Source organism: Cololabis saira, chromosome 18 (genome assembly GCF_033807715.1).
Source record: "Cololabis saira isolate AMF1-May2022 chromosome 18, fColSai1.1, whole genome shotgun sequence".
Classification (NCBI taxonomy): domain Eukaryota; kingdom Metazoa; phylum Chordata; class Actinopteri; order Beloniformes; family Belonidae; genus Cololabis; species Cololabis saira.
Window position 1 is genome coordinate 16192251 of NC_084604.1, and position 144179 is coordinate 16336429.

General features: G+C 43.4%; 1 protein-coding gene across 5 annotated transcripts; it reads left to right on the forward strand.

The window, feature by feature from the left end:
- The first annotated feature begins 46604 nt into the window (after nt 1-46604).
- Nucleotides 46605-110476, forward strand: flrt2 (fibronectin leucine rich transmembrane protein 2). 5 transcript variants are annotated; one of them, XM_061746287.1, is made up of 3 exons: nt 46605-47040; nt 54657-54714; nt 102992-110476. In XM_061746287.1, exon 3 carries the CDS (start codon nt 103370-103372, stop codon nt 105347-105349), a length of 1980 nt encoding a protein of 659 aa, XP_061602271.1. In that variant the 5' UTR covers nt 46605-47040; nt 54657-54714; nt 102992-103369; the 3' UTR covers nt 105350-110476. The 5 variants fall into 5 exon arrangements, with proteins under 5 accessions (XP_061602271.1, XP_061602272.1, XP_061602273.1 ...); XM_061746288.1 differs by having other exon boundaries at nt 54657-54709; XM_061746289.1 differs by lacking the exon at nt 46605-47040 and adding an exon at nt 54011-54131 and having other exon boundaries at nt 54657-54709.
- The last annotated feature ends 33703 nt before the right edge of the window (nt 110477-144179 follow it).

A 144179-nucleotide genomic window follows, 5' to 3' on the forward strand; every position in this document is an offset into this window, starting at 1 on the left:
GTAGTGACCTCACACACGGACAAACCGATCGCTCAGCTAAAGGCCCAGAAACCAGGTGCTTATCAGTGACCCCCCCTCCGGCTACAGGGCGGGGCGCCGATATCCCTTGATCAGGTTAGGGGCGGCATATTCTAGCTAGGGAATACCTCCTGGAGCTCTAAGAGGTGGGGAGAGGTAAATCTGGGCCTCCCTACGACCTGGATCCAGAAATGTGGCAGGATGGATGGATGGATGGATGGATGGATGGATGGATGGATATACATGATGGATAGATGGATGGATGGATGGATGGATGGATGGGTGGATGGATGGATGGATTCATATAGAGGATGGATGGATGGATTGAGATGGATGGATGGATGGATGGATGGATGGATGGATGGATGGATGGATGGATGGATGGATGGATGGATATAGATGATGGATAGATGGATGGATGGATGGATGGATGGGTGGATGGATGGATGGATGGATTCATATAGAGGATGGATGGATGGATTGAGATGGATGGATGGATGGATGGATGGATGGATGGATGGATGGATGGATGGATATAGATGATGGATGGATGGATGGATGGATGGATGGATGGATGGATATAGATGATGGATGGATGGATGGATGGATGGATTGAGATGGATGGTTGGATGGATGGATGGATGGATGGATGGATGGATGGATGGATGGATGGATGGATGGATATAGATGATGGATGGATGGATGGATGGATGGATGGATGGATGGATGGATGGATGGATGGATGGATGGATGGATGGATATAGATGATGGATGGATGGATGGATGGATGGATGGATGGATGGATGGATGGATGAATGCCTGGATGGATGGATATAGATGATGGATGGATGGATGGATGGATGGATGGATGGATGGATGGATGCATATAGAGGATGGATGGATGGATGGATTGAGATGGATGATATAGATGATGGATGGATGGATGGATGATATAGATGATGGATGGATGGATGGATTGAGATGATGGATGGATGGATGGATTGATATAGACGATGGATGGATGGATGGTTTATGGTATACTACTGCAGGTTTATGGTATATATAGTATACTGCTGCAGGTTTATGGTATACTACAGCAGGTGTATGGTATATATACTGCTGAAGGTTTATGGTATATATACTGCTGCAGGTGTATGGTATACTACTGCAGGTTTATGGTATATATAGTATACTGCTGCAGGTTTATGGTATATTTAGTAGACTGCTGCAGGTTTATGGTATACTGCTGCAGGTTTATGGTATATATACTGCTGCAGGTTTATGGTATATATACTGCTGCAGGTGTATGGTATATTTAGTATACTGCTGCAGGTGTATGGTATATATACTGCTGCAGGTTTATGGTATATATACTGCTGCAGGTTTATGGTATATATACTGCTGCAGGTTTATGGTATATATACTGCTGCAGGTGTATGGTATACTGCTGCAGGTTTATGGTATATATACTGCTGCAGGTGTATGGTATATAAAGTATACTGCTGCAGGTGTATGGTATACTACTGCAGGTTTATGGTATATATACTGCTGCAGGTTTATGGTATATATACTTCTGCAGGTGTATGGTATACTGCTGCAGGTTTATGGTATATATACTGCTGCAGGTGTATGGTATATAAAGTATACTGCTGCAGGTGTATGGTATACTACTGCAGGTTTATGGTATATATACTGCTGTAGGTGTATGGTATATATAGTATACTGCTGCAGGTGTATGGTATACTGCTGCAGGTTTATGGTATATATAGTATACTGCTGCAGGTTTATGGTATATTTAGTATACTGCTGCAGGTGTATGGTATACTGATGCAGGTGTATGGTATATATAGTATACTGCTGCAGGTTTATGGTATATATACTGCTGCAGGTTTATGGTATATATACTGCTGCAGGTGTATGGTATATATACTGCTGCAGGTTTATGGTATATATACTGCTGCAGGTGTATGGTATATATACTGCTGCAGGTGTATGGTATATATAGTATACTGCTGCAGGTGTATGGTATACTGCTGCAGGTTTATGGTATATATACTGCTGCAGGTTTATGGTATATATACTGCTGCAGGTGTATGGTATATTTAGTATACTGCTGCAGGTGTATGGTATATATACTGCTGCAGGTGTATGGTATATATACTGCTGCAGGTTTATGGTATATATACTGCTGCAGGTTTATGGTATATATACTGCTGCAGGTTTATGGTATATATACTGCTGCAGGTGTATGGTATATAAAGTATACTGCTGCAGGTGTATGGTATACTACTGCAGGTTTATGGTATATATACTGCTGTAGGTGTATGGTATATATAGTATACTGCTGCAGGTGTATGGTATATAAAGTATACTGCTGTAGGTGTATGGTATATATACTGCTGTAGGTGTATGGTATACTACTGCATGTGTATGGTATATATTTTTGCTCTGTATATCAATGTTAAAGTGTCTTCTGCTTCCTCCTCTCAGTCTTCTTTTTCTTCGACCAACAGCCATTTACTGACATCCTGTTGGTTTCAGTGTTGCGTTCCACGTATTTGATTTGGCGTAGGTTCCACATCAGACGACCTTCGTCACAAAACCCTCTTCATTAATCTGAGCCTGGTACTGATGGTGGCTGGTGGATGGTGACACCCCTTACACGCCGGGTTACGAAGTCAGTAAACATTTATCAATATATCATTTTTACAAAGCTTTGCTGAATGTAGCTACAGAGGCCCCATGATAATGAGTTTTCATACTAATAAGTAACTAAATCAACATAGTTTATTGAAATACGAGCCATGCTACTGTTTATCTACTCATTAACAGGCTAGACGCTATGAGAAACAGAAAAAAGGGAGGTGGAACATAAACTTTATCAAAATATGGATTTATTTGACTAAAGAAATCCGGGCATATTTGATTCAAATAGTAACGAGGGACCTGACAGCAGCAGCAGCAGTGAAAGATCCTTAAAGGCAAGACCACACATGCCTCTTAATCACACCTTCAGAGTGGTGGACGATTACGATAATTAATCTCACAGACCACCGAGGCTGGTTGTTATGCAAATAGGCTCTATGGACGCATATTTTTGTCTTAAGAGAAATAAATGTACCCACCTGCTGAAGGGAGCCAGCAGGGGCAGCTTTCAGTGATGTTCTGTCCCTCCTGCCAAGAGATTCATTACGGGAGAAACTTCATCCAAGTCCTTTAAAAAAAAAACAGAAAAACTCAAGTATGCATCACTTAAATTCACTTGACAACTTGACAGCCCTTTAATTGCAAAGGTCTTGAGAAGTTTGGGACCTGAAAGAAAAAAAGGTCAACAGCCGAAAAACGCCTCAGAAGAAAATCCTGCAACACAGTCGTGTTGGGTTCAAGCCGGGGTTAAGACTTAAAGTGAGTTGTGGCTGGCAGGGCCGGGGCAAGCACCAACAGACCTCCGGGCGATGTGCGAAGTGAAACTGTATCGTCTCTTGTCACCGCAGCAAACAGTTTGTCTTCAGTTTGGACGGAAACTTTATCCTGTTGACACTTCAGGATTTCAAAACACTGGGTTCGGTGTGAAAATGAAACTGGAGAACGAGTCCCTGCTTGCTCCGTGATGACTTAGCGCAGTCGCTTATCAGCCTTGACAGTTAACGCCAATCCACTTAAAAGCTCGTCCTTAGGGGGTGCTTTTGACTAATGTCATAAAAATATTCAAAAACTTTGTCTTTGGGTTTTTTTCCCTCTTAAAACACGGCTTTCTGTGCTTCTTTTCTTTTCCGCTGATAGCACGGTGACAGCTCTAATACAGCGGGCGAGACGCTGAGGCCGGGACTTCAAAGCGCAGGTGGAGCGTCAGTAACATGGGGGCAGAGAGGATTAAGGCATCGCATCAACAGAGATAAGAGGACAGCCGTCTCACACACACCAAAACAATACGACTGGGGCCTCGACTTCCCTCACCTGCTGCACGTCGACCTTCAAAAGGTCTCGTTTCATCTTTTGTCTACAAAGTGTCGGCTAGTTTGAGCGAGGAGAGGTGCGTTAGCGTCTGTGAGAGGCTGCTGCATGAAAGTGTGCGTTTTTAATGTAGAAGATAAAACAAGAGAATGCTCCCTTGAAATAATCTCTACTCTATATGTTGATACCCTTTTTCGCTCTCTGAAGCTTCCTCCTCGGTGACTCCGGAGCGCAGCCTCCTTTGAGGCCACACAAAAGCAAGCGTCACGCAGACAGGATGAGCTTAGAGCCGTGTGAAACCGGATTTGATCCTTCTGCATCGTCGGGGATGCTCCACTTCATACATCAGGATGAGAGATTCTGCCGTCTTGCCTGATGCCAGTTTATGAATCTGTGGACGCTTTGATGTTCGGGAGCGCGCCGGGGTCGAGGCGCGAGATGATTTGGAATTCCGGCCCCGACCTTCCTCGGGTTCGTACTTTTTGTAGCGGGGCGAGCCGAAGTGCTCACCTCTCCTCAATCATTAATCACTCAGGGTCTTGCCAGCGAAGATAGCTCAATCTCAAAATGTATTAAGGCTAAAACCCAGCCTGGCAGGTTGATGAATTAATAATAATGTTCACATGAAGGGTCTATTCAAAGCGAGGAGAATCAAGGTCTCTTTGCCACTATCACCTTGGACTTGTGGGAACCATGTGAAGTGCCTGGGTAAAATATTACCCTGGAATATTTAGCTGGTATTATCTCTCTAATGTAAAACTGGCCAGTCACATCAAAGCCGCGGTTTTGAAGCTCTTCAGAGGACATTTTCATGTGAATAAAAGAACATTGCTTTGATGCCCCTCTGAGATTTTTGGTGTTGCAACAGATTGAATAAACTTGTTTTAAATAAGACCTGCTCAGTCTCTCTGGTTTCCTTGTTGCATTACGAACATCATCTAAAATCCACTCTAGCTCTTCTGTTCTCGTGATAAATTCGACCTTTTTTAAGTTAAAACACTGCATACGTTACATCAAACCGATGGCAGCCCAACCAGACATCCTGATTATTTCCCTTTTTCATTTAGTTAAATCAAAAAGACAGTCTGGTTCCTCTGGATTTAATTCCCAGGAGGCCGCGCCAACAGATGCAGAGGAAACCGTCTCCAATGAGAAGAATACAGCCAATCAGAGACACGACTCGTGTTTCACGGGTGGAGCCACAGTCCGATTGGTGCAAACCAAAAATGTCCAAAACGGTGTCTAGTAGAGTAGAAACGCTGGTAAATGACTGTTGGTGATTTTGCTGTAAAACCCGTTTCATCCAAATTGTTCTGCGGCCATTTGTTGCTTTGAGTAGCGGCTCTTGTAAAATACAGCCCACCTCTGCCTTGTTGTGATTGGTTCGATACGTTCTGTACCATTAGAAATGGGTGTGAACAGCCGAGGTACCAGACCAGTGACACCTTTTGTGAGGTGCATCATTATTGTTGGTCTGGCTGAACCAAGACAGGGCTTGGTAACATGTCTTTCAGGGTTCCTGAGCCATGGCAGCAGAAAGTGTGCATTGATAGTCATTTCCACCAGTACTGCAGGTACCCAACCAATCACAACAGGCCGGGGCCGAGTTTATCCAACCATTTTTTTTCAGGAAAGTTCAAGAGCCTTGAATCAAAATAACCAAAATAGCTGCAGAAATACAAATATCACTTGGATAAACAAACTTTTACTGGAAAACAGTCATTTACTGGTGTTTTAACGCACTGCACGGCAACTGGGTCGTCCTTTCTTGACACTAGTCTGACTCCCATTCTGCCGAAGCCACATGCTGTTTCTCTGATTGGTTGAAATCGTATCCAGTGGTGTCTCGAGACCGTTTCTTGTGCATCTGTTGGTGCTGTTCCCCGGAAATCAAAGGGGGACTTCACAGGAACTTGACTAAATCTTTGTATCAAAGTGGAAAATAATTAGGATGGCTGGCCAGGCTTATGTGTGGAAGGTTTTTTTCCTGGAGAAATGTTTTTTTCTTTCTCTTCAAACAGAATCTGGCAGCAAAGCTGAAGCTTGGAGGACTGCATCCGCACAAATAAGCCCTCAGGATCAATGCCTTTGGATTGATGAACACACCCTCCATGTAAAGACAACAGAGGATGTACTGTTATACTGAAACAATATTTGTTATTTTAACTAAAAATCAAACTATTAAAGATGTATTTAAATTATTTAAATACAGACTCCAGGATTTAATTGGAAGATGTCCAGATTTAAATAGAGGCTCATTTTCTTTTAGGGGGTCAAATGCAACATATCAGAAACATCCTGTCATTATGTCTTTACCAGCAAATGTGGACACGGAATGCTTTTCCATGGTTTTGGAATAATCTAAAGAGTTGGGATGGATCCTTTTCCAGCCTTTTACAACCAACCCAAACACAGACGTCTGTGTTTTTCTTGTTCCTCCAGGTGATGACTTTTATACTCCAGATCGAATCCGGGGCCGAATATGTACTGATGGATTTCTGGACCTGTCATGGTTCAAAATATGAGTAAATTCCCCAAAGCTTTTTATTTATCATAGCTTGGTTTGGAGCTCTGCGTTAGTTTCCTGAGAGGCCAGAGGAGGTTTTTGAGCATTCATGAGGGGCAGCCTGAAGAATCTCAGCCAATCAAAAAAACACTTAAGATAACATAGTCTCACTGAAGTAAATAGGGTTGTATTGATTTCAGTAAATAATAAACCTTTTGGAGATGTGACAGCTACAAAAGCTAATTTGGAAGTGCCCTAGATAAGACAGAAGTGGCTAAAAATGGCATCCCATGTCCTTTTTTTAAGTTTAAAGGATTGGGGTTGATTGAGAGTGTCGCATTTCTTTGTGAAAATTGTTGCTGGGCAACAGCATCCAATCAAAGACTCTCAATGCAAGAACAGTGACACTGCAGGAACATTAAAAACTATGATTTGGTACGTTCAGGAGAAAGAATGCACTGCTGCACTCACAGCAACATTAAAAGTCCACAGATCACAAGAATAGCTGCTTATCCGAGGATCCTTTCCAAGGTAAAGAAATCCTGCTTCATAATATGCAGCCAAGTGAAGAACACTATCAAGGAAGAATGCCTTTCATTGTTAAACGCTACTATGAAATGGAGACTTCATAGGAGCCAAATATTCCTCAGCCAAATGAATAAAAGGTCAGATTCAATTCTTCATATCGGTTCTATAACCTCATCATTTGGATGGATGAAAGTAAAAATCAACCTGCACAAAAAAGGACTGGATGAAAGCAGCATTGAGAAAGCTTGGATAAGCTTTCAACCTGCAGAATACATCTGCATACAGTACAGCACATCTGTAAAACATGTGGAGGCAGCGCGATGGCTTGGCCACGAACTGCTTCCATTTGGTCGGAAGTGTTTTTTTACAGACGTGACAGCAGACAGAAGCAGCTACATGAACCCTGAAGAGTTTAGTTCTCCTTTTTCGGCCAAAAACTGCAGAGCATTTTGGACGGACACTTGACAGCACAGATGGACTTTGACTCAAAACATGCTGCAAAAATAAACCGGGGATTTGTAAAGATGCACATTTGGAATATTGGGCAATTGTCAGCTTATTCCCCCGATCGCAGTTAGACAGTCTGCTTCTTACTTGCAAAGACCAAACTGAAGACAGAGAAAAGCAGAGCACACAAGAACTGAAGGCATTTGAAGAGGAGGATGACGAAGCTTCACAGAAATGTAAAAACCCTTTCTTGGTGATGCCATATGGCATTCAGGCTTATTATCCACGAATTATTCTCAACAAACAATCAAAACCAAACTTTTGCTGTACAACAAATTCCCTTAAATCAAAAAAGTCCATATTTGGCAAATTGCTGGAACTTGAAAATGCAGTCAAATCAGTGGATTATAGAGGGAACACAGAAGTCCAGATATCAAAGAATGCTTTGGCCCAAATTTGTCCAAACCACTTTTTTTTTTGGTTTTCACTACATTTGGCTTCAATGTTGTCTCAAGGTTCGAGTCAGCCAAATATCCACTAGACATGGTCCAAACCAGGCTCTCCTAACACATGTCAAAGAAGGTTTAGGATACTTGAAACACATTTGCTCCAAGCAACAGATGGAATTACTCAAGTTAGGCCAAGCTTAATGTCTCTAAGCCACATCTGGCCCACATAACATTTCACCACTGCCAAAGTTGACCAAACGTGGAGCCAACCTGTTCATCTGGGTCAGTCCTATACATCCCAGTCCTAGACATTCAGATTCTTTTGGTTTTTCCCCTGTAGGACGATCATTATTATCACATGTTAATTTAGCACCGGTTTTATGTCGTACCCATATATCTGGCACTTTGACAACACTGGAGCATAACCCTTCAATGGGTTTTTCGTTGGTGTTCCAGTTCTTTTCAGCATCCCTGGTAGGAGACACATTTGGCCCGTCTGACCCAGATAATGTTCCTTGGTGCCATTACTGAGCCATAAGTGCCAGAAATAGCCCAGATTACGCACATAGTTGGATTTTGACACGGGGCACATATTTCATGCACTAGTTTTGACATCGGATATAACAAGCGCTGCAAGGGCCAGGTGTGGCCCGAAGGCCCAAACAGAGTTGAGGATTCGGCCGTGTCTGGTGGGTATGTGGTCGAGTTTATCCAGCCACACTCACCTTGAGTTTATGTCATGTGTCAAATCTAAATGTGGACGGAAGAAAACTCCAGATTTAGGCCAAACATTCTTTACTATTTGAGACGTGATAGGGTGACCAATCACATTGATGTCCAAAGTCCATAGAAAATGTTTTTATACCTGCTTCCTTTAACCTTTTTTCACTCCAGTTTTTAGAAAAACGCGAAAGAACAAAGTGCTTGAAACCTGTCAAAGCAAAACTTCCCCCAACTACAGGGCAACAAGCTTCACTGTGCAGGGACGCCCTGCACAGTGAAGCTTGTTGCCCTTCAGCTGTGTCTCTCACATGTTTTACAAACACGCAACCATGTCAGTTGCTGCGGCGACGGCGCTCCCGCTCCCCCACCCGGCTCCGTGGCCCAGAACGGGATGATTCAGCTTCTCGGCTTTGTGCATCAGCAGGTTCAGGAGACGTGGGGTGTGTCAGACAAACAGTGGGTGACCCGGTGTAATGATGCTGCCTCATGTATCGGTCTGTGTGCAGCTCGCGGCGCCCAGCTGCTACAGCCTGTCTCAGCATTTCTCCTCCATCTGTGGGAGGTGGTGCAGCCTGTCGGGGAAGAGCAAATTGGCTGGGAGGAGGTATGGCACGAGGTCAGGGGAGAGGCAGACTGAAGACGAAATGTTTGTGCCCGAAGTTGGAAGACTGATGGAAAAATGGTATAAAATTTCTTTTCCACAGGAAATATCCTGAGAGTCAGGCTGTAACAAGACATTGGGCGGATTTTCTTCCATATCTAGTTTTGGCTGAACACAGAGAACAAGAATGGGATCCGTTCGTCCGTCCGTCCGTCCGTCCGTCCATCCATCTATCCATCCATCCATGGTACTAGCTTAATCCTGTACAGGGTCTCGGGGGTATGCTGGGGCCTATATGGGATCTTGACCCATAAACTGCATTCTATTGGCAAATGGTCCCGACCCGCTTGGGTACAGAATGGACTTGTGCTTGAAACCCACATTTCAGTATCATGGCCCCCCAAGTGGGAAGCCTATACGGGCCAAACGTTTACTCTGGGACCTCTGTCAGGTTGTGCAGAGATCCCAGTGGGCTAAACTTTGTGTGTCCTATGGTTTTAGTAACATTGGCCCCACAAAAGCAAATTTACTGTTCGGGCCTAGACCTACTAAAACAGGGGTGGCCAATCCTTGTCCTTGAGAGCCCCTATCCAGCATGTTTTAGATGTTTCCCTGCTTTCTCACACCTGATTCAAATGAATCGCATCATCAGCTTGTCATACAGGTCTGGACAACTATGTTGGTGACACTGATACTTTTATCACAGTGTGCTGAATAGGGGATGGCTATTGAGCTGATCTAAAGCCTTATAGATCCCACTGAGACACCGATTTTCAGCCCATAAGGCAATGGGCGGGGCCAGACAATCTGATTGGACCGCAGGGTATGAGTCTGGCTGTTTCACAAACGGCATGGGACCCAGATTTCTTTATTATGGGCCCCAAGTGGGAGGCCTACGTGAGGCCATGAGGTGTCCAAGGGTTTTAAATGGGCATGGGGTAAAAGACTCCCATATAGGTTCAGTAACACATTACCCACATTAGAAAATTAACCATTTGGACCCCACCTTCAATCCAGGTAGATGCCTCCCATGGGCAAAGACCACCATGGAGGACAAAGGCAAGCCCACGTTGGGCCCATTTTGGGGCTCCCTCACGTAGAAATGTTGTTTGGGGTGATTTACTGATCTGTCAAAGACCAAACAACAAGACTCATCAGGAGTTTAGTCTCTTACTATGACCTGGTCTTATTAAAAGGTTTGACTTACTGCATCTGTGGTATTTTGACCAAAACATACGTGCTGTTTTCAGCCATGTTTATTTTTATTTTATTTTTTTTTTAAATATTTTTATCCCGGTTTTTTCCCATTTTTACCACCCCGTGCTCCTACCTAAGTGACAGTCCTGGGCATTGCCATCCTCTACCAACCCCGGGAGGGCCCTGCACTGAGCTCAGGTCTCCTCCTTAACCTGAGGAGTGAGCAGGCCGCTTCTTTCCACCAGACAGGGTGGGGCTTCTCCGGCCGGACGTAGCGCGTGGAAGGATCACGTTATTCCGGCCGGATCCTCCCCACCCCAATATGGCGCCCCGGTTGGCCAGAGGGGGCATGTATAGCCCAGGACTGTGTGCATGTTTTTGTGAGGGTAGCTCACATTAGCTACCCAAGGGAACACGGGGAGAACATGCAAACTCCACACAGAAAGGCCCTTTCGCCAACCCCACCCAGGGTGTGGGCACTGAAGTCATGGGGGAACTAACATGCACTTCAGCGCCCACAGCGTCCCCCGGCGGGAATCGAACCCAGGACCTTCTTGCTGGGTTCAGCTGCACTACCAGCTGCGCCACTGTGCCCCTGTTTTCAGCAATGTTTAAACGTTGCTATTCACAGCCGCTGGTTTTAGGAGCAGGACTCAGCCAGTTTGGTCTCAAAGCAATTTATAGTGTGTTTTTTTTTCTTAGTTTTTTTGTCTTTGCTTCTTGTCTAGATACCTCTGTTACATGTCCAATATATCCATTCTTTTTCAATGTTTGAACCAAAATTATTAGTTTTGTTTTGTATAAAACCTCCTGAGTCGAGGTTTATAAAAGGGTAGGCATAATAAGCCTTGGCTTCAGCCTATACCTTTTTGATGCCACTTAAAATATTGGACCTTTTTTATGTTGTATCCAAATGGACCTCTGATCTGGGTCTGTGATGTCACATTACCCTGCAAGTCTGAACCACCTTCCCAAACAAAATTACACCCTTTTTAATTTTTATTTAATGAAATATCGTATAGGTTTTGATTTTAAAAATCCAAACACATCCACTCAGGGGCAAAAAGTTCAGGTCAATTAGATTTTATTATATAGCGTCGATTACAATACAAGCTGTCTCTAGGTGCTTCCCACAGACCCAGAACATGACCCCCAAGCAATTAGTACATAAACATATTAAGGGAGAGGAAACCTTGAGCAGGACCTGGATCATTGGGGGCCGGGTCGAGCAGAAAGTGATTTATCCTTTATAATATGAACCATTTAACCTTTGTGTGTTCTGATCAGTTCTTAGTTTCTGTACCAAGTCAACCAGCTCGCCAAAACAACTGCCTTTTATCAGGTTTACTTCAGGGAGGGAAACTAAATGTAGGTTTTTCACCTTTTTAAAAAAATTCAAAACACGGTGCCATCCTTTAAAAAAACAAATAAATAAAAAAAAACAATAAGACTAAAAAAAAACGTAACATGAAGTCAAAAAATAAAAAATAAATAAAATCTATGAACACATTTACAAGCTGAGGCACAAATAGAAAAAGGATAAAAATGATCAAATCAGACTAAGAATGACAGGTTCTTGAAAGTTGAATATATAGATCTTGAAGATAATGTGGAGACTCGGAGGTCGTTCAAGACATTTTAAGTTATATGGAGTTCATAATTTACAGTAAAAAGAAAAGTTAGTCAGTGTAGACGGTATGAACAGAGTGGTGTGATCTGCTCTTCAACAACCAGTCAGTCACAACTCAGACATTTTACATCAGCGTAAGCATTTTTAGAGTTATTCACACATCTGCTAACATGGTGCTGCAGCGGTCCAGCCGTGATGTCATGAATCCTGATGAAGTTATTAGTTTTTCTCTCCATCAGATGGAAGAAGGCCCCTCTGGAGACTTATCCGACATGGACGAGAGAGTTGTTCAACAAAGTGTTCAACAATGAAGCGCTGGAGGCAACGCGAAAGCCATCGAGGGAAATAAAATCATTAGACTGAATATCTGAGGATCTTTTTTTGGAATAAAAACAATTTAAAAAGTTTAAATATGCGGTTGATTCACACTTTTACAGCGTTGAGTCCGGCTCGGAGCTCATGCAACGGATTAGCTTCATTGTAGTTTATACATAAACAGAGGTGAGTGGCGTCAGCGTGAAAGACATGAAAGATTTCTAATATTACCTAAAGTAATGTATAGCTTTGCATCTTTTTTCAACTGTTTTAAGCTGCTATATGCTTTAGCTCAAGGGAATACTGAACCCATCAAAGATTCAGCAGAACTTGCTTAAACGAAACATTGCTTTGAAGAGTCGCTTCATTTCCATTATATTCAGTTTTTGGGCCGTTAAATTAAGTTAGTTTACCTCTATAGGTAGTGATTAAGTCACATTTGGTCACGAGAAAACTGCACAGTCTTTAAAGCTGCAGTTGGTAAGTCTATTTTTGTCATATTTGCTGAAATTACCACACAAGGTTTTATGTTTCAGGGCATAAAAAACATTAAATAAAATCACAATGAGGTGAATACAAGCTTACCAAGTAAAATAAATGACATATTAGACCACGTCATGACCGAAAGATGCAGAAACAGGCGTCTGGCCTCGCGGCTGCTGCTGGATTTCAGCAGGTAAGAAGCAGCCAGGTGCTGCTCATCAAACCTACTTTATTAACTGATCAGCAGTAATCAACAACTGCTGCTGCTCAAATTAGCTTCTGGAGAAATTTCCAAACAATTTGGGCTCCAAACTGCAGAGAAAAATTATTCAAACAAAAGACGGTTACAATGAACAGCTGAAGCTGCAAAGTTAGAGAAAGAAAGCGGTTCATCTACACCCCAGACCTCATTTTAAATATTAAATAATAAAAACATGAAAGGAAAACGCTTTCTTTGTAAAAATGTCCATGGCTGCAGAGCTCAGCGCTGCGTCCCACTGGGTCGCTGCTGTGACTCGCCGTCATCAGGGTGTAAAGAGGGTGTTCCTCCCGGAGACGCCGCGGCGTCGGCTCAGCCATCAGGTCTGTGTTTGTGCTCAACTGTGGCAAAAACCACAAACATTTACACATGACGGATCAAGCTGGCACGATGCCAGATACAACAATGGCAGAGAATCCGGTTCATATTCAGAAAATAAGACCACAAGTCGACATGGACTTGTACGTCATCACGGAGGACTCATGTAGTATGTACACGACTCAGCTTCTCGGTAGAAATTTTGAACACATACAAGAACAGACTCGTTTCATAGTCATAGCGTAGTGCCTTCTAACTTTTTTAAATATTATGGTTATTATGTCTTATTTCAATTAATCTTAATATTGTATCTGCTTAGCACTTTACCTGCCCAGGGACTACAGGCGGAAATTAGCAATTGTTGCTATAACCTGGCTCAAAGCATCTCTTCTTGTTTTACAAGATTAATGTTTTTTTTGTGCATTATCCCTGTTTTAAATAAATAAATAAAAAAAATAAATGTTACAGATTGTAATGAGCAGGGACCAAAACCGCGGCGCAGCCGGACTGCAGTGGGGCCTCACCGGGACCCCACCTGGACCACACCGGGACCCCACCTGGACCGCAGCTGAACTGCACTTGGACCGTAGTGGGACCGCAGCTGAAGCGCATTGGAACCCCAGTGGGACCGCACCTGGACCGCAGTGGAACCGCACCTGGACCGCAGCTGAACCGCAGTGGAACCGCAGTAGGACCGGAGCTGAACCGCAGTGGGGCCACACCTGGACCACACTTGGGCCGCAGTGGGACTGCACCTGGACCAGAGCTGAACTGCACCTGGACCGCAGCTGAACCGCAGTGGGACACCAGTGGGACACCAGTGGGACACCAGTGGGACACCAGTGGGACCCGGGGGTTAGGTCTGCGAAATGTGCATCTGAACAACAGCAGGACGTCTGGACAGAAAAGTCCAAAGTGGAGATGTTTGAGTGCTGATTTACAGTTTGGTGAGAAAACAGAATCCAGATGGGGGGGCTGATCATTAGAGCTCGTTTGTTTTTCACTCCTCTGCATACCGGAGTATTTTAATTACACAAGATCTCAACACAACGTGACCAGTGAGCCAACATTCAGACTCATTTGTGCTAAACAGGGTTTTTGAGGACATCTGGCCTCTTTTTCATGCTGCAGCTGAAGACTTCAGTCCTCACTCTGTCGGAGCTGAATGACAGCGAGGCGTTTGGATCAGGAGCTGGTCAAGAAGTCCTGACTGATGAAGAACTGCACAGACTCTCTGGCCCGCTGCCGTCCCACCTCTCCATCAAGAGAGACAGAATCTCTTTCCTCCGATGATGAAAGCAGCAAACTGCCTGCGAGTGACCACTCGCAGAGGTCGGCAGCTTTTCCTGCAGCAGAACCTTCCAAAGTGTAGATATGAAGCTCTCTTTTCCACCAGTACGCTGCGAAAAACAGCCCCTCAAGAAATAGGGCTTAAATTACATAAATCTAGCCCAAATGGTCTAATTTTAAGCAAAAATATCTTTGCCAACAGGGTAAAAAACATTTTCTAGACTAGAAATTCTTAAAACTAACAAAATAGACATCTTATTTTCTTAAGACAATGATTGTTTTAGAAATGAGTTTTAGTCTTAAATGGTGCAGATCACTGATGTTGTAAGTGATTTCAGCTTATTAATCAGCTGCAATCTGCTTTTCTATATGGCACAGTTATCTCACCATGTGGTCCCAACAAGTCAAATCCCTCAAAAGATTTAAAGGATTAAGCTAAATTATAGCAGGGGTCTCTTTAGAATCTTGGACACGTTCAGATGGGCCTTCTTAACATCCAATGTGTGGGTTCGAGGTTCCGTCTGAAAAAGCTAAATGTAAGGTCATCTGTCCAGCAGTCAGAGCCTGGTAGCAAATGGGTCATGAACATGCAATATGACAGTGATCCCAAACATCAGCAAGCTAAAAAACAAAACAAGACAAAACAAGGACCTTTTACTTGTCTAGTAAAAGTCCAGACTTCAAGATGACTGAAACATTGTGGTTGGACCTGAACAGAACCGCCCTTACGAACAGTTGTACACTTTATTGTCCAATAAAAACAGGTGTTTGTGAGTTTTGTCAAATAGAGTAATTACTTCCCAAACCCCCAAAATAGCAACTACTTCTACAAAAGTTAAACAACAGCATAATTGGTCACACTTTCACACACACACACACACACACACACACACACACGCACACGCACACGCACACGCACACGCACACGCACACGCACACGCACACACGCACACGCACACGCACACGCACACACACACACACACACACACACACACACGCACACACACACACACACACACACACACACACACACACACACACACACACACCACAACGAGTTACAAGATCCATGATGAAGCAATGTAAGATACATGGACCAACCACAGTGTCTCACTACCACACAAGGCTACTGTCTTCACTGAAGTAGTAACATCCACAAGTGATCCAACCAAAACTGAGGAGACTTTGACAAAAACACAGTAGACTCACCTCATTATCATACAGCCATCCATGAACAACATTTTTGTAAATAAATCATTTGAGCAAAGTACTAATTCACTAATTCCCTACAAAGCTCACCCGAAGGCCGTAGCATAGCTCCGAAGAACAGAACATTCAGCTTCAGAACCCCCAGATACACCACTAGGACAAAGACCGTCAAAAGATGGAACCAAGAAACCTTCAAGCTCATTCAGTGGCATTGAATGAACCTTTTAAAATATATTGAAATAGTTATGCACTTTGCACTTTGAATTACCTTGTGTTGAATTGTGCTATATAAATAAATTTGCCTTGCCTTGCCATGCAATAGTTTATAGAAATTCTGCACTCAACATATGCTATAAATGTTGGCGACTGGTTCAATGAGTCTATATAACCTTAACAAGCCAATACAAAAACAACAATAACAACTCAAGTTCAGTCTCCACAAGAACTTTCCCGGACGAGCCACCAGTTTACGTTACAACCCAGCTCGTTGGGCTGCGACATAAAAGGAGTCAGAACAAACAAATCACAAAAGGTCAAGGTTTTTTTTCTTAAAATGTAACATTTAGCCTTTTGAAGCCTGAACCCCCCCCCCCCCCAGGGTCAATGCCATGGCAAACAGCAGCCAGATTGGTGCACCTCAGGTGACCCATGCCAGACAGGTGCAGCCAATCGAGCAGTTACTCCCGCGCATCAGTCCTGCAGTGATGCAGCAAAACAGTTTACATAATTAAAAAGGATAACTGAACATTTTTGCTTTAAACAATCAAAGCTATGTAAAAAAAAGTATATAAGAAACACAGGATGTTCTTTTTTTAAACTAACAACTGTGTGCATGTTTCCAAATCATGTAATCTACACGGGCCAGCAGCTTTTAAGAGTGAGCACACAATAATAACTAATTTGTTATTCCTTTCTTATAATTAACTTCCTGATGAGTTAAATATAATTTCCAATATCAAAGCAAACTAATCTCTACTCGTCCATTTTAATTTCAGGGCTGCGGCTGAGACGGGGGTGTAGAGGGAGGTGGATTGAGAGGCAGGAGGTTCACTCTGGACAGTTTGTCAATCCAGGAGCTCTATAAAGTAACTGAAATAAATTATTACGGTTATCATCGCTGGAAAAAATCACTCAGAATTCCCAGCAGTGAGTTTCAATAAAGAGATCTTATCTTAATATTTGCATAATTGTGTTTTGTCATGTAGAAATTGTACCACATTGTGCTTTTGTAGACGCACGCACACCTGAACCATGTGATTCCTCCAAAATGTATGTGTGTGTATCATCAAAGTGTTTGTAAAATGTTTATCTTCATTTTATGAAAGTGCACAAAAACCTCAATGCATCTTGGGACTGCGCGGTGGGCCAATGGAGCGCGATAATAACGCAGGAAAAGTCAGCAGGAATGAGTGAGTGGAAAGATAAAAGCGAGGGGCTTGAAAAGCAAAGCAGAAGGCCCCGGGAAACCAAAATAAGCAGCTTGCGGAGCGCCTAATACGTCCCTGCAATAAACAAAATTACAGATCAGCTTGGCTTCGTTTCACGTTTCTGGAACCGCAAGAAACAGATTTCCTGTTTATCTAGATGGGAAGATAAAAGGGCTGAGGTGTAATTTGAATCTATATTTCATCCAGCTTTAACAAGAGGCTTTTTCCTGACTCGACATCTGCGTGGTGACATGAACATGGCGGCCCGTATGAGTCATCAGTGAGTATGTGTGTGTGTGTGTGTGTGTGTGTGTGGTGTGTGTGTGTGTGTGTGTGTGTGTGTGTGTGTGTGTGTGTGTGTGTGCGTGTGTGTGTGTGTGTGTGTGTGTGTGTGTGTGTGTGTGTGTGTGTGTGTGTGTGTGTGTGTGTGCGTGTGTACCGTACCGGCCCGAGTCTCCAGACGTGTCATGATCTGGTGGACGTGAACGTTTTGTCCACATTTCCAATGCTGATGCTCAAGGTTTATTGTATGAATATGTGGACAGGAAAACCTCGGGGGCACTTTCTCACAGTTTCCCTGATGAGACTCTCCGGCTGAGGCGGAGGCGAGTCAGGAGGGGTCGCTTGAGAGGAAGCTAACTGGAACCCAGATAGAAAAGCAAGAACCGCACTGTAGGACGTCGTGAAGAAATAATAACTCGAAGCAGACGTGAACTTGTTGGGTGAAGGTCGAGGCAGCGGTAAGAAAACTTTATTCAGCGCAGATCGGGGGGGGTTTCAGTGACCTGTGTATTAGCATAGGAAGAACATTATTACATTATTTTTTTTTTGTTTTGTTTTTTTATGAAACTACACATACTGATACTAGTTCACACAACATCACATAAACTTACTGAGGTCGCTTTCAGACCAGAGCTGTTTTCTTCACTTTAACCGGGCCAACCGGACGTGGTGGCTCAATCAGCCTCATGTGGGTATCGGTTCACTGGCAAGTGAACCCTGGTGTAGTAGGAAACGCAAACGCATGATTCAGCGAGCCAAAGGGAGGAAGATTTTCTTTTCCTGTACTGCTGCTGTCTTCTCGCGTACACAGCAACATGGTGGATAGCTCGGTTCCTCGCCTGCCATCAGCCCCCCAGTCTCGCGCTCAGAAGGTGCGCTGATTTTTTCCAGTGGCCAGCCGCGGTACTGCAACAAAAAATCCCATGCGGCCCAGAAAGCTTTTTTCCCATAGACTGCAATAGTAAAAGAGAAGCCTCTAAAACTGTTCACAGGACACCTCCAGCTGTAATCACCGGCCATTACTAATCTTTGTATTCTATATTTTTAAGTCATGGACTTTATATCCGTCAAAAATGTTTTATAACGGCCAGAAAAGTCAAAGAAAAGTCTCTTTCTGGGCCTGACGTCATGGCTGACGTCACAGCTGTGTCCGTGCACTCCATGGATGTTTATATTAATATATATTATGTAATTATATTATATTAATACATTAATGATATATGTAATACTATACATTTTAGATTTTTTCGGCACATGCGCTGGCTGAGCAGAATGCATTGAAATGAATGGGAGGCCATTTTGGGCACTGTATCCAGTTAATATTATAGATCCTCGCCTGCCACTCATGCTGGGCAGCTTCTAGTGAAAAACCAACTAGGTCCGAACATCAAAGTAAATCCAGAAATCCCAGAGAAAGCATAAGTCTTGGTGTTGCTCCATTGTTGGTGTTTGTGATGATCAAGCCAGCTGAAGGGGAGGAAGGTAACATATTATTATCGATGTGGTGAGTTTTCTTCTTCATCCTTCATTTCTTCTTGATCAGTGCTGGTTTGGGATAATACCGCCACAAATGAGCAGCTTCTGTAACTGCACCATGTTGTCCGGATAACTTGGTCCACTTTTATGAGTGCGAAAACAAAATAAACAAAGATGAGGATGAGGAAATGAGGAGATGTGAGTATTGTGTTTGTCCCCCCGCCCAATAGAACAGTGTCTCCTGGACTATTCTGGTGTGAATGCGTGTTAAAGTCACTATATGTAGTAATTCCAGTCTTGACCAAGTGGGGGCAGCATATCGTTCAAGTGTCAGTCCCCAGTGTAGGACAGAAAAAAGGATAAATAAACATCTTCCCATGCTAGTTTAACCAATCGTGTTGTGTTTACAATACAGAGAACATCAACCCGATGTTGGAGTTTATCTCATGAGAGTATTTAAATGTACCAAGGGAGACCACACGCTACAATCAGTTATATCGCCTCTGAGCGCCAAAGCATTAGTACAAGTGTAACAATGGTTGATTTGACTGTTTAATAATTCCCCCAAATTATTATTACTTAACCTAAAGTACAACGTTTCCCCAGGTGGAACTTTAGTTTTTGAGTTTGTGTTTTTGTACTATTTGGGGGCCAACACCCCTATAAAAGTCTATGTCCCACCTAAACTTTCCCTCTTTTTTTCTGTGACATGTTTGGGGAAAGGCGAGCTCTTATTTTGTACTTTTAATTTAGTATTTTATTGTTTTAATTTAATATTTTACGTCACTGGGTATTTCTCATGTATATTTTTTTCTTTATGTTCATATTACATACTCGTTTTTTCTGTTATGCATTCACGGAAGGGGAATGAAAATAAAATGTGATAATTGAACGGTCCAGTCACCTATGCCACACAACGCAGAAGCTAACCACCACCGGTTACACAAGTTTTGTTTCCGCCAGCAGCCCAGTATTTTCAGTGGCTTTGTTCTCGGCCCTGCATCAAAACAGTTGTCTTATCTCGATCTTGCAGATTTAAAACATAACTACTTGAAGAGTGAGAACACCTGAATGCGTTGCATCTTTCCAACTTTCACTTACTCTCCTCGTTAAATCTCTTCAACCGCCAAAGAAGGACATCTTGTGCAAAAAAAAGCTCTAAAGACAAAACCCCATGAACTTTTTAATTAGAACGGCGCACCACACAGGAGGTTAATATTCAACAAATTGCAGCCTTGGGTTCATGTAAAAATAATCTGCTGAGGCAAAGTCAGAGGTAATTACAGTGGAGCCCCACAGTGCTGCTTTTGTTGTGTGACAGCAGTTTACGCAACCGGTAAGAAATGCAAAAGGTGAGCTTCCCTCAGGCCGAGTCTTTGACAACTTCAACTCTCACTGCTATCAAAATACATCAGCTTTTCCCTGAGTGTGGCCCGACGGCAAAACAAGACCAAGTCGCCCAGTCTCCCGCATGAAACTTTATACAATAACCAATAAATTTTGAACCTAAGCCTTGGACTTAAAGCCTTAACGCATAAATGTAAAACGACCTCACTGCTCAGGAAACACCCTTTTAGCACCAGCAGGATGGAGTGGGTGGGTGGGAAGGGTTGTTGAAGTCAATCAAACCGCTCTGCAGACTCGACGGGCCTTTTGAGGAAGAAAGTCATCGGTTTGCTTGGAGCTCATTAATAAGTGGGTCAGTTCCTCTAACGTTTTAGTGTTGATTAGATCTTTTGGTCTAGAATACCTCCTCCACGTTGGATCAGCTCCAGTACCTACATCAACAAAACCCACCTGATGTTTCATTTTAAGTGGACGTGGCATTCATGACATATGATACTGTTGCAATGATATATTTATTTTTTTTAACCCCTATGTGCTCAGGTTAATGCTAGACTGAGAACAAAATATTAAATAATTCAGACCTCAGACTCTTTGCAGAAAGAAATCATCCGTCTTACTCTGAAAAATTGCAGTGCCTTGATTGACCACTAGGACGACTCCAAAGGCAGGTTAATTCTACGCACACACTAAGTTGCCAAACTTTGCAGCAAAAATAAAGTGAGTTTCTATTAACATTACAATTGTTCAAAACCTAAATCGCAAACAAAGACCTGTAGTTAAAACTTGAAAAAAATTGAAAAAAAAAACAAAATTGAAAAAACATCATTCAATATCGTATTATCTGAATTATCACTTTTTCCTTGCAAAAAAGTCCAGTGGAAATCCAACTTTAAACATTTTAAACATTCCCCATGTACGATTACTGTATGGAGGGAGGGGGGGGGGGGGGGGGGGGGGGTACTTTAAATGCAAATGCAGCATAGTGGCTTGAATAATACATTAAAATGAATAAAAAATAATGAAAATAACAAAAAACCTAAATGCATATATTGATGTTATTTTGACTGGCAGTATATGGTTTTAACGGCTAGCTGTCATCACTTCAGATACTGACCATTGTCAGGGTTTTTGACATCTGAGCTATGAATTAGGAGGTAAGAGCATAATCGCTCTTATTTTAAACATTTGTCTAGTTATGCTTTTTAATTGTCCTACACTGCCGTGACCAACTGTGTGTGCAGCTAAGCTAAGCTAAGCAGCCGGTAGCGGCCTGAACCCCATCGTCCAGAACAGCCAGGTCCTCTAGTCGAGGGACCTTCGCCCCAGACAGTTTCAGGACCTTTACAGAATTCTATTTATTTTTTTCCTCGTCTGCATATATAATAATGAATGGTTAATACCAAGTTTGGTAAAACCTAAAAGCCACACATATGCATTTAAATTTTCCAACAAAGGTGTGCGTGTGTGTGTGTGTGTGTGTGTGCATGGGTGTGTGTTTCCTTCACCAGCCCTCTTGACAGTCTGCCATATTTTATTAGTCCCTCATGAAAAGGAGGAAAAAGAAGTGAAAAACAATTAAAAAAGGACTTAACATGCAGTTAATTAGTACATACGTATTATGGGGAAAAAAGGAATGAGAGAGAAAAAAATATATACATATACATATACATATATATATATACATATATATATATATATATATATATATATATATATATATATATATATATATATATATATATATATATATATATATATATATATATATATATATATATATATAGACTTCTAGCCAGGCGGTAGATGATAGTATTCGGCCCCGAGCCCGGCTCAGCTGTGGACTGGTCTGCGTTGCAGCTCTGTTGACGCTTGTTTGGGATGTTTTTCAGTTTCAGTTACAAATGAATTAAAGGGTTCGAACAGAATTAATTTAAGGTCATGTATAGCACAGGTTTAAGGTTTCTTCTTTTGTCTTTTTCTTTTTAGCCATTTCCCTGTTTTTTGATTTATTCAAATTCCTTTCAATTAACTTCAGACTTACTCTTCAAAAACCTGTGGGTGATGTCACTGAGGGTTTTCTCTGCTTCTTCTTGAACACTTTGAGTTTTGTTGAAAAACCTTAAGCTGTCCAGTGAAATGTTGATGCAATATGTGCATCTTTCCAAGTTTGAAAAATAAAAGTTAATACATTTTCCCATCAGGTCATAAAGGGTTTTAAAGGTCTTCTGATTGGCGTTCCTTAAAAAACCACAGATGCCACGTAACCCACATATATGAACTCATGCAAAAGTAATCCTGGAGCGGTCTTCTGCACAAACATCTCCTTCTGCTTATATTTTGCTTGTTTTTCCTAATGATATGACTTTTTATAAGTTTTTGCCAGAAACCTTCAGGGAAAAGTGTGCACGAACAGCCAAAGACGTTGCAGGCATGTGAGGACCATAAAACCGGCAATCAGTTCAAAGTGCCTGAACTCTTTAACTGATTACACCTGCCAGGATTCTGTGTAACGATTTGCTCGACACGTACGTCTACACACAAATGTGAACACTAAATCATGGGGCTCTAACACATATTTTATTGACTCAGAACCCTCCCGTGTTGTGCAGCAAGTTAAAGGCGTCTGTTTCTGCTTTAGAGTGAAACGTCTGGAAAACAGTTGTTTCATTTCTCTGGATTTACAGTTTCGTTCCTCCGTGTCAGGTCGCAAACCCCAAGAAGAGAAGTTCATTATTAATGATTTTTTATTTTTTATTTAAAATAATTAAAAAAAATTAATAATAATAAAAACATTTATTGATCCTTTTTCTACACATTTAAGATCACTACTAGTGATGTTCGATATACTTTCCCATCCGATACTGAGTAAAATTCAGGCTAGTATCAGTGATACCTATACAATACCGATACTTTTTTTTAATTTTTTTTGCTCTAGTGGCCCTTTATTAAAGATGCAGACTGGAAAGGGGTAGAGAGAGAGAACGGGGATGACACGCAGCAAAGGTGCGCAGGCCGGGATTCGAACCTGCCACCGCTGCAGGAGGAGGACTGTAGCCTCAGTATATGAGCCGCCGCTTAACCCACTGCGCCACCGAGCGGCCCACAATATCGATACATTTTGCAAATAGACCTAATGTGCCTGATAAATCAAAAAAATTGTATAAGTATATTTTAGATAGTTTAAGGATAAAAGACATCAGAGTCACTTATTTAGCTATTTATTTTAAAGTCAGAAGTATACTGAGGTAGCGGCCTCATTCACAATTCCGCCGAGTGTTTGAAAAAGGTGTTTCCATCACTAAAAAAAGATCCTAAGTAAAATAATGAAAAAATTTAAATAAATAAGAGAATAATAAACAAAAATAAGAAATTCTATGAAAAGAAAAAGGGTAGTTCCTACCAGCAGCGTGTCATTTAGACAGAATCTGAATAGTTAAGTTACTTTCCACTGTATTCCTGTTAATGATATACATCACCACACATGACTGAAGTATCAAAAGTGTCGATATTTTCATTTGAGAATTGATTTTAGAGTATCCATATTTCCGTATTGATCTGAACATCACTATCTTCAACTACATTTCAGTTATTTTAAGCTAGGTGCATATTTTCAAACATAAGCGTATTATAACGTCAATGACAGTGGGCTTTTTTTTATAAGCGTTATGTGAGTTAGGGGGCGTGTCTGAACTTTGACCCCTGGCGTACAGGCTTTCTTACCGTCGATGAGCTTTGGATGTGGCGACGCCAGACTGGATTTCCATGCATCACGATGGTAGCGTCACTTCCAATGACATAAATACACCCAGCATGCACTGCACGCAGCTGTTTATGGAGGACTTTTTAACGGTGAAGAAAAACAACGTATCAATCTTTAAGCTTGCGGCTAGTGACGCTACATCTCCGCACCATCTCAGCTTTTTAAAATTTCTACTCTTTTGTAAGTTAAAGCAGCACATGGTCTTTGTTGCTTCCAGACAACTCGTCGTCACGTTTTCACGCATTTATTCGCATCGGCTTTAGTTTGCAACAACCTTTCAGACCAAAGTTCTCTGTCAGGATGAAAAGAAAATGAAAGGCTCCAGATGTGAGAAGAAGAATTTTAAAATTCGATCCTGGATTTAACCGAGATTGGAGAAATACGAGCTTTCCCGCTAATCCCCTCTAGCATTTCTCGACAGGCGACCAACAAGGAGCTGCGGTCTTCCGACCTTGAAGTAGCGAACGCCTGGACCGGTTCTGCTGCAGCACTCAGACAGGATGTTCCTCATTTTGACAATATTACAAGAGGAAAAGAAAAGACAGTCTGAGAAAGTTGTTTCATGTGAATTAAAGGACAAATTGTGGTCAGAAATAAATCTGAGGTTCCTCACAATAGTCATTTCTTGCAATTATTCGACTTTTTATGTGGCCGTCTGAGTATTCAGAATCCAAACCCTCAGGTTTCACACCGATTACTCCAGGATTATTCAAAGTCTGACCTTGAACACAGCCTCATAGCCTCAAAATGATTTATAAATATAATTTCACCCAGAGAATAGACGTAATTATCACCCCAGCACTGATCCACTTCACTTTTCACGTAGCCCACGAAGTTAGACGGCGTACAAGTGACAATTTATTTAAGATACAAAATGAAGATTGATATCTTAACCACTCGTAGAGGATGTTTATTTTTACAGTCACAAGTATGGGTGTTTTCTGTTAAACATGTACCCCATGGAGCCCGGGGGGGCTGCAACAGTGCTCCCTGTGGTCCGTGTACTCTGGTTGAGTCATTAATCTATCCACCAACTGAACAAACTCAACCTGACTCGTAACGTCACCCTCTGGGAATACTGGCAAAGAGAAAATGACATCGAATCGCTTCATGCCACATGTTCCACGAACTCGACACCGCCGACTACTTTATTGGACACAGCCGTCGTGGAGGACTCTCGAATGGGAGCGGCGCTGTAACGCTGCCACGGGGCAGCGACCGCCGTGTGCCGACGGCGGCGTTAAATCAGCTGCCCACTCTTTATCTCTGCAGCGCCTCAGCTGCTAAATGGATTAGAGTGAATAATTTCATGTAGCACAATTTTATCAGCTTGATTGCAAATTATGGTAATGCTCTTACAAAGTGGTAACTGATACTTATTACTGAATATGATTTGATGCCGACCAATTAATAGTCTGTATTGTGGTTGGAAACATTGATAAAAACTATGACAATATACGTTGTTGAACTGGAACAACTCAAGACCCGCAGTAATGAAATGATGTTAAGAGGCAGCTGAACCATTACAGCGTCTAAGAAGAACTGGACAAGCCCTCTGTGATGAACGTGTCACCCATATGTTAAGAGTGCTTCTAACTTCCTGTGGACGCCATCTTGACAGAAATGACTTGGTTCAAACTGAAACCCGGCAGTCGGTCGGCAGACACCCATTTTGCCGTAGCTAGTTATTTTAGCTTAGTTTAGCTTGCGCTACGTATCGTTACCTCACATCCAGCCTCGTGTATAGTGTAGCTACAGAAACGAAGTGTGAAATAAAGGCCGCCAGAGCCGAAACAAGGACGCGTGGAGCCACGGCTAACGCAGTCGTTCCTCGCTACGAGGCTAGTCGACTCACCGGGAGCTGCGGTTAGCATCTGCAGTCAGACAGCAGCTAGCCACTGCGGGTTTGACCCCTGGCTGCCTTCCCCCCGTACCCTACGAAGCCTATACAGTCAGTTGCAGCAATTCTTTAGTAAAATTAACACCACAACAAGCCATGTTATCTTAAAAAGAACAAAAATCTGAATTGTACCATCATAGCTCTTGATGTACAGTTCACATCAAGTTCATTGATAACGCTAGCACCACGTAAAAGAAAAATAAACGATAATAACATGCCATTTTACTATAGATGCTATAGATTAATGCACAGTTTTCTTTGGTACCAGGTTAATGCCTTTTTTTCTTCTATAAAGTTGAACAGTTTTACGTGAGTTCTTTTTTTCAGACAAAAAAATGTAGGTTTTTTTAAATACAATCCTTTCGCCTTCAAGATGGTGTGTGTGTCCCAGACAGGTTTTTGGAAGCAGCTCTGCCGTGGCTCATCAAAAAGAAGAGCTCCTCTCATGATTGTTGTGTTGCGGCTCAGACCTCTCTTCACTCTCGCGGAGCGAAGCAAAGGAATTGCTTTTAACCAGTCGCTGTTTAAACACTTTGAAGCAAACCAGAAATGAAAGAAACTCACTTCTTTCTCCATCAGCTGACGGGTTGAGCTGATGAAAGCTAAATTTCTTCAAACTAGCTAATTCATTTTGTAATCCAGAGACAAAATGAACTTTTTATTAAATCATTTCAACATGAGGGTGAATGGCGATGGAGTGACTCGCTTCTGGAGCCCCTAGTGGCCATTGGAGGCGCGTGCCGTCCCTTCGTCATCGGTGACGGTGAACCGGGCCGGAGCCCCTCGGCTACACCTCCTCGGAGTGACCTTGTCCTGCTCGGCCCTGCAGCTGCTCAGCTGTCAGGTCTTCGCTCTGCATGTGCCACAGCGGCAGCTGAGGAGCCATTTCTGGGCCCTGATGCATTCAACAGCTGGTGGTGCCAAGCCCGGGGTGGTGGTGGTGTTGGGGTGGGGGGGTCGCCTGCCTACTGAGGCATAGAAACATGGGATGCTGAGCATTTCAGACGACAGGCACGCCGCCAAATAGCAAAGCAACATTTGAGAGAAGAAGAGGAGCTGCGCTTTGCTCACATCGCTCTTTCCAGATCCAGGATCCAGCGCCGCACGACCTGGAATCCCCTTTAAGCTACGTTTTTAAACATCCCATCACTCAGACGTCTGTGGACTGCATTCCTCGGCAAAACGCTACATAACTTGCCCATATGATCATGATAATTGTTAAGTTAGGTGCGTTTTCTTTTTTTCCTCTCTCTTTTTAGCACCATTGTCTTTGAATCAAAGAAGAATACGACTATCTGTGTTTGACGACAGCTATTTTGTGTTATTTTACAACTTTCTTGTAGTTGTGGTTTTGTTTTTTTGTTGTTTTTTTTTTTTAATTACGTTTATTGGAAAGTGTTTTTTTTTTAAATTGCATAATTTGTCATTTGTTTTTGTTTTTTTTATTATTACATTAATTGAAATTTGATTTCTTAAGAAAAACGGACAAATAAAATAAGCTAAGTCTTCTTTCTGTTCCCTTTCATTCAAGGAAAGAGATTTGTTGTAATTATATTGAACCGTTTTGTTTTTCTTTTAATGAATGAAATAAAGAATAAAATATGTTTTTTTTTTATTGACATCTGTGGACTGCATTCCTCGGGCAACACTCCATAACTTGCCCATATGGTGCGTTTTTTTTTATTTTCCTGAAGGATTGAAACCCCAGAGCTGGTTTTGGGGCACGGCCCGGTTCTGGTCCAGGTAGATGTGAGAGCGAGAGACACCGAGAGACACCGAGAGACAATGCAGCACTTGTGAGAAAAGCACAAAGTGGACGGTTTCCCAATATACTTTAGAGTCCCGGGAAGTGTTTACATAAAATCAGCTTTCGTGGTGTCAGGTACTGGAAAACTCTGTGGGTCTGAATGTTTACAGACACTGCAGGACAGAGGGGGGGTCTGTTTACCGGATGACCTTTGTCTTGAAATACCTCAAACCTCTAAATGCACGTGGCTGCAGCCCCCCCTCCGTGTAACGGTGATACTTGTGCACGGCCAGATGTTAAAACCACCTTTCGCTCCGTCCTCCGCCGCTCTGATGCCGTCTGGAGCGTCGCGGCGTGAACGGAACGTTGCCTCGGCTCCACATGAAGGTGGAGTTTGCTGTTGAGTTGTTGTTTTCTGAGGTAAATCAGTCCGCACTCCCGAACAAAAACACAAACCCCGTCTTTAATGTATGTTGTGCTCTGCGGAAGAGTATTAGGGCCAGGCAGGAGAAAAATAAAAATAATATTTTAGAGGGAGATTTTTTTTTCATTATGCACTTCGAGAAAAAAGTCGAAATGACGAGAAAAAAGTCGAATTGTCGAGAAAAAAGTCGAAATGTTGAGATTAATGTTGAAATACAATTTTGAGAAAAAAGTTGAAATGTTGAGAAAAAAGGCGAAATTTTGACTTTAGTCTTGAAATTGTATTTCAACATTAATCTCGACATTTCGACTTTTTCTCAAAGTGCACAATAAAAAAAATCTTCCCCTCTCAAATATTTTTTCTCCTGCATGGCCCTAATACTCTTCCGTATGTGCTCAGTCACACATACTGGTGTGTGTGATAAGAGTGTGTGTGTGTTTGTTTGTGTGTTTTAAGAAGCCTCTGCAGCAACGACGCGACAGCTGAACAAATGAAGAAGGAGATAAACACTGCTGAAGTTCGGCGCAGCAGACGGATGCCGAGTCGCACCCAGACGTCACACCGAGGACTCAGACGTTGATGCACTTTTATATTTTTCTGCATTTCTCTGTAAACGAGAGAAGAGAGAAGTTCTCGTGTAACAAGATGTTCAATTCTGGCTAAACAGTCTGATGCCGTAGACAACCATATTACGTCTATAAGTCATACGTCTAGAAGCATAATAAAACTGATCATAGCGGGGCTCACGATGCTAGACGGAGAGCAAATTTTAATATTTAAAAACAAAAAAAAAAGGCGGCGGGGTGTCAATCCTAAGTACCCCCACGATTCAAAGCTTGTAGATTCACTTTGAGCAAACACCACATTTTGATGATCCTTCTGCAGCTCCACCTACGGAAACCGTAGTTACCGGCTAGATCGTCAGGTTTGATGGTCTTCTCGACTCGGCCTGTGGCGACGCGTCTGACGTCGATGCGTCATATTTTATCGTCAACATATCGCCATGCACACGTGGGTCACCTAAAACCAACTGAACTGAAAACAGAGACTGGAAACTGAAACTGTGACCTCACAGCAGCCCAACAAAGTCCTGCACCTGTCACATTGTCAAATTATGGTATACATGTTTTCTGGTCATAACTCCGTTTACTAGCATCAAAAAGGTTATTGTTTATTGGTTAACAGAAGCTAAAGTGCCGGCCGAAAATGATTCCTACAAAAAAAAAAACACGTTTTTTTTTTTTTAGTTCCATTCGCCATAGAAAGGTTCCTTTCGTGATTAAACTTTTTATATAATAAAAATATGTAATTTAGTGTGAAACCATGCCGTTTTATCCAAATATGTTATTTTTAACATATTAATACATTTGGATAACATGCATTACACTGCATTTTTTTTAAATCTTTTGTAATTTTGTATAATTTTATTCTATACTTTTATTCTGCTGTGCAAAACTTTGTTGTTAAATAAACTATATTGAGAATTTTTTATATTTATTCGATACATTATGGTTTTTATTAGTGTTGTCCCGATCGATCGGGTGGCCGATCGATCGGGCCCGATCACGTCATTTTCAAAAGATCGGGATCGGCCAAAAAAGTATCGGGACATACTGTTATGGCTCGGCCGGCTGGTTTCCGACTCCGCGACCCGGTAGCGCTGGGAGCGCGGAGTCGGCGCAGCGGCCAGAAGAGCCGGGCGGCTCTGCTCTGAGCCCCAGCTGCAGCTCAGAGCGGCTCCAGCAGCTCCAGGCCAGTTCGTCTTATTTGTTTGCTTATTGCTCTGTGCCTATGTTTTAACATATATTAATTATTTAATCATTTTATAATTGCATTTAACAATACAGACAGTTGATGTGTGTTTATTGTAAGATTTTGGGCAGCGCCGGCGGCTGAAGAATCGTTTGTGTTGGTGGGGAAGGAAGCGTGGCTAACAGAGAGCTAACAGCAGCTAGGCTACGCTCAGATAAACGGTCTGAAAGTTTTAAAAACAAAGAAAAGCTGTCGGAGAAAAGTGACTGTAGTGTTATGTAAATGATTATCCGTCACTCGTAAATCATCTTTTGGTCCACTTTATTGACTCGGTAACAACACAGGGATGACGGACTGCTATTTTGCAGGCTGGTGTTACGGTCTAAAGGGTCCGTGTCTGAACAACCACAATTGGTTCCTACGCTCTGCGTGACATCAGCACAACACAGTGACAGAAAACTATAACAGCCACAATGAATATCTGCTGCTATTCATTTCATGCTGTTGAGAATTCTGCACTACGGTTAAGCCAAAATGTATTTTCATTTTCTTATTGATTGTGAGTTTGACTGGATGTCATTCAACTTTTAAACCTCGTAAGTAAACTACCTCCTTTTGAAGTGAAATTGATTTATTTTTGTTATTTTACTATTCTGAACTTTTTGTTTTAGTTTACAATTTCATGTTTCTACATTTTGTGGCACCAGAGCTGATAAGCTTTGTTTTGATCCAATGATGCAGTCAGTGAAAAAACAAAAATATGTCCATGTTGGAGAGAATGGACAATACAGTTTTTTACTTAATTTACTTTACTTTTTTTTACTTTACTTTTTTACTTAATTCTTTGCCAAAATGTATCTGATTGGGAAAAAGTATCGGAAATGTATCGGGAGCCAAAAAAAGTGATCGGATCGGGAAAAATCGGGATCGGCAGATACTCAAACTCAAGTGATCGGGATCGGATCGGGAGCTAAAAAATCCTGATCGGGACAACCCTAGTTTTTATTTATTGAACACAAAAACAAAAATAATCGTTAGAATAATCGTCCGACTAATCAATGAAATAATTGCCCAATTAATCGTTTTAAGAATAATCGTTGACCCCCAGCCCTGTTCTCGACGCTCTGCCTTCTTGTTCTCAGCTCATTTATATTGATCGAGGTCGGGTCTTTGACCTGGTTGTTCCAAGAAGTTTGTTATTTTACTTTTCAGCCATTCTGACCGGTTTCAACTGAGCTTCAGCTGTTAGCCAGACGGCCTCACATCCTTCTTATGTGTACTCTGAGGTTCAAGGTTCGCTCGGTGTCTGCAAGTAGCTCAAATCCCATTGCTAGAAAATAAACCGCACATTATCACCCCTCCGCCCCCGTGCCTGACAGTGGGTGGGGGCCTGTTGGTGCCTCTATAGGACGTTGCTCCAGGAGTCTTGTGGTTTCTTTGTGAACCCCAGTCGTGCCTTCCTGCTCTTTCCCTGACAGAGGAGCTTTTCTCCTGGCAGCCTCCGAACAGACTCGTTGTTGTAATTATCCCGTCACAGACTTAAACGTTTACGGTCACAGTGTGAAGATCAGAAAGAGGACGACGAGGCATGACATAAACTGGGCGGAAAATATAAAAGATGCTCTGGTGCTGCTGGTGTCTTCACCTCATTAGACATGTTCCCCTCCTTCTGCCCAGTAGAAGTAGGTGAACATGCCAGAAACATTTAGCGTTGTTTTGTGCAGAACAACGTCCAGGTTGGATCACTGTAACCGCTACCCACAAATAGGAAAGTATCTGAGCCTGAACCATGTGTATTTTTCCAACCCCGATCATCCATCTTCTTTACGTGCTTCTTCCTACTCAGGGTCACCGGGGTCTGCTGGAGCCGACCCCAGTTGTTACTGAGCGAGAGGTTCTGGCACTCCAGGCGGGTCGTCGGGCAGGTTGCCGGGCCTCCACAGGTCCACAAACGTACTCAAGCGTTTAAAGTTCCTAACCCCAAACTGTTCACATGAGAGAGAAGGTCTTGAAACCTTCGGAGGTCAGTAGTTCGAGCAATTCTCTGCTCCAACACATCTGGCCCAAAGTTACTGGACCATGAACGGACTTTTGCCAACTTTGATGATCCAATCGTCTGAATACGGTGCGTCAGAGCGGAGCAACATGTAAAACATGCAGGCCATTGGCTCTCGAAGACCAGGGCCGAAGAATCCTGAGGAAACAGGTATTATTATATTTAAATTTAAGACGCGCAACCATTGAGCTATTCTAACACCAGTTATACCAGTTCACCGGGCTAAAATTCTCTCTTGTGAAATGGGCCTGGTACCAACCCCATTTACGGCCACCGTTCCAGAGCCGCCGTTCGAATCAACCAAATGGGTGCAGGATTGCTAGGAAAGCCCTTGGATCAACAAGTGTTCCCTCTGAACATACCAGTCCGGTCATTGATACCAGTCCTGTCGTTGATACCAGTCCGGTCATTGATACCAGTCCTGTCGTTGATATCAGTTCGGTCGTTGATATCAGTCCGGTTTTTTCATACCAGTCCGGTCGTTGATACAAGTCCGGTTGTTTCTTACCAGTCCGGTTGTTTATACCAGTCCGATTGTTTATACCAGTCCGGTCGTTGATACCAGTCCGGTTGTTTCATACCAGTCCGGTCGTTGATACAAGTCCGGTTGTTTCATACCAGTCCGGTCGTTGATATAAGTCCGGTTGTTTCATACCATTCCGGTGGTTGATACAAGTCCGGTCGTTGATACAAGTCCGGTTGTTTCATACCAATCCGGTGGTTGATACAAGTCCGGTCGTTGATACAAGTCCGGTTGTTTCATACCAGTCCGGTCGTTGATACAAGTCCGGTTGTTTATACCAGTCCTGTTGTTGATACCAGTTTGGTCGTTGATACCAGTCCGGTCATTGATGCAAGTCCGGTTGTTTCATACCAGTCCGGTCGTTGATACCAGTCCGGGTGTTTATACCAGTCCGGTCGTTGATACAAGTCCGGTCGTTGATACAAGTCCGGTTGTTTCATACCAGTCCAGTCGTTGATACCAGTCCGGGTGTTTATACCAGTCCGGGTGTTTATACCAGTCCGGTCGTTGCTTTGGCTGTGTCACATGCTTTGTTTTTCTGATCACTTGTATGCTGGTCCAAGGGTTTCTTCTGCGTCCGTTGGTGTTGGTCCCTGGAAATCAGTGTTGGATCCATAAGAACCGGACTAAACCTTTTCATCGGCGCAGGGAACAACCGGGACATCTGGCCAGGTTTTCAGTAAAGCCAAGTGAAGGTGTGTAATGACAAATAATGTATATAATGACCTTAGAAGCCATTGAAAACTGATCTTTCGGCAACAGTAGAATTCTATAATTTATGGCGTAAAAAACAATCGCTGAATCTTAAATTCTGCAACGGTTATCGTTCTAAATATATATCAAATGCATTCTTTTACACCCCGACAACAAATCTGAGAGCAACTTTGCAGCGATTCGCCGTGATTAACCTGCATCTCCAAGGGAATAGACGAACACTGCTGCCATATCCTCATTTGACACGCCGTGCACTTCCTCTGGTGCACCCGAGGCACGCCAATGAATATTTCAGCAAGTCAGAGAGGATACAGGATTACTCCTGAGTCAGATGTGCTGGCACAGAGCGCCGCGCCACAGGTGAGGCATTAGTGCCAAGCACGTTCAGGGTGCAGGGATAATGTATCGGGACATTATGGGCTCGGGTCATCCTGTTGTTGCGTGTCGATGATTTACCTGCAGCCCCGGGACCGCAGAGGGATGAGGACTCGCTTCCACCGGCATCCTTAAGTCTGACTGATGGCTTCGGCGGCAGACATTTTCAGAGTTTCATCACTTGAATTGGTTCACTGGTTGAGCTTAGTTGGACATATGCATATATTTATGTTTCCTCCTTTGACTCATTATTACAGCAGTTCATCAGTTCAGCCCGCCGCAGGGACCCGCGGACCGCCGGAGCCGGGTTTCGGCTGCTCGTGTGTCCTCCAGACAGTTTTTTGGAAGCAGCTCTGCCGTGGCTCATCAAAAAGAAGAGCTCCTCTCATGATTGTTGTGTTGCGGCTCAGACATCTCTTCACTCTCGCGGAGCGAAGCAAAGGAATTGCTTTTAACCAGTTGCTGTTTAAACACTTTGAAGCAAACCCGAAATGAAAGAAACTCACTTCTTCCTCCAGCAGCATTTAATGAAAGAGAATACGTGAAGAGGAAACGTGACACCCAGCTTTTATCTGAACCCCTGAAGTCCAACCGAGCTCGGAGAGTGATAACATTGGACTTGGCAAACTGTGTAGGCGGGATCTTTATAAGGATGAGCAAAAGCGCAGCGGCCATTATTTGGACATGAGAGGCACATTATCTACGGCTCCAGGCTCAGAATTTGCGAGAGGCACTTTGACTGCAGCTACATTAGAGGCTACGAGTCCCTTTTCTGGGTTTAGCTCATCCCTTTCACGCTCATTCATGACGGTGCATCTTATCGCTGAGTATCCATCTCCCTTCATGTCTCTCCTCGGGGATTAAGGCAGCATCATAAGTGATATGTCATGACTCAAGGATGCTTATTCCAATTTATTCTCCCTGAGAATAAGTCTGTCGGGCCTCTAAAGTAATAGCCGGAGCCGCCGGTGAAGACATTTGCAAAGTAAATAAGACATTTCTATCGCCGCCGTTGCCACGGTGCTGCCTGTTAGCATCCTTGTCATCGCCATGGTAATATGGTTGAGGTGGATCTTTTCTGCAGATGTGACAGTTGGTCAGGTGGTCAGAGTCCAGAAGCGGGGGTGTGGTGTGCATGTTTGTCAGCATCGGTGAAGGTGAAGGGAGGGAGGATGTTGGTTTCTAATAATCACAATATTGTAGTTATAGTGATTCGGCATGAGTCTGCTTTTAATGCCATTTTAGCCCCAGGTCCAGAATAATTTCCTTAAAATCTCCTAATTAACCCAAAACGCTGTGGCCCGAGGCAAACTGCGTCTGTGAGGTCACAGAACCAACTCTGAATACCAGAGTGGTGAGTTTAAATAACCAGATAAAGGTACCCGAGCACTTTAGAAGGGCAACCGTCCCAGATAAGAGGAGATACGGCCCAGACCAGCATTTTTGTTCAACTTTAAATGTCTTACTATCTGTTATTTAAACTTCACAGCGGCCTTTCACGGCCCCCAAAAATCCTAATGCCATTTAAAATCACTCTAAATCAAGCTATTGACAAGAATCTAGCTAAGGATTAAACTGGAGTTTCCCAGAAATCCAGGTAAACATGCGCGAGAAGACGATTATTGAGTAAGGTGCTTTCGAATCCGCACTGCTAGGTGGCGCCACACGCACTTTTGCATTGGCGTTCTTCTGATTAGTTCTTTGTTGTTCGTCGTCTTCTTCTCCTACTGTGTTGATATTCTGGCCTTCGCGATCTCCTCACCTCCAGAAAGGGGGGTCCCGAGGCAGTCGCTTGCTCGGCTAAGTGTGGGTTGCGTATACATGCCGAAATAACTCGGCATGTATACGCATTATCTGGCTCTAAAAGCTCGATCTCAAGACCTTCAGTTCGTTTCAACTACAGCCCGGCTAAGGTGTAAACACAGTTTTTAAAACTTCAATATCGGTTGGATTAAGGCAGTGCTTCTCAAATAGTGGGGCCCACCCCCCTGGGGGGACACGGCGCGCTACTAGGGGGGCGGGTGTGACCCTGGGGAACATGCTTTTTTTGCTGTACTAGAAAAAAGTGTAATTGCACATCCACTACAGTAGTTGGCAGTGGTGCTCTCATTGTCAGAGTGTGCACAGGGAGTATTAGCTCTATGGTTTGCACAGAGCAGGCGATATGAAGTGAGTAAACGAACCCTTAAGAGACAACATGAAGACATTTTTAACAGGAATGAAAAGGAAGGCGGAGAGAAAGGAAGATAATGAGACAAAAGAAAGCTAAGACGAGGAAATATGACGAAGCATATGTAGCACGTGGCTTAACTGTGATTACATTGGGAGACGAGGAGAGACCGCTGTTTTCTGTGTCTAAAAATGCTGGCACCACTTGAAGACATTACATCCCAATAACGTTGATAAGCCGCTAGAGTTTTTTCAGCGAAAACATGCCGAATATTGCCAATAATCATCTTTTTGTGAAAGCTACTTGCATCGTGTGGCGTACCAAATTGCTCAGTGCAAAAAACCCCACACCTGCACCTGCACATGGTCTCTGTCCTGCTGGATGACGCAAGTGCTGCAAAACTAAAAACAATGCCTCTGTCCAATGACACTGTTGCCAGACGCATACATGACATTGCTAACGATCTTCAAGAACAGCTGGTGGACAAACGTTTTGCCTTACAGTTTGACCAAGCAGCTGACAGCAACAAAGACTGTTTGTTTATTTATTATGTACGTAGCATCAAATGGTGCAATAAGTCAGTAAAAAATGTTTACTGTTTAAACAAGCACTTAACATCTTTTCTGTTACAGACTAAAAATAATGTTAATAAAGTTATTCTTTGTTTTAAGTTTAACTATATTTATTTTCTTTAATGATAACAAGGATACAATGTTATGCAGAGAGTACTTATAACAATTTTATAGACAAATGCTAAATGCCCATTTTTTCACAAGATTGACAGCAGGAAGCCAGAAATAGCTGCAGCTTCTGCAGGGGAGGACGAGAGCTTCCTGTACATCCGCCGGGTGGAACGAGCTCCGGCGAGGACTTACTGCCGCAGTTCTGCACAACCGACGTCTTCGGCTGCCTTGTTTGCGGTGTGAGCGCCTACACTTCGGAGCGTGGTTTAGCTTCCGTGGCTACAGTTCTGTAGTTATAAATCGTTGGAGTCTCATGTGCAGTTCACAAATGGATGGGTGCAGGAGCTTCAGATCATAAAGCCGGCAAGCAGTGGGAACACGGTTGTCCGGTCAAAGGTAAGCTGCGCTCCATTCTAGCAACTGTTAGTGCTTTGTTTGCAGCAGCATGCACACGTGTGCTTTTAACTAGGGGTTACAAAAGTGTAGTTAAGCTATATAAACTAATATTCAGATGTTATACTTTACTGTCATATACATAAATGTCATTTAGCCAAGTCATGTATATACACATTACTGAAGGGTGAAGGTTAATGTTTGGTTTCCTGCATAGAATGATACATAATGAAGTGTTGTCCTTCTCTGTCGTTTTTGATGTAAAGTTAACAATGTTTGAGATGTCTTTGTTATGACATTTTCAAGACCATATGCATAAACAGTAACAGTTAAGTGTTACTTTATTATGACTGCTGCTTTTTACAGTTTTATGACAAATTAACTAATGTGTAATGTATGTTCATTTATGTCTCCTCTCAGGTCTTGCACTCTCAACGCATCAATGAGACTCCTCTGAAGCCATGAACCTATTTATTTATAGTATTGAAAGAATTTATAAGAAACATGTATATTATTATTGCATAAGAAATTGCATTACCTCCATTTTTTAAATTGTAACCATTTCTTGAAGCATTTAAACTGCACTAAATAAACACTTCTTGTTTTTGCACATCAAACTGTTATTGCTCCTTGTTTATAAGACACATACATTTAAATATGTTTATATGTCAAGTATGTTTATAAACACAGCAACGGGTTACCATGGTTTACAGAATAATGGAAAATAACGATTACAAGTAAGACACAACGAAAAGGGAGCACGTCTTTACACAGTGCGCAGTGGTCCGAAGAACAGCTAAGGAGCTTCCAACATGGCGGCCCCGCCAAGTGATGACGTCAAGACGCCCAAGCCCTATTACAGACGTCGCTGTTAAAGTACATGATCGTCAGCCTCTTTGTGTTGTAATGTTTATGTTTTTCACTCTGTGAGTGATCCTCGCATGTATCCTTTCGTGTCCAGTCAACCGTGTGCTGGGAAAACTTGCAGAACATTGAATCGCCAGACAGTTACACACGGACACGCTCATACACACCACCACTTGTGCACAACCAGTGTTCAGTGCTTTGGATATTTCAGCTTAAATGTCAAAATGTTATATTAGTTCAATGAAGTTCATATTATCTATATTTACTACAGCTTGTTTGGTTTTTCTGACTCACGGTTTGTCATGATATACCTGAAAAATGCCTGGTGCTTCATGGCAAGCTGTGTGTCTGGTGACAGAATAAATTAGACAAGCGAAAATGATTTGTTTACTGCATGAGCTGTTGCAATTTCTTTTTTTTGTGCACTTTAAATGGATATTGAAAGGCCTATTTGAGTTATTTATTTCTTAGTTATTTCACAATAATTATTGTGAAATTATTATTTCACTAGTTATTTTACAATTCAAACAACAGCTCAAAAAACATTTTTAATAACACTAACCCAAATCAATATTGGACCGAATCGAATCGGATCGAATCAAGTGGTGATAATCGATTCGGAATCTTAAGAATCGGAATTGAATTGATTCTTGACATTTGAATCGATACCCAGCCCTATAAATGTCCTCACTACGCAGACAAGTGAAACTAAGGGACACATTAGTGTGAAGTCTGCCACACAGAGAAGAGGAAATGATCCCTGCACATTTCAAGCTCTGATTAATGACCAAAAGCATCCTCATCAGCATCATCTGTGCTCTGCATTACATCTAATTAGTTTTAGAGCGCTAACTTGCTCACAGCCCCGGCATGCTGGAACTTCAGCTCCTCGAAGGATGGCGCTGGAAAGGAAGATGGAAAATGAAAAATGACTTGCTTCGTGATGAAAGAGCCCCGGACTAATTCTGTTGGTCTGACGAGGCGGCCAGGAGCGCCGGGACAGGAGCCCCCTTGTACGCCGCTGAGTGAGGTCTGTTTGTGCACCGTGGGGACCAGAAGCCCATTTTTCATTTCTGCACCTCCATATTTGCTCTGTTTCCCTCTCCGGGGGGAATCGGACCGAAGCGTGAAGCACATATGCTGCTCCAAATGGAGTGTGCCTGTGTTTGATGGGGGGGGGGGGGTACCTGCCGAGGAAGTGCCCTCCGTGGGTTTACGTTGCAGCCGGGCCAAAGTCCCCTCCCCAGGAAATGAGTTTTATTAATAGGTGCGGGGGGGGGGCGACACGTGGCGAGCCGGGCGAGCCCATGTGAAGCTGCATTGTCGGCAGCTTCTCACAAATAAAACCGGAGGAAAGAAAGACGGAAAGGAAAACATTCTCCTGGGGTCTCGTGGGGTGGGGGGGCGCCTGGTTTCGGGCCCCGTCACAGTCGGGAGACGGCCCTTTCAGCTGAGCTCTGGGTTCCAGGTGTTGCCTTTTAATTGGCAATTCCACGAGCAATAAAGTGTTTTCACTCACGTTCGCTTGTAAAATGCTTTCATTCCATCTCCAAATGATGTAATTACCCGCTCGTCCCAGGCGGGCGGGGGAGCGGGAGTGTTGGGAGGGGGGGGTGGGGGTTTGCTCTCCGTGCTCCTGGAGTTCTCCGCCAGACGCCTGGCGAAGGATTTCTGGGAGACTGTTTTCATTCAGGAACCCAAACACGGTAAAGCGAAAGAGTCGTTTGTACAGTAAACTTCGCGTGGGACATCAACGAAGGGAAAATAAAAACATACAGGTTCGGGGGTCTGGTTGGTGCGCGGCGGCGCTCATTTTTGATCTCCGTTTGTCTGACATGAATCTTTTACTGCTTCTCGTAAAGCTGCAGGAGCGCCTTTTTGTTTTCATCGCAGTTTGAGGTTGAATTCTTGAGTCACTTCTGACGGGTTTACACCAGTGTCCAAACCACCTTCAGATGTAAATTATCTTCGAGGCTTCGCTGGTCCACACGCACTTCTGTCGGGCCTCCAATTACAGATATGCTAATGGTTCAGCTAACCTGTGCGCTGATGCTGTCATTGGAAATTTCACAGAAAGGAAACGGCTCTTCCTGTTTAGCTAGCGTGGCTTCCCTCTGATACCCCCTTTTCCACCAAACCGTTTCCAGGGCTGGCTCTGGGCCAGCGCTGAGTCTGGAACCGGGCTTTCTGTTTCCACTGACAAAGAACTCCGGGCCAGAAAACCCGGTTCCAATGTAGCACCAACTCTTTGCTGGACTAGAGTAAAGAACCACTTACGTAGGCGGAGGGGGCGGAGTTATTAAGACGGCAATAGCAAGACTGGGAGACGGAGACATTTTCAAATAATAATTAATCTGGATGAAGCAAAGCATCATGGGTCTGAGGAGGAGACAACCTGTCTTTTAGAGATGTTGGTCCACGGAGGAGCTACGTGGACCAAGTCCTATTAGAGCAAATACCTTGTTGTTGCTGCAACTTTCGCACCAATGCAAACGCAGTGACGTAACTGACGTTTGCAGTGACAGGATGACATGGCTCCCCTTAGCACCCCGAGCTATGGAAAAGTAAACCGGTTCTCAGCTGGTTCCCAAGTTGAAAGAGTTGTGAAGCAGCACCAGAACTGGCCCAGAACCAGCCCTGGAACTGGTTTGGTGGAAAAGGGGTATGAGACGTATGAGAGGTCAGAGCCGAGCTCATGTCCAGCGTGTCACGCGTGTAACACTAAGCTGAAGTCGTTCTCTTAACCCCCCCCCCTGGAGGGTTTTGAACCCTCAAGAACAAGCTCAGCCTGTCAGCCCTGGCGTGGGGCACGCTCTGAAACATTAACTCCACTTGATCAACACGGGTGAAAAACACGACTGGAGGAGAGTCATGCCGCCTTCAACGGGAGGCCTACCTGGCAGGGAGTCTGACTTCAGACCTCCCTCGTGCCTGTCGGTACTCCAACGCTGCCAAAAAGCACAAAAACAAGCTGCTGATATCACCGCCGTTCCCATGGGAACGGGCCCGCTCCCCGACACATCTGCACTAACAGTGTGTGAGCGTCCCTCCCCGGCGCTTTACACAACCCAGCGAGGGATGGGGGGAACGGGAAGCCGCACAGCCTCCAATCTCCCAGAGCCCCGCTATCAGCGGCGCCGGCGATTAGCTGGCGAGGGGGGGGGGGGGGCGGATCAAGACACCTGAGATGCCGCGCCTGCAGCGCTCACTTCCTCCCCCTTAATAAGGACCACACATCCCTGGTGGCGGGAGCAGCAGGGGTCGGGCGAGGCTGCGGGAGGCCCGGGTGAACGAGGGGTTGAGGTACGGGGGGGGCCAGGCCACTGCGGTGAGCTGCTTTCCGGCTCTCCTGAGACGACGCCAACGTCTATAGTGTCACTTTTTCTCCTTCTTCTTCTTCTTCTTCTGTTTGTTAGTGGCTCATGTTGTCGAGTTATACGTCAGAGGGAATTAGCAGCTCTCCTCACACCTCCGCCGCCTCGCCGCAGGTGGCACAAACACCGTGTAATTAGCACAGAGAGTACCTGCACGGCTTCACGGAGGCGAATGCAAATGCACAACAGAACAGGTGTCGGTAATTGTTAACAGTTTTGCACTCGCAGAAGCCCCAGTGAACGGGCCGAGGACGTGACCTCAGAGGTTCTCGCTCTCAGCCCTGTTGTGATGCTCTTGTGCTGCGAACGAAAACTCAAGCAGATGAAACCGTCAAAACCCATATTCCACAAAACATAACCTAGTTTTTTATTTATTTATTTATTTATTGTAAGCACAATATGTAAACAAGCTCAGCGGCACCCCCTAAAGGTAAAAAGTCCCCTCAGAAATGTCCTCCTAGTGCGGTCTAGTGATGAGCGGTCCTCACAAGAGACAAAGTTACCTGACAACAATCAGGTAACTTTCAAATGAAACTGATATGTTGACATTATATAAAACTAGTGTAACCCTTTTAAGAAGGAAAAAGAATAACAAAGGGAATTGATATCTAATCTCAATGACCAGGGAAACAGAAGTTCTAAGATCGACTATGGAGCCCAGGATTGATCAAACGATGACACAGGAACAAGACAAACACAGTAATCTCTTTAAGAAACAATGACGCTTCCCTGTTTTTTTTTTTTAGTTTTTTTTTCCCTGTTTATTGCAGGATGGGAAGGATGAACACAACACATTAATTGTACAAAATATCACAACTTTTACCCCGGGAAATATGAAAATAAACAAGAAACCACGCAGCTGCCAACTTTATTTTATTATCGTTCAGTTTATAGTTTAGTTTGTCCCTTTCGGTCACCTTTTCCAGTCAACACCGTAGATGTGGGGAATCAGTCCCACTGCACTGTTAAGTGAGTGGTGTGTGTATGTGTAACCGTGTAAAAGGATTCAGGTTCTGTGACGTCGTATCTCCAAGTATCCTCCGGGGTCTGGCTCACTATCAAACTTCGACTGGCTCCGATATCCAGGTAGGTCAAACTCTCAACGGTTCCATCAAAAAAACTGACCAATGCATTTCTCCTCCAGCTGTGCTCACACAGGTCCAGGCCGTCGCGGAAGATTTCGCCGATGGTTCTTTGCTAAGTTTGTTTGAGTTTTATCCACTTTTTGTTGCTTTATCGTCCCAACGTGAGTATTGTTTCCAATGCGTGCTTTCTCAGAGGAAGTGATCTCACAGGAAGTGACCTCATAGGAAGTGATCCCGCCCCCGTTTTCCGATTGGGTGGCAGAACGGAGCTCTAACCCGTCTCTTTCAAATTAAACCCTCCATGAATTATTTTACTACAATTCTATTTCTTCATTTAGGTAAACATCTGTTTTTAATCATTAACCAAAACATTATATTTAAAGAATTGATTTTTTTCACCATGAATTTCACTGTTTTTAACTCAATCATCTTAACATGTTTTTAACACACAGTGAATATACACAATGATCTTTTTTTAATACAGATTTTTAACCTGGGTTACACTAGGGTTAAATAAAATGAACGAGTCACCACGTGCCGTCCACGTTTTAAAACAGGAAAATCTCTTCCGATTATAATGATTTTTGTTCCAATAATTGTCAGTGAGAACTGGACCGTATTTAACTGATTTACATTGAAATAATTTACCCTTAGGAGGAGACTTGAGCTCAGTGTGAGCCCTCCCGGAGTTGGTAGAGGGAGAGCACTTACTTAGGAGCAATGGATGATAAAAATGGGAAAGAAATTGGGATAATAATATTAAAAAAAGGAAAAGATTGTTTACCCTCTCTTTAAAGTTTTGACAAATTTTTGTGAAGATCAGCGCTTTAGAAAAAAAATGGACCTGGACTGGACACTGATATCAGTGTGCTTGTATAAGGGGGGGAGGGGGGCTGTCCAAAAACTGGATTTATTGGTAAGTAATACACAGAAACTGCTTCATTTTGTCTTTAACGGTTCTTAAATAATAAAGTATTGTATCTATATGAATACATTGGGTCATTTTATGTATTATTTTTAATTGTATGAAACTATTTAATTATCAATTTATTGATTAGAGGAGAGGTAGAGAGGTTAACAAATTATAAGGTTAAGATTATTTTTTTTTTTCAAAAATATGTAGAACAACAGGAGCCTAATCCTTTTCCTTTTGAGCAGAACGGTTAACGTACGTACGTACGTGCTGTTTTCTGGAGCCAGTGAACGCGAGGATGCAAACATCAGAAACATTAACTCGGACCTTTTTGCAGTCTGTAGCAGTGCGAGTGCTACCAGTTCCATATTTAAAACCTGCGACCAAACATTGTTGAGTGATTCAGTAAATGAAAGAATAATAAAAACTTTCCTGAACTTGGTTCTTGCTAATAAATAACGGTGCGATGTGTCGTCTTCTGAGGCATATTTACATGAAGACACTCAGCACTACATGTATATAGGTGTATTGTCTTGTTGCCTTTAGACATCTTTACTTATTAGTTACCAATATTTGACAATTTTACATAATTTTTTTTACTGTTTTGATGCATCAAATCTGTTTCCTCGTGACTGTAACTCTGTGTGTGTTTTGAAAACTGGAGCATGAATATGAATGGGCTTTACTGTCATCCTGCTTTCACATGACGAGCAGTCACAACCCCCCCCCCCCGTTAGCTCGGCTCTGGCAGAGCAACGGGGTGGGGGGGGTATTGTGTTGCTGCGGTGGGCGACTGCTGGCAACAAAACGTGAGGATGTTGCCAAAGTGTGTGGAAATCTTCGGGTTGCCTGTTTGAAACTGCCACTTGCAGGCAAGTCGTGCACATACGAAGCGTGCGGTGCCTTTTCAGGTCTAAGGTCATGTTCTGCAGGATCTCTGTCCACAGCAGTGTGCAGACGTTCCCCTTCAGGGATTAATAAAGAAATATTGAAGTGAATGAAGTATGCAGAAGCACCTCAGTCGACCCCTCAGCCAGCAGCAGACGGTTTGACGGGATTTCCTCGAAGCACAGACGTTTTAAGGCTTCACAGAGGCAGCAAGGCAACAGTGATGATTATCGGCTCTCCATTTCCAACAGAAACCAGATACGCTTCTTATTAGGTAATCAACTTGAAGACAGGCTGGAAGAATGGGAGCAGAGTGCGGCTTCAGGTTTTAACAATTACTATTTTACACCTCCATTAAAACACTATCAGGGTGTGTTTTCACGACACGGCGCCTGCAGTTGGACCAATCATCCTGTCTGGAATATAAATGAGGTACCAGCGTCTGATTATCCATCACTCCTCGCTAATCACAACAGAAATCCCACATTTCACTTCATTTTATGTAAATTCTCATTGTTTTTATGAAAAACTTTGAAAAGTTTACATCGATAGTAGATTTAAAGCCAAACCATAGAGATCGGATTAAAAAAAACAACAAATAAGTAAAATAAGAAAGTAAATTTCAGCGGCAATTTATTGTATTTATTTAATTTTTTTTTTTTTAATTGAATGTACCTTAAATTCATGAACCTTCAGCTTCTTTTATTATGAAAAGTCTTTTTTAGTTTCCACTTATGGGAAAGTTTACTTTTTCACGAAACACTTGATATATCTATGTTATAACTCACTAGTTAGCCGTAAATTCTGACAACTGCAATGTTATAATAAATTACATTCAAAGTTGGGAAGATTATAAATTCAATTTATTGTGCGAAGAAAGTAATAAAAGAACATAAAGACAGCTGTGTTTTTATTTAAATTGCGAAACATCTTTTCCATCATAAAGTCCGGCCTGGAAAATTCTGTAGTTTCTCCGGGCTGACGTCGTAGAGAGTTTTATGTGTTACAACATTCAGCTTATTCTCTGTCTTTTTTCAGTTTCCAGGTTAACAAGTTGATTCCTTTTATTTGTTTTATCATCACTATATTATTACTATAAATAGCATTAACTGTAATGAAATACAGTAATAAGTTATCATTAAGTCATTATTCTTATCATTAAGAGATATAGAATTACAAGTAGTATAAAATAAGATGGATGGCATACATTTATTTATTATTTTAACAAATGTATAAATGGTAAACTAGAAAAATTGAGTAAGGAAAAATGATTCAGTTAATGGTTGAATGTGCTGAAGGACAGTGTTACAAAGACAGCTGGGTATTTAAGGATTAAAGCACTTAATCCAGGAAATGTATAGTTTTATCAAACAAAAAGGATGAATTCTTAAAAGCCAAATTTTGAGTTTTTTTTTTGTTTTTCTTTTTACATACGTAAAACATAAAGAACCACTGCATAAATATGTATCGTTATGCTGATGATATGCGGCTGTATTCTGTACTCTGATGCCTGGTAAAGTCGGTGATACCAGGTCCAAACCCGTCCAGAAGAATCCCCTGAGACGTCATCACTCTGTATGTATCTGACAAAACTGAAACTTAGAGACAGTTTTAAATGTGTTTGGAGACGTATTTTAGTCTCAGTATTTTCTGAATATTCCCAGTACGAAGGTTTAAAACGTTGGTCCATCAAGTGTCCTTTAGGAGCTTGCTGCGCTCCTGAGAGGTTAATGGGCACCATATCTCTAAAAGATGGGCTGAGGTGACCGAGTCTAGAATGTAAAAATATTTGATTGGCGCATTCGGGGTCAAAGGTAACTGAGAGTTCACTAAGGGTTTCCTTTTGACTTGGTTGAGGAAAACCAGAGGTTGTTGGTATTTGTTATGATGTATTTCACTGCTTTTGAACATGATGATGTACATTTTATTCACTTTCCTTAAGTTGTACGACAGAATTTAAAAAAATCTTATTAGCGCAGTCATATTTTACTTGTCTTCGCCTTAATCTTGAGGGTTGAACTCAGGCAACAGGCTCGTAGCCGTTAGATGTTATCTTTACAGTTCTGATGAGCAAAGGAACTCAAGAAGGAACTCTAATTATTTAATCTGTTTGAGGACCTCACATCAACGCAACTGTGAAAACAACATCTCATGAAGAAGATGAAAAAAAATCTGTCTCTCTGGAGGGAAATTACCCTCCTCTCTGGGAGAGCCGTAAATCTGCTGCTTATGGGTGTGTGCACTCGGGCGTGTGAATGTGTTCAGTGTCCTAAAGTCCATCGCCTCCAGAGCTGTCAAACGCCGCCTGGCCCCCGCAACATCCGCAAGCCGTGACCCCTGTAACTTCTGTTTTGTTCGCGGCACTCCAGGCCCCTCAGATATCCCGCCACTGGTACCCCCCCACACCCCCTAGATGACAGATATCCCTGTCATCCCTGTTCCCCCAAACGTCCCCGGTAGCCTTTGACCTCGCCGGCACCTCTGCCTCTGTGAGCGACTGCCCCTCGCATTCCTGCCGGGCGCTGAAACACGAGCCCGCGGTGAGCTCATGGCCCGGACCGTGGAATCCAGAGTTAAATGATACCAAAAAACAGAAAAATTTGAGAGGGAAGGGGGGGGAGTGGGACAGGTCTGGAACTGGTTCTGTGCGTCTGCTCGCCGGGGCTCCTCGCCGGCTTTTACGTTACACCAGATGAGGAAAAGAGTCGGAGGAAGAAGAAAACTGCCGCTGTCTGCTTTGGTCTGCTTTGGTCGGGTTTTCCTCCTCTGGCCGGCCGCCGCCTGCAGCTTTCTCTCCCGAGCTCGCCGCCCCTCCGTCCGCGCTTTTCAAGTTAACGAGCCCCGTCGGTCTGGTCCTCGCGTCTGGGAGTTTAACGCCGTGAGGTCGCGAGCTCGCCGCTCTCCCAGCGCCTCTGCTCCTCTCTGACCCCGCCGTGACCACCAAGCGTCTAAAGATGGTAAGTGTCTCTCTTTAAATTGCCTGCACGAGTGTGTGTGTGGTTGTGTGTGTGTGTGTGTGTGTGTGTGTGTGTGTGTGTGTGTGTGTGTGTTTTATGAAGCGTGGGCACGAAAACAAAAGGGAAAAAGTGCAAGTATATCTCGACCAGAACTTCCAGAAAGTCTTTTGAAAGCGTGTCTCCAATGTCACTTGGCAGAATCATTACGATTCACGTCCCACATCGTGACGAGTGCCATTAAGATAAGTAATCACTGCAAACATAATTACACCAATCAGCGTCTCTCCCTCACGCAGAGTTGGGGGGAGACGGCTGCGTGCAAGTCAGGGGGAAGAAAGGAAAAGCCTTTTTAGCCGAGAGCTTCTCCAGTTGAAAGATGAACATTTGAAAGTTTTAAGAGTGCCATTAGATGAACCTTTCACGCCTGCATTATTCATGACCGCCGCGTCTCTTTTCTAGTTCACTGGCTGTTGTTCCCCGTGTCTCTGCCCGACCTTCCGTGTATGTACCCCACCTTTGGGGTGACGAAACCCCTCTGAAGCAGCGTTTTAAGCAGGATCTTAATGGGTAGTCGACAATAGATGATAAATAAAAGGTTGACTGCACATTATTATCATAATTTTTAAAAAGCATGATAAAAGAGGGCCCTTCCACCTCTCACTGCGGGTGTTTTTTTTAGAAAATTCAAATTAGTTTAAGGCCGAGCTGACAGTCTGAAATCTCCCATCGGCAATCTCTTTCGGAGCAGAAACCCACTGAGGATATAGCAGCCTTACCTTTCAAACGTCTGAGGAAAAACGCTGATATATATCTCTAATCTCCGTGTTTTGCAGAGGTGTCATTATCTAAATGGGTGTGAAGTCCCGCATTTTCTCTCGTGGGTAAAGCTTCTTGGAGAATAATGACATCTCCATGATCAAAAGCTTTATTGCCAGGAAAAGTTGCCCCCCGATGAACTCAATTTACAAGGCTGTTTATTCGCAGGTTTCACTTAACACACCTCCTGCACGCCAGATCCGACGTGATTAATGAGTAAACACGGCGATGCAAAGGGAACAACAACGACAGCTCTGCAGCTTCGACATATAAACCTGCAACGTTTAATTATCGGGAACCTTCACAGTTGCTGTACGACAGCTGTGAAACTTGCTGTACTTTCCTTCCCCCTCTTGGATTTCAAGTCCAGACTGATCCATGACAGCTATCATTATAGCCGGCGGACAGAAAACAAGTCAAGCGTTGGGTCTTTTGTGAGCTGAAAGGAAATACAACGTTCTCTAACAGTTCTGTCAAACAGGCCTCTCCGTCTGAGGAGACGAGGTCACTCTCATTGACCCCCTCATCATCTCCTCCGTAGACCAGAGGCGGCGTTAAAATGCCATCGAGTCAGTTTCATCAGCCCTAAAATAAAAACCTGTTCATTCACGTATCCGTTACCATGTTCAGCTGCTTAACAGGACTTCTTGACTTTTGTTTGGCAGCCGGACAAAATCTGAACGTAACCTGGAACCGGTTGTAGATGAATACTGTGACAACTGCGAACGCTCACCTTCTCAGAGACGAGTCTTTTCACAGCGAATACAGTAGTTGAGACATTTCTGCAAGTTTGGGGAAATATTTTCAAATATTTACCCTCTTAGATCATTCCCTTAAATATCGCTCAGCTAAATATCTTAATTCGTCGCTATTTAAAGTGTTGGAGTGACCTGAGGTATAATTAATGCGTAATTATTGCGTAACGTAAAACGTCTTAGCTAATGGTTAAAACTCCGTAACTACATGCTAACCGTTTCAAATGCTGCAGCTACTTAACAAAAATACTCCTTTTTATTTTCCATGTATCCTCTGAGCTAATCATTTAAGCTTTATATATGATCTTAACTCAAGAACGTTACTTGACATAAAAGTTTTAGATCATTATTTTTTCCGTTTCTTGGTTAATGATTAATCGTAGCATCTTTTCTTCAACTCCTTAAAACAAAGAAATAAAGAGGCTTTTTGTGGCAGCAGTTATTCATAGTTATTACAGTTGTATTTTAATTATCCTTATATGATTATTCAAAATTCACCTCGTGTTTGCTAATGAGTATCCCTTACTTTAACGGGTAAATATTTCAAAAGTTTAATGAATAAACATACATTTAATGTACTTTGGACAACTATTTCAAAAGTCATTGATTAGCTTAGACGGTCTTTGATTATTTCAAGTATCCTTGCTAAAGTTTTTTTTTTTCCCCCTCTCTCCAAAGTTTGCTGGTTTGGGAAATAAATAAATAAATAAATAAAGTCCTTTTCTTTTTGCGTGCTCATAAAATGTTCATCAATAAGAATTTGGGGTAATTTAAAGTAGAAGAACGATAATGAATAATTCATAAATAGAATAATAATTGCTGTTAGATTGTTTTGTTATACTGAAATCACTAAGAACTGAATGTTTGCAATTAAAAAAAAGTTTTCAAACTATTAAAAAGGAGGAATGGAGCACATTTCCTTCTTGAATTTACTTTTGGGTGGAATCTCTGTTATTTGACGTCTTTCTTAATCCGCCAAGTCCACGCATCAACATCCAAGCGTCGACTCTGAAGGAGCGTTGCTGATGTGTTGCTGACGTGTCGGAGTGGGTGACACCTCAGCAGGCAGCTCTCTGAGGGGTTAGGGCTTTAAGTGCCAAAGTGAGCTCTCTCAGATAAAACTGCTTCAGGGGACAGCCAGGTAGTCTGAAACAGTTTTATATATTATTGCATGAATGAACTCTTAAGACAGCTGGAATGTGTTTTTGTACGACCTCGGGGTAAAAAAGAGGCAACAGATCCAACAGTCCATGTCAGAGACATTTCTCCCAGAAAGCAAAATCATTTGACGTTCCCTCTTTATTCTTTTCCCCCCGCAGAGGATCGTCGTCCCGAGTTACTTTCTCATGCAGATACATTTGCAATATACTGGAATTTGCTTCCCAAAGCCCAAACCTGTTAAACCGAAGAGTCGGGTGACGAATCGCGGCTAACGTGGGCATGAATCAGCCGTTGTCGGGCTCTGAACATCGCCCTAGGCCAGAGCTCAGATATGCAAGCGAGGGAGCCGAAGAAGAGGGCTATGAGGGGAGCCCAAGGAGAGCAATAAGTGTGTGGAAAGAGAAATAGAAAAGGACGACCGTAGCATACTACTCGGGCCCAGTTTTCCCGGGAACAAGGGGAAGCTTGTTCTCGCACCGTCTCACTGTTCTCCACCAGTAGGACACAAAAATAGCCTCCCCCTCGGATAATATGATTACAGTCAAATATCAGAATAGAGGTTAATTGGAGTTAAGTGTCTGTAAAAAAGCACTCGGTGTATACGCCTGCAAATTAAGCAGCATCCTGCCAGCGGAGCTCGGATTCCTCCTGCCTCCTGTAAAATAAACAGAAGCCAGCAGTTCACAAGGAATGCTGCCTTTGTATATTTTCCGAAGATAATACCTGGATACTCGGGGCACAGTCATCAGATTAGAGTCAGTCGCAAAGACATTACACTAACACGGAGGCCGACGCTAAAAAGATTCAGGCTGCAACGGTGATCTCACATGTCTGGAGGTCGAAACCCAGCCGGTCAACATGAGCCGTAACGGATCGTCATTTCTCATCAAAGACTCATAATCGTCAACTTGTGACCGCTGGAGAGCCATTAGTGGAGGACCTGTCACTCTGTGTGACGGATTACCATGGCAACGGTTAAAAAGAAAGAAAAAGAAAATACTTAAGAATCCAAGCGTAACCTCGAAAAGTCGGCCACGGCTGAACGAGTCGGGAAAAACCCAACAGTTTCCACAAGTCTTCAGTTTATTTATACATTTTTAATATTATTTTCTTTACTTGTAGGGTAACATGTACATTTTAAGCTGGAGGGATAACTGGTTCTGAAAAGTGATGTTACAACGTTTTTTTCGTTCAAACTGAAATGCCACTTGTCCGTTTTCTCCGTTTGACAAAAATCTTTAAACTAAAAAAGTATACGAGAGAGAAAAACTGAACGGTAACAGTCACAAACTGCAAAAATCGAACTGAACCAATAAATATGTTTTTTATCCCTTATTAGAAATTATATTATTTTTGTATAAATCGATAAGGAAAAGTGAAGAAATCAGTGATTAAACAAATGACATGAAGATATTTTGGTCTTACGTTTATAGCTATTTAGAAAAAAGCAAGAAAATCTTCCACCTTAAAGCAGAACAATGCAACCTTAGTAATTTGTAGCCCAGTGGCCCCCGGGGCCCCCTCATACTGTAGGTGTGAAGGTTAAGTTGCCTTCTAGCCATCGTCCAATATTCGGTCTCGTACTTGATCACTCCTGTTTCCTCTTCCCTCTTCATTTCACCGCTTCTTGCTCGTTGTAGCTCCATGAACCAGCTCTGTAGTTTTTAATGTTTGACATGGCGCCATAAAGCTGTCACAAGTCGTCTCAAGAGACGACCAAAGTTACTTTGGACAGTTTTGCTTATGGCAGAGATCGTAAGAGCTAGATGACATTTTCAAAAACTAATCAAATAATCCTTCAAATTAAATGTTTTTCTTTAAAAAAAAAAAATGCTGGTTTCAAACACCTGAAAGCTCTTGGGGAGAACTGTTTGACGGCATTTATCTGGTTTACGGGAAGTAATGACCCTTTTTTCTTGGCACGTCTTTGCTGGATATACAGTAAACAGACAGTTTTAATAAAGTGTTCAGGTAAAAGTTTTGCTTTTAGTCACAAGACAGTTGTTTGTTTAGGTGTGTGGAAGCTATCACAATTCTTCAAATGACATGGGAAGGTTGCACTTGTGCAAATAACTGGATCCTAAATATACATATGAAGGAGCGTGCACGTATTGTGGGATTGAGAATGGATGTGTAAGATACTGGCGGGTCATGTTGGTCCACCAGCGGCCTGTTACAGGCACCGCGGCGACATATTCTCAGACAGGAGCTGATGATTGGCGTGTACTTTTCAGCCATTGGACGACCTGGAGATCAAACCAGCAAATCTAACACCATCACTATTCGCTAAAACAGTTTAGCAAGATTTAGAGAGGTGATCATTCCCTGTGTTTGTGTTGTAATCCAAGTTTCTTTGTTCTGTGGAGTCCATCTGGACATCCGCATGATATGTCTTCTTCAGCTAAGTTGTGCCGTCAGAGTCCTGCAGACATTCCAGAGTTTCCCACAACAGTAAATCACATTGTAATGGTCCTTCTGTAGGATACTGAGCGGGATAAGATCTGGGTAAACAAAGGTGAGGCTTTCTGATGATGGAAAGCCTTACGACCTGCTCAGGGGCTGCAAGTCTGGTTCTGGTCCGGAGATGCTGTCTTTCATTTCAACATCCAGTACTTCTGTAATTCTGTTGATTTTTCCTACATAACCCCCCTGCTGCTTCACCCACCAGGTGGGCTGGATTTGGTTTCCGATTCGGTATTTGACTGATGCACAATCTGATTTTATTCGATTAGGCCTCATCAGATTAGGCCTTGCAAGTCAACGAAAAAACCAAGAACTCCTAGCATTCGTGGCTAACTTTAGCGCGCGGCGCTAACATACCTCCGTGGCACAGTGCCGGCTTGTTTTACGCGGCTAATATGCTTATGCTGTAAAACGAACAGGTGTGTTTAATCCCCAATGAAAACCAATACAGCGGACCATCGCACATGTTTACAGAATGTCTTCCAGCTCCTGTCAATCATGTCCGAGGGTGACGCCCCCCCACTCGAACTGTTAGGGGAGTATTTGAGTGAGTGACGGGCAAATAATCACATTTAAAAAATGTAATTGTGATTTCAACTTTGGCTTCATTCAGGCAATGATCGGTCGTCCATAGATGAATGTTTCCTCCCTCCTTTCTCTGCATGACGTGAATGCAGAAAAATTACTTATTACCTATTTATTTAGGTAATAAGTAATTTATTTAAGTAAAAAGCATTCAAGCGATTATTTCAGCAATTATACCAGCATTTACGTTTGCTTGAACCACAGTTTTTAGGTATTCTGCAATCTAAGATGAAAGTGGATAATCATGTTAGTGTTGAACAAAATAATTATATATTATTCTCATAATCTAGTTTAAATAATTTACCTTCAATTTCAATCGAATTGGTAGCAAGAAAATCAGTTGATCCACATTAGCTTCTCAAGTTTATTTAAAGCAATTCATTTAAGCTGATGCAACAATTTTTTTTTACAGTGTACTTTGAGCATCAGGCATCAAAAAATGTGCAATACTTTAAATATTTATGACAACATTTTGGTAAATATGGTTTGTTTTCTTTGCAGTCAAGTAAAAATGAAATAAAAATCCGGTCAAAAATGTTTAAACATTCTTAGTAAGTGGAAATAAACAGTTTTTTTTTTTTTCCTAACATGGTCTAGCGTGATAAGAGTTATTATCTTGAAGCCAGTGAAATTTACCAGAACTGTTATTGTTACTGCATTTAGTGGTGCCATGTCAGTGTTTTAGGAAACACCTCTTGGTGTCAACAGTGGACTTAAAAGATTATTACGCTCCTAAAAAACTGCTCATTTATCAACCAAAGTCTGAAGTATCGGTATGATATGGAGTGGAATAACTGCTTTCTCGCGCTTCTGTAAGCAAAGTGCCGCCTAAGAGCGAGTTAGCTGACACACATTTCACGGTGTGCCAGCAGAAACCAGTGTTTGCTTTAAAACCCATCTGAAAGTGGCCAAAGAGGCATCTGTGAGTCCCGGCCAGAAGGGCCGCCAGCAGGGTACAAGCACAACACCGAACCCCACTCCTGGATTTTCTGCTCCAGCCACATCAGGCTTTTAAGCGTCTGCTTGCTGCCGGGCCCTCCAGACTCAACGAGCCCTCTCCACCCGGATCTCTGGCTCTTATCTCCCATCTCATGTTTGCAAGTGATTTAAAAAAACACAACTTGTCTCGTCTGGAAAAGCTGATCATCAGGGGTGAAATCTGGCGAGCGGTTACATTTGGTGTTCAGGTATCAGCGGTGGCAGCTGCACACACACACGCCGACTCGTTGAGACTCCTCCAAGAAAGAAACGCAGAAAGCTGCAGATAAGATGAAGAATGTGGATGATTCCTCTCATACTTTTCACACAAAGGTAATGGTGGCGGTGCGGGCGGTCTGCCGACAGCAGGAAAATGTTTGTTCATTTGAACGCATTTTATACCTAGCAAAGTTGTCTGAGTATCTTTTTTTCCTGCAACCTGCTTCTCACGTTAGTACATTTTCAAGGAACCTTTTTATGCTTCTACATTTGTTTCCCCTCTAGCTCTTTGTTTTAGTTTTTAAGGACTTTGGGTTTGTTGCTTTCATTATCCGAGCTGACATCTGGTGCGAGGAGCCGTGCACCTCGACAGTCCGCTGCAGTTGCTCGTTTACTGAGAATGTGTTCTGTAAACACTGATTTCAAAGACAGAAGAATGTTTTGTGAAGCCGAGCCACCTTTTCCTCTGGAAACTTTGCACATTGCATTACATTTGATAGAGTGCCACCCTCAGGACTTGCGCTGGCTTCCCAAACTGAACCGACGGAAGGTGCAGTTCTTCAAACGACCAGTAGGGACTGGTTGCAGCGGTAAATGCTCTGGCAGGTCCTGTTTAAGCTTTGCTATCCTTCATTTCAGATATCCATGCAGAAACGACACCTGAAAGGGGGATGGATTCGGCCCGAAGGAATGTAAGGTAACGTTATTTACACTGCAAAATCACCGGTGTTACATTCAACGATAGAAACTGGATAATATGGGATCTGGTTCTGTGACGTCACAACACGCTGCAAATGTGACGTGTTCACTGACATCCTCCACGGTTGTTTTGTTTTTGCGCTGACATTCAACTCAACATTTGTTAGTACTTTATAATTTGCCAATTCTTTTTGTCAAAGAACAAGAAATTTTTTGTTTAATTTGCTAATTTTTTTTTTCCGGACAAGAATATTTAGGTTTTCCAAATATCTGACATATTTTGGCGATTGATGATGATTCGCCGAAACATGTCAGGTATTTAAAAAACCTAAATATTCTCGTCCGACAAAAAGAATTAGCAAATTAAATTGTAAATCCATGGACAAAATGAAGTTTATTAAATCATTTGTTAGTACTGGTTCTTATAGGATAAAAACAACTGCAAAGTTTAAGAAATAAGAAGGTAAACTGAAGCCATTTATTTCAGGGTTCACAGTTTTTGCAGAGAATAAAGTCATTTCTGCCAGAAAGCAAGCAGCTTATCTCTAGCGCGATAGCTGTTGGTAAATTATACTTGCTGATAAGAAAAACTCCTTCAAGAGGTGCATGTAAATAAAGAAGTAAATAGGTAAAAAGTCTAGCAAGTCATCTAAGTACCTGTATTCTTCCAGCATGAACAAGACCTGCTACGTAAACATTCTGACGAGACCTCGACTTGGTAGTTTTGTTTCTTCTGGAAACCTGGTCAGGTGACTTTATTAGATGCTTTCCGTTGATTACTTTAATATCTGTATTTTTACCTAAATGGAAGAAAAAAAATCCAAACATTTGCTGTGCAAAGGTCACAGCCGGCGTGATCTCATCATCGGCGATGCCGGGTTGTGTCTGAAGAGCAGCAATCTTAGTCATCAAAGCAGATTTCTCAACACCTACCAGCCAGACGTGCTACAAAGGTCTATTCACCCGAGCGGCAACGCTTGATAAAAACAACCTTGCGTTACAAAGTGTCTGTCTTCATGCCTCCTTCTGCTCCGTCTTCATGCCTCCTTCTCAGCGTGACATCATCTCCCGGTTTCATCTTGCAAACCCAAACTCCTGACTCAGCGATGCGGGTGGAAACAGCGGCCTCGTTGACACTGATCACCTGAACTAAAGAGCAACCCGGGACGTTGTGAAACCCCTGCTCGGAATGTTGTTCAACTTCCTTTCTCGGCTCGACTCAACTCGGCTAAGTTTCTTTTCCATAACAATCCAGCACCTGGAGCAGAAGTAGGAGGTTGGAGCGAAGCTGCTGTGACGTATTTGATTGTGTGATCTAAACGCAGAAGACAACAACACTAAAGATGTAGAACCTGGAGGAGATGATAGATGTGCTGCTGGGTCTGTGACTTGTGTTTGATATCAAGTTAAAAAATTAGAGTGAGAGAAGATTCAAGCGGCAACATTGTTTTTTTTTTTTTGTCTCAGCACTCCTGAAAAGTCAGGGAGCCGTGAGCAGCTATGAAGTGACAGAGCTCCTGGTAGATCTGGTCGTTCCTTATCGTCTAGATCCCTTTTAATTCTCTCCTCAGCCACCAGGTTTATGAACATCTGCACCTCAGAGTTGTATCACCAAACAGACTTTTGCGCTGCCATTGCCTGTCGAATAAAATGAACAAGAAGCTGCGAGTCGCTCTTTCGCTGATGTCACATCCTGACTCACGTCTGACTCCAACCCCCCGACCAATCGGTGGCATGTAGTGTGATGACGTCAGATTCAGCCCGTTTCAGTCGCTTAGAACCTCGGCAGAGTCGTTACAGAAAAAGTATCTACTCGGCAATTTAGACCCCTAGTGGGAAAGAACCAAACCGAGGCGAGTCGAGATAGGCTGAGTAGGTACTAGTGGAAAATCGTCAAAACCGCCCACAACTCGGTAAAAGCAGCAGAACCAATCCTGGATTTGATTCATGATTCATCCCCGGTAACCGTCCAGAGGAGGCCGATCAGGACTCAGATTCCTCCGCCTGGTTGTGTGCTGTACGTCTCGGTGTTGCACCGGCGCTCCTCGCGTTCTGGGGCTCCACACCTTTATTCTTCCGTTTAGCATGTCGCTCGCTGAGTCAGCCCGCAGCCGCCAGCTGACTGACGCATTCCTCTGGATCTCCAGAGCCTCGATGATTGCTGGGTAATTGCTGGTTCAGGTATGCAGCATGTGAGAACCAAGCGGTTCTTCTCCTGGAAGGTGATTTTATTTCAAGGAAACACATTTATGTCCCCTGGAAAGATGGTTTCGTGTGCTTCCAAGTCCCAGTTATTCAGATAACCTGCACGTTACTGAAACGTCTCCTTTTTTTATTATTGAAAGTACCTTTTCTTGAGCGAGGACCGCCTGTGGCAACAATTCCACCCAGTCACATGACCTTCTCAACAGACCTGGCCCGGAGCGAGTGCTGGCAGCGATATCATTTCTTTAAAAAACCAAATGCCAGAGCTGCTTGTGGCTTCAATGCAGCCGAGCCTCCTGGATGGTGCTCCATGTTCCTATTTGTTATCATTTATTCAGCTGTAATTAATGTCTCGTTTGTTGGGATGAATCCATGTTTGAAAGTTCTGATTAATAAAAGTTTCTCCACGACGGCTGATTTTATCCGCGGATAACAGCTACAAGATGTGGTGCGTCAACACATCAACACTCGTGTTTACTGTTCATGTAGCTTGAAGGCAAGGATTAATCAAGAGTTTACCTTTATGTGGTTTATTTCTGAATAAGCAAAAATGCGGGTCAAACTTTGGAATATAAATATATATATATATATATATATATATATATATATATATATATATATATATATATATATATATATATGTGTGTATAGAGAGAGAGAGAGAGAGAGAGAGAGAGAGAGAGAGAGAGAAAGAGAGAGATATATAGAGAGAGCTGTTTCTCATCGAACTCAAAGCAAGTTGTGATGATTTGAAACTAATATCAAGAAGCGTTTTTTCATGTTTAAAAAAACGGCATTTCTCATTTGTGAGGGATGATTAAATATTCTCTGTTTGCTGCACAAGTGAGTCATATTCCAAAGATTAATTTCGGCACTTATCTGTAATGAAATCATTACTTGCAACCCCACAAACAGAGCTGATTGCTCCAGCTGCTCTTCTTATCCTCTGAAACTGGATGATCTTTATTTTTTGGGGGGGTAATAACAGGAGAACGCAAACGACTGAACGGATGTGTGCGTTTGCATCCTCGGAGGGAGGAAGACGTTTTAATATCTCCAACGACGCCGGAGAGACATGGCGTCTGTTTGAGAATCCCACATCATCACATCGGTGGAGGGTCACGCGCTTGCGTCCCCCCCGGGTCGGCCTGATGAGTGGACGGAAACGCTGGTCTGATCAGGAAGGCGAGGACAGAAGAGAGAAAGCAGATACGCGAGCAGCTACCCTCAAACGGGGTTAAAGAAATTACAACGCAACTCGCTAATCAATTGCTTTCTCAAGGTTCTGCTCTGGTTTCGGGCCGGTTGCTGGCGGGCGGGGGGGGGCATCTGGAGGAGATTAAGGTCCAATCTGACACTGCAGCCCCGCTGAAACACGACTCGGGGATGAATGGAGCGCTTCAGACCAGCGTCTGTTCTTCTTCTGCTCTTTATTTGTCCGTCACCCAATAAAACGCTCGCCGCTATGTCTGATATCCACCGACTTGGAGGGAAAAGAGGTCCCGCGATCCGATTGTCTGGCTTCTATTTGCTTTTTAACAAGGTTTTATTGTTATTCTTAACACGAGTAACCATCCTGGGGGGTTGTGGGGGGGACGACACAACAATCTTTGTACTTCAAATCACTAGAATAAATCTATGGTGAAGAAATCGTGTTTGTTTGGTCGGAAAAATATCAGTTTTTCTCCCAGAAACACAACAAACAGGAGCGAGAGAGCGAGCAGCAGAGGGAGGGTAACAGAATACTGGGTTTGGGCCGAGCCGGGACCAGACTACCTCCACAAAGGGCTCCACGTTGTTTTGATACGGTCTACACAACTGCAGGTCGGCCTCTTCTGAGACCCGGCCTTCGTTTGCACTGGCGGCTCAGGCGAGGCCTCCGACGGCCTTTATCCAGTTACGTTGTGGGGGGGCCGGGGGGGCCCCTGGGCGATCCGGGGGGCCCCCGTGTTGTGGGGCCGGAGGGCGACCGATGCACATCACCGATGCCACCTGCGGTCCGAGCCAACGGACCTGACCGGCGCTCCGCTGGGCGCTAATGCAGCAGGAAAAGATTGGACCCGGGTCACGTAGCTGGAGGCCACGTGCACACCGCGCACGTGAGCGAATTCATACGTAATCATAACATCAGACAGACCTCCTGCGGCGGTTTGATCCAGCAGTCACACCTGCATATCGGTCTGAAAACTGTTTTCTTGCCTCCATCATTGACCCTTTGTCAGCCTAAATGGTTAAGCGGTTAAGCTCGGGGCACTTGTAAAAGTGACACCCGCTACCCAGAGAAAATCACAGGAATACATTTACGTTTCCTTTTTATTAACTCACTCCACGGTACCGGAAGTGTTCCTTTTTATTTATATCTAGTTGCTGTTGATTTCCTTTTGTACGTTAATTAGAAATAAAGTGATGTAAAACCCCGTTTTTACAATGGAAGTGGACGGGAGAGATGACAGTTTTGTCCGACCTAGCAACGTGGGCGGGGCTTGACGAAGGGTCAATTGCCTGGCGAGATCCCAACGCCACCAACGCTCCCAACGCTCCCAACCGTATTTTACAAGAACTAATCTGAGCCAAGACGTCAACATAGGTGCACGTCTACGAACATCTCCCTTTGAGGATATCAATATTGGAAAAAAGAGAGAGAGAATAGTTTCCACCTCGTGGAAAGTCGGAGCCTGGAGGACGTGGCGGCGTTCCCGCTGGGAGGGCGTCACTGTCCCCGCACGGGTTTCAGTTTCAGCCCCCTCAGCACATAAGCGACGCAATTACTTCCCGCCGCAATTTATTACGCCGGAGTTGAAGGGGTCCAAGGTGCGAGTCGGTGTGTTTTGGCCCTGAATGTGCAGGTTGGTTTCCTACATGCCTGCTCTGCATCTCCTCAAGCTGCCGGGGCCCCGCCCCTGCATGTGGGTTAGTGGGGGGGGGGTGAGGATAGCAGGGGCCCCATTAGCTGCCCCCCCCGACCCGAGCTCTCCGGGGGCACATCTAGACTTACACAAGTCAAAGCAGGCAGCTGATAGGCTGCGGCGACGCTGCACGGCGGGGGAGGGGGGGACCCCCGCCATGATCATGGTGAATCCCTCGCATCGGCTATTTATAATCAATTTTCCACCCAGAAACACGCCGCGTGTCCATCTCCCGTTTGGTTGTGAGGGGAAAGAAGGAGGGGGTGGGGGTGGAGAAATGACACAACGGGGACCGCTCACGTAAATGGACCCAGACGTGTAAAAGTAACCGCCGTTTAAAAGCGGAGCTGCAATGAGGGTTAAAGACACCCGGGCTCCGACTGGGTCGCCGCGACTCGAGCGTCCTCCGCACACAAGCCCGTAAACCGTGGAAACCGCGGGATTGTCTGCAACAAAGCAGCGGGCTGGAGACTGATCATTTCTAAAGTTTTACACTCTGAATACGCCGGGAGTTTCCTCGAACACGAGGACTTGTCTTCACGAGGACTGAAAGAGGCTCGTGGGTGGAAGTTGTTTTGGTTGGTTGAATGTCAAAAGGGCCGAACTGTTAAGGGATGAGAACGGGCCCCGGTGTGTGTGTGTGTGTGTGTGTGTGTGTGTGTGTGTGTGTGTGTGTGTGTGTGTGTGTGTGTGTGTGTGTGTGTGTGTGTGTGTGTGTGTGTGTGTGTGTGTGTGTGTGTGATGTTTCCAGAGAGGATGAGAAGGTTCATTGGTGATGGAGGTGATGAACCCACATTCGGATGACATCCTGTCCGAACGTGCGTCTCCGCCCGGCCAAACTGGTACGGGTGAAGGAGGAGCTCCTCGACGTCTCTGACGGGGAACAGTAGGGGTCAAGTTCTTTGCCCCCCCCCCCCAAACACCAAACACTTGTTCAGGGCCACCCAGATGAGTTTCGTGGCCTTGCAAACCCCCACCCCTCCACCCCCTAACATGCCTTGGTAGTGTAACCATTTTCAGAAATGATGCGGCCTAAAAGGAAACAAATGGTGGTCCTGACCTTTCCTGTAATCTCTCTCATTTTTCAGCTGCAGTAGACGCATCGACGCCATCGCATACCTTCGCCATTATCCACCCACAGCTAGAATTATTACAAAGTGCACAAAAAAGAAAACTTTCAGATAACAGATGGCAGACAACTTGTCAGCGACACAAGACGAGTAGCTAAATAACTCACGTCAGCGTTCTGATTTGCAGATAAAAGCAGGGACTTTGTTTTAAAGATGTATTCTCCCGAAAGCAGGGAGAGAATTAGTTCGGACGGCCGTCATAATTCCTTTATCCTTCAAAGGAACAGTTAGTCCGGGCTCTCTGGATTTAACTTTGATTTCCAGGGCCTTTGGTTGGCATCAGATTAAAGAAACAAAGCATAAAAAAACAACAACTCTTCACCCTTCCTGGTTCTTATGAATAGTAAAACTTGGACACTCTTCCATGAGTCATTGCAAAAAGTCCATCCCCGCCCTGCAGCGTTTGGTCCGGTACGATCTGTACCGGTGGAAATGGCTGTGGCTGGGAGGGACACCGGAGCCGTTTGGCAAGAGAGAATGAATATGACCGACCAGGCTAGCTGAGAGTCTGCGGAGACAAAACACCACCTCATGCAGCGAGAAGTTTAACACGTTTAAACTCAAAACACTCAAATCATTTTCAGCTGTGCAGCACAAGATTAGCGATTCCCATTCACAGCCCACATTTATCTTCCTGGAAGTCTCAAACTATCACTGGAAATGAATTTAAACATCTAAAAGCACACGTTTTGTGTTTAGTTAAAAAGGAAGAAAGCTCATTTCACTTTTATTAAATAGTCTGGTACGAGACAAATAATCCCAAACAGCGCAATGGCGCTCGTTTGAAGTAAAAGGCTTAAAGAAATGTCAAGAGATTGTTTTTGCGTTTTAACAAGTGTGTAATAATGATACACACGCCGCTGTTTTTGTCCCTTCTTCATTATCCAGATGACTGCGATGAGGCTGAATTGAGGTGCAACAGTTATTTATTTTATGAGAAGACCATCATAATTTCACTCAATTTCTCTTTTTTTTCTTCAGGGGGGCAGGTTTCACGAATCCGTTAAAATCTCTTTGATTCTACCGCGAGTCTCATTATTTACTGGGTTTGTTCAGGGTTACAGAGCTTTAAAGTCCGTTTGACAGCTCTGCACAAATAACTACAAAAGCTAATGAGAAATGTAATAATTAATGCGAAGCTTAATTTTGTACCACAGAACTTTTTGATTATTTTTCCTGAGCTTCCCCCCAATAAGGCTCAGGTTGTTTATTGGAGGGATTAAATTATACATTGATTTTTGAACCGGAGCACGTGTGCGTGTGCGTGTGCGTGTGCGCGTGTGCGTGTGCGTGTGCGTGTGTGTGTGTGTGGCACCCTGCTGGGATGTAGCAGGGTAGCAAAGAAATCATTATTACATATTTGTGAATGGTAGATAATTGTATCAGATGCTTGCAGATGTGCATTTGAAGCGTGTGTGTGCATATAGTGAGTACAGTGTGTAAAGTGTACAGTGTTTAAGGTGTGCACGGTCTATACGGTGTGTAGTTATTCTGAAAGTGCTGTTTCCAAGCAAATTTGCTTATTGTGATAAATTGTTATGTTTTTTTTATTAATCCATGAACAATTTATATTATGAGCCAACATGAACCTTCTGGACCCAAACTGAACTCTTTCAATGTGTGAAATCTAACAGCAGCTGTAAATGTGGCTTCAAACAAAAAACACTTAAAGATCTAAAACATGTTGAAACTAACACTTTAGAGAGAAAAAAAAGGTTTTGCAGCCAGCTGAAATAGTGAAATATGCCAATACTGGCATGCAGCATCTCGCGTAAGCCGAGGATGGAAAACAGCACCTGGCAAATGCGCAGCCACAAAATTAACCTGGGCATTTCTATGTAAGACATGGAGAGTTACTACGGCAACAAAGCCACGTAGCACCGTAATAAAAGACCAAGGAGCTGTCACTTTTTGTCTGTGAAGTGCCGCAAATGCATCATAAAAACTGACAGCTGCCGATGCTAAAAAAGATCCGGTCCACGTTTAAGCTGCAAACATTAATGAATTGATAAATAAAAAGTGCTATTTTAAACAAAGGCCTGTCGAAGGAGGGATGCAACTTGTCGGAAAGTCAAACTCTGAATTCATCAAACTCTCGGACTGTAATGAAGATGAAGATACCGAACCTGACGTGGTCGCGAGTAGCGGTGAAAACATGGAGACTGGTGAGAGAAAATCATCATGAACCGTGAAAAAAGGGCCGACAGGACTGAAAGCAGCGGAGCACCGACAGCAGATGAATGCTTCACAAAGATAAAACATACGATGATCAAAATGAAAACCATGAACAACAAATACTACACAGAAAAAGGAAAATTCGATTAATAAAACCTCTCTGATGCAAATGTTTGAACAGATCTTTATGAATCTTATACAAATGTTCATAAGAATCTTTGCACGGATACATGTTTGAAATTATATAACGATAAGTATATTTTATATGGTAGTATTATTATTATTATTAATAATAATAATAATAATGATAATAATAATAACATTAATAATAATTCAATTAAATGTAATTTTTGGACCTGGCTCAGACGGTGCCGTTGATCCAGTACCTCGGTCCGTCCTGACACAGCGTTAATCCAACTCGTTTCCCTTTCTATCCAGAACAAACCCATGAAAAGGTTTGGTAAAACCGAGGTTAGATTAATCACGACTGATCTCCTGCTCTGTTAAACTTGCTGGCGATTTGAAAAATAAATCCGTTGCTCTAAACCCAGAGAGGTAAGGAAAAAAAAAAGGACAGCACAGAAAATTCAGTATAAAGCTGAAAATGATTAGACTTCTACGTGGAAAAAGGTTCCAGTTTATAGGAATGTTTTCTTTTCTCCGTAGACTACCACACGCTCAAAACTCTTGGAAAAATGTTATCCTTTTATTTAAAAAAAGTTTCTGAGTGATTCAGCTTGTAGTTCTAAACTTACATGATTATAACAACCGCCTTTCTTTACTGATCTGAAAAACAATTACAGAGCTTTGAGGTTACTTAATACCACAGGACAGATTCACCGCTACTCAATTATAGGAGCTCATTAATATTTCTACCACAGTTCTCATTATTCGTGGATTGCATTTGCATTAACAAGGTAAAAACCTGGCAGACTGAAAGAAAGGACATTTCTCTTTGAAACCCTCCCTAAGGACACTGTAGGTGATATTTCGAAATGTGTAAAGAGAAAAATCTTAGAGCATAATTATTTTAAAAAGTGCTGTAAAGTGAGACTTTACAGAGCGTTAAAGTCTCTGATGAGCACGACTCGCCGAGGCCGAGCGTCCTGAACCCGGAGACCCCGGAGGTTCTGCCTATACACTCTCAGGTTGTGTGACTGGTTGAAGAGTAGTTATGTGAAGGCAGAGAGTCCTTGGTTAGAGGCCCCGGGGCAGCACAAGACGAGTAGAGAGAGTGCAGAGTCATTAGAAAGCTTTCAACGGCCCCGCAGCCTCCGTCCGAACAACCCCTGAGGAAGGATCACCTCCGTCGGGCTGAAATTAGACCGTACACTGAGCAGGGAGCAGTGGGAGCGTAACGTGGAGAGGAAAAATAGAAGTTATGTGCCTGTATTTATTGGTTTGGCTGCAGACATCAGTGAACTGTTTCAGCTTCACGGCGCTTTCCCTCCGAGCACTGCGGGCATTAGAGGAGTGATTGGTTGCCATCATAAAATCCTTAACCATTCAGTACTGAACCTCTCTCAGCTTGAAAACGTATATCTATTGTTGGTGTTTGTCCTACATGGTCGCATTAAAGTCAGAACAGTATCCCCCTGAAGAGGAAGAGAAGCTTGCGTTGCTCAGCTTCCCTCGGTTCATTTCTCTGATGTAGCTCAGACGTAGCGAGAAGCATATCTTATGAGTTGGAGTGTATAAATGTGGAGCAACAACTTTTACTGGCGATGCAGCAGTCTGTCCACTTTGAAAATGACAAAGAAGATCTCTTTAGACGGTCTGTGCATAGAAATAACCTCTGTCTGGATTGTATTTGTTGTGTATTTATGCAGTTACAGTTCTGGGGAGCTAGCGTACCTAAGGCTACAGCAGACAGACATTGTTAGTTTAAAAGAAGCATAAATGACCCACAAACCTGTAATCATTAAAATAAAATAAATAAAAGAAATCACGTGATTCTTGGCTTTTGGTCCTGTGTGTTTAATCACGAGGAGTGCAGCGTACTCCTGCACAAGGTGTTTCGAGGCCGTCTCTTTGTTTTTTTGGGACCGGGTCCGGTTGTTCTCAGTCACACTTGACTGCGATTACTTTGTTTGCACTGGAGGAAAATACGAGCAGGGAAACAACCTGGAGGTCATTTTTGAATGGCCCAAAGCCTGTAGGTGTGAAACAAACACACGCACAAAAAATAAAAATGAAATCTGGAAATAGAAAAAAATACAAGTCTGCCCAACAGTAAAATGATAATCTTGTTGCCATGGCAGCAATCCTGTCACATTTTAAATTCAAACAGTAAAGGTGACCATGACTTCTAGATATAGATATTTTTATTCTCTTCCATTAGGGAAGAGTACGAGGATCTACGGTATGATCTATCTATATATATATATATTTTTTTTTTTTTTTTTTTTGCAGTGACACTTTGGTTGGAAGGGTATTTTAATCAGGTATTACCATACTCACCGAGCTAAAATAGTCCAGGGGTCACCTTTGGAGAGTTTTATTAAAACCTTGGTGCATCCTGTCAGGAATTCACTGCAAGGCAAAGACTTGCTCCAGTTTGTACGTTTGACAGCATTTAATAAAGTTTTGACAGTTTGCGAATGCTTAGCTGCTTGGTTAAAAAGAAACAAATTAAATCAAATAGAAATGTCCCCTTAGAAATTAAATTGAAAGACTTTGACAGAACATTTTCTTCTTTTACTCAAAAAAAAGACGTCTCGATGCTCTCCGTGAATGACGATGCAAACATTCTGCTGTCGGGTCAATACTCGTCACAAAATGTGGTAAAAACCCAGACGTCATCAATCCCAGAATACTAAACTGTTCCAGCAGGAGTCAAACACAGTGTTGACATGGTATATTACCAAACTCTGGGCAGGACAGCACATAAGTTAATTCTCAAAATGCCGGTGTGTCCCTGTAATCGACTCTAAATGTAGATGCTGCTCTACTTGGTGTAGAGTGTGTGTTTAAGCATGGCCGGATTTAGACGGTCCAGGGCCCGTGGCTCGCATTTAGTACGTATTTAGAAATGAATTTGCACAACAAAAAGCTCAATGATACGATTTTTACCTTGATAACATTTCTGATGTTGGCTTCAGCACATTCCACCGACTGAACATTTCTCTGTGAAGTCCTGACATTTCACTTTGATTTAATCCATCATTTGCTGAGGCACGTGTGTGTTTTGCTATCACGTAGCTCTTTAATACCACAACTGCTGCATTTCACTTTCATTTCATACCTACATCCACGCTGCAGCAGCAGAACTGGAACTAAATAAGCAGAAACTGTCTGTAATTGCTTTGGTTTTACCTCTCAACGACAAGTGCTAAATTTGAATGGCGGAGGAAGTGAAAATAGTTCTCATTAACCACGACAATGAGCTACGTGATGAAGAAAAAAGAAGTGTTTTTTTTTCTCTTGCAGTGTGCAGTGAAGTCAGCCACGTGCGTTATGCTCTCCCAGCTGAATTTTAATGGGATTTGCTAAATCAACAGGTACATGTGACTTGCAGCACAGCAGACGCCGTCAGATTCTGACAAACACGCAGTATATCCTTTACAGCTTCTCAGCATTAATACCTGCACAATGTTGATGGGGGGAGAAGTATGAACATCCTGGCTCCGTGCAGACTCGAACGCTTTGTTCAATCAGGAGACGGAGTGTGAGTAATGTGGAGCTCGGCCTTGGTATCGCTCCAGTGTGGGAGCTGCATTTTAGAGTGCATATGTGTGTCTGCGCTGCATGTGGGCAGCAGTCCGAGCCATGAAAAAATGTTAAAAAAAGCTTTTTGTTGGCGTGGGTAAAAGGGGTCTGATTTCAACAGAGCAGGAAGTACAGGAGGTCTTCAGAGGAGATGGAGAAAAGCAGAAAGTCGGGCCGGGAGATCAAACGCAGCTTGTAATCGAACGCTGTGAAAAAGCACTGTCGCTGAGGTCGACCTCACTGAGACGCTACCTGAGACGCTAGCCGTGTTTGAGGAGGTGGCAGGGCTCGGTTCTCTTCCCTTTTATTCTGATTACTTCCTCCACGCTCTGATCAGTGATCTCATACCCTGTACTTGCTTTTTCTCTCGCGTTTTTCCTTCTTTCTACTCCCTTATAAGGACTTTTTGATGGACACCTGCTTCCAGCATTCACCAAAAATAGTTGGATGTGTACCTCAGTGTTCATATTTGGAACAAGGCTGCAGTCAATCGCAGTGCAACCCCTCATGTCGGTTATTTCTGTTACTTCATGTCAGCCTTTTTAAGTTTCCATGGAAATGCTCGGAAGTGGAAATGAATCCGAGCGTCCAAACGGGTCTCCATTACTGCAGTGGCACCTAACTGGGATCTGTGCTGTCTTGGGAAATATGTGATTCTTTTCTTCATGAATCGTCAGTTCTCAAACAGCAGTCTTTGCTGTTTTTACTTGTACCTTCTACATTAGCTTGGGACTCATCATACCTCCAAGTGTTTCCTGATAGGAGAAATGTCTTCTTCCTGATTGGTTGAATTCTTGCAGTCTTTCCCGGAGGGACCGGGGTTATTCGTGAACGTGCACAGCTACTGTCATTGGTCAGAAACACAGAGCTTTGTTTATCGTAGCTTGGTTTGGAGCTCTGAGGCATACTTATGGTACGTTTTCAACAATAACAGCCGTACGTGTTTGCGTCAGAATCACATCCAGATTAGTTGAAAGTTTAGATTAGTAGAAAGTTGTCAAGAGGAGGAACCATTAGCGACCATTACACGTAGGGGTGTAACAATATATCGTGCCACAAAATTTCGCGATACAAAAACATCACGAAACGTGTCGTGGAGGTGACAAAGTGTATCGCGATATTATGTTATTAATATTAATGTATTGTGTTGACTAGAAACGCGCATCCGAGCACGCGTGCCGACCGCGGCTCGACCCGCGGACCAAAATGTTCCTCCGCTCAGAAGAAACTAGTTCCGTTTTGCGGTCCCGATCACGGACTTTTAGGGTTTTGAGCTCTGAGCCTTTAAGTCTGGTGTAGAGTTAAGCCTTACCTTATTAAATTAAACCTTTTTCGGGTCGGGGAAAACTTCTTCAGAGTTCGAGAGTACTTTACTGTCCGCTCAACAGTGTAGGATTTTAGAACGTCAACACAGCAGCTAGTGCCGTACTGTGGCGTATCACTCCGCCCAATCTAAAACAGACTAATCACTACAGATAAACTGATTATAGTCCCTGATTTACATCAGAATATAAAGAATATATTTATAAAATAATGAACCCTGAATTACCAAAATAACCTTCTTAACAAAAATAAATCTCCTCTTACACTTATAAGGTGAGCATGAATCGATCTTTTTTATTATGTAAAATTGTATGTATTAATTTACTTAATTTTAGTTGTTACATTTCTGGAAAAGAAAAAAGTAAAATCATACATTAGAGAAACTATTCAGTTTGTGGCGAAAATATTTGTACTTGTATGAAACTGAAGATGCATAATGCAAACCTGACATTTACTTTTAGTTCAGTTTGTGGAAAATGGTTGGCCTGGCTTTCTCTTTAAAACTTAAACAGTTATAAAGCATTACAAACTGTAACAATAGGGCAAACACACAGCATTGTTTTGTATTTTGTGTCTTTCAAATAAAAAAATGTTTTTTCCAGTCATATGTTCCTCATTCAAGGTTGTTAAAAAAATACTGCTATAATATCGTATCGTATCGTTATCGTGACCTCAATATCGTGTATCGTACCGTATCGTGAGATTAGTGTATTGTTACACCCCTAATTACACGCCACTTGCTAAAAATGGGAAATGTTTGTTGCATCTTAGCAACCAAATGTGTTTCTTTCAAAACATGGAAAAATTAGCCGCTTGCAAAAAATCTAAAGTTGAGTTAGCTGCTGAAAACTATACCAGCTATTTTGCCGTTTCCCATTTGCTGGGCTGGTGACATCAAGACATGTAGCTGGACTGCGTTCTTCTCAAAAAGAAACCTTGCTACTTCAGTCTGTTGTAGACTAACCAATCAGGACAAATCCCAACTTGGGTATTCTGTACATTTTGCACAGAAATGCACATTTATGGAAAGAACTCACCCTTGTAGCACAGAAAATTCAGAAAAGCGTGTTATTGTACCGGTGACCGATGACAAACTATCTGGGAGGAAGATCTGAAATGATCTTGAGCACTTTAACGGTTGGTGAGGTCTAACCTAAGAAAATGAACACCATAACTGAGAAATGTTTAAGTAATTTATTTTTAACAGTAAAAATAGGAGCAACAAGACACTTAGCACTTTTTTCTTAACCCCGTCCAGGTTTTAAAAACACCTACAGCCATCTACAGTGAGCGTCATGAAGGAAAGAGATAGTGATGGGGGCATCTTGGTAAAAACAGAGGTGGATGAAGTGATGCGCCCTCCATGTGAGGGCAGTATCATGGTATGGGGCTGAGTCGGTTAGTCAGGACTAAATTCTGCGTTGCAATCCCAAACATTTAGATAACTCCCCTAATTTACTGAGTGACCAGCTTTTTCCATCATCAAAATGTTTTTACTCAGACTCAAATTGTGAAAGAGTAGTTCAGGGAGCGTGAGGCATCACTCCCACCTCTGTGTCTGGACTTAAACCTCACTGGGAATATTTGGGATGTTAGAGTGATCTGACCCCCACAAATAAATAAGTAGTTGAAAATAATGCTCCTCTGGCTGGACTGGATAGACCTCAGTTTTGGATTTTGTGCAGCTTTATTGAAAGGAAGTTACAGAAAATGTTTTCTTTAATCAAATCTAGTGATGCCCCCACAAAAAAACTGAGTGACTGGATTTAAATCCTAACCTTTAGTAGGAGTAGAGCTCAACATTTCATGACGAATCAGAAGCCCTTTGCAATAGTGTAATAATGCCATTTCAGGATCTTCCTCTCCTACATCAGTATCTGGGGGCCACTGCCTAACATGGCTAATCCAGCTACCCACACTCCTGTCTCTGCCAGAGACTGTGACTCACCTCCGCTGTAATAGGGGCGCTGATAGATGCTGGAACACATAAATTGGATTTGTCTATCTAAGCCTCCCCCTCTCAATAATCTCAGTCTGCTCTCATTGGTCACTCCCACAGGTCTGAGCGGGAACCATCATTCCCATGTATTACACTGTACACCTTTGTGTGTTGGATTAGTCAGGATGATTACAGACATTTTTTTTTTCATTTTTATATCCTCTACTACTCTAAGATGTTACCCTGCAAAACAGAAGTCACTGCCCAAAGCTGGAAATGCTCAAAGGAAACTCGAAACCTGCACATTAAAGCTAGACGATGTTTGTTTTCAAATCCAACCAAAACTAAACACTGAGATTCGCCACCTGGAAAAGCTGTTTTCCTAATTGCATCAGGAGGATCTCCATCCTTGGGGGGTTATCTGCCTGCTGACCTAATCACCCTGAGCATTTATCCCTGCATGCCCATATTCAATCAGTTAAGCTAAAACTCCCTGCAGGTTTCATGTAAAGCTATTTTACCTCACGCTATGAGGCTACTATGTTAATAAACCGGTTTGTCAACCTGGAAGAATCCAGACCAACTTGAGAGGGGGCTCGGCTGGAGAGCTCGGTGCCAATGAGCTTCAGTGAGCTAGAGGACGTCCAGTTGACTGTCCTCCAGTTAGCCGTCCTCCAGTTAGCCCTGGCTAGCAGTCTTTGGCTGGGGATAAAGCTACTCGCCGCCTGCTGGCTAGCTAACCGTCAAGGCTAACCCAGAGCTGGTCTCGGTAACCTTTTAGTGCAAATAACATTGCAAACCCCCCTCCCTTTTTTTTATACGACGACTACGTCCCAGTGTCTTTATCCGCTTAGCGCATTTAGTGTATTTGATAAAGTAGCAGGTAGCCGTTTGACATCACAAAAAAATACTTCCCTTCATCATGCATACATTTGTGGATTTGTATAATTGTGATTCATGACTTTATGAGAATTAAAGTCCTTTGCTGTTATTAGAGATGTAAACCAAGGCTGTACGTATGTTTATTCCTTTATTCCTTCGATCCCCGAACCAGAAGTGGCCCCTCATCCGATCTCTTTGTTTTCTTGAGCGTGCTTCTGGCTCCAACTCGCTTTGATCCCGTGTCCGGTCTCCCGTCAACGCTGTGACGGGCCGTTCTTCAACGCCACTCGGACATGTTTCTGCAGCAGGTGCTTACAAATCCAGACTTTTCTAACTGGTGAAGTCTGAGAACGCCACGCTCGCGCGAGTCGGTACTCAACATTGTCAACACCAACAAAGTCTTGCTTCCGTTAACGAAAAGAGCGCAGAGGAAAATGTAGCGTTGAAAACTTCACTCCAGCCGTGGTATTTCTGGATATAAGAAGATGTTGCGACATGGACGAGCATCTCTGATGGCAGCGAGCCGTGTGCACACGCATCCGTCCGTCCATCTGCGACTGTTTAACTATCTTTGAGTCCGGTTCACACACTTCACTCGTGTTTGTCTGCAAGTCTATCTGCCAACTGAGTGTTTGCTGTGCACAGATGTGTGTGTTTATTGGAATGTTTGATGTTTGCATTTCTCTGTCTGTTGATCAGTGTGTGTGTGTGTGTGTGTGTGTGTGTGTGTGTATACAGCAGGAATAAAGAAGCCCATTGATAAGAACAAGTTCTTCTTGTTAACATATCAGGGGAGCTGGAGCTGAGCCAGCGCTCACGTCCCTGGGGCTTATTTCTGCACAACCCCGAGTATGACATGGCAGTTCATACACACACACACACACACACACACACACACACACACACACACACACACACACACACACACACACACACACACACACACACACACAGTGAGGCAACCTGGGAACCAAACATGTGTTAACACTCTCTTTCCAACAGATACATTGAAGAGGAGATTGAGCAATGTTTCTCCTTACACGTCCGTAGAAGACGTCTGCGTCTAAAGCGCTTCCATGTGCCGTCGGCGCTCCGGCCGCCTCTCTGCAGCGACTCTCCTGCAAGATACCAGATACCCAGGGGAAAGCAGATAGTCATGAGAAATACCTGCTAGCTCTCAGCAGTTCTAAATAACATCGGGGGGGTGGGGTGGGGGATTTTTGCCATTCCCCTTGCTGTGTTGTGTTTTGCACATGTGCCAGCTATTGTTTTCCTGCTCGCGCGGCGCTGGAGCCAAGGCCGTTTTTACGACAGTCATAATCGCCGCCCCCCTCCGGCGGCTGCGAGGGGACATCAGCTTCAATCGGCACACCTCGTTGTCAAATAAAAGTGTCTGGATGAAGGTCGCAGCGGAATAAAGGACCTCAGTGTGCCGAACGAGCGCCTACGAACCCCACCGGCATTTAAAGACCTGTGGAGATGTTGCAGCATTCTTCGACAGCAGGGGCTATCACTGCAGATCTGTGTAGATCCCCCACCCCCCCATGATTTATCACAGCGGTGGGTCGAACAAGTGGATCACCATGACAAATGTATGCAGGAAGTGAACTCGGGGGGCCGAAACATGCCATTTAGAGAGGCAATTATGTACATGAATCTGTTATTTAATACAAAACAGACACATTTTAACAATGTGAGACCCCAGAACATTAAAATGCACCCAAGTAACTGTGTTTTTAACATCTGCTTTTGTACATAGATCAGGAACTGTGAGGGTGTCTGGGGAGGTACACAACCACAATGACAGGCAAGTGTTGAGCGCACTGCGTCTAAATTTAACATATCATCATCATCCTCCTCCAAGCGTTTGAAGCGCAGTCGCATCCAACGTTGCCCCCTCAACACAAGATGCAATGCAAGAATACAAAAAAGTATTTAAAGACCACAAAATGCTCTTTTAAAGACAAGTGGGGAACTTTTATTTTCCAGATGGCTTTGATATGGATCACAGCCGTGTCACCACCAAAGCATGCGCTCCGTTTAAAAAGCTTTACCTCCTAAAGCAAATGCAAAGTGACGAATCTGAAAGCTTTCCGACAAAGAGGCGGGTTAGGTCGTACCGACGGAGTCGTCCCCGCGGACAAACCACATCATATTCATATCAAACCTGATACATCTACCACTTGAATTTCTAACCATGCAATCAGGGTCTCCGCTGGGTTGGTGACTGCGCCCTGATGAGCCTGGTGATAAGAGGAGACCAACGGGGCTCTGTGCCTCTGAGAAAGGCATACATTAATGTCCCCTCATTAGCTATCAGACATCTTGAGTCAGGCCTAAATATTTTAGCCTCCAAACTTTTTTGTGAGGTGCAGAACTCCAAAATCAAAGTTGACTGGAGAAAGCCAATCCCACTGGTGACACAAAGGCCATTTTTCTTTTCCTGTGACATTTTCTTGAAAGGAAAAGTCTTCTTGAAAGAATAAACCGCTCCCCCACTGCACACAACGGAGCTGTAATCAGTCAAATGAATACAAAGAAGTGGACTTCTTATCTTAGAATATTGTCTTACTGTTAGAAACTTGTGGGTAATTACCAGAAAATGTCAGATGGTTATGTGAGTTGTTACAATTCAGAGCCACATGTTTAAAATGTTCACATTACTGGAGTATTTCGGCCTTGGAAGCTGCCACACAGCAAAAAGAAAGTGCTGATAGCTAATCGGGTGCAACTCATGGTGCAAAAAAGAAACAAACCATTAGGTCCAGGGTGAGTATCAGCAGATGGATGGATGGATGGATGGATGGATGGATGGATGGATGGATGGATGGATGGATGGATGGATGGATGGATGAAGCAGATAGGGTGACAGAATCAGGCTCATGTTCCACCTGTATCCATGGCAACTTACTGGTCCAGTCCACATTCATACTTTAAACATATTTTACCACTATTACGTTATACTATTATACCACTTTATCAAAGAAAAACAAAAGAAAAACAGTCCTCTTGCATTAATAATACTAATGTGATCATCAATAACTGTGATTTGAGGAAAGAGAGATGTTGATGGTGTCAGCCCGAGACTCAATTCAGGACTCAGATGCGAGATATTACATAACAACAGGCTTTTATTGAATTCACCCAGAGACCTCGGACCGAGTGACGAACAAATGGCTATGAACAAAACTGGACACTATACTCTGACTATAGAGAGAACAATAAACACTCCAAGAGGAGGGAAAAATAACTCTAATAAAAAAGAAACAAATAAACACAAATGGAGGAAAAAGCTGCCTATATAAAATTATTTGGCTACAAACACAAATCAGAAAAGAGGAAAAAAACAAGAACTATGAATCTAAGCTAGGATATAAGTTAACAAACAAAAAATCAGTCTTTAACGAGGAATAAACAAAGGGCTATGAATCTAAGCTATGGTAGAAAATCTACAAACAAAAAAATCACTCGTCACGAGGAACAAACGGCTTACTATGGCAATTACTATGACTGTGGACATGGACCAAGGCTCTGGTGCAGGACAAGGACGAACACACTCTGGCACAAGACAAGGGGAACACAGACTATTTAAACACAATGAGGGAAATAGGTGACAAGTGGAAACACTTAGGGCAATCAGACTGAGACACATGAGGAAGGGCAAGGGACCGGAAACGAGAGGAGAATTACTTTTCAAAATAAAACAGGAAATGACAGGACAAAACAAACCCAAGACAAGACAATCACACTCTCTCTCTCTCTCTCTCTTCAAGTCCGCAGGTTCTGTTCAGGTTGCGATCGCAGCTTGCCTGCGCAGAACTGGGCCACTAAACATACAACCAACGCACGGTCTCATGCCGATGGGCGATTCAGGATCACAGATATCATGTTGTTGGACAGAGGGAAGAAGTATCTGCACAGGGGTCCAATAGCAGATTACAGCGGCGATAAGGAACACTGGCAGTTCCTACTGTAGCTAGGAGGCTCCCTCTATACTCGTGGAGGTTAAGTGAATTTTACGACATTAATCAAGATTTACTCTCGCTCATTCTCTCTCTTTATCACCCTCCTGTTTTGTCCTTGATTCTCTTCATATGTCGTCACACCAGACGATGTGTGCTGTTTCTGAGCACAACTGAGCCCTGAAACTGGCTTGTTTGGTTAGTGTGAGTGATCCTGGTCGTGCTGAAGCATGTCGTAATCCCTTCGTAGTGTCCTGGGGTGTGGTACAGGTGCTTACAAATGTAGAGCAGGGAATGGACGCGACACGTGTGACGTGTAATACGAGCCACATGGGAGTTGTCTTCTTAGAAATGTGAGATCAGACACATTTGGCACTTATCTGGGCCACGTTTGGATATCGTGGCTCCGCCACTACCCTGACAAGTGTGTTGTGAGCCAGGAGGGTTGTACTGCATGGCCCACGTAATCCCTGAAGACGATGAAGAGTTTGGGCCACGTGTGGTGGATACGTGGTCAAGTTTAGGCAGCCACACTCACGTTGAGTCAAAGCTAAATGTGCAATCTGGGCTGTATCTGACCCGAACATCTCTAGATAAGCTACACAGTCCTGTGTGTATTTAATATAATGCAATGATGTGGTGACTTATCCAGGCAATAATCATAGTCAACTTGAACTTCTATTTTTGCAATAGAAGATACTGTAAGCTACAACACGACATATCAACTCTGTCACTCTGCCACATATCCTCCAGTAATGGTCCAATTCTTAATTTCATCTAGGCCTTTGGGCTTTGTCCTGCCAAAAACCTTGTCTTGTCAAAACCAGCTTTTGACATTTGGGCCACATCTGGCTCATACATCTCCTGTAGAAACCCAGGTTTAGTTCAGTTTAACACATTCGGACTAGTCGGTGACTGCCGGTCCCGTCGCCGAGCCATGAGTGCCACACGTAGCAGCGGTGGTAGTGGACTGAGGGTTGTGTTCATCACCAATAACATACGTACGTCTAAAAAATGGGTGTTGATTCAAGCCCATGCCAAAACTTTTAATGGCAAATGCTGACAAATCACAGAAAAACCAGTGGCAGGATACAAAGTTGTTGATTTCTGGTTATTGATCCTTTGTAAATGACTCAAACTAATTACATCTGAATTCTTAATGAGTCAAAGATGTTTCTGATAAACTGTAAAATTACAGTGATGACTCAAAAGAAAGCACAGTAAAAGCAGTTTTAAATTTTAAAGCGGTTTTAAATTGAACTGATCAGGATATAACACGTTTCCTTCAACGATTCATCAATGGGAGTAGCTTGTGGCTCTTATGCATCCATGCTTGTTTCATGTAAACATTTCCTTTATGGAAAAAGGAGAAACAGACTGAAATATGAAAACAAAACAAAACATCTCAGTGGATTAAATCAACTCTTGTGAAGATTTATTAAATCTAATAAAACCTGTCAAACTGCGTCGTCCACGTCTGACGCTTACGCGATGGCCTCGCGGCTGAGCCGACTGAGCAGCCCAGCAGGACACCGTTAATGTCACTTCGGTCAACGCGTTCGCATCACCTCCCTGCAGGCGTTGCCGGGAGTCGTCCTCGCGCCCCCCCGCTCCGTCCCACACCTCCTTTTACTGCTGTTATTCTGGGCTGTGGGTCCTTATAAATAACTAATAAAGACCAACGCTGTGACGCATTCATCTTAATGCATGATAGCATCAGGGACAGGGGCGCTGGCCTATTCCTACCTTTAACACGACAGCGCAATTAATCTGCTTTGAGCCAGGTTAAGAGCATAGAGTGGACCGCTGAAGGAGACAAATGAAAAACCAAAAGGGAAAGTCATGAATTTTACAGTGAACTTGAACCAACGAGCACCCGACCTTGGTTATCTTTGCACCGTCCTCTTCTTCTTGTCTTTGCTAAAACTTTTTTAAAGAGCACACAAGATAATCGTCAGGGTTTTAGTTTGTGTGTGACGACACAACTTTGTCACTTCACTTCACCTCAGTGGAAACCTTTGTGAATTAGTGAGCTGTCCACATCTGCAGGGAGCTGTGACATCACAGACCCAGATCAGAGAGGAATTACCCATCTCTCCCATCTTTACTGTACATCCAGCCAACATCACGTCATGGTCCGTCTGCTGTATCTTAGCTGTAACACTGATTCCAGATGACCACACCCCTCATCATCGGGGGCAGAGTTGAGATGCTAACTCTTCTCCCTATAGCCAAGGTTTTCTTGTAGCGTGCTGTAAATATTTGTCCTCAACGTGCCTGCGGGGGTTGTATCAGAAATGGCATCTCTTCCAAATCTGTGTTGCGGTTCACAAAGCACAGTAGACACCTTTGTCATGGGAGGGGCCCATGCTAGCGCTAGTCCTGAGTGACGGTGGGTCCTAGCAGGGCTCCGGTAGTCCTTATTGTAGCACAGGTTTATACGTCTGCAAAGCAGCTACATTCTGTAATTGCACCGTCAGCCACTAGGGGCCAGTGTAGGTTATTTTCTGCGTCGTCGGAGCTCGGGGTGCTGAGTTTCCTTTTGTTTACTTATGTGGCAACAGAGCAAAGTGTATTTTACGTGAGCTGGAACTGATAAATGTTGCACATCCGTTGTTTTTATTGCAGCAAACTATTGTTTTACCCGACTTGACAACGATGAACAATAGATTTTGTCGGGAAATTTGAAAAATCTACCAATCACATTTTTTGGGTAGTTACATTTGGAGAGATTTGATGGTTAGGCTACGCTGTAGCTACGGCTTATCTAAGGCGTAGCGCTGACGCAGAGTTGAAATCATGATGTTTGTACAGATTTAATCTGAATAAATTTAAAGTAACATTGATTAGCATCACAAGTTAACATAAACTAAGCCAGCCAAATTAAAACTGCTAACATGCGGTAACTGAGCTAAGGTGGGCGTGTTCCCGCCAGCTTCCAGGCTTGCTGGCTCCGCCCATTTGCAACATGTGACATGACAGGGAAAGAGGCCTAAAGGCATTATTCAGAAAACCTTGAAGTGACATCACCGGGGGTTTGGTCCAGTTCGTCTTCAGCAGAGGCAGAAATGTGATCCCATAAAAATGTATCAAACATTTCAACATCAGGAAGAATGAACGGCATAACGTCACCTTGAAAGAGAGGGATGAAGCCAGGATTCAGGCTCTCTGCAAACAACAATAGGTGACTGTTGCAGCGCGATCCAGGGAGAGTAAAGTGGGACGATATTAACCATATGTGGCTCATTCACAACAGCATGCTCCAATTAATCTGGACAGGGTGGCAGGCGCCAGGCTCGGGCCCGATGCCACCTGAGCGGGAGCTGGGGGGGGGGTGGATCCGCTGCTCGGCCAGGGATGAGCAGTGAAAACAGATCCCTTTGAAGCGTCTGCTCCACCTCGCTCTGAGCCTCGCCGCCTCGCACGGGACGAGCCGCCGAGCCGCCGAGTTGCCGGATGTCGCCGGGGCGCCCTGAGGGGGAGTGGTAGTTTACACAACGAAAGACGCCCTCGGGAGGGTTTTCATGAGCTTGTTCTCAAACTCGGGGAGGCAAAGGGAGGGGGGGGGTTGGACCCGGCGAAGGGGGCAGAAACCACAGTGACCAGATGAAACCGCAGATTGTTTTAGAAGAGCTACTGCAGCAGCGAAACCAGATGCAGCAAAAATGCAGTTTACTAAAATCTCGTTCATGTTCCTCACGACATGGCGAGCGAGGTCTGAATTTGTGCATCGCGGGGGCATGCTGATGTGAAAGAGGGGGTGGGGGGGGGCGGGGGATCATCTCATCATGTGAGCAATGTTTCAAAATGAGAGCAAATGAAATACTTGCCGGGCTGGAAGACCACGACGCATTAAATTACACCCGGGCTCGCCAAGACCAATACTGTGATTGTTACCAGAATAAATACGCTGAAACAACAATGATGATGACAAATTAACCTGAGGACAGAAATGCATATGGAGACATGGGGTAGGAATATTAGATTTCAGCAGTTGATGGGAAGAGACGAGCGACGGCAGCGGCGGGGCGCGGGATTAAAGGCTGCAGTTTAGCAGCGCCTGACAGCATAATTATGTTTTCATCTCTCTCTTTTTTGTGAGCTGGCTCACCTGCCTCCTGATGTAATCTGGAACACTGGGAGGACAGGACAGGACACCGGGGGGGTTAAAACTGATGATAATAAGAGTAAAAAGCACCCTTTCAAACATCCACTACAATTGGCGGCGAGCTAAAATGCCTCTTTGCTTCCCAGGCAATTAAACATTTCCATGAGGGATAAAGATTTGAGCTGCGCTTCATCTGCAAGCGAAGACCCAGAAGTGTGGAAACATAAGATCCCCAGAGTGTGTGTGTGTGTGTGTGTGTGTGTGTGTGTGTGTGTGTGTGTGTGTGTGTGTGTGTGTGTGTGTGTGTGTGTGTGTGAGTGTGTGTGTGTGTGAGTGTGTGTGTGATAACCTATCCTGCCACACTAAATTATACCTCTTTATTTCCCATATAAATAATCAGCACTGATGATTAAACTGCATTATATGCTTCAATATAATAATTATCATTATGAAAATGTAGCAATTAATAAGTGTCTCAGGCCATGTGTGTGTGTGTGTGTATGTGTGTGAGATGCATTGTGGGACATTAATTTGAGCTGGAGCAACAAGCCGGCAGCTGGTGGCGCGGGGAAGGTTCCAGGGGAGCGTGTGTTTGGTGTTTCGGGGTTTAGTTAATTAGTCGGAGAGGAAAGCCGAAGATAAACACGGGTCGTGGTTCCCGCGCAGCCGGAGCTCTGAAGCCCGCGTGAGGACGTGATCGAATCAAGGTGGCGGTCAGATGGAGCGCATCAGAGCGCGGCGGCGACATGATGTTTGTCTCAGATTAATTGTTTATTATTCACGGCTTTTCTTTTTCGTGGATTTTTATATTTTCTTTTATTGATTCTCATTTTTCTTCCGTCCCACTGGATTCTCGCCTTTAACTGGAGGGACGTGAGAAGTCTAATTTATTTATGGAGGGGGATCATAAATTCACTTTGTGTGTGACAGTGCAAATATTTTTTTGGGGGGTGGGGGGGTAAATCTGTCTTTATTTCTTGGTATTTCTTGATTTTAGCCTCAAATGTGACTCAGACTCGTAAAAATAATGGATAATTCACTATATTGCTTTTTGGTCGTATCATTTCTTTGTGTCCCTTTCTCCCTAAAAGCTTCATTTAACAGCTTTTTGTTAAATGAGCCTCGTGAGGTGACGACAACCTCCAGCAGAAGACATGGTTGGACCGTTTTCACTTGAGAACGTCCCTCTAATGTTCCCTTCATCCTCCAGGCTCGGCTCTATCACGTCAGCCCAAATGATCGCAATGGTGTTAAAGCCACAAGCTGTGAGATTTACGCTTTGAGATACTTAAAAACCAGCCGCAGGAATGTGAGGATATAAAAGAACACATTTATAACAAAGCGCCATTAAACACAAAGATCCACTGTGTTGACGAAGGAGCCACTAAAACACTGAGCTGGTGGGAGGGGGCGGTCCGGCCAGTCCTGCAATACCGCGTTGTCCCACTAGAGGTGATCAAATCATTGCTGGGCTCAAACATTCAAATGAGGAAAAAGTTGCTAAGAGTCTAATAATGACACAGCGGACGAAGCATTAGGTCATGTGACCCCTTGGTTGTTGACGACCGGTTTTGAAGACTTTATTTTTGTCGTGTGTCAATCAAGGTTAGCCTTGGCTGTCGGTTCCTTCAGCGGATCCCTGAAATATCTCCAGACGTTTACAATCAATCAATCAATCAATCAATCAATCAATCAATCAATCAATCAATCAACGAACAAACGAACGAACCAACCAACCAACCAACCAACCAACCAACCAACCAATCAATCAATCAATCAATCAATCAATCAATCAATCAATCAATCAATCAATCAATCAATCAATCAATCAATCAATCAATCAATCAATCAATCAACCAACCAACCAACCAACCAACCAACCAACCAACCAACCAATCTTTACTTGTATGGGACATTTAAACAACCACGGTTGACCAAAGTGCTTCACAGAAGTTTAAGAACAAATAGATACTAAAACAAACAGTAATAATTAAACAGACAAAAATTAAAAAGTACGAGTAAAAACCCAGATAAAACCCCAAATTGGTCAAAAATGACCTTAAAAGTGACTATTAGGTGCCAAATGCCATCTGAAATATTTATGTTCAGTTTTGACTTGAACTGAGGCAGGTTGCTGAGAGTACGTAACTCGGCAGAATTTTACTTTTCAACATGTCGACACAACGGCGAAATGAAAAGATCACCGTCGCATTTAGCTGACGTTGGGTTAATACACATGGCTGGTTGCTTTGCTGTAGTCATATCGCCATGACTACAGGTGAGGACGTGATAACGGCTAGCCATTGGCTGAGCCAACTGTCGGTCATATTAAAAATGAATTTAATCCTTTTTATAACTTTTTTATTAAGCCTATGGGTGACATCACAGGGGGATTGTCCGGCTCTTTTATACTGTATTTTATACTGTATTTGGAACGTTTAGCTCGAGCTTAAAAGACTTACTGGGGGGTAAATGAATAACTTTATGCGTGAACAACTCAAAGATGCTTAGAAACCCGTCACCAAACCTTCTCTGACCGTTTACGGCTGTCTCAGCATCCCAATCCCATTCAAGCTCAGTCATTTTACAATATGAAGAAGCTACAGAGGCTGAATCATTAACATCCTGGAAATATGCTGCCCCCATTTGGTCTGGAGTGGTTAAGCTACATAGTGGGGCTTTAAAATTATTTCAGTTATGAGCCCTTAAAAGGAGTTAACCAACTCTTGTTTCAGCATTGTATGTATTTATTTCTATAATTCTACATTAAAATACACAAGTTGAGACAAGCAGACCTCCAGGTGGGTGAATGGTAATACAGGAAGAGCCGTGATGTCCTGAACCTCAAACTGAAGTTGATGTAAAACATATTGAGGTTAGATATAGATGAGAAGGAGGAAGAGGCACTTAGGAAAAGACAAACCTGTCACTTAGACTCGGCTATGATGTGGTTAAATGTAAAACCGCACCGAGTCTGGGCTGCTGAAAGCTTCCCCTTTGAAGGACCGGTCTTTCAAACCTTTTCCGACAGTGACCAGTCATTTCAGAATCCTCGTCTCCAGTCTGTAACCTGAGCTTTCTGTTTAGAAAAACAAAAAACAGGATGTTTCAGGTCCGAGCCGAAACAATCACGATCATTATCATCAGCTTGAAACCATCTTTTTTCTCCTAACTTAAGATAACTTTAAAAGGAAAATCAATTTCTCCTTCTTTCCTGTCTGTTTGATCGTCCTGATGTCAGGGTCCTGACCACGCAAAGCTGATTCAGGAGTCAGCTTAAATATTTACCCCCCCCCAGGTCAACAGAATCATGTGTATTTAAGCCTTGTCTCTTCACGGCACCAGAACCACCACGGCCCTCCGTGATGGACCCCATCAATGCTGTCCCCTGAGGTGGACTCAGTACTGGAGTTGAGGGGGGATGAGGGGGGATGGCGTCCCCCCTGAAATAAAAACGGTCAAAATCATCCCCCCTGTAAAACTGCCACCCCCCCTTTCCATCCATTATGTCATTTCATCAATGAATGTGGTTTTACTGCTATTTCAACATTTAGAGTCATCACCAGAAAAATAACACCAGAAAAATAACTTATTTGACAATTTTCACCTGTTTCAAATACATTTTCACTTGAAATAAGTAGAAAAATCTACCAGTGGGACAAGATTTATCTTTTTCTACTTATTTCAAGTGAAAATCTACTTAAAACAGGTGAAAATTATTGTATTTTCCAGTGATGAGTCTTGTTTTAAGTGTAATGAGATTTTTTTACTAAAATGAGACATTTTAACTAGAAATAAGACAAATATTCTTGTTAAGATTTTGAGTTTTTGCAGTGATCCATTTTACTTATCCTGTGAAGGACAGAGTCATATTGATAAGTTCAGAAAACTGTTTTTTATTGTTGTGTTTTGATGTATTTGATGTAAGCCCAGTGGATATTTAAAGCTTACAGAAGGCTGCATTTAACTGCTGCTATGTCATTCCTGCAGTATTTCTGCAGCTGTTTTGGTCACTGCTATTATTTGTAATATATTATATTATTTGTAATCAGCACAAATTATCTGTCCCAATATGATAAAATCCACCACCCCCCCTGATTCTTTTTTACAACTCGAGTACTGGGTGGACTGATACCTGCGGTACCGTTGATTAGGTTTATCTACCCCCGGTGTGAGAACATGCCTTTGCCTGCACGTGTCAGCGAACGGCTGACGTGCAGCTCTGCGTCAGCGATGGCGGACCCCCCGTGACAAGCCCCCCGAATCAGGCCCTGCATCTCCGTTTGTTCAGTCTCTGGTTTAGTGATTCATAGATCTGCAGTATTTAGAAGAGTTTAGCCTGGCAGGCAGGAGCGGCCCTGAACCCCCGTCCTCCCACCCAGAAGACTTCCGCTTTGCTCGAGTCAGAACGGGAAATTCAGCCCAGATGTGACTTCAAACAAGAGAAAAGCTGCAGGGATTGCAGGGTGGATCAGGCCCATCTCTCGCCTGACCCCAGGACCTGCTCCTTCCTGGCATCTGTCTATTTTTCTCCTTTACTGTTCTTTCTCTGCTGATCTCTTGAAAGTTGGTCCTTTTTACTTCTCCCAAGCAACACAGCCGTCTCTAACAAGTCCTTGTTATTCTCACTTTGTCCGTGCGGTTACCCAACATCCTGTGAGGAATGATAAGAAAAAGTCTGCGATGCAGCACATTTTCTTGAGGAGCTTTTGTTCTCCAATCAGGCATGACTTACATTGTTCACCGGGTTTTATTCCTCCTCAACTTCCTCGTAAAAACGGAGGACATTATCGTTACGTCTGAGTTACAGAGCTTTGGATGAGATATGAAAATAAAAAAAAGTACATTTGGCAATCTTTCCACTCAAAAAAAATCTTTCATAGCAGCTCTACGAAGCTGTATTTACACACGAAATGCTAAAGTCAGAATTGGCAGTATAAGTCAGAATGCTAAAATGCTCTCAGTCACATTAAAAACGTTATTTCAGGCCATATAACTTTAATATACTTATATCTATTAAGGAAGTACTTCCAGTTTTTAATGTCTTTGTTGGTGGTGTCTTTTCAGCCTGACGTATTCTGGTCCTGGACCATTCAGAGCTTTATAGATCATCAGAACTTTAAAGTCTGTTCTCTGATGGACGGGTAGCTGGTTTAAAGACCTCAGAGCTGGACTGATTTGGTCCACTTTGTTGGTCTTAGTGAGGACTGGAGCAGCAGAGTTCTGAATGAGCTGCAGTTGTCTAACTGACTTTTAAGGTGGACTGTAAAGATGCTGTTACAATAATTGAGCTACTAAAGATGAATAAATGGACTAGTTTCTCCAGGTCCTGCTGAGGCATCAGATCTTTTAACCTTGATATATTCTTAAGGTGGTAGTAGACTGACTTACTTACTAGTTATATTTGGAATTTGGAAAAACAGATTTAGGTCTGAGTCCAAGCTTACAGTCGGATTTCTGGCCCGTTGGGTGGTTTTTATGTGTTTAGATCGAAGCTCTGTGGTGGCCTGTAATTGTTTCTCTTTGGCTCCAAAGACTATTGCTTCAGTTTTGTTTTTGTTTAGCTGGAGAAAGTTTCTGCACATCCAGTCATTAATCTCCTCAACGCATTTAAGAGCCTGTACACCGCCTCGGTCGCCTGGTAACATTGTAATATACAGGACTGTCTCAGAAAATTAGAATATTGTGATAAAGTTATTCATCTTCTGTAATGCAATTAAAAAAACAAAAATCAAACTGAAATATTGCAAGCATTATGGCTTACAGTTTAAGATTAAGATTCCCAGAATATTCAAATTTTTTGAGATAGGATATTTTAGTTTTCTTAAGATGTAAGCGATGATCAGAAATATTAAAATAATAAAAGGCTTGCAATATTTCAGTTGATTTGTAATGAATCCAGAATGTATGACATTTTTGCATTACAGAAAATAGAGGACTTTATCACAAATTTCAAATTTTCTGAGACAGTCCTGTATATCTGTGTGTCATCTGCATAGCTATGGTAGTGTGTTTAGTCTTTCTTTACAACCTGTGCGAGTGGGAACATGTAGATGCTCCCACTGGCACATAGACTACTGTTTCTACATTGGCATGTAGAAACAGAAAAGATCCCAGGATGGAACCTTGGGGAACTCCACATGTGATTCTCGTCTGCTCAGATGTAAAGTTACCTATTGACACAAAGTACTTCTTGTTCTCTAAGTACGTCTCAGTGATGTGGTGCTGTCTAAAAAAGAGGCATTTAGCTGTTGAAAAAACACTTTTTTTAATGACTTACGTAAAAATTGAAGATTTGAGATCAGCTGGTAGTTGTTCATTTGTGTTTTGTCAAAATAAGTCAACAGTGTGTCTCCTATTGTGTGGCCTCTGGACAACTTTAGGCTGCCTCAGCATGTAACAGTGTTTCTTACGTCTTTAGTAGGGATGGGAATTGATACGATTTTTACGATTTCAATTCCATTCCATTCTGCCTAACGATTCGGTTCTTAATCGATTCCCTTATCGATTAAGAACCGAAAAAAGGACAACAATGAGGCAAATGGCGCTAATATGATAGCCAGTGTTTGTTAGTTTATTAGTTACCTGCAGTATTATTAGCCAAGGGCATGCTAACGTTGCTGCTGCTGCTGGGTTGAGAATTACTGACGTTAGTCTGGAGGGGATCGAAAAGGCGGCATCCATTGATTGTTATTGCATGTTGGTAGTATTCCCTCCCTGAGACAAAATACTCGCTTGGCAAGTATTGCAAGTTGCCCTGTTGTCGTCTTTTTTACTGAACTGTAACCCGACTTTCGAGCATTTGTATCGCTTGGGTGCCATGCTTACTATCGACTGCTGGCTTACAAACGTTGCACGTTGCAACATTCGCAACATGCGTAAGCTATGCAATGTGTTTTCAAAGAAATGAAACACCGGTTCCCGATTTCCATCCCTAATCTTTAGTACCTTTGTCCTGAGGATTGTCCACATGGATGTCAAAATCACCACAGATCCCAGACAGCAGTTCACTGAGGCCATCAAACGAGTCTGCACAGTATTTTAAACATTAACAAACTCTGGATGAGGCCTTCAGCTGTACAGCCACAAATTCGAAAGACTGAAAACGTCCAGGATTTAACTGGTTACATTGAAAGGATTCATTCAACAAGACTGTGACCCCTCCCCTTCTCCTGCTCACTCTGGCCTCACGGATGAATCTGAGGTAGGAGGCGTCGACCTGATGGGAACAGCAGCACTGTTATTTTGGTCGAACACAGTTTCAGTCAAAAACATCAAATCCACGCTGTGAAAAGATCTGTGATAAAATCCTTAAATAAAAATGTTTTCCCAGCTCAAGACTTAACATTTAATAAAGCCAACTTAAGTGTTTTAGAAGTATTATTTGCATTATAAACTAATTGTTTTGACTGGGCCACATTTGTCCTTCTGTCACTTGAAATGCCTCTCCAGTTCACAGCCATGTCCACCAAACCAGTTGGAGTGGGGTAGAGGGCTTTATGTGATGACTCACGCTGTCGAGGAGCCAGGATTCACGTCCACTAGAGGCAGTTTTCATCGTTGGCATCGCCGCCCTGGAAACCAAAGTTGGATTCAGAGAAACCAGACTCATTTAGATTTAGGACGGCTGGCTGGGCAAGTGGAAGGAACCTTTTGTGAAATAACCGAAGCGATTCGTCTGGATGACATCCAGTGCACCTTGATTGGTTGAATAAATGAGTAAAACATTGGCTCTCAGTATTCCCAAGGAAAATTACAACTATACAAAAAAGAAGCCCTTGAATATAAAGGACCATATTGCATATTTCAAAAGGATATTCTCACAAAAAAAGTCCTTGAAGACTTTTGGAAGCTTTGGGACTTTCAGAGCTCCTTAAAACTGATTGATCTGAATATGTAATACTCCTCCTACGTGTGTTTGGGTTTTGAACTTCCATACGTCTAAAGAAAGGGGTTCTCAAGTCTAAATGAGCATACAGGGGTAATTTGAATATTCTGCGTGATGGCAGGATCTGTCATGTTGCTGTTTCACCATCTGTGAAGAGAAAAACAAACACTCATCACGAGAGGAGTCGAAACTGGTGCCGTCAACATCTTTTGCTGATTAAAAACCTAGGAAAAATATTGCTTTCATGGTTATATTCAGTACAAATGGCTTGTTTGAACAGAACCTGTGCCGAGTTTTGGAAAACACAGGGCTCTTGAAGAAAGGAGGAAACTTAAAGCAGGACCAGAGGACACTTCTAAGAGCCTTCTTGTATTGTATTGTATTTTTTAGGGATGATTTAAAGCAGCGCAAAGAAACGTACAGTTTTCAGTTTGTAGGGTCCCGCTAGGTTTGGAGGTTAAGTGACTTTCAGGAAACTGACTTGGATTTACTCTCGTTCAGCCTCTTACTTGATCTTGTTTTCTCTTCTATCATTCACGTTTAGTCTCGTTCTCACCTCTGCTGTCGGGTCCGCTGGAGCTCTGTGAGCTGGTTTTACTGCTGCTGATGTGTGACATAATGTAATAAAGTTGTCGCTATTGATATAAGGGTTGACCGGCGCTGGGCTCCAACTTTGGTCTCTCTGTCCAGATAGTAGGGACGGGAGAGACGTAGCACTTCCTACAAGCAGTCAAATGTCACATGTGTCCGTTTCCTGGACACACCAGTTCCTGTCTGGGGTGACAGGGGTCTCCTGGGGTCTCCTGGGGTTTATCCGGTTGGCCTTTGGGGAAAAGAGGGGGTACACTTTGGACCAGGTGGCCAGTCCATAGCACGGCTACACTCACTTGTAGGGTCAACTTAAAATCACCAGTTAGCTTGAAATAAATGTTTATGAACTTTTTTTTTTGGTTTTGAAATGTTTTTGAGCCACGAAACCGCGGGGGAACATGCAGACTCCACACAGGGAGGCCTTAACCAGGACTCAAATCTCCTAGCTGTCAAGTACCATGTTTCACAATTAAATATTCCTTCAACTGTAAGTATTTCAACAGGAAAGAAACCAACCTTTGTGCTGATTTAAGTGAAAAAGTCAGGCAAAGATATCAACAGCAGATCTTAAAGAAATGCAAAGAAATAAATAAACAAACATGGAGCAACAGTGAAGCCCAGCATTTGCTACAACTTAACTTTATTCGGGGAACTGTGACAGTTGGAGATATTTTTCCAGTGTCTTCACATATGAATCACATTCTGTGGATCAGAGAAGGTCGGGATGACTCAGATCTCAGTCAGATGACTCTTATCTTTCTGGTCTAAACTGGTTCGTTGGCCACAGTCGTATCTTGTGTTTTGACTGAGACTGTGACTCAGGGGGTGAAAATGATGCCATCTGAGGAGCTCTTCTCAGGATGCTCCTTCAGGAGGGACAAGCTGAAGTTGGTTTTCAGTCTTATGATTTTATCCTTCCTTAAAGTGGGATTTAGGTTTTGACATAATTTTATCACAGATTGGTTGCTAAGTGACTTCAGGGTTCCTACATGTGGAAAAAAAAGTGCCACGAAAGGAAACAACCCTCAGAGAACTCATCCAATTCATTCGGGCCTTTGGACGAAGAGTTATTGAGACAGAATAAAAACAAAGCAATGCCCCCCCACAGTTAGCTATCTTTCATATAAGTGTATGAATGAAAACACACAAAGCCTATGAGGTGCCAGCGTGGAGCGCTGCTCCGAACTGAGCGGTCAAACAAGTCAGACAAAAACATGCATCATGATATTCTGGCCGGGTTCAGTCGGGCTGGCTAGAATAATTATCGTATTCTGATAAATGAATATTTAAACGCAATTTTATAGCGTATAAAAAATTCAACAGCTGTATTAGTCATAAATACTGATTGGCACGAGGATGCAGGTGTGCGTGACACTAGGCAGGCGACGGAGACGGTCGGGAGAAGCTGAAGACTGAAAACAAAGAGATACACGGATAGAAAAAGGAAATCCAGGGACAAACTTGAGGAAATAATAAATCAAGATGATACATTTCATTTGTTGGTGCGATGATCCACCTTTCATTTGTTGGTGTGATGGATCATCAGTGTGTGAAGGTTTAAGTTGTTTCTAGTGCTGGGAAACAGCAACTTTTAAAATACCCGGGCTGCTTACGGCTTTAATGCACCTAAGCCTCCTGGAAGGTATTTTGTGTTTTGTATTTTCTATTAGTATTATTGTAATTGTTAAGACAGCTAAAGTAGGTTTCAAATATATTCATGAATTTTTAAGTCTGGATAAAAGTCTATAGCCTGATGCTAATGCTGCCGCAAGACTAAAAGTCGAGATTAAAGTCTCTTGTTTATGTGGTAAAAGCTCGGATAGACGTCTATAAATGCATATAGGGTGCATTAACACATCGATACTTGTGTTTGCTATTCATGTAGCCTGATTATAATTAGGGCCCGAGCACTTACAGTGCGAAGGCCCTATTGTATCTGTAGGAAAGTTGTTGTTTTTTTTTTATTCTGGTTTTCCTCGTTTTTATTTTTCTTCCGATGAAATGAGAGCCTTTTTTGCCCCCCTAAACGTGCCCCAAAAGTCACCAAATTTTGCACGCAAGCCATGCCTGGCGAAAAATTTGATATTTAATGGTTTGCATTAATGGGCGTGGCCCAATGGCTCAACAGCGCCCCCTAGAAAACTTTGTGCCTCAAGCCCCACAATACGGTTTGACGTACATGCACGAAAATCGCTACACACCTGTATCATGTCGCAACTTAAAGAAAAGTCTCTTGGCGCCATGGCCGAAACCGAACAGGAAGTCGGCCATTTTGAATTAATCGTGTAATTTTGGCACAATTTATGCCATTTCTTCGGGCCGCTTCTTCGCCCGAACCGTAACGTGCACCCAGGTGTGTTATACATCAAAATGTGCGTCTCGATCCTGCAACGACGCGCATTACTTTTCTCAGTCAAAAGCGTTACCTTGGCGACAATAGACGCCAAAAAGTGCGCCCCCCCCTTCATCTGATTGGTCCATATTGCATAGTTCCTACTTTCTGCCATAACTTTTGAATGGTTTGACATAGAGACTCGTGGGTGGTGTCATCGGACTCGGTTTTGAGTCCTTGGACATAATTGGTGCAAATTAGCCCCGCCCCTTCTTCTGATTGGTAGATATTTGATAATCTCTATTCTCTGCCATAACTTTTGAATGGTTTGACATAGAGAGTCGTGGGTGGTTTCATCTGACTCAGCTTTGAGTACTTGACCTTCATTGGCATGAATTAGCCCCGCCCCTTCATCTGATTGGTCGATATCTGATAGTTCCTACTTTCTGCCATAACTTTTGAATGGTTTGATATAGAGAGTCGTGGGTGGTGTCATCCACTAAATGTCCAGGCTTCCACTGAAGCACGCCTGAAGGTGCACAATGGTGCGAGGGCCCGTTCATCGCTGCTTGCAGCTTTAATTGTACTTTTTATTTTATTTATTTATTGTTCTGTTGTTTTATTTATTTCTTATAAACTTATACTTATATTCGAAATAAAAGATATCAATCAAATATAGCCCTACTGTAAACTATACATGCATAATGTCGCGTTAACATCCCGACACTTGTGTTTGCTGTTCACGTAGCCTCATGGCGATCATTAATCAAGAACTTACCTTTATTTGTTATTTTTGAAAGAATAAATGCATTATTTTGCAGCTCCAGTTGTGGGCGGGTTTAGCTGAAAATGTCTGGCGATGACGGATTGTTTGGGGAAATCCTCTGTCCTCTGTCCTTATGAGAAGTGTTCAATCCTGTTGTTGTTCCTTTTCTCTTCTAAAGAACAAACACATCTGCTAAAAAATCTGCTTTTATAAAACCACCTGCTGATGGTGAGTTCATGAAGGGTGGGTGATTAGCAGCTCTTAAATCCTATGGAACCAATGAGGGGGTGCTTAGTACTGCCCACATCATCCGTTTTCCTTTGTGGTTTACTAAATCAATAACGGCACGGTGACGTTCTGTCATTATTTTTGAACAAAAAGCAAGGATTAAAGGACTGCTCGTGTTTTGTGCACCGTCTGCACATCTTTATGTCTGTAAATTAATAAAATGTTAAAACGAGAGCGTGGAGACGTAGCGTTGTTACAGTCCTCTGATTATTCAGGTGCCCTCCTTGAACAAAGCCTGCAGCATCTCGTGGACCGACTCGACTGGAAAGATGCACTGATCTCGTCTTGGAGCCACGCTGAGACATGAAATGCACGTGGACTGATAATCGACAGGGGGGCAGATGTAATTACACCGTCCCAGAAATGAATGAACACACTGATGGTAAAATTAGCCTCATAGGTCAGAGCCACATCTAGGAAGGTCTTGCAGGGTCTTAAAAACGCTCCCCAGGGCCCCCCCATCCAAGGGGCGCCGATCAAACTGCCCTTGCACATGGTTGGTTGGTTAGTGCTTCGGCCAATCAGAGCGACGGACATGACTCAGCGGAAGAGTAAACTTTTGCCGAGTTCGGTTTTTGAAGAAAAAGTCTTTAACCGTCGATGCCGAAGCTGCAGCGTACTTTGCTGCTCCGTCATCGCGTTACGCCCCTCAGGACGCTCCCTGCATGCATAGAACGATCTGATTGGCTCCCAAGACTTTTGGGCATATTTAATGAGCGGTACGCCTACTTTTCCTGGTTGAATGTTAATTATGATCTATCCAACAGCGCACACAACTTGTGATAGTGTGGGACTAACAGACCTTTTAAAACCAAAACAATTTTTATCTTTGTATACTTAAAAAAAAGACCTTATCTTGAACAAAAAAGTGCACTTTGGTCCAGATAGTTTGTCTGCAGCGTCTTGCAACTGCAAAGGAGGCTCCACCCTGAGAAAAAGCCGGTAAATGCTCCTAATGTCAGAGCCCACAAAATGTGGAAAGCATATATTAGGCTCCGTCCGTGTGGCGGTAATCCATGAGAACCGCAGGCAGGATTAAAATGGGCCCTGATATACTGCCAGCGTTAACTATTCCAGACTTTGAGTGTTAGATAAAGACGTCGTCGGGGGGTGAAATACTCCTTTAAGATATTCTGTTTTCTGAGCGGCCTGCATTTATCTCCCCAGTTACACGCTGGGCAACATTTGTTGGAGACGCTAAAATGAGGACGAGGATGACATGGCGGTCGTCTCCGAGCGATTTCAAACCTCTCCGAACCCCTTTCTTCTGCCCTCCCTCCGTCCACATCCCTCCCTCAGCAGAACTACAGGGGCTTGCTTGTTGTCAAGTCAGTGTTTTTACAGCCTGGCATTAGCACAGGGCAGCATTCAGGCAGGACCCGCCCCCCCACCCCACCCCACCCACCATAATTCACATGGTCATGTGAGAGCGTGCGTGCTTGCCTCCGCCACTCGTGAAATGAGTCCGATTGAGAGTTGCCAGGCTTCTGACAGCTCAACAACCGTTCCTCTCTTCTCATTAAAGCTACTTTATGACTCGCTAATAAAACTGTTTTACATTTTAAATGCCACATGTAAACACACCACACGACACAGATGGGAGCGCTTTCCCTCACTATCAACGTATCTGTGGATCTGATGCGCCGCCGCGGCAGGGTGGTGTGTGGGCGGGATGTTGTTTACACCCTGGGGCTGATGTCAGATACTTCACATGACGACTGTTTTTCAGTCACATCCAAAAAAGTGTGTTTTTGTGTTCAAACGTCGACCTGTTGCACCGAAATCTTCCGATCAAGGTGGGTCTTCAAACGCAATATAACATCTCTCACCACATCACTCTTCATTAACCCAAATAAAGCCGAAGAGAAAAGTCTTCTGAGCAACACTAAGTACCCCGATGGGTCCATAACTTGAAGATGCATCAATAACCTAAAGCTGTCTGTTCCTGTGTGCCTTCATCAGTCACTCACATCACTGCAGAGGAGTTTTTATTTTGGTTTTATATGTTGTTGCAGAGCTCTCTTAAAGTCCTGCCACAGACTCTTAATGGGATCCTCGTGGGAGGTAGTTTTACCCCACTGATGATGCGTTGTTGCAACAAGTTGTTGCAAAACAATGATTTTTTTTCTTTCCAGGTTTCTGAAGTATATTTGCACATTATTTACATTTTACTTTCACATTTTACTAATTATAGGAGTTCAAGCCCGAGTTAATGACCCTAAGGTGTGCAGGTCCTGTGGCTGCGAAGCGAGCCCCAACCATCAACCCTCCACTGCCGTACTTGACATTCTGCGTTTCTGTGGAAATGCTGTGATCGTGTTCTGCCATATATGATGCTGAAACCAGCTGTTTTTACATTCTGGGTTTACGTGACCGTGGGACGTTGATCTAGAGGTCCTGTGGTGTGTTCAGGGGCAACTCTGCAAAGTTCAGTCTTGTTTTCAAGTTGAAGCCTTGGTCTGTGTGTGTGTGTGTGTGTGTGTGTGTGTGTGTGTGTGTGTGTGTGTGTGTGTGTGTGTGTGTGTGTGTGTGTGTGTGTGTGTGTGTGTGTGTCAAAGCTGTGCAGAGTCTGGTCTTGGGGTATATTTTATTTTTGCATCCATTGCTTGAAGGATTATTAAGTTTTCAATAATATTTGTCACTGTAGCAAACTTGACTCAAAAATCATATGATATCTGGTCCTTTCCAGATTTATGTGCAGTAATAATGGCTTCTCTAAGTTCATGGCGTATGTCTTTCCTTCTTGGCACTGTATTAACACACAACTAGACAATCCAGACCCACATAACTGCTAAAACGTCTGCACACCTGCTGATGGTTGGGTCGTGGAGGGCTGGTGATGAGCAGCACTCATCTGCAGCTCAAATCCTACCAACACAGGGAGGTGGTACTTAGTATTGCCCACGTGAAATGTTTTTTTTCCCTTTGCAGCTTAATTTTTTTTTATATAGATAATCAGAGTGGGGGCTATTTGTCCAAGATTGCATTTTGCATCATAGCAACTAAGACTCAGTTCAACTGGATGAGATTTTATCACGTTTATACACGAATAAAATGTCTGTAAATGGATAAAATGTTCAGATTTGTTGCAGCCATCCGACTGCTTGCGTACAGTAACTCGTCTCAGAGATGCACCGATCTCATGTGGAGGCCCCGCTGAGACGCATGTGGACTGATAATCGACAGGGGGCCGACATAATCACGCCATCCCAGAAATTAATGAACGCATTGATTCGCCCACTCTAAATATAATCAACACATTCTCCCTCCGAGCCTCTGGAATTGTGAGCGACGGGCCTGATTGCATCACGAGTTTCCATCACGGCCACCCCCCCCACCCCCCCGCGCTGGATCCTCTCAAAGATCCTGCCAATACTTGCGGGGAGGTTTTTAAACACTCATGTTTGCTGGCACCTTTGAAGTGCCTCTCGGTGTCCAGATGTAAATTCGAGCAGGGAGGTACGAGATAAGCTAATGATGTCTCTCGGGGACCAGAGCGAATACAACCAGGGGAAAAACATATCTGCATATCTAAGTGAACTTTTTCACCCGCTCTACCCTCCTTTAGCAGCATTTGGAGCCTGAACAGGAGCAGATGGACAGAGGCGGCTTTGATGTTCTCCGGGGTCATGAGTATCTGCAGTTTCATCACGGTACACAGGCGTAGAGTAAATATGCCACACCAAGACTCTGGGAGAGGCAGCGGGAGTTTCCATGCATTTATGCAATGCACACTTATATAAACACGTTAAACCCTCCTTAAACTACGGAAGAGCATTAGGGCCAGGCAGGAGAAAAATAAAAATAATATTTTAGAGGAGGAAGATTTTTTTTTCATTATGCACTTCGAGAAAAAAGTCAAAATGTTGAGAAAAAAGGCGAAATGTCAAGATTAATGTTGAAGTACAATTTCGAGAAAAAAGTTAAAATTTTGTGAATAAAGTTGAAATGTTGAGGAGAAAAAAGGCGAAATTTCGACTTTATTCACGGAATTTCAACTTTATTCTTGAAATTGTGTTTCAACATTAATCTCGACATTTCGACTTTTTTCTCGAAATTGTATTTCAACATTGATTTCGACATTTCGACTTTTTTCTCGACATTTCGACTTTTTTCTCGACATTTCGACTTTATTCTTAAAATTGTATTTCAACATTGATTTCGACATTTCGACTTTTTTCTCGACATTTCGACTTTATTCTTAAAATTGTATTTCAATATTAATCTCGACATTTCGACTTTTTTCTCGACATTTCGACTTTTTTCTCGACATTTCGACTTTATTCTTAAAATTGTATTTCAACATTAATCTCGACATTTCGACTTTAATCTCTCGCATGGCCCTAATACACCCTTATACACTTCCGTATCAAACTGAAGAGGAGTCATTTGATTAGATCTTTTTTACTTAATGCCTTTTTTTATTTCTTTCCCAGCCACTTTAACGTCTTTCTCCTCTTTTGATTATTTTGTTTGAACAAAATTAAATGAACGGGCCGTATAATGCTTCAGTGTGTCCACCCGGGCCTCTCGAGCGCTGAACAGAGACGTCCCCGGATTCGCAGCGTGGGCCAGAAGCCGTGTCCGCCGCCGCCGCAAACGTAACGTGTCCATCAAGGGGAAAATAAAAATATGCTGTTTCCTCTAAATTCACTCAAATCAATAATTCATGCCATGCAGAGAAGCCTGATTTATGAGGGACTTAAGCGCGGCGGACCGGGCCTCACAAGGCCTGTCTGTCCCCGGGACGCGGCCAGAACGAGCAAGTCACCTCCAGGCTGAGTTGACGCTTTAGAAGAGCCTCGCTGGACAAAATCACCAGTGAGTTTTCTTTCTGTTGAAAAAAAGCGCCCCATAATTTGTTGGAGGAGCCGCTGGTGATTTATCCGTGCTGGAAGTGGAGCATTAATACCGTTTGGGAGATGAAAGAGGAGCGTGCACCTGCTGACCCGCGGGGATCCCGTGACTCCCGTCCGCCCTCCTGACCCCCCGAGTCCCCGGCGGGAAATGCACAACATGACAGTTTTAATGTTTTCCACCTAAACCGATACCTGAGTCGCTTCTTTTATGTCGGTAATTTATTTCCCCCTTTTCGTTCCTGCGTAAGGAAATATAAATTACAGGAACACCTCTGTGGGATGAAAGTGTTCGGAGGCCTGAGTGGAAACAGACACTGAGCCGATAGCTGCTGCTGTTTGACGGCCAGAGAGGCGCGGAGACGCGCCGCCACCTTCCACGAGGCGTCACTGACGCAGAGCGACAGAAATCAGATCATGTCGTCTGTTTTATTCACCTGCAGCTGTTCATTTCTATGTTCCCGTCTGTAAGTGGAAGCTGGAACAAGTTCTTGTTAGAAAGGCCTCGTAAACGCGGTGCATCCGTGCACAAATACATGCTGTCACACGTTTGCTATGTTTTTGACTGCAGATTTAACACGGACGGTAGAAAAAGAACTGGACAAGCCATCGTGATGGGGATTTCTGACGCTATTGGTGAAGTCAAAGTCCTGATCAAAAGCCAGATGAACCCGCCTGCCGCTCTGCATGTGCGGCCGTTCAGGCTAGTGATGTTCGATACAACCGACTTCCTTTCCTCTCCGATATTGAGTAAATTCAGGCTTGTATCGGCGATACCGATTCGATAACGATGCATTCTGCAAATACACCTAATGTGCATGTAAATCTAAAAAAATTGGGGTATTTTAGATAGTTTAAGAATACAAGACATCAGAGTGTTTGAAAAAGGTGTTTCCATCATTCCGATCCGATATGGAGTAAAATTCAGGCTGGTATCGGCGATACCGATGCATTCTGCAAATACACCTAAAGTGCCCTGTAAATCTAAAAAGAATTGTGTATTTTATTTAAGAATACAAGACATCAGAATCACTTATTTAGCTATTTATTTTAAAGTCAGAAGTATACTGAGGCAGCAGCCTCATTCGCAATACAGCCGAACTATTACAACAACATAAAGACCAGAGTGTAAGAAAAAGGTGTTTCCATCACTAAAAAAAGATCCTAAGTTAAATAATAAAACCATTAAAATGTTTAAGAGAATAATAAACAAAAAAAAGAACTACTATAGAAATGAAAAGTAGTTCCTACCAGCAGTCTGTCATTTAGACAAAATCTGAATAGTTTAGTTACTTTCCACCGTATTCCTGGTAACAATATACATTACCACAAATGACTGAAGTATCAAAAGTATCGATATTTTAGTTTGAGAATCGATTTTAGAGCATACAGATCTGGCATTGGAAGTATGGATATTTCAGTATTGATCCGCTCATCACTAGTTCAGACGGGAACCGCGATGAAGGTCAAACAGGGGTCGACCAGGTTACTGCTACCAACTGTTACGGGAGAGCAGCAGGATGCTGTTGCAGACGTAACTCTGACATGTTGGGTTGCTGTTAGAGGCGTTCGTGTTTATAAAGGACGATAAAGCCGCCATGACTTCATGTGCTTGTTTGGATCCGACCAGAAACTCTGGAGGATCCACTCCCTTCAGATAAGCTGTGGTCAACCACAGCTCATCCCTGCCCTCAGACGTGTCATCTGTTTCTTAATCGTCTCTAAAAAGTGGACATCGCCCAGTTCGCTATCAGATGAAACTTTGCAGGTCAGGAAATGTTTACTGAGAACGTGACGATGGTCACATGATGACGGGACGAATTCCACATTTTCCAGCAGAGAGAAGCCAGAAGACGGACTTTGCTGTAAAACAAAAACAAACAAACGGTTGCGCTACCGAGTGTGAGATCTGCCGGTTGAGGAGTTGGTGTGCAGAAACCCGACCCCCTGGGAACCGTTTCTGGCCCGTTTATCAGAGTAAACAGATTATAACATTTCCAAACACTGTCCGTGGGGCAGCGTCTCCGCCGTGCAGATGTGCGCAGTGGATGTCGTGAGTCACCGTATTGATAATAAAGATCTGTTGCTCAGATAGACGAGAATGTTTGGCCCAAACGTCGCCCACATCTGCGCTCTTCTCTGACCCACATCTGGCCTTGATTGACAGCTTTAACTGGGAGTGGGGAGGGCTGTAAAAACCACAAAAAAACTGAGAAATTTGCATTTTATTTAGACTTTTTGGGTCAATTCTGACCCATGTAACACTCATCGGCCCTGAGACCGAGCCCCGGCAGCCAGAAGAACCCCAGAGACGAGTTCCTTACAATTATTCTTTAACTTGCAGAGGACAGATCTGTTAAACATTTAATTACGAGATGTAGAAATGTGCCGATAGCCCGCAGCATTCGTAAGTGAATGAGATCTTGATCCCGAAGGTACAACAGAGGATGTTTGAACGATGCGGCCAACGTTGAGACCTTGCCCGGGTTTGTTTACGGTCCATATTGTTTCCTAATTCCTCTAAAGACGTCTTCTGTTCGAGGACTGGTTTCCCCTCCCACTTACGGCCTTTTCCACTGGTACAGAACATACCAGACCAATCATATCGGGGAAGGAGCGGGGCTTATCTGATGACTCGTATGCATTAGTGGTATTCAGGTATTCATTACCACCGATTTCCTTTCTGATCCGATATTAAGTAAAATTCAGGCTGGTATCGGTGATACCGATACATTGTGCAAAATATGTGCCTGGAAAATGTAGATAGTTTAAGAATACAAGACATCAGAGACACTTATTTAGCTATTTATTTTAAAATCAGAAGTATACTGAGGTAAAAGAACAGAAAGTGTGGAAAAAGGTGTAAAAAAAGATCCTAAGTAAAATAATAAAACAAAAAAAAGGACTACTATAAAAATGAAAATGAATAAAAGTAGTTCCGACCAGCAATGTGTCATTTAGACAAAATCTGAATAGTTTAGTGACTTTCCACCATATTCCTGTTAATGATATAAATCACCACAAATGACTGAAGTATCAAAAGTATCGATATTTTCATTTGAGAATCGATTTTAGAGCAAACAGATCTGGTATCGGAGGTATCGATATTTCAGTATTGATCCGCACATCACTAGTACGCATCCAAGAGCCACTACTCAAAACAACCAAGATATTACAACATATTTGCTTGTTGGGGTCGATTCCCCCTGAAATCAGAGTGGATTTTAGAGATCCGATCAAAGACTAGCAGCTGGGAGTGAACTGCACCACGTATGTCTGACTTAAAGTAAATAACATGAGACAGAGTTGCTGTAAAGGGTCAATCAGCTGACACCAGTCATGGTGTGGGATTCTGAGGTCCAACTTCAGGGGCCAAAGTTCAGAGTTCACAGTACAAATGGGACCCCGTTAATCCAGTTTGGCTCTAACTACTAACCCGGTGTGCATGTGTTACACGGAGGAGAGAGGAACTGGAGGAACCAGCGTCCATGCGGTATTTTCTATAAAAGGAGGGAAGGCGCACGAAACCATGCGTTAAATGACAGGTAATAGTAGGTGGGAAGAGCAGGGGTGCGATGCTAGGGTTGCCACCTTTCAGAAATAGAAATAAGGGACGCTCCGATTTCAGCAACCCAGACCCCAAAAAAAGGGACATCCCCAAAACTTCTAAACTGCATAGAAATGTATTTATTTTATATGAAAAAACTAAATGCTTTGATTTAAAGTTTAAAGTGCTTTAATAGCATTGAACTTGCATGACTGTACAGACAGACAACCATACTAGCAACTGAAATATCCTCCCATGATGTGTACGTCCATCAGCCCAGATGTAGAATATAACCTACAGGTGAAGGTCGGAACATTATAATATGGTGTAAAAGTTAATTTATTTCAATAATTCAACTTAAAAGGTGAAACTAATATATTACATAGTGTCATTACATGCAAAGCAAGATATGTTAAACTTTTATTTGTTATTATTTTGATGATTGAATTGTTTATTGATTTCATAATATAGAGATTTTTTCATTTGAGGTTTTCATAAACTGTGAGCCATAATCACCGAAATTATAACAAATAAAGGCTTGAAAGATCTCACTTTGAATGTAGGGGCGAAATCATATATTTGTTTCACCGTAAGTTGAATTTACTAAGAATGAAGTTTTGCAATATATTCACATTTTCCGACCATCACCTGTATGTTATGACGTCAATAAATAAGAGCACAATATATGTCTGTATTGGTTCAATACGGAACGCAACTTTTAATTCCCAATTACGGAACAATTCCTTATTTTAAGGGACGGGTGGCAAGCCTATGCGATGCTGAGCCACTTTTAATGTCCACAAATCACGGGAGGGGGGCTGCTTCCCAGTCAACCCTCAGCTGTGATTAAATCAACTCCTCTGGGGCTGAAATACCGACTAAAACGCGAGGAAGAGGTCTGTCCTGGAAGGATCTACTGTGTCAGACTCCCGTCAGCGTTCAGTAATCCGGGGAAATAAAGGAAGATCTCTCGTGAATGCCCGGGTTTTTTTGTGAATAAAGCGTCGCCGCGGGGTGAGGCAGGCCGGGGCGAGTGAGGGAAGTCTGCTGAGAGACAAACTATTTAGTGCAGCGTTCGGGCAGCGGGGAGGATCTGTGGCTCTGAGCCACCGCCGAGCTGCTGGAGGAGATGCATTCTTTACTCTGAGGAGGGGCGGAGGAGTGAGGGAGAGAAGGAGAGAAGGAGGGAGGGAGGGAGAGAGAGAGGGAGAGAGAGGGAGAGAGAGGTGAGCCGAGCGTCGCACTATCAAGTGAATCCATCTTAGAGAAGAACTCGCGGGGAGAGACTGCGAGGCTGCGAGGCTGCGCGGGCATTAAGACGCAAAAAAAAAAAAAAAAAAAAGCCAAAAGGCGAGTTTGAGCGCCGGCCGGACGCAGCAGGGGCCGCCATGGCCCGTGACCGTGGATGGGGGGACGGGGAGAAGGAGAAGTGCCCGACGCCCGCTCTGCTCGGCGGCTGCGCGCCCAGGACGGTGATCTGTGAGAGTTGAGGCGCAGCGGCGTCCATGCGCTTTTACGCACGGGCTTTACGGCAGGACCGCATGAAGGACACGGGCTCGACGTGAGGGGGAAAAGTGGCATCTGTGATGGACGCGGGCTCGCCAGAGGTACAGTGGACCCTTTTCTTTATTTTTTTTTGGGAGCGAGAGGAAAGAATCGTGTAGAAACGGAGCTGCGGTTGCGTTTAGATTCACGACTTTTCCAATTAAAGTCGGAACTGCGTGGAAACCCGAGCCCGCATCTATTCCAGTAATCTCTCCCAAACACATCCACCCGCACAAGTGCACTCTGCCAGGGTGACTTTATTGGATTCGTTTGTAATTATCTGTTGTTGGTTAATTAGAAAAAAGCGTTTGATCGAGTTTCTAGATGACTCCGCTGCACATTTTTCCGCCGGAGAGCCTTTTTTTTCCTTTCACTCTCCATGCACAGCACGCCTTCCAGCCCCCTCTTTGAAATAAGTCATTCGGATGAACCCCCGCTCCCCGGGACGCTTTGAAGTCCACCTGATCCGCCTCTTATCGCCTCTTAAACACCCTATTCGTTTTAAACTTTTAATTGCGTCTCCGTGCGCAGGAATCCGGTCCTAATCGGATTGTCCTGGACGCGAGAAACTGGGCTCCCCTCGGCTGGAAATTAAATTAAAGAAAGAAAGAAAAAGAGAGATGGGAGGGGAAGAAAAGAGAGGTGACAAAGGGCTCCGGATCAATCGTGCGCGCTGGTGCGTGTCCGTGCCGTTGACCAGCGAAACTTGCGCGTCTTGTGAAGGTTGCGGCTCGGAGCCGCGGCAGGAATCTGGCCGCCGCTGCTGCTGTTGATTCTGTCGCTGTGGCAGCACATTTTATCGCCCCCCTCCCCTTCCTGAAGCTTATTTGATTAAATTTAGCTCTTTCAATTTAGAAAAGTAGATCACAGATGTGTGTCAAAAGGATTGTTTCTCTGTTCCCACCACAAAAAAGAAGAGCCCCCCGTGCAAATGTTCATCCACTCGAGGAAAGGGGGGGGGCCCAAATGCTTGCATGGGAGTGTGATTCTGCTCGGATTTATAAAGATATAGCTCCCCCTTGGCTGCTAGGAATAATACACCTGGATTTTAGGAGCAAATTGGACCCTAAAAAAGGAGGAATTGTCTGAGTTATGCGTCTCGGCGGATCCTTCAAACCACATCAGGGCCGCGCTGGTGCTTAACATTCAGCACGTCGTTCCCATCATTTTGTGTCATCCGACATTTACTCAGGGTGGAGCAGACGACTGCTATCGTCCTCCGGTGTGTGTGTGTGTGTGTGTGTGTGTGTGTGTGTGTGTGTGTCGGGGGGAGATGGTGGCTATAAGTTGGAGTAATGGATCTTAGGGGGGGGTGTCTGACTGTAACAGCGGCCTTGTGCTCCACTACGACCCTCTCGGAGATGAGGAACAGCCCGTATCGATCATTTATTGCAGGTAGAAGAGGCTGAATTATTTTCCAATCCCATTGCGGTCGATGGCCGGAGGAGCACAGCGTCTCTGTTCCTCGACGGCCTTCCTTTTTCTGTTTTTCCAGCCTTTATGATGGTGTTGGGTTGAGGCCCGGGTGCAGTAACGACCCCCTCCCCTTTGGCGAAACGCCGGCCTGTGTTTACTGTAAGCAGTCGTGTGTTTACTTGTGCACCTCTGCCCACAACGTCTGCTCGGGCAGCTGGAGGAGGAAGAAGAAGAAGAAGACAGTTGCAGCCTGTATCTGTGTTTTCTTTGGAAATATCCCGAACATCCAATCAGAGCCTGAGCGTTTATGAGCCCCATCTCGTCGGAGCATGTTCTGCATGAAGCGGCGGCGGCAGTGCTGCCGAGAACCCCCGTGAATCCACGAGTGTGTGTCCTTGCAGGGCTCTATTCCCTCCTTTGATAGAGCACGGGGGAATAAAAGCCTTCTTTATGTCTGTGAAACCGGATGTGCAAGAGCTGTTCTGAATATTTATCAGTCCCCCCCCCCCAACTTAGTCAGTGTATAATTCCAGATGAGCAATGAACGGTATGTTGGGTGACTGCGTTTAGAGGAGGAGGTTTAAGAGAGAGACTTTGCTCTTCCAAAAGAAAAAAGCCCCTCTTTTCTATTTTTTTTTTACCCAAGAACAAAGCCCCCCCTCCCCGTAAAAAGAAAGACTCATGGAGGTTTTCTTTGTCTGTTCGCAGGTCTCTGGATCCAAATGTCACCCCCCTCGGACTCGGTCGCGGTCAGGGAGCAGCAGTGTGTGACGGACCGGCGGCTGCAGCCTGCGGTGGCGCTCTGCACCGGCTGAGCTCTGCATGGAGCAGCGAGTGAAGGGTCCTGCAACAATTTGATGTGTCGGCATGGACGGGGTCGGTCCGAGGACGGGCCGCCGCTAGCGACATCGCTGCTCTCCGGCTGAGGACGAGCATCCGCAGGATTACTCCCGCCGCCGTTTTCCCTCCTGTCAGACTATCCAACGTGGACTTTTCGCTGGTGGATACGTATATATCGTTGGTTTTTTTGATTTTTCCTTTCTTTTTTTGTTTGTTGGTTTACCTTTTCCCTGATTTTTTTCCACTATGGAGTTTCTGGCCGGATCCTGGAATAAAAATTGGGCTTCGTTCTTGCAGTTCTGGTTGACTGTCATCCTTAGCCTCCAAATGCAGTTCGGCACGGGCGCCTCGTGCCCGCAAGAGTGTCGTTGTGACAAGACGTACATATACTGCAACGAACGCAGCCTGACCTCGGTGCCGCTGGGGATGGAGGAGGGCTACAAGGTCCTCTTCCTGCACAATAACCAGATCAATAATGCCGGCTTCCCTTTGGAACTCCACAACCTGGCCTCCGTGGAGACGGTTTATCTCTACGGCAACCAGCTGGACGAGTTCCCCATCAACCTGCCCAAGAACACCAAGCTCCTGCATCTGCAGGAGAACAACATCCAGACAATCTCCAGAGCCGCCTTGGCGCAGCTGACCAAGCTAGAGGAGCTGCACCTCGACGACAACTCCATCTCCACCGTGGGGGTGGAGGAAGGCGCCTTCAGGGAGGCCCTGAGCCTCGAGCTCCTCTTCCTCACCAAGAACCACCTGAGCAGCGTCCCCATCGGCCTCCCTGAGGACCTGAAGGAGCTGCGGTTGGACGAGAACCGCATCGCCTTCATCGCCGAGGAGGCGTTTCAGAACGTGACGGGGCTGGAGCGGCTGATGCTGGACGGGAACTTGCTGATGGACGAGGGCATCGCCCCGGGGGCCTTCCAGGACCTGGTCACCCTGCGCGAGCTGGCCCTGGCGCGCAACTCGCTCACCTTCCCCCCGCCCCTCCTGCCCAGCCAGTCACTGGTCAAGCTCAGCCTGCAGGAGAACCAGATCGACCAGATCCCCGTGACGGCCTTCGCCGACTTGAGCCGGCTGGAGAAACTGGATATTTCCAGCAACCAGCTGCAGACGCTCACGCAGGGCGTGTTCGACGGCATGTCCAGCCTGAGGCACCTCATGGTGCGCAACAATCCCTGGCGCTGCGACTGCAATGTGAAGTGGGTGGTGGTGTGGCTCAAGTCCCTGCCCCCCCCCATCAACGCCAGGGGCTTCGTCTGCTCCAGCCCCGAGAAGGTGCGCGGCATGACAATCAGAGAGCTGACGTTGGATATAATCGAGTGCCCCGTCTCTCCGAACCAGCCGCCCTGGCCCACCCTGCGCTCCACCCCGCCCCCCCCACCCACCACCCCTCCCATCACCACCATAGTCTCCACCCCCATCACCACATCCATCCCTTACTACTTCGACTCCCCCTCTCCTCCTTTACCCCCGATCCACAGCAACCCGGCGGGGCCCCTGCCCCCGTACGAGGACCCCCTCCAGATCTCCTTCTACGTGGTCAACGCCAGCAGCATCGACGTGAGCTGGGCGTCCTACTTCACCGTCACGGCCTACAAGGTCACGTGGGTGAAACGAGGCCAGAGCCAAATAAACGAGGGGATGCGGGAGCGGACGGTGAGCGGGGACCAGCGCCACATCAGCCTTAGCGGCCTGGAGCCCCAGTCCGTGTACCGGATCTGCGTCCACGTCCTGGACAGCCTGAACTCCTACCGGCCCGGCGAGGATACTATCTGCTCGGAGGCCCGGACCAAGCCGCGCTCCACTAAGACCTCCGACAGAGACCAGGCTCCTCAGGACAGCATCAACTCCACGCTGCTAATGGCCGGGATCATAGGGGGGGCCGTCCTCATTGTCCTGGTCACGTTGCTGGGCTTGTTCTGCTGGCACATGCACAGGAAGAACCGGTCTGATTCGACCAAGTGGAAATACAACCGGGGCCGGAGAAAAGACGACTATTGCGAGGCTGGCACCAAGAAGGACAACTCCATCCTGGAGATGACTGAGACCAGTTTCCAGATAGTGGCGCTGAACAATGAGCAGCTGCTCAAGGGCGATTTCCGCATCCAGCCCATCTACACGCCCAACGGGGGCATCGGATTTAGAGACTGTCACCTCAGCAACAACAGCATAGCCTACTGCAAGAGCAGCAACGTGCCCAGTACAGAGTTCTGCCACACGTGATGCAGCAGCACCGCCTGCAGAGCCGTGCACACAGACACATGAAACCACAAGCAGTTGCATAAATACACCGTTTGTGTAGATAAAAAGGAAAAAAGAATATAAAAATTCTAGTCAAATATAACTGTACTATATATATTTCCAAGTTCTGTCTGCAATGTAATTTATACCGTGGATTATAATGTGGGATTCTCTGCTATCTTTTTTATTCTTAGAAAAAGGAGATAGAATCGTTTCATTTTTTTATAACCAGCAGGGTTTTGAGAGTTGTTTTAAAAAAAAAAAAGGTCAGTACTGTACATGAACATGGATTTGTACAATCACGGCACCCTGGGTGTAGCTTCTGACAAAAAAACTACAAATATATATATATATATATATACTGTCAGCCTCGGACACATTAGTGGCGCTTTAGACAGCCGGGATCCTTCGCTCACCACAGACTCAAAAGTATCCCCTTTTTCTGGTTTTGAAACCCTGCAACCCCCCCACGTCCCAGCCCAACAGAGCAGCAGTAAAAGACGACACGGCACAGGAGGAAGGCTGAGATTGCTAAGTAGAGAACATTGTGGAAAATCTAGCACCAGTTGTCGTAAAAAAAAAAAGAATCAAAGTGCACTTTCATATTAATGGTAGCAAGGCAGGAAATGATCCGGGCCGTGCTGCGACGACGTCGCAAATGCTCTCGCAAAAATATCCCGGGCTGAGATTTCCCAGAAGTGCCAAATCACTACAAACATCTTTGTTCTGTCCGTTTACTCTTGAATGAAGGTGGGATTAGTTGAGACACTTTTGGAAAACTCTGGAAAGGGGATGTGCCGTTTTCAGCAGACTTAATTAATATTGGCTTAAAAGCAGCAAAGGATTATGGTCTTTAGTGAGGTGCATGGATGAGCTGAGACCTGCAGACCCCTTTTGGAGAATTCCTGTGATTTGCTCTTGTTTTTTTTCTTCTTTTTTTGGCCACAAGAGGGCAGGTTTTCCTCTCACTGTTGTACGTGTGTGTGTGTGTGTGTTGGTCAGAGACGGAAAGGCCAGAGATCACTTTACCTCCACGATTCCCCCGGAGCCCATTACCCAGGCGACACTATTCATGCTCAGCAGCATTGTGTGGGTCATTCATGCCCATCGAGCTGCCTAATGACGTGGAAGCATTTAAAACTAACAGTGTTTTCAGTGTTCGGCGGCTAAATTATATGGATTTTCAACACTGCTGCCTAGTGTGTGTGTGTGTGTGTGTGTGTGTGTCTGAAAAATAGCATGATGAATTTTAGAGATGATGCTAATTATACCCCCTCATACATCAGCCTTGTCCCAGCCATCATTAGAGATGTTAGATAAATTGGAAATTGCAGCGAGACTGCAGCCTGGCCGTGATCGTACACAGAGCTGTGACCGAGCGCCTTGTCTGGAGTCCTGTCGTTTATCCCTGCGCTCACGTGTTTTCTCATTTTCAACAATGCACCTGCTCATTTCCCATCAGCAGTTGCTGCGAGGATGATTCCCTCTCTGTCCACCCTCATTTAGCCACCATCCACCCCAGTCCTGCGCCGGTGTCTGACTCCATGCTCTCGTCGCTGCATGGGCTCAATTAAAACCATTTTCCTGCCCTTCAGCTCCGAGGCTTTGGTGGCAGCTCCTTGCATGTGAGAGGTCTTCATTACGCACTTCTTGAGACTTTATTTGATCTGACAAGGTTTTATTTTAAGGAGGGCAGACTTCAAGAATTCCCACCCCCCGTTTTCGTTTCCACTCTCATAATCCTCAACCAAAAAAGGCAGAAAAGTATGTGTGCCTCATTTTCACTCGGCTGCATGGAGCTCACACCGGGAGGTGTTTAACTCTTTGTGAAGCACACAGTTGTTTGAGCGTACCGTACAAGCGAGGCATAACATTTAAAACAGAGTAATATTCAAGGGCTCGTACTCCAGTTGTTCCAAAGTTGAGATCATTTCTCGGAGTAGCTCAACAGTAGCTGCACTTACTGTAAATCCAGCCAATCACGATCACAGAAGATTTGCGTTCCCAGACCCTGAGCTTAAAATCTTTTGAACAAAAGAAACTACATGAAATGATCCTTTGTGGTTTCTGCCTCGACACTGAACTGTGATGTTTGTCCAGACGTGCAGGAGGTTGCTTGCCATGTGTTGGGTTGACGCAGGCTGCAACAAATTATTCGATTGGTCCATTTGATAGTCCCTTCTTCATATTTCCCCGCTACTACAACTAGTTTGATGTTTTCAAGCTGAATAGAAAAACATCTTGTTGCAGTGTCAGTAAAAGTTGCTGTAACTCACATACGATGTCCGTGATTTGCTCCACTGCAAAGTCTGAGCTGCATAAAAGCAAGTTCAGCACTGCTGGCTACAGCGCCGCAGAAAAGAACCTGCAACGCCACCTAGCGCTTGTTGGTGTAATTACGGAGCGATGTAAACGACAGACAAGCATAAACGCAAACAACAACAACACAGGTCCTATATGTAGGCTACATGCGTAGTAGCTCCATAGAACCATAAATTACATGTTAGCATGTCTTTTAGCATCATGTTTTATTCCCAAATTTTGTTTTTCAGTTTTAGTTTGTCGGAACAGCATTTGTTTGTATAACCAAATGATGATATTTTTAAAGTGGAAAAAATGTATATTGTTGAGAATATATAAAATCAGTGTGGTCACGAGAGTTAGCTGAGGAGGTTGAAATCGCTCTGCTGTCTGTGCTTAACGTAAAGATAGCCTAGCGTATCTTGAAAAAAAGGCAAGAAATGGACAAAACTGGCTTTAAAACTGTGTGGACCTTTGTGCCAGGCTGCTGGTATAGTTGGACGGAAAGAGGTTTGCTGTTTCTGTGCTTTTATTTATTTATTTTTTTAAAGCTAAGCTAACCAGTTCTTGGTTGCTTCACATTTAGCATTCAGACATAAGAATGGTACCCATTTTCTCATTATTTTGACATAAAGTATGTTTCATTTCTGAGGGAAAACATGGTTTCGGTCCCCAAATACCGTACACTTGTGACAGAGACGAGCTTATATGTATTTAAACTTCTGGTCGTTACCAAAGCATCGCCACGTTTTACTCAAATGTTTTCTGGTCATATCAGCTAACGCAACACACCTACCCTTAAGACCGGACCAGGCCGCCCCGACCTGCCCTGCTGACCACCCGACCAACATGTTGCACCAGCTAGCTACGATCGTACAATATCGCGCCTCGTTTCCATTTGCTTCTGAGCTCTCCTGTGATTGGTCCATTTATTCCTAAAGGAACTAAAGTCATCATTGATGAAGCTCTAAAACGCCTGCTTTCGAGATTTGCTTCGTGCTTGTTGAAGAACTTCATCCAGTGTACTAGCATCCAGTGCTAGCATTCGCAATGTAAATAACAGGTTTTTGAAAATCGTGCTTATTTCGATTGTTTTAACTATGTCGAACATTAGAAAATACATTTCTTTCGCCATAGCAACAACAATTTGGCGACAGCAACATTGTTGTTATTATTAGCCACGGCATTCATGAAGATCCGCACCGCCTCGGTTTGAACACTAGGGGGCGCGATGCGACAAAGAGCAAGTGGAAATGAGGCACTGACATGGACACCGGTACCTGCTGGAGCGTCCTGATTCTGTTCTTTTAACACAAAGACCCTGTTTGAAGTCACATGATCAAACAAGTCGAGATAAACTTTTGCAATATGCATCTATCTGTGAATGTGCTAACGAAGACGAGCCTTACCGTTGACGTACGACCGAGTGCTTACCTATAGACAATGTGTTTTTTTCCCCTTTTTTGTGAGAGTTGTGGACTGATTGGATGAGAAGCTAGTATCTTACAGTGGATAGCGGTTGTTTTAGAGAATTGGGGAGAAACTTTAACAGGGAGCTAACAAGTAGCTACTGAGAATAGCTTTTAGTTTGGAGATGCAAATTCTCACCATCTGAAAACAGCTCGAACCTAATTAATTTTATGGTATAAATCACTTTTGCGTGAGACAATACCGGGGCTAAGTCTGCATAACCAGTTGAACATGGTGTCGTAACGCTGGCCATGTTGCAACACGGACGTTGCACGGTCAAGAAAATGTCCTGAAACAATGAATAACTGTAAAAAGGGACGTAAAAATCCAAAGGTTTGAGTTGTTGAAGTTGGTGAAAATTGGCTCCTCTGTGAGGCTAGCGCCACGTCCCTGATTTTCCAAACTCAAAGTGCCGTTAACTGCAGCTAAGACACTAACTACTGATAAATACTCTCCGCAACTGCCAGATCCACAGATGTAGATGCATCTTTAAGGGGGAGGAAATAAAACCATGAAGACGTAACGGGAACAACACACGGAAAGCACAACTCTGGCTGTGGCAACAGTAACAGCATTAAAACAACACGAACCATGACTCACAGCTCCTAACGAAGGACTCCACAGGGCCGGACGTTAAGCGGTGTACAGCTAATGATCGGAGCAGACGCAGGAACTGGCTGCGCTGGCTGTTTAGCAGCTCGTATTACTCTTGATTTTGATGAAAGAATGGGGCTACAGTGCTGTGAACAGCTACACCAAAGGTGTCGGAGTCAGCAAGAGTTGGTTGATTATTGCTTTGGCAAGAAGCTCATCGGTTCACGGTGAAATAATTCAGACAGGAGTCCTGAAGCTGAGGAGGGTCAAAGTCGCACCTTCTTCCTTCAGGCAGACGACTCTGTGAAATGTGTTTCAGCCGGTGATGATTCATTCTGCATGTACTGTACTTTTTTCATTGTCAGTCCAGGATTTTGATTATTATTTTTCTTTTTCTTTCCCCCCCCCCCCCCCCCGTTACACAACCTTACAAATACCCAGGTTTTCATGTGGTTTAGAGGGCAAGCAGGCTGGAGATTTACAGTGCATGTAAAATGGCTATTTTGGGACACTGGCTTCTCATTTAGACACTGCAGTGTTACGTCAGTCCTCCGTACCGAGACAATTTCTTAGGAACCAAAGTTAAAAGTTTCTTTTTTTCATGATAAAATATTGTTGTTGTTCCATGTATGTGCCTTGAGGTTGAACTTACAATGTAAAGTCCTTGAAACCTTTAAATGTTTTTGCACAAACTGTAAATACTTAAGTGAAGCTTTTTGAAAATAAAAGAGCCATTGGATTTGAGCGATCACTCTGTCATTTTAGAGACTGCAAACATGTGAACGTTTATCCTCGTGCACTCTCACGACTGATCCGGGCCCGTCTGTCTTTTACGCTCAGAAAACGGTCGAGCCTGAATCTATTTTGGGTCAGACACTTGTAATTCTGGGTCAAAGACTTTTGCTCCACCTCACCACGCCAAATTATCCTCTTATTCCTATATGGGAGGCTCGGGGCATCTTAGTGTAGCCGCAGCAGCTTAGCGTTGAGCTGGGGGGAAATCCAGGATGCTCTCATTCTGCTTGTACAGTGCAGCATAAATCCCAGAACAGGCCGTTTCTCTCCATTCCTGCGTTTTACCGAAGTCCAACATTTTCCTTTCCGCCTCACCACATCCCAGAGTCGCCTCTGCAACCTCCACCCCTGCTTGAAAACCCACATTAGCCCCGTCTTAATTCACCCCGACAATTAACCGCAGCTGGAACACAGAAGGGCGTGTCAGCCCGGTATTTTCAGCAGGAAATTGGTGTATTTCATGAAATCCCCGAATGTCAAAACGTGATTTGTAAGTGCTGAATTTAGGGATTCACGGAGAGGACGACAGGGTAAGATGAACCGAGGCTTTGGCATTAAGATCAGCTGCTTCGCTGCTCTTCCCTCTGAGCTGCTGGAGGAATACCGGGAACGTTTTGGTGCGTAATCTCACCCCTTTTATCAGGATTAGGCTGTCAGTTCATCAAAGATTGTGCCATTAAAACCGTAATGAAGGTCTTATTAGGTTATTATTTAACCTCAAATCAGAAAACATCGACTGAACTACTCGGGTTAACTCACTTAGATGATGCAGTAAGATGGAGATAATACCAGTGTTGCAACGCTACAAACATGCTCCGCGGTTCCCGCCCTGGACTATGACCTGGACGTTCTGGAAGAAGCTGAGCAACACATGAGATGAACTAAATCTGAAGCATGGCAGACGTGCAAGTCTGTTCAAATCCACTGTTCAACATCTTTCCAATTTTGCTGCCACGAGCAAAACTAGAAGGTTTATCTGCTTGTTTTGGTACGTGGTGCAAACCTTCAGCTGGGGAAGCAGAGAGCGGCGTACTGTGGTTGGTCAACCATCTCCATTTATTGCACCTTTACATGTGCAGGGACAAAGAATGGTTCCTCATTCATGATAATAAGTCTAATATTAATCCCACCTAGACGACTGCAAAGCCAAGGCAGGACCATGAGACACCTGTGGTGCTCGCAGCTCTTCATCGACTCCCCGTCCGTTATAGGATCAATTATAAAATTCTTCTACAGGACTGTCTCAGGAAATTAGAATATTGTGATTTTCTGTAATGCAATTAAAAAAACAAAAATGACATACATTCTGGATTAATTACAAATCAACTGAAATATTGCAAGCCTTTTATTATTTTAATATTGCTGATCATGGCTTACAGCTTAAGAAAACTCAAATATCCTATCTAAAAAAATTTGAATATTCTGGGAATCTTAATCTTAAATTGTAAACCATAATCAGCAATATTAAAATAATAAAAGGCTTGTAATATTTCAGTTGATTTGTAATGAATCCAGAATGTATGACATTTTTGTTTTTTTTATTGCATTACAGAAAATAAAGAACTTTATCACAATATTCAAATTTTCTGAGACAGTCCTGTATTTGTTTTTAAATCTTTACATGGTCTTGCACCTTCTTACATCTCAGCTGATCAACTATTAGTCCCCCCTCCAGGCTAAAGAGCAGGGGGGACCGGGCCGTTGCAGTACCGGTCCTGGCTCTGGACCGAGCTGCCGATGCACATACGCCCAGCTCCTTCTGGCTGTTTTTAAATCTCATCTTAAAACATATTTTTATTCACCAGCATTTAAATCACCAGGATTTTTTTATTTTATTTATGTATTTTATGTTTTACGTTGTCCTGTTTTGTTTTTGTTTTCCTTTCGCTTTATAAATAAACGTGACTTGACTTAATAGCTCAGCTGGAGTGTTTACCTGGTGCAGGTACTGGTCGTTTCAGGGTCACCCAACACCCTGCAGACCAACCAGACCGTTAGCCAGACCCTGTCCTTCCTCGGCTATGCCTTTGTAACTTGGAAAATGTAGTTTTGCCTTTTGTCTTGTTGCAGAAACATGTTCAACTCGCTGTAACTGCATTAATGCCCCCATCACCTAATGCACCTTAATACGCAAATTCCTTCAAGTTCTTCATTGAGGACCAGCTCTTTTAGTTGGTTTGATTGTCTTACACGTTTGTCAACTAACTGCAGATGAAGAGTTGGGTGTTTATAGATGCCACTAGCCCTAAATTTGCCCGGTCAACCAGAGATTCAATGGAGCTGTGGAGGGAAAAGAAAGAAAAAAAAACAGGGTTCATCCTGCTGATGGTGAAATAGCTGCAACTTAGATGTAAGAATATAAAACATTTCCATGGCGTCATTTCATCTGTAGACATTTGTCAGAGGCAGGAGGTGTTCCTGTGGCGACAGTGCTGCGAAGGCCGAGCCAGCGCTCGATGCCAGGAACAAGCGCTGCCTTTTTAGCCACCAACAAAAGCTTGTGAAAGGAGGGGCGAGATGACTGCTGAACAAGTTGTACATCTTTTGTTTTACTTTCTTCCCGCTTCAGAGGCCGTTCGTGTCCTCTTTGAGTTGTGTCTGAAGACCTTGTTCTGTGGAGTTCGCTCAACACTCGCCAGGTTCAAACAGCAGAAACCCATTTAAATTCAGCACTAACAAGATTACTGCATTATCCTGCGTGGTTGAGGGTAACGACCGGGCAGGAGGTCGTGAAAGTGAGTGGTTGTTCAGAATGATGAAATAAAATCACCCTCACAAGAAATACAAGCATTTCACGCCGTGTTCACACCGCCGGCCCAAGTTTTTTGTACATCCAATCAGATGCAATCTTCCTCATTTGCCTTTTCCAGGTCTAAGTGGTAAGATGCTTTGTGTCCTTAGTCATGTTCCCTAATCCGTGTGGTTGCCGTGGTAACCGACGCACATCAAACAGATATAAGCGGATGGAGACTCGCCTTGTATCACAAGTGGTTATATTGTGCTGCAAGAGATGGGGGGGCGATTTTGTTCAATCCTGCCAATACTACATCGCCTGTGTTCATTTTGTGAAATACATGTCAAAATCTTTCTGAATTAAAACATATTTCATCACATGTAAGGTGTCTCAACACATAAATGCTTTAAATATCACGTCTTAAATTTTGCACAGGTGTAAATGCTGCTGCTTTTATTTAACCATAATTTTTTTTTTTTAATAAATGTATTTCAGTAATTGCCTAAATGGTCAGCAGCATTTTCATCGAGCGCCTGGCCAGATCTATCAGAGTTACTCAGCAGTGATCGTCACATTTGCTGTCCGACATGTTTTGCAGCTCATACTAAGCAGGTTTACAAAATGAGAAAGTACTTGAAGTGAATGTTTCCATTTTTATTTTGTACTTCACATTAAAACTGGGGTACTTGCTCTGACATTTTACTCATGAAAAAGTCATAAAAATCCAATGTAATATTAAGCAGGTCAGTTCAGCTGGACTTGCACTAGGGCTGTTCGATTAATCGATTTTAAATCGTAATCGCGATTATGTAATTAGAACGATGTTAAAACGTGAAACTCGTAAAATCGATTTTTCACTTTTTTTAATTTTTTTTTTTTACCTTGTCTGCACACAATGATGATTAATGATTGATGGAAATACCTCTCAATACCTGCGACAAGTGCCCCATGGGAGAGGCTCTTTAGTGTAGGAGGGGGCGTTGGAACATGCCACCGCGGTAGACCGGCTCGTGTTCCTTGCAAAAAACTTGCAAATGTGAATAGCAAATGTAATGACTGACATTACACACCTCTACCTCCTTCATGGGTTGCATTATTATTTAGCATGCAAAGACCCAGTTGAGTTTAATTAGAAAATGTCTTGTTTTATTTAATTGGAAATATAACTTACTGTATGTTTGCAAGTGCTGATTTGCTGATTTTTTTTTTCAGAGATAAAACTTTATATTTTATTATATTTTTTAAAACTTATTTTACAGAGTTTTGCACTTTATTCATTCATTTTTGGTTTAATAAGAGCAAAGTTTGCACTTAAAGCCAAATGGGGCAAATGTTCAATAAAAAAACAGCATATTTGAAATCATTTCTTTGCCTTTTGTCAATTCACAAAATAATCGTAATCGTAAATCGGATTTTGAGAGAAAAAAATCGATTTTATTTTTGGGCAAAATCGAACACCCCTAACTTGCACCCTCGGACATCGTAGCGCTCTCAGGACCCGACAGCCGTCAACCTCTGCTACGTTAAGACTTCAGTAAACGTTTGCTGATAAGACCTCAGCTGTGTGGCGCACTTCAAACTACCTACTCTCCCCGGGAGCCCAAGCCAACGAGGATGGGGGCACTTCCCTTCAAAAGCTTTAACTTTTGTCCTAATTTGATGAATTTCTCAGCAGGGGGGCTGGACACTCCCTCGGAGAGATGACGATGAGACGTTTCCTTGCTCCTCCACATCAAGGAGAGCCAGTTGAAGTGGTTCGTGCAGCTTACTGATGCCTCCTGGAGCAGACCCAGGACGCCCTGGAGAGATCTTATCCTTCGGCTGGCCTGGAACCCCATCAGGGCTGGAGGAGGTCACCATGGCGACAGAGGTCTGGGCTTCTCCGTTGATATTCTTTGGTATAATTTGTAATGACTAAACCTTCACTGAGCAAACATAAGTTGCGTAGGCTGGAATGCAGTCTGCCTCGGTTCATTTTCATATCCAGGACGAAAATGGCTCTCAGTGCTTTCTGCTGCAATCTCTCACCTTTTGTGATTTTTATTTGCTTCGATAATAAAAAGTGGGTTTCCATAATGCATATATCAAAAAATACCAAATGAAATGTGAATTTATTGCTTTGAATTGTTCAGCGAACAGGTGTTGGCTCTCAGTCGGCTTTCTCTCTCCGGTATTTCTGCTCAGCTTCAGTTTTGATCTAATGTACGTTTTAGTATCTTTTTATCAACGTCAGTACGGAGGAGCTGGTTGGTTTAAAATAGGGTTCGCACCGGACTGACCTGACTAGTTGAATCATTTTTTAATAGTCAGAACGAATGAGAAGCCTCTTCATCAGTTTAATTATACATCGTGATTATTGCCCATTTCCTGCCAAAAAGACGGAACGCCATGGTCATTGACTGAAAACCGCCCAAATCAATTTGAAATCCGCCGACTCAAGAGTTGAAAGCATAACACGGAAACTTTAATGAATGGAAAATGAATCCAAACGAGCAACACAGTCTGCATTTAGTCCTTGGTGAAAGGGGAGAAGATTCCCTCGCAGGTTCCCCGCTCTCAAGCTCCACTGCTTCCTGAAGGAGTTTCCTCTATTTGATGCTTATCATTAAAACTTGATGTTGTGAGCTGAACGAAACCAAAAGCCAACACGCAGCTCCAGCATTCAAGCGTTAGAGACGGGGGATATTTTAAGCCGTCGTCAAGCAAGGAAGGGGGGGGGGGTGTCTTCAGTTAGAAATGAAATTAGTTCTCCCAGTTCTGGGTGAAAGATCACAGTGTGAGGGTTGAACACAAATATGATTCCTACCTGTTTTTCTGCAGAGAAAGCATTAGGCGTTTAGTTCCAGTGAGATGAGGGAGATAGCTCCCGTCTCCACACGACTCGCTTTCAAAACAGGGGAAATAAAGAGCAGCTCTTTAAAATAGAAATGCAAAAATATGCACAGAAACACGATGGTGGGCTGAGCTGAAGACGAAATGAGGGCTAGATTAGAAACTCCAGTGTACCTGCCGGAGGGCGAGGAGGCCATCGCAGGTGCCGACACCAGAACGCAGGGCCTGCGATGATGATGCAACCGAGTACCCGAGTCCTGCAACAGCTGCAGCCAGCGAGATGTTTGCATTGTGAAGTTTGTGTTGACGCCGTTTACATTCATTCAATCAGCAAGGTTGATTTACTGGAACACAATAATAATAGTAATGCAGAACAGAAAAGTCATGGATTTTGGAAAATGGCGGGGCGGTGGAGGCCCGAGTACCATGAGCTCCTTTGTTTAGTCCCTCGTGTGAAGTTAAAACCATGTTTTCATTCTTTTGTTGCCACATGCTGTGTGGTTATGTTCAGGCACCAAACCGAGTCGGTGTTGGCTGGGAAAAGTCCACAGTTGAGCTCAAAACACAGCGTTGCTCAACTCCGAGGGTCAGTATGAGAGCAGTTTGAATTGTAGTTGAAAGATAATCTGCGGTCTGTACAAACATAACAACTTGAGTTCAATCTGAGGACTGGAAGAGGATCTGGGCAAACCTTTTATCCTTTGTCCTGTTGCAGTTTTCCATTATGAGCATGGTTAGATGGGCTTTACAAGCATGTTGACACATTCAAGATGTGCCATTGAAGTTTTATTAAATAAAACTAGATCATATATATACATTGATTCATGAAATCTCACTAAACTTTGAAATGGTTTTGCGTTTGCTTCAGCTGAGCTCATCAGCGTGTGTCTGGAGCAGTTTCCCAGCGGTTGGTGTTTACACGAGGCCCCATCTCAGGAACTGCTTTTCAAATTTAAGTGATTGACACCTCCGTGGAATCTTTACAGCCATGGTGGTGTTGAGGGGGGGGGGGGGGGGGACAGGCAGTTCACGTATCCGTGCTGCTTCGTGTATGTAAGGAAATGTTTGCTCAGTATTTCTTGGTGCCCAGCTTTCGTACGCTCCTACATAACCAAGATGACCTGAGAGAGTACAAATGACTTTGATTTGTCTCAGACTCGGGAGAGTTTTCCCCTGGAAGATGATTTGTGACGGCAAAACATAAATCCTATTAAGCAAGACTGAAATCAGAGTTGGGTTGGTGAGTCTTTGTCCCAGAGTGGGTTGAAATTGTGTTTTGTTGAGGTGAAAATCCTCTTTAGCGGCATAAAGCCAAGCTTTTCCCCATTTGTTTGTTATACAACAACAACAGCAACAGCATTGTTTTCCTACAATTATGATATTTTTTTCATACACATTAATAATTTAGCTCTATAATAACATTCAGTTATTAGCACAAAGATGTTTAAGCAAGATCTGGATGTCTTGGCAGAACTACAAGACTTTTGCGTATTTGCAAAGTATCCAGGGAATCAACATCATACTTTTCTAGATCAACATGGTCTGAATGTGTGACTTTCGTCTCACTAAAAGCACAGTTTAAAGGTGCAGTCGGGAACTGGACAGAAAATCTTAAAGCATACAGCGTCCATGTCCCTCCCAACCTCTCTCTTGCTCTCCAGAACTGTAATCTTCATCTTTCACATTGTGCAGACTTTACTGTGCAGCTTTTGGTAAACACTTGTTCCACTCATTAACGCCAAAAAATAAACCAGAAACAAGCAAAAATCTGAAGACCACCTGTCAAGAAGAAATGCTGCACATCCAACTGAAAACCTTTCAAGTCCTGCAGCTCCCTCCACCATTGAACCGCCACTCCAATATTAACTCCTGTTTTTCTTTCATTTTCGGCTTGCTTCTCTGCAACTGTCTTCTTCTTCTGCTCACTCACATCTGTAAGCGTTTGTTTGTCCACCGTTGCAATTAACCTCTTACAACTGCCTCACATCGAGTTGTCCCTCCATCGGTGGATTGTGAATATTTACACGAAGCTCTGGGCTGGAGGGGTTTTCTGGAGCACGTGCTTGAATCTGTGACTGACATTTGGCAACCACGCCCCCTGGCTGTGATTGGAGGAGCAACAACGGGAACGGTGGAAACTTGTAAACTGTTGTGCAAGGAGCAGATTTGTTTCTCAAATTACCTTGTTTATGTAATATTATCAGAAAATACTGCTAATACCCCCCGCTCCACTGAAGATACAAGTCTCCTCAGGTGTGCAGCTTGAAACAGAGTTTCCATTTATGATGGGTATGTGTAGGCATCTGAACTGCCTACACCTAGACTGTGGTCATGAGCGTACTGCGAAAATTTGCAATGCATATGTGAGATGCAATAATCACTGAAATGCTACTGCATGTATAACCCCAGACCAAATTGTTGTTACACAGAAAAGGGGTTGAACTGGAATGAGCAAGACTTTTTTTCACATTCAGTTCTCTCACGGTGAATGCTGTCCTTTTATCGTCCTATGAATTAAAAAAAAAACTTTTGTAAATGTAAAAAAAAAGAAGAAAACTGCCGAGCTTGCAGGTTGTTATATATGGAAGCGTGTTGCATTCACTTGGAAAAAAAATAAAAAAGATGTTCTTCGTTATAATTTTTTTCTTTTTTTTGTGGTAATTTTTACCCGGCCTGTTTTTTTCAGTGTAATTATTTTTTTTTGTGGTATTTTTTTTTCCACCCTGTTTTTCGATGTACCCCCCAGTTTAGAAAGCATCTGAAACAATCAAATGAATTCCTTTATTGTGAGCTTGATTTAATGGAAGCAAAAATGACCGACTTGTTTAGTTTAATCCAGTTTTACTTTGATCTGGGTTCAAGACGCTGGGAGATAGTCCTGCCTTTGGTATCACCATTAGTTTGGCAACGTTACACAGACACCTGAGGACTTTGCGGTTGTTCAGATGGAAAGCTCATTCAGATCTCCTCAACATAGCGATGTTTCTCCAGGAGCAGTTGGACAGATATGTCTCCATGGATACAAGATGATGCATACAGTATGAAATGCATTCAGGCATTTCACACTGTATGCATCATCTTGTATGCATTCATCTTTGTAGTGGCCCAGGAGACGAACAGGAGACTGCTAAAAATATTGGATCAACACGGTGTGCAGCTGAGGAGACAATCGCCTTCGGAGGCGTATGGGCGGAAAAAATTATCTCATACAAAACAAAGCTTTTTTTTTTCAAGTGAATATAATACGCTTCCGTAGTTAGGAGACGTTCACTGAATATTACCAAAGTGTTGGAACTTGACATGAATTTGTTAACTAATGTGAGCGTAATCACCAACCAATAACCTACAGCATGTAAACCCTTCATCATATATACCTTCTTCCAATGTAGGGTCACACTTGTGTTTCCTTAAAGGAGCTTGAGGCCGGATTGTGGCAAGATTTATGAAAAAAATCTGTATACATTTTAAGTTTTCTAGTAATAATGTCAGATGAAGCGTTCCAAACCCAAAAGAATGAGCCCTCTAGTGTATCTCTCCGTTGCCTTGAACAGGCTGTGTGCTGCAAAATGTGCTGCAATTTGGTCCCGAATTTCCCGCGCTGTGCTGCGGATGTGACGTCACATGACGCTGCATGCACGTTCTCCCCGTTCTCCCGTGCCGGCTTCACTGTTGGCTGCAGTACCCCCAACGGCCGTCTTGGTGAAGGGTGGCGCTAGAGAGTCTCATTTCTTAAAAGGAGCCTCAAGCTCCTTTAAGGGAAATTGTGCCAAAGTATTTTGATGAGCAGGAATGTTTTCTACAGAGTAATGTGTCATTTTCCAACTCATGCATCCGGTCATTATCCCGTCAGAACATCAGACCTGGTGCTTCAGCTACCGATAGGAATGAGGGGTGAAACAACAATTATAAAGTCACATACATTGTGCTTTTGTGTGTTGACATTTGTGTTCCGACTACAGGATTTTCCTGATGTTGCTCTGTTTGTCTGCTGTTCCAGCGTCTTACAAACACCCCCTCTCCATTTGCAGCACGGTTCAACCTCCTCAGGAGATACTGAAACATCTTGAACACATCTACATGTCTTTAGTGTTGTAAATTAGCTTGAATATTATACAAACAGAAACAATCAAGCTTATTTGGAACACAATGATGCCGTGTCTGCTAAAACGCTCATCCATGTGGTGAATTAAAATTTGTATTGAGTTCTGTGATTTAACAAAAAGGGCACTGGGTGCATAACATCATTTACACAAATATAGACACCATTAGAAAGTGCAGGTAATGCTGAAACTTTTCCGTACAGATACAATGTCGTTCCCTTAATCTGCAGACAAACTGGTGTTAATTATCTGTATTTATGAGTACAATGCGCTGACGAAACAATCAAGTTGTCCTCGCATTTTTCTTGTTTTTCCAGCTAACAATGTATAGAGGTCTCGACTCATTTTTCTCTTATGATAAAAAAAAGTCTTCGTAGGTTTCCACATGAAGCTGCACCGAATGAAACTCACACTAATTGGTGATTTCTGCACCCAGCATGCATACATAGCAATGGTGCCTCAGACAGACTTTTATCATCGGAAAGGTGATGTCCCCAGGGACACGGCGGCGGAGGAATAATTGGCCTGGACGTAAACAACACTTTCTTTTCGTCTGGTTTCTCCGTCTGAGAGGAGCTGCAGCTCCACCAACCTTGAATTCCTTAAAAAAATATACAGCACATTGTAATGTTGAAGGGCGTAATGGGTGAGATCTTTTATAAGGGGAATATTTTCACAACACAAACAAACAAGCGATTCAAAGGGACTTCCCAGTGTTCCTCTAGCTGGAAGTTGTTGATGAAAAAGTAATTTGGGGGCTAAACTAAATGTGAACCCAGGATTTTCAATAATTAAAATGCCACCTGTCAAGGAAACTTCAGGCAAATTCCGGAGCAGCGGTTCAGATTAAAGTTGGACTTCTCCTCTTAGAGGACAAGGAGCGCGGCAGCGCCTCCATATGTGGGGCCGGCGGGTCACGGGAGTCGCTGCTCCAGGTGGGACGGAGCAGCTGTAACCTTGAGAGACGCTCGCCGCCGTCGTCTGCTAAGGCCCCTAATGAATGAAGACGCTGATGAATAGTGAAGGAAAAAGGCTCGCAGCTTTCCGGAGGTGACCAGGAGGAAAGTGTTTTCTTCTTTACTTTCACGCTGGAATGAAGTTCAGTGTGTTCAAGGCCTCTGGGATGCAGTTGGGTCGCCGGCGGGTTGAAACATGAGAAGCAGCAAAACATTTGTAAAGTCAAATACATTAAAAGTTGGGATGTCCCGATCAGGTTTTTTTGGCCCCGATCCGACTCAGAATCGTTTGATTTTGAGAGCCCCGATCCGATACTTTCGTAACACAAAAAAATTAACAAATGTAAAATAAACAGATCCAGGTTGCCCCCTATTTTTATTTTATTCACCTTATTTTATCATTTAACACTTAAAAAGTGAAATTCTCTTCGGGGTATTGTGATGGAAAATTTTGGTATAACACTGTCTGTTGCCTGTTTTCATTCCTATGCCGAGGTCATGTTCCTTTGACACAGAGCCTGGCACGGTTGCCAGGGTGATGGGTGATGTTTTGTCTTTTCCAGCTCCCAACTATAAAATAACCTGTCTCTAATCTTCTTCAGCGCACTCAGGACTGACGGTTCATGTGATCGGTTGGACTGTGTGGCTCCGTTCAATTGAATGTTTGTCCTCTTTTCATTAAATCTTCAGAAAGACAGCTGAGGTGTCCTGACATTCTTTTTGAACAACAATTTTTGCCACCACAGTATCTTGACCAATCAAGTAATAATAATGCAACTGTTAACTAGTAAAAATAGTGCAAATTTAAACATAAATTTGAATTAAATAAAAAAACAGCAGCTCAACTTAAAATACTCAGCATGTAAACAAATAAAACGCTCAGCTGAGGAAGACGACACAGACGCCAGCTTTGTTTGGTTTTCAATCACCTTTGTAACTTGTATTTATTTGCCTCCGCTGTAACACTGCTGTTGCTTGTTGATACACCGGTTGTTTAGCATTTTTTCCATCATCTGTTTGATGCGCTGATCAAAATAATGCAAATAAAATATATATCTGATACCTGATGGGGATGCAACGTCCGATTTCGATCAAGTCTGAAACAATGTGATCAGGCTCGATTTCCGATCACGTGATCAGATCGGGACATCCCTAGTTAAAGGTAACCAAGATCAAAAACCCAAAGTGTAACATGCTTTTAAAGGCCTTTATAGAGGACAATTAGCAGTGGGATATCTCCTCCCTATCCCTGATCTCCTGTGTACTGACTTAAACTCTGAGATGAATCCCAAAATGTCTTCAGATAGAACTCCTCGGACCAGCAGCTTCTCTGTTGCCTGGTTTGGTTGGTTTGAGTGTCTGGATACAGTTTCCACGGTGACCTGAAGTACAATATTCTATGTGACTCAAATGTGAACTTCACACACTCAAATTGCCGCTATTAAAAAACATAACTGCAAATTAAATTTCCCTGCCGCCCCGAGAGCCACAAGCATTCCTCCACACATCTGGGAGACGTTTGCGTCTGGGGAGTCAAATTTGCCAGACTAGATGTTTCCTCGGAAACCCTCCCTATTCACGTGTTGGACTTTTTTGGGCGGCTGAACAACTTTATCTCATTTGGTTTCCTTAGAGACCCCTTGAGTTAGTTAGGAGAAGTTTTTTCTTTTTGATTTTCATTTTCATCCAAACTCAACTGTCCGTTAAAAAGGTTCAATGATGCACGAAAATTCCATCAATTTCTATTGAAATTTTCATTGATAAAGATTTTTCAGAAATGTTACAAATGGATGTCTGAGAAAAGTTGCGAATGAGCCTGATAAGAAAGAAAGATGCAGATTTTTTTGTTCAGCTTATAGAGAAATTGTGCTTGAACAACAAATTCCACTAATTACTTTCACTACTAAAATTTTCTAGGAAATTGTTTACAGGCTGCATAAAGACTGTAGTCTTTGTACGTAGAAATGAAGTACATGCCCACTCTACCAAGGGATCTATCTGGTGGGATGATAATTCTCGTCTGTTTTGCCGCCACATCAACAAATAAAAATCTAAATTATAATTATTTTGTTTTAATTCAGTGTTTTAGCAGAATAGTTTAGTCAAAGTTCAAAAATGTAGAGTTGTGAAGCAAGAGAACCAAAAACAAACAACTAAAAACAAGGACACACACGGCAGACTCTTAACAGCTATATATTTATGACCGCAAAACTGCTTTCTTCATTGAAGGTCAAGTCGGCTGACCATGAGATATGAGAAACCTCGTAAAAGTTTAAAACATTCAAAGACAACCAAGGTCTGAAGAGAACGGCAGAAGTGTACACTCTTCACACTACCTGACCCCCAAAGGTGAAGGTTTTTTTAACAACCAGAATTATATCCACTTGCCATATTTTTTTTAGGCATAAGATACACTTGTCTAAATTGATCTTGATGTTAAAAAAGAAAGAAGGAGTTGACGTGTATTGAATTTCTACAGAAAAAAACCCCAAAAGTATGATATGAACCTCAAAACTGTAAACTTTGAAGCTTTTGCCAAAGATACCTCATAGCTCATACTAAATCATCACCCTCCCACCACTATGGTGTGATGATCTAGGGAAACTTTGCAGCCACAGAACCAGCACGCCTTGGATGTACTGAGTTGACCATGAACTCATCTGTCTCCCAGAGTATTTTGGAGGTAAATGTGAGGCTGTTTAACCCCGGTCCAGTCAAAGAAAAGACTTCAACCCAACTGAAATGCAGCAGCAGGTTCTTATGAGCGAATTTGCAAAAGCCTCAATGAACTCGACCAACATCTAGTCAAGGATAGGATGTAGGACCCAGATGCAGGAGACCAGGAGGCAGGAGTTCCAAAAAAACTGTGATTTACTTTAAATCAAACAAAACAACAGCGCTGCTTAACAGGATACAAAACCAACCAAAACATTAACCTGACACAATCCAAAAACCAGACCTGAAACATGGAGGAAGTAACAATACAGACCAGCAGGGAGCAAGACAAGACCAGATATACACAGAAGGGATGACGAGACACAGGTGCAGACAATCAGGGGAAATGGGAACCAGGGAAGTCAAGACGTAACTGAAACAAAGACACAGGTTTCAAAATAAAACAGGAACTAAATAACAAAACTGTGACAATATTGTAGAGAAGAATGGACCAAAGCTTGTCTCAGGACGTATACATCTACCTATACATCTCCTCTCTCCTGCCTCGTCGTCATCCTGACATGAGAAAAAGGCTCATAAAGTCCTGATCCACAGTCTTGCTGGTCGACCGAAGTCACTTCTCCAGAGAGCTCATGTTGCTGTGGTGCCGCCGGCCCACATACACGGTTTTGATAAGCAGAAACAGTTTCTCCTTTGTGATGGAAAGACTGCTGAGTGTTTACCGCCTGACAAAACATCTGCAGCTGATGCAACACTGAGACCGGGCCTTTTGAAGCGCTTTCATTTACAGCCCGAATGGAGTTTTTTTTTTATTGCAAATCATTTATCATACAAAAACCTTGAAACAGCTTATACAAGAATGATTTTGTCACACTTACATCAAATAAGTAAACTCCTATATTTGTTGTGTATGACGAAATGTGCATCTTCAAAGTCTTCCAGGGGATGTGGTTCTTTGGTTGTGATTTCAACACAGCTTTTATTTTTCAGCCTCGACTCCTTTACGGTCGGTGGAGGCTGTGAAGGCCAGGCAACTATAACGCTACGCTGACACGTCAATGTCAGCTCATCTGTTGATCAAGCGTGTGATATGCCTGTCTGGGCTGTCCAGCAAATGAGCAGCTGCTCTCCAAACCTTCACTTTGGGCGATATTTGCACCTCAAAGTCCGAGTCAGCAGAGACGTAGGACAAATGAAGAGTGAAACTGGGACTCAACAAAAAAACAGACCAAAGAGAGCAAGCAGAGAGACTCACAGCCTTTGAAATGAAGCATCTGAGCCATCTCATTACTTATACTGTTGTAGGTCTAGACTGCTGGGAGACCTCCCATAATGCACTGGGCACATTTCCCTCTGTGTATTAATTTGCTGTCAACTATGTTTTACTTTTTTCCTCATACCAGGTAGGTATTCCTGGCCTAATGTCTTTGTCTTCTTTGGAGTCTGCATGTGGCGGCCACTGGTCCCCCCCATTTCTGTTGTCAAAACTGCATACTTTGTACTTTGCGCACTACTCGATACGCTGTATGTAACGGAATCTGTGTTTGAGGTTAGTATTCATTAGTCATTAAGGTGATAAGTTAGTCATATTGTGAGCAGTTATACCATATATGTACTCCTATGCTGCAACAGTAGTTTCTACTTCCTGCAACTGCTGACTACTGTGGTGCAGCTTTGCATCATGGGACAGAGCATGAAATAAATACTGGTCACTTGTATGTGGCCTGAAGAAAACAGTTGCGCGAACTGTGTGTACGTTTTATTGAAACTTGTTGGTTTCCTCAATTAAAGTGCCCTTTCTGTACAATAATTTGGACTGATTTGGACAATAAACACTTTATTAGGATATAATTGGACTGTACTTATTTGGATCGAGAATTGAGTTAAAAGACACCTCAGCTCCTTTGATTCTGGGGGGGGGGGGGGCTTTCGTTGCTGCTTGTGTCTCTGCCTGTTCTCGTGTATGTTTGTTTTTTCTCTTGCAGATTTCCAGGGCTTGTGTGCTTGTTGTTTTTCGCGTCTTGGACTACCAGCGGATGTCACCCCCCCACCCCCCCAAAAAAAAAAATCAATATATATATTTTAATAAAATAAATATATGTGATATATTAAAAAATATATCATATATTTTCTATAAAAAAATATATATATATATAATTTTTTTTGATAGAAAAAATATATATTTTTTAATATATCACATATATTTATTTTATTAAAATAAATATATATATATATATATATATATATATATATATATGCCTTAGGTTCTTACCAACATGGTATTGACCATTAATATGCAGTATATGCAGACAAAAAAAAAAAGACACCTCAGCTACAAATGTTTCAAAGCATAAATTGATAGCCCTGAGGTTGGGACCACAGTGGCAGCAATCAGACACAAATACAGGAGACTTAGGCAGCACCAGCTTCAAACTAACGTCCTTTAAAGGTATTGTGACATCATTTTTAACATGCTTTTAACACTATTAAAAGTCTTGGCCAACATCCCTCAAATGTGTCTAAAAGAGTGTAACAAGAAAAACTTCACTCTAGTACTCTTTTCCTGGCTTTTTATTACAGTGTTTTTTTGCGCCGTGAAAAATGCTTCCTTTCCCCCCTTTCCTGTCAATCATTGCTCCGCTCCTCCTCCCAACCTCCGCCTCCTCCAGCCATACGCTCACAGCGGCGTCGGATATAAAACCGAGAGCGACAGGCGAAGCATGCACGGAAAAGCAGGAGGGCGAACCACAGCAAACAATCATAAAAATAAAGGCATGCAAGCAGCACTGTCCCCTTATCTTAAGTCCAGTCAGTGGCCGCGGGTCTTCTTAGCAGTTTTCCTCCGGTGATTAGAACAAAAGAGGCTCTAAACAGCTCCTTGTTAAGCCTCATTTATGGTTCCGCGTTAAATCGACGCAGAGCCTACGCCGTAGGGTTCAGTGTATGGTGCGCGTCGCCGCGTAACCTTACGCCGTAGGTTCTGCGTCGGTGTAACGCGGAACCATAAATCAGCCTTTATGGTGCGCTGGAGAGGAGCGGAGGCAGGGAGCTGGGTGGAGGGGGCGGTGATTTAGCGGATCGTTACGTAACGATCCGCCACCAAACCACATGCGCCGTTTTTGCATAGTTATGCGGAAAATCCCAGAAAGCACACAATACACTGAATGTTAAAAGTTTGTTGTTTTTTGGGTGTAATTGATGTCAAGACACCCAACAAAACACAAAAAATCAAGAAAAATGTGTTTTTCATGTCACAATCCCTTTAAGAAACAAAAAGTGCTATTGGACAGGAATCTAAAAATAATAACTAAAAACATCACTACAAAAACACAAGCAGCCCACAGACTGGGAAGAAACATGACTGGGATGGCAGACAGCTGCACCAGTAGTGAGGAGGGGAAAGACAAGACAAGTATATAGAGACCGAGCTGACGAGACTCAGGTGCAAACAATCAGGGGAGATGAGAATTCGAAACAAGTTGTACCCAAGGCCCAACCATCTAACCTCTGGGAGTCTCATGCAGGGGTGAAATTTATTCCTTGACTGGCCGCTGGAGGCTGGCTCCACAAGTGAGTCAATATTCAATCATTCATTCATTCATTCATTCATTCATTCATTGAGACACAGGGTCTCAATTCAGAAGAGACCTGTTTTACATGATAAAAACATCACAATCAATCATACAAAATACTGTAAAATATGTGATAATAATCATAAAAATCATAAATCAAGAATTACAAAAACATTGCCGATATGGAAGTAAATACAAGCAGATATTCATTTAGAACAAATGTTTGTTGAAAAAATGTACAACTTTACAGCAGAATTAAACATATTTACAGCCTGTTTCAAAATTTTTTTTTGGTCCCAGTCGTTTGATTTCCCACCCACGAAAACTCTAAGCAGGTAAAGTATCCCAGAATGCATTTTGCATCAACAAGAAGTAGTAACGGAGAAAGTTTACAGTTCTGAAGTATAACTTCTGAGAGCTATTTCCTGGTGGTAGTAGCAACATATTTATTGGATTTATTATTTATTTGCCTTTATTTAACCAGGTCAGTCCCGTTGAGACACAATTACCTCTTTTTCAAGGGAAGCCTGAAAAGTTACAACAATTGCAAGACACACAGGAATCACACAGCAACATGTATGCAGAAGATCCCACTGATACACAACCGATCAGGGAAACAAGGCATGTGACATACGCGGTGTGGCTGTTGTCGCTTTTGCAGTGAAGATTTGTTGACCCAGTGTGTTGTAACTAATTGTGCAGCCATCTTGGTTTGTTCAAATAGTGGGTGCTCCTCTATGAGTCTCCACATAAAGGCCTTGAGATTGAGTCAGCGTGTTCTGTGTCAGTGGAAATGGGTGTGAACAGGAGGGGTCCACCACATCAAGACAAGACTTTTGAGGAAGCTGGTTAGGATGCCTCCCTGGAGAGGTGTTTCGGGCAGGTCCAACATGCGGTGGGGCGGGGCTCCGGACAGGCCCAGGACACACTGGAGAGATTACATCGCATGTAGGCTACCCCTTTTCCACCAAACCGGTTCTAGTGCTGCTGCTTGTTCTCAACTCGTTCAGCTTAGACCCGGTTTGATTTTTCACAGCTTGGGTGCTAAGGGGAGCCACGTCATTACGTCGCTGCAAACGTCAATTACATCGCTGCGTTTGCATTGGTGCAAGAATTGAAGCAACGATGTATTTGCTCTGATATGGACTTGGTCCATGTAGCACGCTCCTCGGACCATATCTCTAAAAGACAGGCCTCAGACCACTGCTGCTTTGCTGCATCCACATTAATTTGTTGCTTATATGAAAATGTATGCGTCTCCCAGTCTTGCTATTGCCGTTGGTCTTAACAACTCCGCCCCCTCCGCTAACGTAAGCTGTTCTTTCCTCGAGCCCAGCAAAGAGTTGGTGCTACCTTGGAACCGGTTTTTCTGACCTGGAGCCAGTTCTTTATCAGTAGAAATCCAAAATCAGCACTGGTCCAGAACCAGCCCTGCAACCGGTATGGTGGAAAAGGGGTAAAAGTGGGCTTTGCTAGCACCTCAGTATTCCCTCAGAAGTGCTACAGGAGGTGGCTGAGCAGAGGGATGTCTGTTTAGGTGGCTGCCGGGACAACCTGAGCGTGGATACATGGAGGTTGGTGATGGATGGTTTGGTGGATGGGGATAGCTGGTCACTACTGTATATTAGCTTCCAGCAGCAGGTAGTTAGCTGATATGAAAGATACCTGATTTCTGCTTTTGTTCATTTCCTGTCATGCAACCTTTGTTATGTTTCTCCTCAAGCTTGCAGTAGGCCTTGAGTGGACTCTAATTCATCACATTATTTTGATAGTAAATGAGTGGGTGTGTTTGTTTGGTACTGTAGCTACTTTCCTATAGTTGTTACTTGGCTAAAAATAACAGGTAATTTAGTACTTCTGTTTCTACCGCTTTAACTACCTGCAGACAAAATAGAAACCTTGTTTTTCAGCTTGTTAGGATTTGAAGTGTTTGTGTTGTTCAAGTCCTCTCTCTGAACCTGCACTGCTTCCACGTTTTCCAGTCCCAAACAAACATCTCCGTCTAAATTAGGAGCTCATTACAGCCTCACACATTAGCTCAGAACAGGAACAAGCGAGACATTATGAATTGATTTTCTCTATATCTAGACCATAAAAGCCAGGCGGATTAGCATTGGGAGATGATGAATGCCACACATGAAGCGAGCAGAAGGATGAGAGTGGTGTTGAATTGAGCAGACATGTTTAACAAGCTGTTAACAGCTCTCACTGTCCTGCTCTCTCTCCCTCTTACGCTGTAAGTAGTGGAAAGGAAAAAAAAAAACACCCCAAAAAACAGCCAAGGGCTCAGCAGGAGCTGGATCCCGTGAGAGAGCGCCAGGAAGATAGTTCGCTGTGGAGAGGTGGTGACAGTTCACACAGCAAAACTACAGAGGAGTTGGCATGTGACAAACAGCAGGGGCCCTCCGTCTCACAGAGCTGTTTAAATGTTACGGCGGTGCGGTGTGGTTCTTACGAGCTCACGGTCCGGCGTGCACGTTGCACATGTTAATGACTTGGAACCCAGACAGGAGAGCAGAGGCCCAAACTGCCAATTAAGCATATGCTTCAGACGCCACTGGTGTTCGCACACAACCATCTGATAGCCCTCGAGCTCGACTTGCAGCTCTGAGTCTCTCGCTGGGATGTGGAGGCGCTCCGGCGGCGAGGCAGGAACCACAAACATCCCCAAAATACCAGAGGGGGGATGAGCAGCAGCACAATCCTCACGTTTGAGATGAAAACCTGGCAGTGATGCCGCTCGTCCGTGAACAAGGCAAACAAATCTGTAAACCTGTGTTTGAGCTCTTCAGTTGGCCTCTGAAGTGCCAAGCAGCTGAGGAATTACTTGTTATTAAAGTCTCCTTAGGTATTTAAATCGTTTTTACTGATGTGGAAAGAATTCACAGTTATTAAAGTACCATAATCGCTATAAGCTCAACCATGTACTATATACATAACATCTATTTGGCCCTCTGTGGAACCAATGGCGCCAAAATGACTTCTTTTAAAGGAAAACACAATAATTCTTACTTTCATGCAATCTTACACTAACGAAAAGAGTTATGGATGTGAAGTTTCTGCAGACACTTTGCAACTTTTAAGGCCATATATAAAAACACAGAAAAGACTGCAGATATTGACTGCAGTCAATATCTTGGGCGGGTCCTTGGCTCGCAGTTGTGATTTATGTGTATAGGTCTGTCAGCTTTCATTTCTGGTCATCACAGACTTTCCCCATTAGTCTTTCCCGAAATCTTCAAACTCTTTCAAGCCGCATGAGGTACACAAACCAAGAGTGTGTAGGTGTGGGGTGGATTGAGGTCTGGACAAAGATGTTTAGAAAATGTTCCACTGTGGTTTGAGCTCTAAGTTTATTTTTTCAGAGACCTTCTTGCAGACTTGGTTGATTTGTCAGTGTTTTACTGGATTTATTGGATCTTTTCTTTTCCAAGTTGTGCCAGCTGCAGCATCTCCACAGGGGGGTTATTGGAAGTTAGGTATGGGGATGCTGTTTTTTGTTTGCTTATGCAGCATTTAGTAAACATCTTTATTACTTACATGTCAAAATGAAATGGAAGTGCGGTACATCCATACATCCGTGCGTCCATCCATCCATCTGTCCATACATACATACATACATACATACATACATACATACATACATACATACATACATACATACATACATACATACATACATACATACATACATACATACATACATACATACATACATACATACTACATACATATGTTTTCCATCTATTAACAAGGACCAGGTCACGGATTGTGTAGCGATCAGCAGACCTCCCTCTTCCCAGCCACCCCCTCCACTTCTTTTAGGGGAATACCTGTTAAAGGTAATTCCAAAGCTAACTAAGAGATATAATCTCTCCAGTGAGCCTTTGGTCTTCCCTGAGGCCTCCTCCCAACAGATATGCTAAAGAATATGTCTCCTGGAGGGCATCCTGTAGGGTAGGCAGTTTGAGCATCCTGACCATATGCCCTAAACTACCTTAGTTGGTTCATTTCTATGTAGAGGAGCAGTAACTGTAGTCTGTAGTCAAGGCTCCTCCTGGATGGCTGAGCTCCTCACCGTGTCCCCAACAACTTATTGAAGAAAGTTCAACTTAGCAGTTTGTACGTGCAGCCTCCTTTTTTCATGTCACTACCAACTGTTAATGATGAGAGTTGGAACGCTCAACAATCAACCTTAATGTTATGACTGATGACAGAAAACATGAATAAATATCGCTCAAATGCAAAGATGCAAAGTTCTGCTGGGAATACCTGCACCATTCACTGTAATGTAAATGCGGACCAATCACAACCTCCAACATCATTGTCCTACAAGTGCCTGCCAACCAAGGAGGTCTGTGGGCCCCTCAACAAATCGGTTGATCCCATCCTCATTGATGTGTCACCAGGCAGGAATTTGAACCCCAGACTGTCCACGTTGAACTCTGTTCCCAATCCCAAACAAATGAGGAGAGTTGTGTCAGAGAGGACATCCAATGTAAAACCGATGCTACATACGCAACACAACAATCTCCCTACGGAAGGAAAAAGCTCAAAGAAGTTGCTTTACCGTTTGTTCAAATAACGCAACAAAGAGTCTAAGATATTCCTTTTTAGCTTCAAAATCCCTAGAGACCAATCCAGTGGGATTCGATAGCATCTATGGGAAGCAATCCTAATCCACAGAGACCCCCCATCCCAAGAACCCACGGATCCCTAAGGATCTACCTCTAATATCCTGGTACCAGAAAACCAGACCCGGACTGGTCAGATCTCTCTGGTTTGAGCATGAGGACGAGCTGCTCAATGTTAAGCAGGTGGTAATGATGTTATGGCTGATTGGTGATCAGCTGGAAAATCAAGGGCTTTGCTCATCACATGCGGTGCATCTGCGGTTTTATTTTACGGGGGGCCTTTTTAACAGTGATTATGGTTTATAGCAAGGCAAAAACTGGCTGCAAACAATGAAGGGAAATGTGGTGGCTTGGAGGCATACGAACTCACATTGTTCAAGGGTGCCATATTATACTTTTCTGTATTTTCTGACTTATATACGATGCTATGATAATGAACTACAATCTTGTACGTGACAGGAAGCTCAAAAATAGAGGATTACATATCTATATGTAATACATTTGTAACCTTTATATATAAGATGGTAATAAAAATTATTTCTCCTCCGTGCAAAATTATCTTTCTGACTCTCATTAAGAGAGACCTATATATATTTGTTGTCCAAGGCTGAGATGGGGATCTCGCGTTGTGCCGTTGTCGAAAGTTCATTTCATCTCTGATATGCAAGAAACAAAATCAACAGTGACAATTCAATTTTCCACGTTCCACGAGAGCTCCGCCACTCCCGAGCCCCAGCCAGACACATGCGCTGATAAGCGCCTCCACACACCGAGGAAAGTTGGTGCCAGAAGCAGTTTGCGCAGCATCTCTTTGACCTTGCCATGATTGCCTGTGAGGCACTTTAATTTAATCAGCTCCCCCAAGCTTGAAGCTGTGCTCATTGTTAAGGAGAGCAGGACCGGTGAGCACCATCAACACATGTGCATGGGGGCTCAGGAGGGCAGACTCCTCCTTGTGCTGAGGCAAGGTTAGCAAAAGACCAAAGCTCGGGGGACCCGGGCTTCACGTTCGCAGAGAGGCCAGCAGACAGAGCGGTTCGCCAGGCATCTCCATCAAACGGGCCCGTCTCTAATTATGTCATCAATCAGGGACGGGATGACGGGCAGGTACTCAATTAATGGCCATTGGAATGCAGCTCTGGGTCTTCGGGCGGCATGCCATCTCTGTCATCTCCGACAGGCCGCGGGACATACACATCAATGCACTTGGAAGCAGCGGGAGCGGGGCCGAGGACGGACACATGCAGCCATTGTACCAGACCCGAGGAATGTGAGGGCGGCACTTCTGCTGCACCGTGGCTGAATCAATCTTTATTCCTCTCCTGAGAGATTCGGTTTTGTGTCCTTTAGATTCTTACACAATATTGGACAATCAGTGTTTGTTTAGTTGTCCTTGCTGAGTCTTGTGTGGATGTGGATTAGTCCGGCCGTCTGTCTGTTTCCCTCATAGACGGGGTACAGAGAGCAGGACAAACCCTTCTGAAACCTCACCCACAGGTTTCTGAAGCCTCATTACCTGAGCTCTGGTTTACGCCATCTTAGCAGGAGCTGACTCCGCCCAACCCTGGTCAGTCCCAAAAACATGGATAAATAGGCGGATCGAACAGGTTATCACAAGCTAAATATCTTACAATTACCCCGAGAACCAATATTATCGTTCAATTAAATTATTATGCTCCGCCAGATCTCTGGTTATTCTCAGGTCAAAACTCAAGTTGCTAAAGTGATGGCACCGAGCATCATTCATGAAACCCTGCCCCTAGTAATGCATGCATTTGTCGCTGTAAATGGTTTTAACTAATGAGGTGCATAAAACTTCTCTCCCAGGTACAGGTACGGAAACCACTACCATATGTTGTACCACGCTGTGAATATGTTTATTTCTGTTATTATTTAATTTAACATCGATGGAGATTGACTCGCTGTGAGGGACCCAGCCGGTTAAGCACGATGACACGAAGATTTTAAAGAAAAAGAGGGTTTTATTATCAACATAACTTTTTACAAGATGAGCCCTTAAGAGGTCAAAATAAAGCAACAAGACAGTAAACAAAACAAACTGACCCAACCTGAACAAACACACACAAGGAACTTAAATACTAGCTGATCAGACCTGTACCAGGGGTAAAACACTACACATTGTTAACAAATAATCTAAACAAACAGTGAGGATGGCAGTTGCTCCAACTTTATTCATAAATACAAAATTAGACTAATGAACTTAAATATAGTGAATATTTACTCAAAAAACCCATGCTTTCCCCCCATGATGTAGCTGCCCCTGGTACAGCCCCCTCATCAGCCGCACCAATAAACCATAAAGTAACAAAAGTTGAATATACAAAGTAAAGCAAATGTGTGTGCTACAAATGGAACTTATGTATTTCACCATAATATAAATAAAAGGTGTGTACAAAATAAACCAAAGTGTCAGTGCTTTATGTTACCGCCATTTACATGTATAGCTTTTGGGGCTGCAGGGGCGGCATCACAGTTGGACCTGAGTGACTTAAAGAAACTGAACAAGTTGACAAAGAAGGCTGGGTTCGTTCTGGGGATGGTTCTGGAGCCTCTGGAGATGATCTGTGAAGGAGGATCCTTCATAAGATGAAGATCATCATTCCGGGTCAAGCCACAAGGTTCAGCTGAGCAGCCGGCAGCTTGTGCTAACCGTGCGTCGGCTGAAAACAATGGTCACCTCTGATTCTGCCACCGAAATTACATTTGAAGCAGTAGCTCCTGTTGTAGGTGCTCACGAGCAGATCCGGATGGACCGGCTGTAGAAGCCGGGAGCCACGGCGGATCATTTCAGGACCCTTACAAGTGGATGTCTGTCGGCACCTGCAGCGTGTCAGGCCGTGATGCTGTGGGTTGACTGTCGGGGTTCCCAGTGGAGCTCTGGCTGTGTTTGTCCCGGGTGTGGTTTTGGTAGTGACGCATGAAATGATGATGTTCACGATTCAAGATTCTTTATCGTCATTGTTCATATTTCATTACAACGAAATTCCAGGTGCTTCATCGCAGGTGCTGGTCCTAATATAAATTGAAAAATAAGTTGAAAAACACAAATACATATAAAGTCATATAAAGATAAGAAATAAAGAAAAAAAAGTGTATAATTCCCAGAAGATTTCCCTGTGATGGTAGTCATGCGTGTTTAGGAAGGTAATGACTTTGTCGCAGAAACTGTTTTTGATGTGATTGATGTTGATGTTGGATAATAATTAATACAAAATAATATTAATTAGCATCAGAGGTTAATACTGCTAAGTCAGCTAAGCTAAAACGGCTAACTGTGTCTAACATAACGTGGACAAGTTCGAGCATGTTTGCATACTACAAAGAAAAAGAGGCTTCAGAAAACCTTAGTTTGGCCTCATGCGGAGGTTGTCCAGTGACTTTAATTACATATTAACAACAATTGCGGTATGTAGCATCTATTGGAGTCTGTGTTGCATATACAATCCTAAAAAAAGCTGTCAATGTACTGTGAAACAATTCAAACTGCACAAACTGAATTTGCATGATTCTAAAAAATACCTCCTGGGCAGGAGATGTTAACAGTGAGGTGAAGAACTTAGCCTACCGTCAAGCAGCTTAAACGTTAGGTGAATGTTTTCCAATTTTATGATTGTGTCTTAGGGCTTTTTTTTTTTCCTTTTGGTGATTTAATCGCAAGCAAAAAGCTCCAAGTGCGTCACCCTGGCTTTAAAATCCACTTGTGATCAGATATAATTTCCACTTTCTAAATGCAAATTAAGTCTGTGGTTACATGAGACTTGTGTTTCTGCAAAACAGTACCTTCAATGCGGTGAATGTTACTGGTATTTAGCTATTTGCTATTTTCAGATCCATCTGAGGCACATTAATAGAGTGAGAGAGAAGAAAACCAAGGAAGATGTGTGAAATGATGGATGTATCGAGCACTCGGTGGGACTGCTGTGCACAGTCACATAAAGTGAGGCCTTTAAACTCTGCAGTCTTGAGAAAAAGGAAGCGACTCCCAGCCGTCATCTGAAGAGACTGTATGAGAGAGTTCTGGTGGGCCCGTCACCCTGGCATCCTAGAGAACAAAAACCTTTTCACATGTGGTAGACCGAATGACAGAGCGAAACACACCCTCAACCGTGATCTCTTCTCAACCCTGAATCTAAATAAACACAGTGAAAACAAATTCAAGTGATTAACAGAAGGATCACGGTGGTTTTCCACCCGAGTGCTCCGCTTTTAAGTATTCAGCAGACCCTCAACGTCTTTACTTCAGTTCTGTGGCTGCTCTTGAAAGAGAAAATGCACATCAATGTCCTTTTGAAATACTTATGAGGGTTGCTTATACCGGGAAGCAACCTTGTTTGTTGTCTGCAGGACGTGTTTTATATTTGTTCTAAAGAGGGAAGTAATGTAAATCCACAGAGAGGTCTTGTACTGATTAACGAGAGGTGATGACAAAAAGGGAGGTGTAATGTTTGCTACTAAATACAGCAATGTCTGTTCTTTTAACCTCGTGTTTATCTGTGGAAAATCATGATAAAAAATAAATAATAATCACGTTTGTTAGTCTTGATCTTCCTCGCAATAGCTTTATTTTTACGATACCATTGTTTATGTAACAAAAAAATGTACTCAAAAAGAGATAACAAAAAAAAGTGGGCAATACTAAGTACCCCCTGTTGCTTCCACAGGATTTAGGAGAGTAACCTGCGGTCAGGCGTTACTAATCATTAGCCCTTGATGAATTGATTATCAGCAGGTGTGGAAACCTCGATAAAAGCAAATGCTTTGGCAGTTTTGTGTTCTGTAGTACTTAGACGCCAAGAGGGAAAGATATCAGCAAAAGGTCTCAGAGGAGCAATTATTGCTGCATATCAATCTGGGAAGTGTTTTGTGTTTTATACTCGATGGTTTGGAGTTAGGGCAGCACGGTGGCTTAGTGGTTAGCACTGTTGCCTCACAGCAAGAAGGTTCATAGTTCGACTACCGAGCGCGGTGGGGGTTTGCATGTTTTCCTCGTCCTTGCGTGGACTCATTCTGGTTACTCCAGCTTCCTTCCACAGTCCAAAAACATGCATACTAGGTTAATTGATGATTATACAATTGCCCGTAGGTGTGAATGTGAGCGTGCAGGGTTGTTTTTCTATATATGTGGCCCTGCTATGGACTGGCGACCTGTCCAGGGTGAACCCCTACCTCTCAACTGAAATTAGCTGGGATAGGCTCCAGCAGACGCCCGTGACCCTGCAAAGGATGAAGTGGGTATAAAAAAATGGATGGATGCATGAATTTGAATCTTCTACAGTGAGAAAGATAATGCCAATCGTGGATCTCCCTCTCAGATATAAAGGAAAGCCCAAGAGGTGGATGAGGATTAACCTTTACACAACTGTTTATGTTGATTTGTACTTTTATGTAAAACTGTCAATCGCCGTAGCTGAGGACTCTTCACCATAAGCTCCGCCCCAGCCTGACGTACCACAACAAGTACGATTAGTTCGCTTGGTGGCGCTGCATTTCCCTCTACGCGTTTCCCACTGCTACGTCTTTGTAGTTGTCTTCAAGCTGGACTGAAAGAAAGATTGATGTCGGTAAATGTTAGCAGACGGTATGCTTCACTTGCTCCGTCAACTTGTTGGAGCGGCGTAGACAAGGAAGCTCAACGCTGCAGAAGAAAACCTCCACCGCCACCTAGTGTTCGGTAGTGTAATTACAGAACGACGGCGTTCAACAAACACGCACGACACATGCACGAATGCCGGCGAAAACGTGCTACGACGTGCTATATTGAAGCATGAATCAGGCCTATCACCCCAACCCTAACACCATCAAGGCCAGACCAAAGCAGACTCTGTCAGTGGATATTCCCGCAATCAGAAACCGAGATGCATCATTACCTTTCACTTTTTTTTATTGTATATATGTTAATAAGAGCCATATATGTATATATGTTAATAAGAGTCTATTTACTGTTTGCTACTATTTAAATCTGGGTACAGTGAGTGAAATAATCAGAGTCTTATTCCCTGTCGGGCATTTTCAAACTTGGCCAATAAAGCTGATTCTGATTTCATCCAAAGATGAACTCGATGTTGATACTTACATATAATCATTGCAGTTAATCAGGGGTGCAGATGCTCATGAATCCACATAATTTGTTTACCAGGAAGCAGAAGCCTGCCGTCGGGACGTCAGTTCTTTCTCCAGCACTTCACAGGTTTTAGAGCAAAGCCGAAACAGACTTTTATCAGCGATTGGGCGACAAAATGAATTGCACCGGAATTAATGTTGATCGATTGCTGCCTGAGCCCACTTGTGGGATGCTAACTGCGCTCATTAACCCCTGAACTGGGCGGGCGTGGACTGGGTGCCCACTGCGCGTCGATGCAGAGGCAGCATCAGCAGCCGCTTCGCCGGAGCCGGCTGATAAATAGAGGCCAGGAATGCACTTAAACTGATTCATTTGATTATTATTGGATGTGGGCTTTTTTTTTTCTTTCTTTTCTTTTTTTGGTGGAGATAAGCTGTGCTTCTCTGTGATGGTGTGCGGTTGGTTGTGTGTATGTTTGTCAGTTAAACCCTGAAAATACCCCCCATAAACAAGTGAATGCTGGGAGCAGACCGGCAGATCTTTAATAGCGATCAATAGTCGTCGGTAGATATCCAGGGAAAGGTGATGGATGGTAAAGGAGCGTAAAACAATGGGAATTACAGCTGTTTTTAAGGAGAAGTGAGTAAATGTTTGCAGCAAAATGACAGTTAATGTGAAAAGAGATGAAAAGGGTGCTTTCATGAAGCATCTCCGTCTTATTTCGACCAAATCATGACGTGGAGATCAGAAAATTGTGCCAGTTAATGAAGGAAAAAAAAGCCTCCTTTTAAAAGGAAAACTCCAAAGTTAAATCAACTTCTTCGTCTATTTTTAGATAGTAAGGAGTGTAAACGTTTGTTAGGGACCAAAACAACCCGGAGTGAGCCGTTAGCGGCACACAACGGCAGTCAGTGTTGACACAAGAGGCGACAGAGCCACAGTACGTCAATAAATAACTATTTTAAACCCATGCATGTGTACACAGAGCACACGGAGGAGGACTCTTTGTACAGGAACCTCCTTCTGTTCCCTACTTTGTCATTGGCCTCTGTTTTTTAAATAGTCACTGGTTTAGCCTTAAATATTAACGTAGGCATCCCGTTCTGTGGAGGCAGACGTTATGAAACCTCCTCCTTTTGCATCTATTGACATTGACATGACAACTCAGCAGCGAGCAGACGGACAGTCTTCTTTATTTAAAATGACCTTGGTTTGTCTATTGGGACCTATAAGACCTTATCCCCACTATCACTCAAATGGTATGACACATTTGAGGCTAGTCAAAGGATGGAAATAACCAAAGGTAGACTGCCTTCTGGGCCAAGATTAATAGGAAATTAATAGCAATTTCCTTTTAATTACAAACAGGTTCAACTGACCCTGTTTTGGTCCTTAACTAAACTTTACAGTCATTACCATCTAGTAACAGACTTGGTGGCTGTTTGAATTTGAAATAAGCCTTTTTGGGGGATGAATGTGGTTTTGTTTGTGAAATTGAAGCTACACCGTATAATTTGAAATAAATAAAAAAAGGAGAAAAAAATAAGTATTTTCCACACTATAAGGTGCACTAGATTACTAGGTGCACTGTCAATGAATGGTCTATTTTCAATCTTTTTTCATATATAAAGTGCACCGGAGTATAAGGCGCATTAAGCGGGAAAAAAATCTGTCAGATAAGTCAGTCAGTCAAACTTTGTTAAATGCGTTCACAATAACTCTCAACATTATTCAAACGTTAATGAGCGTATTCACAATAACTACCAACCTTGTTCAGTTGCAACATGTAAAATACAACACAATACACCCACTTTTTCAGTTTATTCCTCGTCCACAAATCCTTCAAATTCTTCCTCTTCAGTGTCTGAGTTTAACAGTAGGGCGATTACGGCATCCAACATGCCTGGATCCCTCTCGTCATTATCCGAGTCAGTGTCGTTGCTGTTAGCTGGCAGTTCAGTGATAATTCCGACCTTTGCGAAATCTCGGACCACAGTTGAGACTGATACCTTAGCCCAGGCATCGATTGGCATATAGTCGCGTAAGTCGCCCAGCGCCGTCTCCCTGTCTTGGTGAATGTGTGTTCGCCTTCTGTCATCCACTGCTCCCACGCAGCTCGCAGTTTAACTTGGAACGCCCTGTTGACACCAATATCTAGTGGCTGGAGTTCTTTAGTTAATCCACCTGCAATGATGGCAAGCTCTGAATTAGTTTGCTTCACTTGGTTTTTGACAGCATCGGTGAGATGAGCATGCAGATCAATAGGGATGGAAATTTGTGAAAAAAGCCATCCCGTGTCCTGACTTCAATTTGTCTCAGCCACTCACCCTTTTCCTCGCCCATCCAGCCCTTTGGTTTAGCTTTGATGATGACGCCGGCTGGAAATGTTTCTTTTGCCAAAGTCTTCCTCTTGAAAATGACCATGGGTGGAAGTTTCTTGCCATCAGCCTGGCAACTGAGAAACTACAGTGAAGGATGACTTCTCGTTCCCCGTGGTGCGTATAGACACCGTTCTGGTCCCTGTTTTCTCCACAGTGCGGTTCACGTGGATATCAAAGGTGAAGGGAACCTCGTCCATGTTGGTGATGTGTTCTGGCCTATTATATTATGGTGAAGCACAGTATGTATGACTCCGCGACGCTCCTGACTAATGCTGCAAGTGGTGCGGCTTTGTAGTTTACTAAGGTTGTACTAAAACATTTTGACTTAGCGCTGTGAGCGCCTTGTACCACACAAAATCGCTAATGTTGGATTCACACTGAAAGTGCCACGGGCGTCCGGTTGCCATTCGTTTTCTATGAAAGCGTGCTGTGACAGGCATTGGAGGCCACAGAGGCGTTGGAGGCATCCAGAGCGTCAATTTGAAGTTGAAAAATCTCAACTTTATGCAAATGAGCAGCTGCGACGTCAAGGCAGCGTCCAATCACAGACCGGGATTCCTGAAGCGAGAAGCCTCAATGCAGATTGTACTTTCGTGTACACACAAACGTACACTCATTCACATGCACACATGAGCAGAGCTGTGCACTAACAAACTTATTTTTATCAGGAATTAATATATTTCATCCAGCAAACTGACATTTTTGCTGAACTGTGAAACACGTAACTGGTGGTTGAAGACCTGTATGGTCCGAACCATTTTATTTGCTACATTGATCCAACGCAAAATAATTAAAAACCGTGCTTATTAATCACAAAACCAGTTTAAACAATATGACCATTCAAGGCCTGTTTAAAATAGGTATTAGATGCCATAATAGGTCCCCTTTAAGTGACAGACTTGGAGGCTGTTTTGAATTGGAAAAAAAAACCTTTTTTCTGGGGATAAATGTGTTTGAGTTTATCTCTCGCCAACTTATTATCAGTGAATTTAAAATGTACCACAGAAGAAGTTCAAGGCCACGCCGAATCTTTGCAGCCGGCTGCACTAAAAGCACAAAAAAGAAAAGAAAAAAACCCTGCAGATATGCAAATTAAAAAACAGACGCCCACCTGACAAATGAATACCTGGATATCTGATTATTCGGGTCCAGAACTACAAGCCACACCAAAGCAGGGATGGTGTAAATGCCCGTCTATGCCCTTAAAATGGTCCTCTACAGCCACTGCAGCCTCACGAATCCATACTTTAACAGTCCCAAAGGTTCGACCCATTTCATCAGCTGTAAGTTGGCAGCAGAAGCGGAGAGATGTGTTCTGACAAACCAAAGTGAAGATTTGAGAGGTCTCTGCAGCTGCCAGGAACATTTGTAAACACTGCAGGAGGTATTTCTTCTTTTAGCTGAAATGTCAACGTGTAGTTGGAGCTTTGGTAAATCAGTTGTTCCCCTTGTGTGACAAAAACCACCCGTAGCATTAAAGAGGACCTCATTCAGTTTCAGTGGCGTATTTTTTTGTGAAATTTGCAGCAACGTATAAAAACATCAGGTTTGATTGCCCAGGCAGATAACAGGACTGACAGGGTAGACCGGTGTTTTGATGCCTGTCAGTGCAGAGCAGAGCAAGGACGATGCTTTTGATACCGAGCCTCTGCAAAGGTTGGCACACAACTGTCTCTAATTTCCTGTTGCTGCAACCTTATTTTTACATCATCCATTCTTGTCTCCTGCGACTGAACGTCTGTCAGAAGCAGGCCGGCCACGGTAATAGCCTTCGGTCCAACCTGTCTCGGCGTAACTGTTGTACAGGCTCTTTTTCCTCCCTTCCTGACAAAGAGAAATGGGCCGACCCAGGGATGTTGGGTTCGTCTGCTCCGGCCGACTGGTGGGAAGTTAAAGCAAATGATTAACAGCCGGTGTTATAAGCAGTGACAGGGCTTGACCCCCAAAACCAGGTGGTACAGTTATAGTTGTATATGCTGGTAGCTTCTGCAGTATGATGTCAGGGAGTTACCCTTGGCATCAAATGACTGCCGCCAACGAACGTAACCCACACTTTGAATGAAAGCTTTAAGCTGTAACCAGTCAGAGGTAGAGCTGGTCACGCGTTCGCCTTCGCTGGGAGGAAAGTGACTGTCAGCACACATCTGAAAGTTATTTAAATCGTAGGGGATTTAGAAGTGGGCATATTCAATGCTGACTGAACATAAGTGGTTATCCTCTGTATTAACGCATGTACCATGCAGCACTGTTGATAAGTGCATTTCTGTCACAGGCACAAGTAATACTTTCCTCCTGTGAAAGGGAGAAAAAAAACATTATACAAATCTCTATAGCATCCAAAACCCCATTCAAGAAGAAGTAGTAACGTTTGAGTGGGTCCTGGCTGCAACTTCTGCTAGAACCGCTGCCACCAGGCTCTGGTAACAACTTTGCTGTTGGAGATTTAAGGGCTCAAGGGACAGTCGAAGCAGTCACTCTCAAACATACACACGTATTGTGTTGTATATGCTGAAGAAATCAAACATATGCCTACTATAAAAAGAATTTAAACTTACTTTCTTGAGTATCTGGAGGTAATTGATTGTTTGACAGCTAATTCTAGATGTGTTAATTGTCTATTAATTGTCTATCATGTGTTTTGGTCAAAAATGACCTGGGATATACGATAAAAGCATCGTTTTTATATTTTGTTTGTTTTGTTTATATTTTGCTTCGCCTCACCGTGTTTGGTTCTAACTCAGAAAGTAGGCGTGACCCCAATGACCTGAGGGTTCTGGTTGGTTCATCGTGGACCAGGAGATCAGAGATGTGTTTTGGTCCGAGACAGTAGCGGAGCCAGAGGGGGGGCAAGGGGGCGGTCGCCATGGGGCCCACAAACTCATAGAGCCCAATGATAGGGCCCCGTTTTGTGTGATACGTTCATCTATAATCATAAATTGTAGGCTATAATAACGATAACATGTGCATTGTGCGGCCAGTGTAGGCTAATTCTTACTTTACAACGGTCCTGAACGCATCAGGGCTGTGAGCCAACGCTGATTGGCTGTAAAGCCTGATTTATGGTTCTGTGTTAAATCGACGCAGAGCCTAAGCCGTAAGGTACGGCGCGACGCGCACCGTATGTGCGCGTCGCCGCGTACCCTACGCCTTAGGCTCTGCGTTGGTGTAACGCGGAACCATAAATCAACCTTAACAGTTACAGCCAATTTGCCAACTCGGCAAGTTTGCTGCCGTGAAGGAGATAAGCGCTAAACTTTAAAAGAGGACTAAGCATGTACAAAGTTTTGAATGTTACCCTGTTTTCCACATTACCTGGATTATTTTGTTCGGGCCAACGGTTATGGAAGCGTCAACAGCCATTGGTGAGTCAGTGTGACCTTCATAAATAATTTCTTGATCAGAATGTTGTGGTAGCCTTGACCACCTGCCTATTTGAATGAGCTTTGTGTTGTTGTCAACTAGACCGCCGAGTCTATTGAGCTCAGAAATGATGTTATAGACCGCTGTGTCTATATCTATCTAAATAGATTGTGTAATTTTAGACCAGTTATGTTTTTTTTGTATTTAAGCTGTATCAAAGATGGAACTGTCAGTCCGTGACTATCTGAGTTTTCAGCTCCATGTGATTGACAGCTGTCAGGCTATGTGTGTGTGTGTGTGTGTGTGTGTGTGTGTGTGTGTGTGT

What these genes read in the sequence shown, in the direction of transcription:
- flrt2 (XM_061746287.1), top strand. Translation starts at nt 103,370, where the DNA reads ATGGAGTTTCTGGCCGGATCCTGGAATAAAAATTGGGCTTCGTTCTTG.